We start from the raw sequence: 109,114 nt of genomic DNA, 5'->3' as shown, positions 1-109,114 counted from the left end.
CCTTAGTTTTTATGTTTTTCACTATCAGATCTGTGACAGAGGACTACTGGGTTACAGAGCGGAGGCTGTGAAAATCTCGCCACACTTTTAATGACTTTAAATGAGATTCATAAAACATGCAGAAACTTAGAGAGGCAGAAAGAAACAGAGGGAGCGACTGAGAGCGAGAGACGGAGAGGAAGCAGCAACGCCCGCCACCAAGCTGACAGCGAGCAGGCTTGACATTTGGCCTCTCGTAATTAGGGAAGTGCCAGATTCTGTCCTACTAAATCTCAGCTCAAAATCATTATTCTCGACGGTGTTGACTCTGCAATGTCCGACCCGCTTAAGCCCTCCTCTGTGCTTTTTTTTTTGTCCCCCCACCTCCCCCTCTTCCTTTCTCCCCGTAAATATCGCAGCCAAAATTACATTACAGTTTTGCGCTTGCCTCCCCCTTAATTGCTTGCCCTCCAAACACAATCTGCTTTGGCAATACATAAGATGGTATGTGAGTTAACAGCGACAGTGAGTTGGCAGCGAGGCAGCTGAGCGGCGGTCTGTGAAAAAAGGGAGCACTAAGACGAGGAGATAAAGTGTGGAGGAGAGCTGGAGAGGAGCTGATCACACACAGACAAGCTGGGGAGCAGCACACAGATGCCATGAGAGCACGGCTGTCATCCGCACAGCCAGGATGGAGGAAAAAAAGAGGCCGGGATGGAGAGACATGGAGGAAAAGAGAGGCACAGGGAGTGGGAGAAGGAAAGGAAAGGAGAAAGGGATGTAGAAAGCAGCAAGCAGCAGAGGACACAACTGTAATGGAGGGGGAAAAGTAAAGGGGAGGAGATCAGGTCTAAGTTAAAATAATGATAAAGGGATGGAGAGAAAGGAACGAACAAAGAGGAGAAACGTTTAGATTTTTAAAATAAGGAGAAAGTACAGGAAAGAAGGCCTAAATATGGCTGAGGAAGTGTGTAGGATTAAATGTAATTTCCTCTCATTCTCTAATTAAAATTGCACTCCTGAATGCTTAATAAATGAAACTATATATCCAATGGACAAGCAGTATATATGTTGTGACATTCTGTTGTTTGTTACACTGACATTAAATGAATTACCATCCGACTTAAAAAGAACATAAAACATGCTGGAGCCCGAATATGCAAATATCTGAGAAAAAATTACTCCTCCACCTCCTAAAAATACTGGAGTTGGGAGAAGCCTTTTATGTAGTAGTCAAAGTATGAATTACTGTATATAGATTACATTACATTCTAGAAACGCAGAGAAAAAATCATGTATAATTAAAATCATAATTAAATGTTAGATACAGTACAGTAACAGTACAGCTGTTATAGTGAATATAAATGAATAATTTCCTGTACATTTATTTAACTTCTCAAACAGGGATTCCATAAGGACCTTTTCTGTGACCGTAATAGGTAGAAAATAGGCACCGAAGACCGGAAATTATGAGCGATAAGTGTCATACTGTAGAAGAGTACGGGGGTTTGAAGAAGAGAGCATACAATATCACTACCTAATACAGTCTGTCTGTATTATTTTATAATAGTGATCATATTTTCTTCATCTTAACTGTAACTCTACTATATTTTCCAGCCAGTCATATATGTAGGAAGGTTAGTGAAGCTAGAGCTGTGCATGTGTTTCATTTACTACTCTGTATCTTCTTTAGTTCATCATCCAGCATCTGTTAAATTCAAAGCAGTTATCTTTAAAAAAAAAATAAAAAATAAAAAGTAACATGATTTGTTTTAAGCTTTTGCAGTCAATCATTTTGTACAAAAAATAAAATGAAAAAAGACGTCACCACAAGCCAATTCCCCCCTAGCATGCACCATTATTTCACACCACACACACACACACACACACACACACACACACACACACACACACACACACACACACACACACACACACACACACACACACACACACACACAAAGCATTGCCACAAGCTCCTTTTCCCCCACGTTATGAGTTTAAGTTTTAGACAAAGTTCCCTCCTTACACTTGGAGGCCTGTGTCTTGCAGAGAGAGCCCATCACAAAGCGTCAGCTAATCTGGGAGATGGCAAAGAGGGGACATGGTTTTGACAGGGGCTCGCATACTTCATAAGCCTGCCATTAACACTAATCCTTATGGGTGACGAGCAGAGGAGGGGCTGCAGCGAGTGGGGAGGGAGGGACAAGACAGCCAGTAAATATCAATAACAAATAGGAGATGTGGTGGTATTAGCCCCCTCCGCCCAGTTGCACCACCACACCCTCATCCCAGCCCAGTTTGGCCCCCATGTCTTTATCCTTCATCTTGCAGGGATTGGGCTGAAGTTAATCTCTCCAGTCCTTATGACAGTCAATTAGCAGAGAAGAATATAGCTGGACTCGAGATGCTTGAAAGTGAATGCATGGGGGGTTGATGGGGTGCATCTGTGTGTGTGTGTCGGTGAGTTTGGTATCAAGGGGTGTGTGTGTGTGTGTGGCGTGTGGAGAGATGTTCCACAATGACAACTATCTCTCTGTCCACCCCCCTGGAGAGCAGATGGGATATGCGCCTGCCAATGAGACAAGAAGAAAGGGTGGTGTGTGTGCAAGTGTGTGTCAGTCATGCATATGCACGCACACATGCATAAGGGTATGTGTGTGTGTCTGTGTGTGTCTGTGTGTGTGTGTGTTTTGCTGTGCAACAGTGTGTTAGCATAGCTCCACAGTTGTACGGAGTTGATAAGAGTTGATATTTACTGAAACGGCTACTCTGTTACAATTCAACGCCTATGGACGTGCACATGGGAGCAAACACATGCATTATAGACAACATTTTTTTACTACTTTTGTAGTAGATCAGCTTTTATAGACCTCCATAATAGTTCTACAAGTTTGGGACGTCAGTCAACTAAGAGGGCACAAAATCATATCGGTAAATTGTTTAAAAATCCCATTTAAATGCTGGATTATTTGAAGTGCACTAATCAGACCAATCAAGTTGAGGTTTGATCATAGGGAATCATGTCTCTGTTCACTGCAGGTAATTTAGCTTAATGCAGTGCTTTAAACTCATCTTTAATAACAGGAAAACGTACGTCTTGATGACTTTTTATATAAGTATTAAAAAACAAATCTCAAATCTCAGAGACTTGGCTGTGAATTTAAGATAGGTTGCAGTTTAGCTTCAGGGCTGCTGCAATTTCTTCTGTTCCCACACTTTAGAGGTATTATTACAATCAATAGCAGCAGAGTGAATGATCTAACAGCAACAGATGGGTGATTTTGGTGTCTGTGTTCTCATTATTTACGAGGTAAGTTTGCCAACAGGGCCAACGCTTAAGAAGTTGGTGTAGACTTTTAAACAAACCCTTTTCTTTCAATGCTTTTTTAGATGTGGTTTATTTCATTCCTGTTCGAAATAGTTCTGTACAGTGGAGATTTGAGAGCAAAAGACAATTAGATTCAAGGCTGCAACTAACGCTATTTTTCATGATCTATTAATCTGCTGATTATTTTCTTTATAAATGAATGAATTGAAAAGTTGCTCTATAAAATGTAAGAAAACAGTGACAAATAATTCCACAGAACCCCAAGGTGGCATCTTTTAAATGTCTTGTCTTAACTGGCCAACAGTTCAAAACCAAAAGATGTTCAGTTTACTATAATAAATGACCACGAAAAGCTGCAAATTCTCACATTTGAGAAGCTGAATTCAGGGGCATTTTTGCTTAAAAATGATTAATCAATTATCAAAATAATTGCTGGTTAATTTTCGGTTGATCAAGTAGTCAATTGATCGACTGGTAAACCGTTAGAATAATACCTAAAAACAGGAATTGCGTACTGTTACATGTTACTTAGCTGAGATAAAAAATAAAATAAAAGGCTTACTTGGAAGAGAGTAACATTGACATCCATCAAATTAAATCTCTCATCTTAGTCTAATTCTAAAATATATACAGTATGTATACAATATATATATATATATATCTCAAATATTTCTGGGAAAGCTGAAAGCAAAATTGTAATCTTGTTTACCTTTTTTAGGATGCTGGTGAAACAAACAGTTGGTGGTGGAGCCCGGCTCTGTCCTGGCCTCCAGGGAGAGGTTAGCCACCCAGGTGCCCTGAACCAGAATGAGAGGCTAAACTAGGCCACAGGATGCCCCTTGTCCCTTGAATGCCTTTCCCAGGTCAGAGAGGATCCGGAGGCCAGCCCGGCATGGTCCAAAACTGAGTCGGAGTCAGCCCGGGGGACCAGGACAATAGCCAAGAATGTGTTCATATGGTAATGCAATCAACATCAAATCTAACTAGAACCGATTCCGTTTTTTGTTTGTATATGGTTTTTTAAGTTATGAAGGCGTACATACTCTAACGCCCATAAACCCTGCTGAAGTGTGCGTAAACATTGCCATATACAGTACGTACACACACACATAAGCAGGCTTCCCCACACACACACACACACACACACACACACACACACACACACACACACACTCACACACAAGAAAACGCACACAGGAGCAGCAGCAGTAGCAGCAGCTGCACAAGTCTTTGGGTGAGTGCACATCTGTTAGACTGGCTTAACTGTGAAACTGACTGTTGACAGCAAATGTTTTCACTAAAGCCCACATTGTGAGTTATTGTATATGGAGGCTGCTGTGCAGGGAAAAGGACAAATTCATTTATGTTCTTACTTTCTCTCTTGCTGTCATTCTTTGTTTCTCTTGCAAACTCTTTCAGTCTCCCTCTGGTTTTTCTTTCATCTGCTGCCCGTTTGAGGCGCACTGGTCAGTTAAATCAATTATACCTCTAGCAGTTGAAATATTTGCGGCCATTTGAAATAAATGCTTTGCCCAGGTATCTCTTTAACCCCCCCCCCACACACACACACACACACACACACACATTTCCAGAGGCAAAAACGGCAGGTCGAGGCCACAAAACTCTGACAATTTCTCATCTGCCACCTCGGCGCCGGCTGTAATAGCTGCCTCTTCCTTCTAATATCAGAGTGAATGGTCGCAGTGATAGGAAGGCATGTTTTTATCTACCTAAGATGTGGATTGTTGTGATTCAATGATTGATTTGAAGCCCAGTGTTCTTTCCTGTGCGTCAGAGTATTTGTGTGTAGGCAGCAAATGAAAAATACCAGCATGTAGTGATTGGAACAAAACGATCTGACCTTCAACCTTCAGTCTTTTTAAGTGTGTTTCCATTCAGAGGTGGCTTTCAATGCGTTGACATTCAATGGCATGATTACTCAGATGCAGCATGGTGTGTGCGTGTGCGTGCGTGCGTGCGTGTGTGTGTGTGTGTGTGTGTGTGTGTGTGCAATGGGGGGGTGGGTGAGGGATATGTGGGTGTGGTTGTCGATGGGTGGGTGTGGATGCTTTATGCATGTTTGCGTGTGCTAATCACCTGTAGGCTGCTGGTTGCAGGGTGTTTGTGTTGAGGGCACCAAACAGGCCTTTCAAGCGAGGTTGAGTGAGCAGCAGAGTCACACACACACACACACACACACACACACACACACACACACACACACACACACACACACACACACACACACACACACACACACACACACCCACGTAGCAGCCAAGTCCAAGTCAGAGCCGAGCCAAGACTCTGTGTTTAGAACAAGAAAAACACTTTGTTTACGCTTTAGGGCCCTTCACTGCTCAACCAGCGAAAGAGGGAAATCAACTCATCCCTGGTTCCCTAGCCACCGCCGCGTCGTCAACAGATGAAGTCAGCATCTCACACCCAACAGATGGGGCGCAGAGAACAGCAGCCTACTTTACCAAATGGACTTTTCTTTTCCCTGTTTCCCAATCTACTAATCAATGCTCGTCGTCTGCGAGATGGCATCCAGAGCTGCAGGCTTCGAAGGGTTAGGCAAGTTGCTGGTTGAAGCAAAAGTGTGATTATTTGAGGTGTGTGTCGGCACTCATCATCTAAACTGGGTGAAAAGATAAAATAAAAAAATATATCATTTATTGTTCAAAGGGAAATGTCTTTTCTTGGAAATAATCCTGCAGGGCTCAGTGGAAGTGCATCTGTGGCAGGGGATGTTTAATATCAGATGCTTATTTGAAATTGTCTTGCTTTGGTGAGATCAGAGCTTCCAGATGATAAGGACACGCCCACCTAAACGCCCTCAATCAGATGAACAAACAACTCTGGCTCCAGAGGAAATATAAAACACACACACACACAATCTATTTATTTATTTTTTATCATTTATCCTTTAAGTCGTCTGGTTTTTTGTCCGTATAATTCCTTTATTCTTCACACCCAAATCAAGTGCCTCTGTGCGCAGCAGATAAATAGGAATTCCAAACTCCAATGGTTCATTTGTCATGGTGTGAATTCCAAGAGTGGAATCTAGAAATAGCTTGAGTGTTCAGCGCGGTTGTTGCCTGGGGCTCGGTGGCATGTAGGAGGCTTTGGTGATATTTGCTTTTTGCATATTTTCTACTAGGGGGCTTTTTTGGAAGGGAGATATGCACTTTTCCCATTGCAAACATTGCAAAAAAAAAAAAAAAACAGAGAAAAGATTTTTTTTGTGTGTTCTCAGCTGCACGTTGTAGGAGGCTTTGCCCATTATTTTGGTATGACATTACAGTTTTAATTGAATTGAATGCAATTTATTCTTAAGAAAACTTTTAATTAAGTGCCATATGGACAGATTGTGGAGTAGTGGCCTCCATGATATTCCCTTGGGGACATTTGCTGCATAATTAAGAATATGAACTGTAATGACACAGTGAGATTTAATGGAAACTTGCAGTCTAAATAGGCGACGTTGGAAAGCCATTATTACCCAGCCAGAGAGGGCTTAGTAGGGTTCTCGAGGGACAGTGGGCTCCCCAGAGTGGAACCCTGGGAATAGAAAACCCTAGAGAACAAAAAGGGAAGTATGGAAGAAGGAAGAAGGAAGTACAGCTCTTTTTCTACAGTGCTCCTATCTTGAAATTGAAGGGATAGTTCAGATTTTTGTGACATTAGATATCACAGGCAGTGGTATCTATACATTGTCATTAGCTCAGGCTACAGTGAGGAAGCAGAAGCCTTCAAAGCCTTCACTTCCTCAAAAGGTGCATTCAGATTGAATGTGAAGCAAAGTTCTGCCTTGCTTTATGTGTACGAATTTGACTGCTAAATTTGACTCTTTGTACAGTTCATATTCATTGACCACAAACTGCCAATGGACTCTACTGATGTTGATTGTAGCTAGCTCGCAATGTGCGCACCGATCGGTCTAGTGCTTGATTTCTGACCTCAAAATTTGGTTGTTTTTCTTAAGGTCAATTTCATTCCTTTTGTCTCTATGTTTAAGAAGTAGTTGGTGGTCCTTGCCTTAGTTTGTGCCCTCTTAAGCAAATGTGAATCCATGTGTGACTATTCTTTGTCGTATACAATTGCCCTATATGTAAAATGAGCCTCTTGTTCACTCTGAACTTTACACCAAAGCTGCAGTAAAGGTCGCTGCAAGCAGTTAACTTAATGTTTTTCCTCATTGATCAAATACATTTGTAGATTTCGGACTTAAAACGACATGTACAGCTGTGTCAATCTCATCTGCACTATTCTCTCTTTTTTATTTTTATATATATATATATATAATTTTTTTTTTATGTAGTAAGCTAGCTATGAATTTTGCATGGTTAAAATTAGTGTGCATCTGCAATCATTGCTACATGTTCTGGAGGATTGAGTTTAGTTTGATCATTTAAATGGCTAGAACACACAGAAGCCATTATTAGATCAACTAATTGGTTAGCCTGGATGTAGAAATCTAAATGTCTTGTTTGGTTTCCTAACATTTCTTTCACAAAGAATCTTGTATGATAGATAGGGAGAGGATATATGAAGTGAAACTGTTAAGTACTTACCTCTATAAAAGCTTGATGTCCTTTTGGACTTCATTCATGTTGCTGTAACGGTATTCCTTGTGTTCTTGTACCTGTTCAGGCAGCCATTTTGTAGTTGTATAAGGACTTTTTTTTTATGCCCCATCCTGGTTTCACCACTCTTGTTTACCATTTTTTTCCCATGGTACACACAACTTCCACAGCTACTTCAGTCAGAAGGAAACTTGTTTTAGTTTTGTGGAAATCTCCATGTGTTGTGGAGCAATACAGCAGGATGAAGCTGCTGAAATCAAGGTAAACTATTTGCTGTGAACAACGTACAGCAAAATAGATAATTCCTCTGTTGTTCACGCTCAGTGAGCAAACAAAAAAAGGGAACAAGTAAAGCAAAGATGTAAAAAGCCCAAAGAATTTGGAACTGAGAGAAAAGAGAGGGAGAAAAAGATTTAGAGAGAGAGGGGGTGTTGAGAGAGCCAAGGAGAGGGTAAATACGGAGGCCAGATAACAAGAAAACAAAGGCAAAGAGAAGAAAATCAAAACATGTGTGTGTGAAAAGGACAGAGAAATGAAAGGAAGGAAAGACACAGTTAGCTGCCTGCAGAACAGAACAAACTCATTTACAGAGCAGTGCCAGACTTGAAAACAATTATCTGCCATCTCCGTTGCCTCTGTAGAAGAGTAGCCCGTTTTGTGGGGCTCTTTGTTTTTCTCAAGGACATATTCATTATTTCAGATGAGACCCATTTGAGTCTAAATAAAGACTTTCTCTCTTCTGTCAGATTCACTGGTACTGTAATGTTGCATCTGAGGGGATGTGAAAACACATTTGAAAAGGAGTCTGATGAAAGCACTTCTATGCCACTAATGCATGTTCATCAAGTTCAAATTCTCTTTTATTTCCACCTCCGTTTTCACATTTTTAGTCCGGGTGCTAAAATTTGTGGTTTTGTTTGTTTGCACGGTGCACAAGTTCTCTTGATAAACTCTTGATAAGTTTGAGCAATCGGTTACATCTTTTTTTCTTTTTGCGCACTGCCCACGACAATGGTCTTCTGTCCAAACGGGCCTTTTGAAAGCAGGCCGCATCTTCTCCTGCGCATGCATGGAAGAGAGAAGAGTTAGCACTAATCACATCCAGACAAAAGACACCTCTGACAAACGGTTAACAAGGAGCCAGAAGTATTTTATGACTCACAGAGAACACACACACACACACACACACACACACACACACACACACACACACACACACACACACACACACACACACACACACACACACACACACACACACACACACACACACACACACACCGATTTACAGAAAAGTGTTGTTCCTCACTAGATGAGGACATTTTGACATTGCAAAAAATAATTTGTGTTTGTAGCCTTCTTGTTACCTCTTAAGGTCACAACGCCAAACACAGATGGAATCAAACTGACATGGAGGACGCCGTGGACAAATAACTGAGCGGGTTTTTGGGATCCCGCCTTACCTGCTCGTCTCCGCTGAAAGACCTCTGTGTGTGGAAATGAAAGAGAAGGGTACGGAGACAAACAAACACACACACGACACATACACATGCAAACACAACACACTCAAATGGCCTTCGAGAGTGCTGCATTCCACATTTAATTGAAAGCGGAAAAAAAATCCAGCATACAGCACCCTCCAAAGTAAACTTCTCACAGTGGCCAGCCAGCCAATCGCGCGGGGAGGCCAGGTCTCGGGGGCCCCGCCCTCCAGATATAGACACAGATAACCTATTGTTGGACCTCAAACAGTGGTCACACACACACGGATGACCTCGCACACAAAAACACATTCAGAGTAAGTATTAGTTCTGAAACCAGCAGCAAACGTGTTTGGATCTGAGTGAGCAGCAGGTACTGCGAGTGTTTTCACAGCTATTCAATCCCACAAGTTGTACGCGCAATAAGAAACTAATGGATCAGAGGTAACAGCAGAGCCGAGGAAGATGGTAAAAAATTAAAGGTATCCTTGGTAACTAGTTTAACAAATGTATAATCTAATTCACAGTGCTGTAGTTTGTCCCCTCACACACACTTTGAGGCTGCGAGGGAGAAAATATGTAATTGTATTCTTTAATTAACACGTGTTAATGTGACGTTTGCACTATCGCGTCAAAATGACAGCGGGTCTGCGAGCCCATGTGGGAAAAGGCTTTGATCTGAGCTTGTGTGACTGCAACCTCTGTCAAGATGAGGACAACAAGCAGAAAAATAAAGAGAGGGGAAAGTTTATTTTCAACTGGAATTGTATTAAATGTATGTAGAGAATTATCCAAATGTTAATAATCAGTTTGATATTTCTACAGCGCCTAAAAGACAAAATTAACTAGATGTTGCTGTTCCAGTTATTCTCCCATATTTCACATCATTTAGGGCATTTGTTTTTTTTCCAACACCATTTTTTCTTTCTTTTTTTTTTTTTTAGTGCAAGATTTAAACTCTCACGCTCTGAAATAAATAAATGTTTCTGAATCCAATCTGGATTAAAACATTATAATTGTGAGCATTTATCCCTGAAAATCCACAGCTGAATTTTTTTAAGAGGATGTGAGCACTAGTTTTTATTTAACGCAAACACACACAGGGGGGACATCTGTGCTGAACGCTGACCAAATCCGCGGCGACTTTACTCACAATACAATTTTGTTGGAAGTGTTAGAATTTGTTTCAAGTTGATGGCACAGCCTCCATTTTGAGTTGACTTTGATATCATTCTGCAAACAGTGAAATGTCTGGATAAGTGTTGCGTTTAGGCCAGCCATCTGTACCATCTCCAACTCCAGAGCAGTTACATGCAGAGCACCCTCGAATTAGAAGGGGGAGCGAAGCGGCGGCGTTTTAAATGGTTCACTGCTGGCATCTACTGGAGAAACAGAGAAAACCAGGCGCAGAGACAACTTGGCGGACCCTCACTGTTCTTTTTCTCCCGGCTCTGCTCTTCCAAGTAGATGATTCACTCCACAGAAGAGGCATCACCTCTTATTCCAGCATCGTACACACCTTGAATGACAGATATTATGTGGTTTGGCAAAAAGAAGAAGCAAGACACAGAACTTTATCATCAAAAAGTTTTGTCAAAACGGCCAGATTTCCTAATGAGGACTAGTTTCAGCTACAAAGAAAGAAAGAGAGAAAAAAAAAAAGTGTGAGGTGATATTTCTTAACTACACATGTTGTCTCCTGCTAGGTGTAATGTACCTAACGTTCGGGATGTCTTTTTGATAAGTTCTGCACAATCCATATTCAACACTTAGATGCCAACACTGGATGTCTTTATGTTTATATACACCCTATCTCTCAATCTATACATGATCAATATAGATTTAATAAACGGAAGCATTAAAGCAAAATGGGTTTTGAACTGTACAAGTGAAGTAGAAAGTGTTGTTTTCAGATGAAAGTGTGAAATTATAGCTCTAATTACAAGTTAGAATGCAATATTCAGATGTCAGATAACTACTATTTGCTTAAAAATGTACAGATTACTTGTATTGGTCACTCGTATCTTTTAATATATTAGTCATATAATGATCATATTTCACTTTTTGTTCATGATGGAATGCTGGGACGATGAATAGACATTCAACAAGAAGTGAAAATTGAAAGATAAATTTAAATTGCAAGATAAAAAAAACAACAATATTTGTATCTGCCCATGAAATGAATTATATGTTTTCATTGGTGCAGTATAGTCTCTCAAACTCCAAATGGGTAACTCATAATCCAGAAGATTTTCTCTGGGAAATAATAATAAAAAAAACAGCAATAACTGTAAATATTTGCACATACCCGTACGTGTTTACTGTGCTGTATGTATTTGTGTGCATTTGGTATGATCATGCATGGGGTTTTGTTAATTTATCCCAGCATCAGCTATAAATGTTTGTCTTTCTCAAGTCCAAGGCTGACAGTGTGCGTATGAGCATGAGTTAATAGTGCAGTTAAAATGGTGTTAAAAATATAAAGACAGTAAATAAACGACATGCACATGCGTACGACACGTTTTAGCTGTCTGTCGTATCAGACCGAAAGTTATAGCCTGTGCTGTTACCAAAAGACTGCTGAGGAATTTGTTGAGTAAAATGTCACCAAGTTAGGTGTTATGTGTGTTCGTATTTGTGTACGTCCATCAAATGCTCTTGGGGAGAGCGGCGATGAAAAAGATTTCCTGTGTGAAGAAATGTGATTACGGTGATTTTTTATTTTTTATTTGCAGACACAATTCTTATCTAATTCTTGTAATTGTTGCCTCATAATATGGCACATTCACCTCCGCAAATGCATTCAGCTCCAGTCTGTTTAGGACGCTGTGGATTGAGTTAAAGAGAGTTCATCCATTACAATAAAGAACAAAGCGCTCCCCTATCTGTTTCAGACATTACTCCCTTTATGATGCTGAGTATGGCTCTGAGGTTTTTAGAGAATTCCGTCAAACAATGTATCGCTTTGAGATATAGCAAGAGCTCCACAATAAGATCCTGTGTTGTTGATCATTTTGAAAGGGAGGGAGGGAGAGGGGAGAAGGGGTGGGGGGAGGAGGCGAGACTGACTGAGACAGAGACACACTCCAGACAAAAGGGATTGTCTTGATTATTTGTCCGTCAGTGATGTCAGGAGCATATAATGAACAACGATGGCTCGGAGGATAACAGTGATTGAGATTAGGCCCTGCTGAGAAAGAGAAAGGAAAAATAGAAAGGGAGGGGGCGAAAAGAGAGGAGAGAGCGAGGGAAGCAGAGTGAAAAGTGGAGAATAGGGATGTGATGAGACTAGAAGAACGCTCTGTGATAACTGCCAGCCAACCGCCTGTTTGATCCAGAGGGATGTAAGGCTTTTGAAGCTGACAATCCCTTTGTAATGATAACACATGTTTTTCAGTGTGCGCTGATCCTCCCTCTCCTATTGTATTATGGGCAGCAGACGGCAGCTACCTTTAGGCCCAGCGTGGTTATGAGCAGCTGTCGGCATTGTGGGAAGTGCTGATAATCTGCTTCAGTATCTTTAGCCCCTCGTTTAGCTCTTTGATCCTCTCCCATTATGCCCCCTTCCCATCACAACCAGTGAGGGAGCTTGGCAAAGCTGTGCTGGAATGTTGGGTAGATGACAGGAAAGAGAGGGAGAAATACACAATGCTCGTCTACTGACAGCTGTTTCTTACTTTTTTTTCCACACGTCTCTCTCTCTCTCTCTCTCTCTCTCTCTCTCTGAGCTTTTACACCTGTCACAGCTAGTCAGACAGAGACACAGACCAGATAGAAAACTGCTGCCAAACCCTTCATATGTTCTCCATCACTCTATTCGGGCTTTCAGCAGGTAGCCAGAGGTTGTGGTTAGGAGCAAGCTTTTGATTCCTTCGAGGCTCAGTGGTTAACATTACCTCAACTCACGGTTTAAATCTCCTTTTCTGCTTTTTCGCACAGTTCAAAATTGTAATTTCCCCACTGGGGATCAATAAAGAATATACATTATAAATGCATTATTATTATAAAGATATGCAAGGCAGGTGGATAACACTGAGCAGCTTATTTTGGTGCATCAGTGGTGCAAAGTACAGCCATAGTAGGATGCCACGAGTATTCAAGGCAAGCAACGTGATATTTGATAATATTGTCGTCAGAAGGGAGCAGCATGCCTGCTGCACTGTTGAGACATGTGGGGGGGGGGGTTAGAATAGTGATTTACATTGTGGGTGGGCGTAGTAGAGGCTAGTCTCGCTCATAACCTTTCACATCACCTCTTGACTCTTGACTTTGTCTGATGATTCCTGTCATAAGTCATAATTTCTCTGTGCAGGAAGTACAGAAGTGCCCCAAGCACGTATACAGCACCTTAAAGTGATGGTTCGGAGTAATTTCACCCTAGGGTCCTTTGCACCATGACCTCGAGCCAAACACCCCCCCAGAAGCTTTTTTCACCTGGGTCGAACATTGGGAGAGTTAGCGTAGAGTAGCGTTAGCCGCTGAATAGCTTAGCGCAGAGGCTAATGGATCCGAAGTGTCTCTTAACATTACCCCACTAATAATGCCCGAAATGATACCAAAGGTCTACACTAGTGTATATATAGGTTATGCACTCATAAAACGATGGATTGTAAAGTTTGTAAGTACACCAGAAGTTTATGTAAATAACACTTGCCTGCTGGCTTCTGCTCTCTGCTGCTGCTGCTGCTGCTGCTGTTACTACCGGGCAGTAAGAGTGCTTAGGGACATCTACAAATTACAACACCGAAAAGAGATGCAACAAAAATATTTATTAATTTAATGATTAAATAAGGTAATGTCTCCAAACTTACCTCAATTATTACTTGTCTCCTGCTAGTTATATATATTTGTACTACTGTAGACGTTTGGTATCATTTCGGGCATTATTAGTGGGGTAATGTTAAGAGACACTTCGGATCCATTAGCCTCTGCGCTAAGCTATTCAGCTGATAAAGCTACGCTACGCTAACGCTCCCAATATTCGACCCAGGTGAAAAAAGCTTCTGGGGGGTGTTTGGCTCGAGATCATGGTGCAAAGGACCCTAGGGTGAAATTACTCCGAACCATCACTTTAAATAACAGAAAAATGTGTCCTATCTGTCCTTTCATGGAATCTTAATTTTTATATTTTAGGCCTTTTAAGGAATTGAGGAACTTTATCTGTGTTTCCACGGGAGGAACCAGGGTCTAAATTTTGTTCTTAGGCCACAGTTCTTCATACCACCCAAAAGTCCCTGCTCAGGGTGAAATAGGTATTATTTTCTGATTGTCAGGAACTTTTAGGTAGAGGCTTGCACTGCTGAACAACTTTGATTTTTAAAAACCCACAACATGCTGTTTTGCATTGTAGCTTGTGCTGTGATCGAGAACAGATTGTACAGTAAGTGACCGCTTCCCACCCCTTGCACTCGCCTTTCTACTTTGGATAATGGAAGCTTCATTTGTTGCTCCATGGCACATGAAGCCAAAAAAGTTCAACTTCTGCATATGAAATTACGACAATGCTTCCACACTATGGGGAATATAGAGGCAGCTGCTTCCAGTTAAGCGCTCCGGTAACTTGAATTGGGATAATATGATTTAATCGTGCAGCTCTTCTAGACTAAAATTTATCCACTGATTTACAGACGTCTCGTTCGCCATGCAAGTCCATGGGAAACAGATCTTTTTGGGCCCCATGGCATCATGTGAAGGACACAATGGTGTAATTCCACTGTTTTGCCGCTACGTCAATTTGTTTTCGAAGCCCGGTGCACTTTCTGCAGGCCTACTTTGGATTAGGAAAAATCTAGCCCTTCTCTGTATCAATGTCCTGTATTTTCAGTTGTTCTGCATTGTTTTTAATGCTGGGGTGAAGCCAAAGACAATAAAGTTTCTAACTAACTTACACAATCAGCGCTAAAGAAACCTATAAGATCCTGGAAATAAAAGTTCCTGGGACTTTTGGTTAAAAAAAAAAAAAGACCTCTTTTCAAGTCAAAGATACAGTATAAGCCACTGTTTTTTCAAATATAATAATCAAACCAAAATGTGGAAAACTGGCAGGACATTTCTCACAACTTAACTGTTTTGAAGATGTTTTCCAGAATCTTCTTTCCTGCCAGGACCATAAATATTCCGTCCAGTGCATTTGTGTTTCTTCAAACAAAGGTGGCAACCATAGGTTTTGTTTGCCTTTCTTGTTGTTACAAGAGTTTCTATCTACATTTATCTTATACTCTATGTAGTGTTTGTGAATAATAAAGTTTTCATATTATGGGTTGCACAAACAGTGACAAGTGGATAAAGGACGGGCACAAACGGGTGAGGAAAACCTAATATTGAAATATTAACATTAACATCTTACACCACTCCTGTACTGCATCATTATTAAATATTCATATTCTACTGTGCCTCTCCTTCCACTTAAATGCAGTAAAGTTCACTTAAAGTCATCAAAATATCCAAAACAAGAAACGGAAGGTAAGAAAAAATGTTCCCACCTCCTGCCGCGGTGAAATGGTAGACAAGGGGTCCAAGCTTATAAGGTTAATTATGACTAAGACACAAATCGGGTGTGAGACAAATGACAGTCTTTTACCAGCTTTGACTGTTTGAGCAAAACGGTAAGTAGTAGCCTATAATGAGACAAGGTAGGTGTAGCGGAGGTGTGTCTGTGTGTGTATCATCGTGTGTGTCGGTTGGGGTTGCAAGCAAGCCACAGTGACGGCGCGGAGCAGCACACAATTAACAGAAACCTAAATATCTCGCTGTGCTTAAGCAAGCCATTAATCAGATATAAATAGAGTGAAGGAGCCCTTTGTGATTAACGAGGTGAGACTCGCTACTAATTACTGTTTCCCTCTCCTCTGGTATTTAGGTTGGCATGTTGAATAGGGATGAACAAGACTGCCCTGACCCCACCCCCCCTAACCACACACAAACACACACACACACACACACACACACCGCAATTGTTCTGTTTTGCGCTCTGCTCCTCTGTTTGTGGGCATTTGTAATGAGAAGGCCAAGGTGAGACACAGAAATTGTCACAGGGCACCCTCAGTCCCCCCATAGACACAGCCCTGCTTATACAACTTGCACCTTTTATAGTTGCAGTAAAATATAGCATTATATTATTATTATTATTATTATTATTATTATTATTATTATTATATATTATCTTGAGGCGACACATACAAAACATCACAACCTTGCTGCCCCTGAGTACATCTTTGCAGGTTTGGTTATTCATGTATAACTTTTTAGGCAGTTAAGTGTTAACCAGGGAAACTCAAATCAATCCAATACTATGCCCCGATTCTGCAAATAGAAAACAAATCAAGTTTTTGTAATATTTAACAAATTATTGGAAGCCGATGAAATTTCATTATCAGATGATGTTTGGTGGTTGGAAGCCACAAATCCAATTGTTTTAGACCAGTAGCAGTTTAACTGCAGTCTATTCAATGAAGAACAAATTAGTATTTTGGTATTTGGCTTTAGCTATTTAAGTAAAGCTACCATAATATTTACCAATTACAGTTTCTCAAATTTGCTTGCTTCGTTGTTGCCTGTTATATTAAAATGAATACCTTGGTGGCTGGTAAAACTAAGTAAGCAATTTCAAGTCATCTTAAGTCAATTTATCTATTTTATCAGGATTTTTTGAGGCCAATACCGATATTTGAGAATTTTAAATCCTATAATGATATATTGGCAGAGTTTCTTTACACAACCCATAACATAAACATTTTTGTTTGTTATACAGTTGCTACAAAGGACTCTTTACTGGCTTTACTGTAATGTTTTTAAACCCAAAGAGAAATTGGGGAAAAAATCTGACTCTTTTCATTGAGAGATGAAGATTGAGATTGTTCTGCCTGCAGAGAAATGAGACCAATGAGATTTTTCCGCCTGCCTGCAATGTTTGTTTTCCAACTCCACCGAGACTTTGCCTTATGAGTTTGGTGGAATGACAACTGTGATGGATGTGCATCACAGCTGTGTCAGCATTTCTCCCAGGCCTCAGCCTCTGACTACCAACACCGCTCCCTGTCACACACACTCTGAGCTCTGGTGATATACAAGTGTAATCCATTACTACGCACTTACACCAATTGTCTTTCAGTTTGGAGTGGCTGCTATGACCTTTTTATGGGGAATGAAAATAAGTGGAGGCGCAGAACAGCCGATATTGGATTCTGTTGTTAATTAATCTGTGTATTATCCGGGTGGATAAAGCCGGGGGGAGGAAGTTAATTGAATTACAGTCAGCGAGTTGGATAATGCACTGTTGTAATTGTTGGACTGTATAAGACAGTGCTCACATTAGGGAGACGAAAGGCGGGCCTGATTTGCTTCTAGAGAATGGTAAGAAATTACTTGTTTGGTTTAGGGGGGTGAGGCATGAATGAGTTTCTAATTTAACCCTTGGGAGGGCAAACTGTAAACATGTTCACTACTAAAGCCTGTGTATGCATTCCTTATTTACTTACAGCACTTTTGCAGCACATAGACAAACTAACGCATTACACTATCTCATTTTATAGCAGTTTTCACTGACTAATAAGGCCTAACAAATAATGTTTTATCTGACATCAGGCTTGAGCCCCCCAGAGCTCACCCAGTCATTCCATATTGTCTTTATTTAGACTTATTTCTTACATCCAGGCTGTAAAACAAATGTTGTCCTGCACAAAGGAATACTGGCCCAGGGCTCAATGTTGCATAGCAATCTAAGCCTATTTCAATGGGATTGTTTTCTTCAGTAAATTCAGTATTTTCCTATTTGCTTTAAATGGAGAGGTTTAATACAATGCACATTAATGAGCTGCCTTCATTTTAAATATAGAAATCTGTTAATAAACATTCATATCACAAATTAGACCTGCCAGGTTTGGGGACCTGCAACGCATAGTAATTTCATTCTATGGGATGTGCTGCCATCTTGTGATCATCTTCGATACAAACTAAAAAAATACATGTATCTTACTGGATATGCTTGGCATACAAAATACAGCTTCCAAAAGCCTAGATTATTCAAATTATTTATCAAAGCTCATTACATCACAGTTTAAAAGCAAAAGAAGAATGAAAGAATTCTCAGGAACAAAGAGTAGACCTACCGCACGGACTGATTCATAACTTACACAACAGGTTGACTGAACAACCCCAAAAAAAAGTTAATTATTCAAAGCCCTGCAGAGCCTGTGACTGTGTGGACAGCAACAACTCAACAGCTTTTGTGCCCAGGCAAACTACATAATATGACTGCAATAACATCAACAACTACAGCAAGGCGTTAAATGCCCACAGATAGCCACACAAACAGACATTTTAACACCTGGAAAGAAACCAGTGAGCAACGATATAGACATGGACAGACAGGCATAAAATAAGATGAACTCACATTTCTTCTTCTTTTTCTTGAAGATATAATATCACATTGATGGTCATTGTGTTTGTATGTTGACAGAACTCCTCATACTACACAAATACTACACTATTGCTTTTTTTCGATATACTATGTTTTTTCCCCCACTTTTTTTGACATACTATACTATGTATTTTTACAACATACTATACTATAGCTTTTTATCACTTTTTTGACATACTATACTTTGGCTTTATTATCACTTTTTTCGACAGACTATATTATGACTTTTTTATCACTTTTTTCAACATACCATACTATGGCTTTTTTTTATCACTTTTTTTCGACATACTATACTATGTTTTTTTTTCGACATACTATACTATGGCTTTTTAAAAAAAATTTTCGACATAATATACTATGGCTTTTTTCTCAGCTTTTTAGACATACTATAGTATGTCCTGTTTTGACATTCACAATACACTCTAAAACAATTGTACAATAAGTCAGATAAGATGGCTCAGAGTAATAGAATGCTGGTTGGAGGAACACAGAGGTTGTGGGTTCAATCCTCACTAAATGTGTTGAATTTTAGGGTCTAATAGTGAAAGCGAAGTAGTCAAATACGCACTAACACAGTTGGCTAATGTGTCAGATGGGATGGCTCTGAGTAAAAGCACGCTGGTTGGATGAACACAGGTTGTGGGTTCAATCCTCACTAGATGCATTTTAAGGGCCAAAAGGGACTTTCCTCAACAGTCATATTCAAGGCAATCTCAAAGCGCTGTCGATACACAAAGTTTGAATCCCCAGCGAGCTTCTCACAGTGTCCGAAGCATATGCTTACTGTTTGCGGTGTGTGGAATTATTATCTATCATTATCACAGTACGGATGGGTCGGGGCATATGGAGTTGCTTTAAATTGTTTGTTAAATGTGTATTAGGTAGGCTATAGTGTTTCACTCAGAATTAGGTTTGTTGTGGGCCCCCGGATAGCTCAGTTGGTAGAGTGGGCACACATATGTAGAAAAGGTTTACTCCTTGACGCAGTGGGCCAGGGTTCGACTCCAACCTGTGGCCCTTTGCTGCATGTCATTTCCCCCCCTCTCTCACGTCTTCAGCTGTCCTATCAAGCAACTCAAATTCAGCCAGTCCAAACCTCAGCTCCGGGTCCTGATTCTGGAGTGCACTGTCACAACTGCTATAATAAGGTCCTCTGGTCTTCAGGCTGCCAAACGCTCCTCTCTTGATACTGGTAGGAGGGACGACAGGTGTGTTAGTACTTTGTATTTCTAATAACTGTTAGTTGTTTTTAAACATTGTTAATTGTGTGTACTATGATCTCAATAACAGATGAATACTTCTTTCAAGGGTTATATAATTAGGTTTAACTTACCTCAAGTAATGAGCTGCCAAAACTGGGTAGCAGTGGTGGAATGTAAATAAGTACATTTACTCAAGTACTGTACTTAAGTACACATTTGAGGTAATGTACTTTACTTGAGTATTTTCTTTTGATGCCACTTTCTTCTTCTACTCCGCTACATATCAGAGAGAACTATTGTACTTTTTACTCCACTACATTAATCTGACAGCTTTAGTTACTAGTTACTTTACACATTTGGATTCTTGCACAAAAAAAACACATTACAGTTTATAAAATCTAATGTTTTATTATAAATTAAACTACCCAACAATATAACGGTCTACAAGTCCAGCTGAAATGATCAGACCATTAAATACTTGTTGATTGACAGAACTGTTTGGGTCATTTCCAGTTTCTAAAACATGGGGATTTCTCTGCATTGAGTACTTTTTCTTTTAATACTTTAAGTACATTTTCCTGATGATACTTACATACTTTCACGGAAGTAACATTTTCAATGCAGGACTTTTACTTGTAAAATAGAATTTTGACAGTGTGTTATTAGTACTTTTACTTAAGTAAAGGATCTGAATACTTCATCCACCACTGCTGGGTAGTTTCCAACCGAGAGCAACTTATCTGTAGGAGCGAGCATTCAAACAGGGCGCGGCTTGAGTACTGTACTCCTATTTTGAAAAGCAGAAATGATGCTATGCGTGATAAAAGTCCATTTGAAAAGTTGAAAATGTTAGAAAGATGTTCACAAATGCTTCTCATTTATTTGTAAGTTATTTGTATACTTACATATATGTGTTTTTATTTTGTGGAACTTGTTTTATATTTGCAAATAATTTTTGTGAGTTTACAAATCTTGTATTTGTGGAATGTGTTTTATATTTACAGATTAAACATTTACACACAGATTGTCAATCTATTGACACAAATGTAATGAGACATATCTCATCCCATAGAGTCTAGTCTGCACATTACATATTTCTGTACAAGGTATCAAGAAAATGTCATTCAAGGTAAGTTACTCTGCCAGAAAAATGTCTCTAGAGGTCTCCTCCGCACATCATTGATGGTGGCCCTGTCTCTACTGTGAAGAGGCCTCTCGCTGTCAGAAGACGAGGGAGAAGCCGTCAGTATCTTGTGGACTGGGAGGGGTATGGGCCCGAAGAAAGGTCCTGGGTGTCAGCCAGTAACATACTAGATCCTGAGCTTATTCGTGAGTTCCACCAGCAACACCCTGAATATCCTGGGCCGTCTGGAGTTGGCCTTTAAGGGGTACTGTCACGTATCGTCACTTTGTCAAGTTTCTGTTTTTTAGTTTGTTTCATGTTTTCTGTTAGTTTTCCATTTCCAGTTTTAATTTTGTAGTCTCTTTGTTCTCCCATGTGTTGTCTTGTATTACTTCCTGTCTTCTACTTTTCCCGCCTATGTGATTATCTGTCCCAGCCCCTATGTGTTGAACCTTTGTCTCATTGTCTCCCCTAGCTTGTGTATTTAAGTTCAATCTTCTCCTTACTCCTGTGAGAGATCGTCTGTTTCCATGTGTTCAACCTTTGAGAGTTTTACCTGTGTCCTGTATTCTTGAGTTCCTGTTTCTCCTTGGATTTTGACCATTGCCTGATTTTCGGATTTTCCTTTACCTGTCGTTTTCTGGACACTGTTGCTTTCTGGACACTGTTGCTTGTGAGTTTTTATTGGATTGCTAATAAAATCTTTTATTTTACTCACCTGAGATGTGCAATTATGGGTCCATTCTTTTGTGTGCATGATAAGTATAGTATAGTATGGTATATAGAAAACAAAAGCCATAGTAGAGTATGTCGAAAAAACTGATACAAAAACCAAAGTATAGTGTAAAAAAGTGATAAAAATACCATAGTATAGTATGTCGAAAAAGAAATAAAGAAGCCATGAAGTATGTTGAAAAAAGTGATAAAAAGCCATAGTAAAATATGTCGAAAAAAGAGAAAAAAGCCATGGTAAAGTATGTTGAAAAAAGCAATAGTCGAAAAAAGTGATAAAAAAAAGCTATAGTATAGTATGTCAAATAAAGTGATAAAAAAGCCATAGTATAGTATGTCAAAAAAAGTGATAAAAAAGAAATAGTATAGTATGTCGAATAAAGTAATAAAAAAGCCATAGTATAGTATGTCGAAAAAAGTGATAAAAAAGCCATAGTATAGTACGTCAAATAAAGTGATAAAAAGAGCCATAGTATAGTACGTCGAAAAAAAGTGATAAAAAAGCCATAGTATAGTATGTCGAATAAAGTGATGAAAAAGCCATAGTATAGTATGTCAAATAAAGTGACGAATAAGCCATAGTATAGTATGTCGAATAAAGTGATGAAAAAGCCATAGTATAGTATGTCGAAAAAAGTGATGAATAAACCATAGTATATTATGTTGAATAAAGTGATGAAAAAGCCATAGTATAGTATGTCGAAAAAAGAGATGAAAAAGCCATAGTATAGTATGTAAAATAAAGTGATAAAAAGAAATAGTATAGTATGTCGAAAAAAGAGATGAAAAAGCCTTAGTATAGTATGTAAAATAAAGTGATAAAAAGCCATAGTATAGTATGTCAAAAAAGCCATAGTATAGTATGTCGAATAAAGTAATAAAAAGATAGTATAGAATGTCGAAAAAAGTGATAAAAAAGCCATAGTATAGTATGTCAAAAAGAGCCATAGTATAGTATGTCGAAAAAAAGTGATAAAAAAAGCCATAGTATAGTATGTCAAAAAGAGCCATAGTATAGTATGTCGAAAAAAAGTGATAAAAAAGCCCATAGTATAGTATGTTGAATAAAGTGATAAAAAAGCCATAGTATAGTATGTCAAATAAAGTGATGAATAAGCCATAGTATAGTATGTTGAATAAAGTGATGAAAAAGCCATAGTATAGTATGTCGAATAAAGTGATAAAAAAGCCATAGTATAGTATGTCGAAAAAAGTGATGAAAAAGCCATAGTATAGTATGTCGAAAAAAGTGATGAAAAATCCATAGTGAAGTATGTCGAATAAAGTCATAAAAAAGCCATAGTATAGTATGTCGAAAAAAGTTATGAAAAAGCCACAGTATAGTATGTCGAAAAAAGAGATGAAAAAGCCATAGTATAGTATGTCAAATAAAGTAGAAGAAAGCCATAGTATAGTATGTCAAAAAAAAGCCATAGTATAGTATGTCGAAAAAAGTGATAAAAAAAAAAATATAAAAACATAGTATAGTATGTCAGATAAAAGGTGATAAAAAGCCATAGTATAGTATGTCGAAAAAAGTGATAAAAAAGCCATAGTATAGTATGTCAAATAAAGTAATAAAAAGCCATAGTATAGTATGTCGGAAAAAGCCATAGTATAGTATGTCGAAAAAAGTGATAAAAAAGACATAGTATAGTATGTCGAATAAAGTAATAAAAAAGACATAGTATAGTATGTCAAAAAGAGCCATAGTATAGTATGTCGAAAAAAAGTGATAAAAAAAGCCATAGTATATTATGTAGAATAAAGTGATGAATAAGCCATAGTATAGTATGTCGAATAAAGTGATAAAAAAGCCATAGTATAGTATGTCAAAAAGAGCCATAGTAAAGTATGTCGAAAAAAAGTGATAAAAAAGCCATAGTATAGTATGTCGAATAAAGTGATAAAAAAGCCATAGTATAGTATGTCAAATAAAGTGATGAATAAGCCATAGTATATTATGTCGAAAAAGTGATGAAAAAGCCATAGTATAGTATGTCGAATAAAGTGATAAAAAAGCCATAGTATAGTATGTCGGAAAAAAAAGCCATAGTATAGTATGTCGGAAGAAGTGATAAAAAAAAGCCATAGTATAGTATGTCAAATAAGGGAATAAAAAAGCTATAGTATAGTATGTCGAATAAAGTGATTAAAAGGTCATAGTATAGTATGCCGAAAAAAGATATAAAAAAGCCATAGGATAGTATGTCGAAAAAAAGAAAAGCCATAGTATAGTATGTTGAAAAAAGATAGTATAGTATGTCGAAAAAAGCCATAAAAAGCCATAGTATAGTATGTCGAATGAAGTGATTAAAAACCCATAGTATAGTATGTAGAAAAAAAGTTATAAAAACCATGGTGTGAATTCTCGTATGTAAGTGAAAAAAGAGTGATAAAAAATAGAATGGTATGTTGATAGATAAAAAAAATGTATGGTATGTAGAAGGTAATTTGTATGTGTTGGTAAGAATAAAAAAATAGTATAGTGTGTGTGGAAAAAGTATAGGTATATTGTGTAAAAAGAGTGATAAAATGTTGTATTTAGTTAAATATAGTATGGTTTAATAGGAGTGTAAAATATAGTGTATTATAAGTGGTTAAAAATAGGTATATGTATGTAGTATGATAATGTATGGGGTATTTGTTATTATAAGAAAAAGTGAGTATAGAAGTGTAATGTATAGTTATTGTGTAAATGTGTGTATGTGAAAGGAATGGTATGGTGTGAAGAGTGTAAAAATGTGTGGTGTGTGTATAAAAGGTATGGTATGATGTGAAGTGTAAAATAGTATATATATATATGTAAAGATGGTATAATGTGAAAAGTTAAAGTATTTGTGTGTAAAAAATAGTAATGGTATGTAAAGAATCTAGTGTAGTATGTGAAAAAAAGTGACAAACATAAGTAAGAGTATGTAAAAAATTATAGTGAAAAAGTGATAAAAATACATAATTATAGTAAAAAGGTGATAAAAAATGTATGGTGTGTAAGGAGTGTAATATGGAGTATAGGATGTAGAAAAAGTGATAAAATAATATGGTTTAGAAAAAAAGTGAAAAAATTATTATGGTATGTGAAATGGTGTGGTATATGGTTTGGATAGTGTAATGTGTTATTGAATATGTATATTATATGTGTAGTTAGTATGTATGTAAAATTGGTTGGTGTTAAAAAAGTGATAAAAATATAGTATGTATGTAATAAAGGTGTACATGTATGGTATGTTTAAGTGTTAAATAAAATAATATGTTATGTTAATAAAAGGTGATGAACTTATGGGTATGATAAAGGTGATAATATGAGGTATGTGTGTAAAAAAATAAGTAGTGTAAAGTAATGTATGTGTATAGGGTAGTTATAGTGTGATTGTGTTAAAGTCTGTTATAGGTTGTGAAGTGTAACTAGATAATTATGTGAATAATGTGATAGTTAAAGTGATAAAAATTATGGTGTGTTGTAGATAATATATGTTAAGGTGATAAAAACTTGTATGAGGTGAATAAGTAAATAGTATTGTAATTATGGTTGAAAACATGTTAATTGTTTGAAAAATATAGGTATGTATGTGAAAAAAAAAAATGTAAATTATGGTGTGTAAGGATGAATTATGGTATGTAGATAAAGTTAAAATGGATGTTTTTTAATAAAGGTGATATAGTATAGTATATTATGATAAGAGTATGGAATGGTATGGTGTGATAAGATGTAAAAAATGTATGGTGTGTTGAGAAAAAAAAAAATGAGTGGTGTATGTAGGAAAGTGATAAAAAAAATGAGTATAATTGTGTAAATAAGGAATAAAAAGCTATAAGGTATAGTATGTCGGATAAAGGTGGTTAAAGGATCTATTATATGGTATGAAAAAAGAGGTAAAAAGATTAGGTATGGTATGTGAAAAAGAGTGATAAAAAACATAGATAAGGTATGTTGAAAAAAACACGTTAGTATAGTAAGTGTGGTACTGTTGATAAGGGAATAAAAAATATAGTGGGTATGTAAAAAAGAGTTAAAATAATTAATAGTGTTATGTCAGATAGAACAATAAAACATGAGTGTAATTGTGTCAAAAAAAATAAGAATTGGTATGTTAGGAAAAAGTGTACATGGTATGGTGTGCTTAAAGAGTTGTAAAAAACCATAATTATGGTATGTTAGAAAAATGGTGTATTATGTGAAGAAAATGAGTATGTGTGTAAATAAGTAGTGTAATGTTGGATAGATGAGTTAAGAATGGTAGTGTGAAAAGTGTTAAACATAGTTAGTTATGTATGGGGGATATAATAATGTGTGTGTGTGTAGGATAAAATAAAAAGTGATGTTATGATGAAAAAAGTGTTACATATTATAGTATGTGGATAAAATAAAAAGATGGTATAGAATGTCAGAAAAAAGTGTTAAAAAACTAGTATAATGGTGTCAAAAGCCATAGTATATTAAGTGGAAAAAAGTGTAAAAATCATGGTATAGTATAAAGGTGATCAAAAACCATGTGGTAGTGTGTGAAAAAGGAGTAAAAATATGGTGTGGTGTGTAGAAAAGAGTGATGAATGAGTGGTGTGTGAAAAGTGTGATATAGTGAGTGTATGTGAGATGGAATCATAAAAATATGGATGGTGTGTGAAAAAAGTTTGGGAAGTGTGGGTGTGTGAAAGGATGAAATGGTATGGTGATGTCAGAAAGTGTGAAATTGGTATGGTATGTGAGGGAAAGTGAAATAAATTATGGTGTGTAGAAATTGGTTGGTATGTTGTATCGATAAAAGGTGATAAAACCTGAGTATATTGAATGTGAAGAGAGTGATGAAAAGCATGAGTATGAGTGTGTGAGATAAAGGTGATAAAAAATAAAATTATGGTGTGATCAAAGAACATGTGTATGGTGATGTGGAAAAAAGAGTGATAAAAAAGCAAAGGTATGGTGTATGGATAAAGGTGATAAAAAATAGATGGTGTAGTGTAAGAATAAGGTGAATAACCTGGTATGGTATGTACAGGATAAAAGTGATAAAAAAGAGATATCTAGTGGTATGTTCAAATAAGAGGTGATGAATAAATAGATGAGTATATTATGTGAGATAAAGTGTGAAAAAAAGATGGAGTATGTGTGGGATAAAGTGATAAAAAGGTAGTAAAGGTATGTAGAAAAAATATGAAGTATGGTATAGTGGGGAAGAGTTGATAAAAAAAACCATGGTATGAGGTATGTAAAGAGGGATAAAAAAAGCTATAATTATGGTAGTGAGGATAAAGTCAAGGGTCATGAGAATTATGTAAAAAAAGGATATAAAAAGGTCATGGTATATGGTGTGTCAAAAAGTGATAAAAAATATGGTATAATTATGTGAAAACTCACAGTGTCAGTGGAGTGAAAAAGAGTATCACTTCATAATTGTAATTGTGTTGGGATAAGGGAATAAAGAAACCATGAGTTGGTGAAAAAGAGTGATAAAATGGCATTTATGGTATGTGAGATAGGACAATAAAGAATACATAGTATGGTGTGTCAAAATACATGGTATGGTGTGTCGAAAAAGTGAACCATGGTATGGTTGTGCCAAAAGGTTATAAAAACCATGAGTGTGGTGTGTCAGAAAAAATATGGTGTGGTGTGTGGAAAAATATGGTATGGTAATGTCAGAAAGAATATGAGAGCCATGGTGTGGGATGTTGGATGGTGGGTTCAAAGCCCGCCAGGTATGGTGTGTGAAGGGGAGTGGTAAAAAGCACCATGGTGTGGTATGTGGATGGGGGATCAGGCCATGGTGGTGTGTGGGATAAAGTGTAAAGATGGTGCTCAGTCTTCGAAGTGATCAAAGCATGGTGGTGTGGTCCGTGTCAAGATAGATGTCAGAATGGCGTGGTAAAAATGTGGAGTCTCGGGATCATAGTGTCAGTGTCAGAATCTCATCTATCTTTTTCCTAGTATAGTATGTCAGATTGGATTGATGAAAATCCCATGTGGTATAGTCACGTTGGATAAAATTGATAAAGAGCCATGGTATGGTATGTCAAAACGGTAAGCTGCATGGTATGGTATGGCAGATAAAGTGATAAAACAGCCATGAATTATGGTATCTCGAAAACAGTGAATACTATGAGTATAGTTTTAGAATAATGTGATAAAGCGTAATGGTATGGTATGTCAAAACGGTGATAAAAAGCCATGGTATTTTTTATGTCGAAACGGTGATAAAGCGGCCATGAGTATGGTATGTCAGATAAAGGTGATGAAAGCGGCATGAGTATGGTATGTCTAAAACATAAAAGCGGGTAATTATGGTATGTCAATATCTATTTATGGTATTATAAGTTGATAAAAATCATAGTATAGTATGTTGAAAAAAGTGATAAAAAAACCATAGTATAGTACGTCGAATAAAGTGATAAAACTGCCATAGTATAGTATGTCGAAAACAGTGATAAAAAAGCAGTAGTATAGTATGTCGAATGAATTGATGAAAAAGCCATAGTATAGTATGTCTAAAAAAGTGACAAAACAACCACAGTATAGTATGTCGAAAACAGTGATAAAAAAGCCATATTATAGTATGTCAAATAAAGTGATGAAAACTCCATAGTATAGTATGTCCAAAACAGTGATAAAAACGCCATAGTATAGTACGTCGAATAAAGTGACAAAGAAGCCATAGTAGAGTATGTCAAATAAAGTGATAAAAACGGCATAGTATAGTATGTCGAATAAGGTGATAAAAAAACCTTAGTATAGTATGTCGAATGAAATGATGAAAAAGCCATAGTATAGTATGTCGAATAAAGTGATAAAACAGCCATAGTATAATATGTCGAAAACAGTGATAAAAACGCCATAGTATAGTATGTTGAATAAAGTGATAAAACAGCCATAGTATAGTATGTCGAAAACAGTGATAAAAACGCCATAGTATAGTATGTCAAAAACAGTGATAAATACGCCATAGTATAGTATGTTGAATAAAGTGATAAAACAGCCATAGTATAGTATGTTGAAAACCATAATAAAAACGCCATAGTATAGTATGTCGAATGAAGTGATAAAACAGCCATAGTATAGTATGTCGAAAACAGTGATAAAAACGCCATAGTATAGTATGTCGAAAAAAGTGATAAAACAGCCATAGTATAGTATGTCGAAAACAGTGATAAAAACGCCATAGTATAGTATATCGAATAAAGTGATGAAAACGCCATAGTATAGTATGTCTAAAACAGTGATAAAAACGCCATAGTATAGTATGTCGAATAAAGTGATAAAAAAACCTTATTATAGTATGTCGAATGAATTGATAAAAAAGCCATAGTATAGTACGTTGAATAAAGTGATAAAACAGCCATAGTATAGTATGTCGAAAACAGTGATAAAAACGCCATAGTATAGTATGTCGAAAGCAGTGATAAAAACGCCAGAGTATAGTATGTTGAATAAAGTGATAAAAAAACCTTATTATAGTATGTCGAATGAATTGATAAAAAAGCCATAATATAGTATGTTGAAAAAAGTGATAAAAAAGCCATAGAATAGTATGTTGAATGAATTGATGAAAAAGCCATAGTATAGTATGTCGAATAAAGTGATAAAACAGCCATAATATAGTATGTCGAAAACAGTGAAAAAAACGCCATAGTATAGTATGTCGAAAACAGTGATAAAAACGCCATAGTATAGTATGTCGAAACAGTGTATATGCCACGGTATTTTATGTCGAAAACAGTGATAAAACGCACATAGTATAGTATGTCGAGATAAAGTGATGAAAACGCCAGTATATAGTATGTCTAAAACGGTGATAAAACGGCATAGTATAGTATGTCGAATAAAGTGATTAAAAACTTATTATAGTATGTCGATTGAATTGATAAAAAGCCATAGTAAAGTATGTCGAAAACAGTGATGAAAACGCATAGTATAGTATGTAATAATGTGATAAAGCATAGGTGTATTAATAATGAGAAAAATTTGATAAAAAAAGTATAGTATAGTATGTGTCAAATAAGAGAATAAAAAGCCATAGTATAGTATGTCGAGAAAGAAATGATTAAAAAGGAACATAATATAGCATGTATGAGAAAAAAGAAGTGACAAAAGAAATAATTATGAGTAATGAATAAAGTGATTAACAAATACTTGGTATGGTATGTGAAGCCATAGTCTAGTATGTGATAAAAAGCAATGAGTATAGTATGTCAAATAAAGGAATAAAAACCATAGTATAGTACTTAATGAGAATAAAAGTGATTAAAAGTCATAGTATAGAAGTACCAAAAAGTTATAAAAAGCAATAGTATGGTATGTGAATAAAGAGAATAAAAGCCATAGTATGGTATGTGAGAAAAGTGATAAAAACCATAGTATGAGTATGTGAAAAAAAAGAGTGATAAAAACCATAGTGCAGTATGTCGAGATGAGGGAATAAAAAGCCATGAGTATGGTATGTGTCGAGATAGTGATTAAAAGCCATGGTATGGTATGCCAATAAAAGGAGCATTTTCATAGTTTTTTAAGGCATACTATATTATGGCTTCACGTTTTTTCTACATACTATACTATAACTTTCATATTTATAGATATTTTCTGTTGTCTACGTATAATTATGTTATATAAAGCTTATTTATTTTATCATGTATGTTCTTTTCTTAGACCACGCTATACTATGGCTTTTTTATCACTTTTTCGACATACTATAGTATGGCCTTTTATCACTTTTTCAACATACTATACTTTGGCTTTTGTCAACATACTAAGTATAAAGTAATAATAAATAATAATAAATAAATAAGTGGCCTCTTTATCACTTTTTAAGACATACTATATTTTGGCTTTATTATCACTTTTTTGGCCAAACTATATAATGGCTTTTTCATTACTTTGTTATATACTATACTATTTTTTTTTTAATCAATTTCAACCACATACTATACTATGGCTTTTTTTATCACTTTTCTTGACATACTATACTATGAAATTTTTTTTAGTCACTTTTTTCAACATACTATACTATGGCTTTTTTATCACTTTTTTTTCTCGACATACTATACTATGGCCTTTTTTATCACTTTTTTTCCAGATTCTATACAATGGCTTTTTTCGCATATTATACTATGGCTTTATTATCACTTCTTTCGACATACTATAAGAGGGCTTTTTCATAACCTTTTTGACATACTATTACTTTTTTTCTACATACTATATGGCTTTTTATCAGTTTTGATATACTTTCCTATGTCTTTTTTTGTCATACAATATTATGGCTTTTTTAATCACTTTTTCAACATACTATACCTTGGTTTTGACTTCCAGGACCTGTATACCTCCAGGACGCTGAGACAGGCAGGAAAGATTGTGCCCCCCGCCCCCAACTATATGAACTGGTAAACCCGCAACAGACAGAGAGCACCCAGTTGTTAAACTGAGGAGAACAAAAGAGAGTTGACACAAGAAAAGACAGAAACAGATAAGGGTAAATAGACTTTATTTCTCAAAGCATGTTTACAGTATTGAAAATGTCATTTGTTTATTTCAACTCTTACCCCAGGAAATAATTCACTTTAATGCAACTTTTAGAAAAAAAAAAGAAAAAAAAAAAAGAACTTCCTCTATGTACATTCATTGACATTTGAAAACAAGCAAGGATATTATTAAATGTGATTACTGTACATATAAACATATGCTAAAGTGGCCAGAGAAATTTTAGGACAGACTTTTGTACAATGTTAAATAGTAGTGGAGGTTCATATTATTAGCAGTACTACGATGGCCTATGTATAATGTACAGTGGAAATGCATTCATTTCAGATGGATGGGGAAATAAAGCATATAGGAAATATTTCAGCAGTATTTATAAAATTTGAACCATTCTGATTACGTGGCAGTCAAATTAGACAAGTGCATTCAATTTTGCGCATTGTGTAAATGTAGTCTGATAGTTACTACTAACCCAACAGACAACATTCTTTCTCATTCCTCCAACTCAAGTCAAACCAGTAACTTATCAAAATCCTTTACCACCAAATATAAACATACATTTTAAATTCATATTAGGCCCGACATAAACTACTTCTGAATTCTTCCATCTTAATTTAACAGCATGAAAAACACAACACTAAAATAAAGAAAATAATATGCCTAACCTTCAAACTTCAAACCCGTAATTTCAAAACAAGAGCTTTCACAGGCACACCGGCAGAGGAGTGTGAACATAAGACATGGACCAGTCTCGTCAGTAATGGCTCTTCACGGAGCTTTGCAAACTTGTTGCAAGTGAGAATACCTGGGCAAACATGCGATTTGCAAACTGTTTTGGAGTAAACAAGAAAACGTGTTTCACCATATTTTACATGTAACGCTCATGTTTAAATTGCTCGGGAAAAATCAGGTGCTCTCCTGGCACTTTAAATTTTGTAATTCTTTCTTAAAAAATATGCTATATTTGCCCCCAATAATAATCTGCTACTGCATTAGCAAACATCTACACACTCTCAAAGACCTCACCCTCAACAAGTATAAAAAGTCTATAATAGTTATCCTAATTCTCTTTTTTGCTACATGGAAAATGATACAGTGTGCATTATGTACAAGCAAAAAACAGATGTCAGCACTTTGGTGTAGGCTTGTTAAAGTAACCAAGAGATTAACTTGTTTTAGTTTTTTAAAAAGGGCCTCCTAAAGCTCATTTAAAAACCATGAACATTTTAACATGAAGGTCAAAGGTGAATAACAAGAACAGTCACCGACAGCAGACATTTTTTTTTTTCTCCAACAGATGGTGCTCTTGCTCCTCAGGTCCCACCAACAGATGACTTTCATTACAATGTTTTTTAACAAAACAGTATGTATGTAAGCAACCAACTCCAATTCTTTCAACAATGGGCACTTAAAAATGTGCATACCAATAATGGCTCAGCAATCCGACAGTCATCAAGGCCGTATATCACACTTGTCCTAATACACACACGGGAGTGAAAACTGGTCTAAAAGTGTAAAAAAAAAAAAAAAACTTACTTCATGAGGAGTGAACAGCAGTGTTCTGTAATATTAGAGACGATTCCCAAACCTTCCCTGACACGGAGCAGACAATATAATTGTTTGGTCTCGTTTAGTACAGCATGCCTTTCGGTCAATGTCACAGTGAATAACGTCCCCTGCACTGCTAACTTACCATGTGAACTACAACCAAATTTCCTATCTAGCATTATGAACATGGAATGTTCAAATTACAGTGAGATGCAAGAGTGTCCCCAGTCAAAACTTCGACAAAAGCCAAGTGTCAAAACATGAAACGCACATTACAGTGAAAATCTCCCTCGAGTCAAAAGACCGCTCACTGATATACAGTACAACTATTGATGCTCTCCTACAACTCAACGTTTCTACCGTCAGTCCAGAAAGTCAAAACACACAAGTCCTTACCAAACTACACAGCACAATGACTGCACAGCTATTCTGGTGCACCACCCATGCGCGGTATGCCGATGGAAATGAGGGTGAAAACAAGCGAGTCACGAGGCAGGCCACAAGTTTGTTTTTTGTTTCGTTTTTGAGTAACTTATCTCACATGGGATTCAGGGACAGCGCTGGCCTTTCCATGTTGGAATTTTTTTTGTTTTTATTTTTTTTTAATTCTTTCATCTTGGTTCTTTAGCAAACAAAGAAGGCTTTGTATTGCTTTTATGTAAATATAAATTTGGTCATTAGCTTGGCTGGCTAGAATGCACATACAGTTATGAGGAAGCTGTCTCCAGGTGATCAGATTAGTGTTTGGGCCACCTGTCAGTCATATAGGTGATAACTACAGGTTGGTGGTGAATAAGCTGACATTCCACTACCAACTTAGTAATTTGAGCTACAAGAAAAGCTGCTTATACAAATACAATACGCTGATATCATGTTTATATTCCAATTGATATTAGAATAGTTAAAATGAGGAGAATAAATTCAGCCATGTGGGCTTCACATTATAGCAGGTCTTAAAAGTCTCTACGTCCCATATGCCCACATTACAAATGATTTGGGCTACCAGTTGACAAAAGGTGTGACAGCAGAGGATGGAGAAGCTCGTGGTCCATTCAATCTATAGAGATACGGACATTTAGAGGGAACCTGTAGGCACTGAACAGGAAAGACTCAGTCTGGCTCTTTCCTACTAACAAACCCTACAGGGCGCTCTGCAGTCGCCATGTGAGTCTCAGAGCAGAGTGGAAGGGAGGAAGAGCAGGAGGAAGAGAAGATGAGGGGGCGGGGGCTTTTACTCGGGTAAATTCAGCTCAGCCACATCCAGTTTCATCTTGAAGTACTGGTTAAAGCGCAGGACTGCATATCTGATAAACGGAGAGAAGAGCAGCGTCAGCGATAACATAAAAATGTAGGTGACATGTTAGCTACATGGATACCAGTGCAAAAATATCAGACTGTTTAAATACACTGTGCACTGAGATGACACAAATTATATCAATCTGGATGCTTCAAATGTTCTTTTAAAAAAAAAGATTAAATAACTGAAATCTGCTTGGCAACGCAAAAATAAAAACAGCTGTTGATAAAGTACGAATGATGGTTTATTTCAAGATGGCAACATACCCCAAGAAGTCAAAGTCGATGGTGGAGACCTTGGCCTGAATCAGTGCCCAGAGACCCCAGAAGAAATGAGATGCCTAGACACAGATGAGAAAGAGAACACAGAGACACAAAGGATTAGCATGTATTCACTGTCTAAAAGCAATTGTCGTTTCTAATTACCAAATACAGCACACTCAAGCATGTACAAAGCCAGCGGAAGCCCTATGGCAACAACAACAAAAAGATGACACAGAAAGACAACTGCTTCACTTGCCCATCCTCCACACTGCCCTCTTTTCCTCTTTACAGTAAACAAGGCACAGTGTGGCTCAGGGGAGAGCGCTGAGCCTCAGAAGGGTTTCAAGTTGTCGTTAGGCGAGCCTCCCGTATGCAGGTCGCATCACAAACATTCATCTCTCAAATTCAGAGCAAGTAGCCCAGGTCATATCTAACATCGCTCTGACCACATCATTCTATAATCCACTATAATCCATGTTTTCTGAACGAACACCTGGCAGCAGGCCTGGAAAAGCCACTCTGAATAAGCCCCCAGGAAGCTCACTGTGCCCTACAAGTGTTTAGTTTCATTCTATAAATTTCCTTGACCATACAGTGTATGTCAAGACTAACATATGAGTTGACTATTAGTGCTGGGGATGAAAAAAAAAAAAAAATTGATCTTTTAACCCTAAGAGACCCACAGGACCACACGAGATCTCAGCCAACATTACAGTCATTAAGAGGCTGTTGCATTTTTAAGGCTAGAAAAAAAGATATTTGTATCATATTAAAACTAGACGATCGAAGGCATCCACGGGTACCATATCATGCTAGCTCAAAGTTAGGCTGAATTTTTGAGAGGTAAAAACTGGCACAGCCATTTTCAGGATATATAACTTTAGGGATATACCGCATCTGCACCACACCCTGTGCACTAAAGAACGCACTGGTCACTCAATACGCACTGACTGTAGGGACCGTAGAGTTGCACTTTATTGTGTTGACTGCTGTAGTGTGTTTTTGTCAAATAAAAATGTAATTAATGTAACTGCTTTGGGCTAAATTCTTATTGTAAATATAAATATTAATATCCACTGCAATAGAAAATAAATGATATACAGTGTTGGTATTTTTGGATCTTAAAAAAAGTGTTTGATACTGTTACCATGAATTATTATTGGAGAAATTGCAAAGATATGGAATTAAAAGGGGTAGCTCACTCCTGGTTAAGTAGTTATTTTGGGAAAAGGCACCAATATGTTCAAATAATTAGATCATTGCAAGTCACAATTTTTGCAGGTTACATGTGGGGTTGCCCAAGGCTCAGTGTTATGCCCATTCCGGTACTTAATTGTGCTTCTTCGTTTCCTTCCTCAAATCAAAAGTGACAACAGATAACTAAGGAGAAGATTAGCAAAAATAAACCGGACAATCCTTTTACCCAGAATCATGCAGCCATATTGGATACGGTATATAGGCCTAAATGCACTCAGACAACCAACTACCATCTGCCAATCAGAAACGGTCACGATGTTGGTCTTTCAAACTCGACATTTGAGACTGTGCTTTATTATAATGTAATGTGATCTATAATGCATGCACAATAAAAAAATAAATGCTTACCAGGGCAAAATTGTTGACTTGGACATAAAGAATCTCCACCTCTCTGTCAGTTACTTCACTGCCCTGGCCTTTGTGCTCCTTATAGGCCTCCAGGTAGGAGCGGAGCCACGGCAGCTGAAATGTCCGCTCTGGGTAGTGACTATAATCCACCTCATTCAGACCTGCAACACATACAAGTTAAAGATTCAGTGAACATTTCATACACACATCTTTTTTTACACATCAAGTCAATTAGTACAAGGTCATACTCACCAGCAAACTCATTGAAATGATTCCCAATGTCGTAGGCTTGGTAATTGTACCCAGCATACTCGTAGTCAATGAACTTTACATTGCCTAGAGAGAGAAGCAGTGTTGTTTAGACAGGGACACAGGAAGCAGACATAACATGATTATGATGTGTTTTCCCTTTGATAACTCAGAATGTCAAGGCTTTTATTTCATACTGTAACATTCTTCCTGTCTGACTGGTCTTGCTGGCTAGTTAGCCGATTGTGGGGCAAGGAGTAAGAGCTTGCATTTTGAGGAAAGTAGACTGTAGAGGGGGACTTCAGCACAGGAAATGAAATAAAAAGGGAATTAAGAAAGAAATGTTTAAACTTAAGGTATTCTTCTGAAATGAACTACTGACAAACACTTCCTACACGTGCACTATAATGATGTTTAGGACAAATACAATCATGCTGTTAAGATTTAGGGAAGTCAAAGTCAACATGAATATGCTAAATAAAAGCTCTATTAAGTAAATGTGTTTTTTTATGACTGCAAGGCAACAACCCATTCAAGAACATATAGTTTGCACATCTTCATGGAGGTTGAGCAATAGCAATCATTTACAATGATATCTTGGTAAACCAATTAGATGTACTAGTAACTTATCAGCCTTTTTATCCCCAAGACCACAAAATAGGCAGCCGGGATACATTAGCAAAAAAAAATTTTAAATGTGCAAATCCTGATGCAACACATGGAAACGCATACAAAAATCTAGGGGGAACAAAAATTTTGTACATCTAGCTTTTTCAGAGAATGTTTGTTTAGGAAGCATGCAGAGAATAAGGGAAAAATAGACAAGTCAAAGTGACGTTTTGAAGAAATGGGGGTGAAAGGGCAAAGAAAGCAGAGGGACAAAGGGAGGAAGATAGTAAAATACAAAGAGACACAAAAGTGGTCTGTAGAAGAGTACAGTGAGCTGCCAAAACAAATGTACAGCAACACACTGTTTGATACATGCTCTCTCAGAACGTTGTTGACTTACAGCAGACAATGTACTCGTCAGTAACTGAGAGACAAGACTGGAGTTATGGCTCTTAGATACACACTAAATCTTCTAGAGACGCCAATTTAAAACGTTTACTTATAGTGTGATGTTTATGGGTCTCATACAGTTTGAAGTCAACCCGCAGTCAGCGTTCTAGAAAAACAGCTTGAATGGTTAAAATACATTGTCGGCATTTGAAAAAAGTGTGTCTTTAAAATTTTAAATCTCAAGTCAAAGAATGTGTTGTTTATGCATTTGAAGGCCGGTGAAAATATGAGGTGTCGGCATTAGGAATGAACAAAGAGGGAAGCATTGATATAAAAGTGGTGGTGGTTGATCTCAAAATACAAACCCTTACTTTTACAAGCCCGGTTGTTTAAAGAACAATACATTTTATCAAATATCTCCACTCTTAAATATTGTTCTGCTTTGTTTTTGGCCTTGGCTAATTTCTTTGGCTTAACATATGGAACATTAGTTTTTTGAGGTGGTGCTGGACTACAGAGAAAGACACTTTGAGGTGGGTTACCAGCCGGCGTGTAGGTCCTAGCGGGACACAACTGAACACCTCCAGGCAGTGGCTATAGCCCCCCCTGTGCAGCAGATGAAAAGGTTGGGGCAAACATCTTTCACACATGCTCACTCTCACACTGACATATTTGTCTTTTACCCATTCTTGCTCACCCGCACAGTTTCGAAAAACATCAGGCCTTGCTGCCAAACTCCCATTCCTTTTCTTCCCTCCCCCTCCGCACACATGCAAACCCACTTCCCCTTCTCACAACACTCCCCTCCAATGCTTCCGTCTCATTGGTCCACCGTGAACCCAATACTGTGACACCTCTGCAGCCTCTGCAAATGACAGAATCTTCGAGACGCTTCCTGTTGGCTGCTAAACTGCAGATTTTGTGGCCCTTGGGACCCAGTTTTGTTGATTTATTTTTGTTGCAACAGCTGAGTAAATTGAAAGGGGCAAACTAAAGCAGCCTGTAGTGAAGGCATAGAGACACGATAAAGAGAGACAAAAAGAGAGAAGAGAAGTAACACAGCAATTGTTGAGAGTAGATTTAAACTTAACCGTATCTCTGCAAAACTCATGACTGAGCTACCAATACTTCCGTTTATGGTTTTATCAATACAGGAAGTGGTGGCCTCTCTGCTGTCGCGTGTGGCAGACAAGTGGTTTCAACTCAGCAACTACAGCGGAGGAGTGACAGGAAGCAGCGTGGTAGCTGTACAGTTTCTTTTCATGCTCTGTTTTTTCAAGGCAACAAAAGGCTTTAAGTGCGGAGAAACATGAGGACTGAGATTGCTACAACAGTTTAGACCGCTTGAGTTGGGCGCGGTCAGAAATGTAGGAATTATTGTAGGAGCTGAAGTCCCTGGACTCTATTGTGGTGTCCATTCCATTGTGGTTGTCATCTCTAGGAGTGGTCTAGTTGTGTTTGCAGTGTTAAGACATAATGTGATTAAACTAGGAGGTACTGGGAGAAAAGGGAAATTCCTTTCTATTCTGGCTTTTAATCAATAATATTTGCTAACAGAAGTACTGCTAACCTCACCTTACTTACTGAAGCCTGAAACATGATTCTGCAAGTCAGCAAATATGCCTGGATGTTGTGCACGGTCTTTTAAATGTCTGTACAAAAGATCTGTACTGTTCATTAACTATATATTAGCATGTTGTATTTTTTTACAACTGTATGTAGAAGAATTTAAGAGAGTTCCATGCTGGGTATTGGCCCAATCCCAGTAAAACTGGTTCTCTTTCCTTGCTGAACACATCAGCACTTGTTTGAAATGCAGAACCACGGATTCAAATGAGATTCTGCAGGTGTGCACGTCTACTTCTCTGTGAGCTACGGTTACCTGTACACTTTGTTATTTTTTTTACTGTGTGCTCAGAAGGGCTGTTACCGGTTCTTGTAATCGTAACGAACGGTCACTGTTCGGGGGTCACGATTCGGTGTGCTCACGAACACACGCAGAACGTGTTGATGCATGTAATGCGGAACCAAAGTTCACAAGCGAGTTCCGCTCGGAAAATTTTAGCGTACGTTATCAACATGTACTGAGGTCAGCGCAACAGAGAGAGATAGTTGTGTAGCCTATAAGGCAAGGACGGGGTGTCCGCATTGCTTTGTCATAGGTTATGTAAATGGAAAATTAATGGAAAAACATTGAATACGTAAGTGTTTGAAATGTTCCTTTTTTTTTTTTTAATAATGAAACCACTTTACCAAAGTTGCCAGTGTGCAAAATGCTTCCAATCCCAAGCTGGAGGATTGGGTCTGTCTTTGACACTTGCACTACTGTCTGTTTAAATTAAAAGAAAAGAAACGGATCCCGCGTTTTTCCTGCTGTACTGAACTCGCACCAAACCGTGACTCCTAAACCGGGGTATGAACCCGAAAGCGTGACTTCTGTGTCCCGTTACACCCACTAGTGCTCAGGCAAATGCATTTCTCCGCATTTTTGCAGAGGCATGTTTCAGCTTCAAAAGGATAAAGCTGATGATATTCTATATTATTGTTATGACAACAAATCCTATGAAAGGACTAAAACCAACAATGCATTAATCATTTTTCACAATGCTATCCAATTACCCCAGCTGCTCTGTGGCTCTCAGCCCCAAACCCATTCATCACAAATGTACTTTTCATGTTAAAATAAAAAAATAAATAAAAGGCTTCATTGTTTCCTAAAACAGCAGAGCGCTGTAATTTTCAGCAAATGTTACTAAAACATAAGTAAACAGTGAGTTTATTTATAAGCAGCATGATGGTGCATTAAGTATTGACACAAAGTAAATGACATCGTTTGTGTTCATCATGTCACTCAGTGGAAGAGGTTGGCTCGCTGTTGTGCTGTTCCTGAACAACAATGGAGCTCTATGGCACCGAGGAATAAGCTATAGGAGGGTTTGGCTAAAACAGGCAATACTTGTAAGTCTGATCAATTCAATGTTGGTTTTGATATTTCCCATGGGATTTGTTGAAATTAAGAAAAATACAGAACATCGCCAGACATATCCTTTCACTTACATGGTCTGCGCAGTGAGGAGTGAGGAGCAGTGACGGAAAGTAGCTTTACACTTCAGGCATTTGGCTGGTGCTCAGAGTGATTCAAAGCCAGTGCAAACCATTAAAAAAAACATTTGTGTAATAACCAGCATCGTAAGTAGCCTTGCTACTGTCACAGGGACAACTGGTGGGCGAGTAGCATTGGAGGGAAATAGGTAGGTACGTGGCTCCTACTGCTGACATGAACTCATCCCGATTAGCCTGAGCAGTGGGCAGACTACGTGAGGGCCCTCAAAGCCGACTGTGCGTGAGGTTTGTCTCTCTCCATTGCCTCCCCCAGGGCAGGGCGGCGCAGGGCAGCCACAGCCTCGGCTGTCATTCCTAGGAGAGAAAGGCTAGACACAAGGAGCTGTGAGAAGGGCCCCGCCCCTCGTCGCAACCCGACGAGGGGACTGGCAGCTCAACACCCCCACCCCACCTCCCACATACATAAAAAAAAAACCTGTGTTTCCCCCCCCCCTTCTTATTCGTTCTCACCCGTTTAAAACGAAAGTCCTCTGCTACAATGACAATGATTAGAACAGTTTCACTGACTGGTACAGTCTCATTGACCAGGATAATTTAAGTCGCTCAGTGCAAAAGCAAGCTAATAAGTTTGCCTGAGAACAGGTTGCTTGGCCTTCATACCATCAAAAAAACAAACATTGCTAAAGCACCAAAAACATGTGCTGTCAATAACACAAAGACTTGGCATGTGGAATGATGTAATGGCAGTTTGTTAAGGCTGACAACAGTCGTTTACGTTCTAAGTTTTCAGCACAGAATTAGAACGACAAGAAGTGAAATCCATATCAGAAACAGCACTTCTCAACCAGGCCTCATTACAGGGGGTCTCCAAGGATTTGAAACATATAGGAAATTGAAAGCCAAAAGACTAAATACAATTGTTGCTTTAATACATATTTGCCAAATTGATTGGAGGCAGATGTACATAACTTTGCCCCACCCTCCAATCCCCATTAATCAACGCACAACTTTAAATTTGTGATGTGCTCGTCCTGTTTCAAATGAGGATTCCATCTAGAGCAAACCCAAATCCAAATCACAGGTTTGTCCTTTCTGACCGTTCTAATTCTACGCCTGCAGCCCAATGCAAACACTGACAATGAGTGAAGCATGTGACTAGTGCTGAGGAAGTCCAGTTAATGCAATCCTACCTGAGTGCAGAGACCAATGCAGTTCATACTACAACACAATTCAGTCACACAGTAATGTCTATGACTACACTTGTGCAGTTAATACTCACCTGCCTCCTCATTATAAATTATGTTTTTGCAGAGCAGGTCGTTGTGGCAGAGAACTACGGGGGAGCCCAGCACAGACAAGCTCTGCTGGAGCCACACCAGCTCTTCTCGGAGGCACCGTGGGCTTGGCACCTCCATACTCAACCTGGAGGGGGCAGAGTTAAATAGGGTGAATACTGTATATTGAAAGAGGTAGAAGCATTAAGAGTATTAAAAGAAGGAGAGATTGAGGTAAAGTCAGTACAGGGAACCTGAAAGCGGACTAAGAAAAAAAAGAGGCGAGGACAGAAATGGATATAATAAAAAAAACTTCAAAGAATAATAAAAAAGCTCAACTGAAATCCTCCCAATTTTACTCCTAGAATAAAAAGATTTTGTGACTTTACTCAAGTCCTCACTACAGCGCATTTACAACAACCGTAGCAAGTACAACCACCAATGCTCAATTTGCCTGTGATGTAGCACACCTGTATTGTTTTGTGTTGGTACTGACACACCCAGAATAGAGGGAACCTTATATAACATACAGTACATATTTAGATGATGATATAATAGTTAAGTAATACTATACCTGTAATTCTTTTAGCTTAAGCAAGACTGATACAAGACAAAGTAAAAAAGAGTCACTGTTCCGGGGTGCCCGGATAGCTCAGTTGGTAGAGCGGGCGCCCATGTATAGAGGTTTACTCCTCTACGCAGCGGGCCCGGGTTCGACTCCGACCTGCGGCCCTTTGCTGCAGGTCGTTCCCCCCCCTCTTTCTACCCTTTCATTTCCTTCAGCTGTCCTGTCAATAAAAGCCTAAAAATGCCCAAAAGATAATCTTTAAATAAAAGACACACACCTACTAACTAAGCAGTAGCACAATCTGTGACTGACCTTGTTTATAATATTGGAGGTTTTGTTAGGATAAATTTACATTTTTCATGTTTTTAGGGTGCTGCATTTATGTTTCATGCTGTAGAGAGAAACTGATGTTCAACTCTGTTGCGTTATATCTTAGGAAGGCCAGAGCTGTGAGGTAAAGTCACACCTGCTGAGATTTGAAATGTATTCCACATACTTCCTCAGACATGTGAGACATCTACCACTGATAATGGAAACTATTGTGCAGTGCCATTGCACATGACGGGGTTGGTTGGATCATTTATGACTCACTGACAAGAGAGGTAGGGAGTCATAGTTCCACGTGGCGTTAACTGAGAACAGAAATATACAAGAGACAAAGCTTGTGTGGACGCTACAGCACTACTTAATCAATAAAAGAGCTAAGCTACTGACAAGCTAGTGCTGTGACAATGTCAGCACAGGTTGCTAATGTAGGCTACATTGTATTTGCCAGAAGGTGTCTTAGTGACAAATGCCTGTTCAATCAGTTTACATAAAATCAAACCAGTTTACCCTCGTACTGGAGAAACTGGAAATCGGCCTCTACTCTACTAAGTACTATGGTGCAATTTTTTTTGGTCTTGAAAACTTGCAGATAGCCTGTCCAGTGAATCATGAAAACATTTTAGAGGGCACATGACAGTCTATCAGCCACATCACAGTCTACATGGCCTCACCTTGCGTTCTGCTCAGGGTCCTTAAAGTACTTGGGGATGAGAGCAAAGTACTTTCCCATCTTCAGCCACATGTCAGACTGGGGCACCCAGCCATTGTGGGCATGGATGGCGTGGTACTTGGCTAGCTGCCTGGCAATGAGACTGCAAGGTAGATAAAAGACAGAAAATGGGAGGACTTAAATTAGTGCAGCAAGCAGCAATATGTGACTAGGCTCCAGTAGGGCTGGGCGATATGGAGAAAATCATATATATCACGATATTTTTGACCAAATATCTCGATATCGATACAGAGACTATATTGTAGCGTTGACTATTGGTGCTTTCACAAAATATTTACACAATGAGATTTTTTATAAATAATCATCAGTAATGTGGATATAATGACTAAGTGGGTTAAGGCAAATAATAGAACACAACAGTCAACAGTTACAACAGTCTGGTAAGTTCAGAAAATGACATCACTTTACTGTAATGCAGCCATTAAACCAGGAAAAGACAACAGTTATGCCATTTTACGATATTCAAAATCTAAGACTATATCTCGTCTCATATCACAATATCGATATAATATCGATATATTGCCCAGCTCTAGGCTCCAGTCTAGCAAATTAGTTGATAAGGGAAAGAAAGGATTTCATTTATTTTCAAAAGTACAGGTTGGACTGGACCAGACTCCGGTTTACATTTCGGGAAGGAGAGTGTGTGGGTGTGGTTGTGTCTGTGTGCGATTCTGTTTTTTCAAACCAGCACGACTCGCATCGGGGTGGTAGGCACAGCTGACAAACCACATTTTTAAGTGAGACAACTTTGTGAAAACACTCTTGCATAGCAAAAGGACATTTTTATTTTACCCGAACAAAGGTGCGCTGCGAATGTGCTCAGGCTCCAGGGCAGTTCCTTGCAGAAATTCATAACAAAGGCCATTGTTGAAGGTGCAGTACAGGTGTGGGGCACAGCGGTTTTCATGTAGTACTCTGAAACTTTTGACTTCATTTTCCCGGTCAACCAACAATTCTGTTTTGTTGCCATAAATACGGACCAGAACCACATCCTGCATGACTGCACCCACGTAGCAGCCCAGCAGCTTATTGGTTATCCCATCCGTGAAAAACTGTGGAGACAAATAGAGGAAAGAGTGGAGAACAGGTGAATCAAGTGGGAAATCATAATTTGTCCTGTGCTTCAACAATCTAGCTTGACGCCTACAGTTAGACAACAGTGGGACCATCCTCCACATTATACTATTTAAGTACTGTGCATGAAAACCTACATTGTTTTAACACCAGTTCTGAGAGGAGTCAGAATCTGGCAAGCTACACTAAGAGAGAAGAGGAATGAACGTAGCATTGAACAAATTAGGGCTTGTCTGGGTTGATTTAAGCTGAACTTGGGCTTTTCGGGAGAGGTGGGACGTGGCAACATACCAGCCCTGATTGTTTACTCTATAAGGGATTGACTGAGAAAAAAAAAGGACGGTCAGGAATTTTATTTTGCATGAGGAAGCAATGGCAGGCATTTGCTGAGTTCCCACTTTGTCCTCATTGATGAATATAGGCAAGGGTGGCGGTGAAGCATGTGACTAGTTACCATCCTCACTGTGTTTACCAAGTGGAGTCACGCCCCCAGTCTGTTACTGGAAAGGAAAAATAATGCACGTTCTGGGCACCTGCCCAGGCTGTAATGTTGAGCATATGTAAATGTAATGTAAGGACATAATGTTCCGTTTTCTGTTTGCTTTATTTTAATTAGTATTAACTTTGGCAGATCAAAGAGGACACTTACCGGATAACTAATAAATAAAAGTAGTCTCTATTCACGCTCTCTTAGTCATCTGTATTTCTTCTAGAAGTTAACAACAACAGAACGTACACTTAACACAGAGTAGCGTCTCAGCCTCCTGAACAATCTAATGATAAATTCCAGAAAGGCCCTAGGCCTAGGGCACACGAACCAAAATGATACTTGTGGGCTAACCTAACAGGCACACCTCTTCTCCTCGATCTGTCTAACTACCTCCAGGCAAAATTGCTACTCGTGCCTTACATAACATTCACACGGACGATTATTGGTTACGCAAGTTTAGTGTAACGCCAAAACAGTCACTCAGATGAACAGGTATGCATGGGTTTGCACTCTGCGCCAAAAGCGGCAAGAAACTCCCACTGACGCAGATGCTATTTGCAAAGACACAACATTAACCCTGGCGGGGGGTGGAGGGAAATGAAACTTACCGCAGTATTTTTTGGGGCTTTATCGTTAATATAGCGAGGATCTGTCTGTGGATGTCAACTGCTATTTTACAGCGACATTAACATAAATTTCAGGTGCCTGTGGTGTCCTTATAATATCTGGTTTCGTGTGTCCTTTGCTCCTGGAATAAATTAGCTACCGTGAACGTGAGTTTTTCAATGAGAACACGTCGCTAGCTAACATCAGTTTTCGCCATTTTAAACGAAATTAACTTCAAATACAAAAATGTAAGCTATGGGGGAACACGGAGACATATGATACCAAGCGGACAAGCAGGAAACTGTTTAAAATGAAATAAACGGCACCTTCACTTTGACCTCAGATGGCTTCCAGCTCGGTCTCAGCTCCTTCAACAGCTTCAGTGCACCAGATCTGTAGTCGCTTTCGTCCACTGTAACATCTATTTTGGGCACAGCAGGAGCTTCGTCGGGTACGTGAATGTAGTTGGCCATAGCTAAATCTTTATTTCTTGGAATATTTTAAACTCTGACGATTTGCGTGCTGCACCGAGCGCCTAAATGTGCAATGTATGAAAATGTGTGCTGAGCGGCGGGTATATAGCTAATCCTGGAAGAGCTTGTTGGTGTGCGACAACGCCTCTTACCAAATCCCACCCACCAGAAAAAAAAATTCTCCTGATGCGTGCTCGTTGTCGAATGACTCACCACAAGCGCGTGATCAATGCGTCAGCGTGCACCGTCGGCGGGGCTTAATCATTAAAACCCATATAAATATGCAAAGTAATATTAATGTAATGCAGGCATAAACAACACACATAACCTATAATAAGCATACGAGTACAACGCAAAGATATGACAAGCATCTCATTGGTGATTGGAGTCGCTAGTTCTTGGTGGATATATACAAGCGTACACTATGCTTATGACGCCACATCCGTAATCTACTTGAATGAAATGAGCTTTGTGTCAAGTAGGAGCATTTTATATGTCAGACCTGTTAAGGCCTGTAATCCACCACAGAGATGGTACAGCCATTTCAACTCGAGTTAAACCGGTTTTCTAGTCTCACGTACACCTGATATGTTAGATGTAAAGGGAACATGTTTTTATGAACACATAATAGTGGTTGTTGCTTGTTGGCCTCATAAAAACGTACTGAGTTAAAACTCTACCCAATTGTCTTATCCTGCGTTGCATTGCGTAGTTATTAAGGACAGAAATCAAGCTGTGTTGTGCTCCTCCCCATAGCAGAGACATAGTCCCTCTAAATATATAAATCTAAATATACTTCATATCAATGGGCCCTGGTAATTTTCCATCTTGACCATGGCATGTTTGTTCCACTCTGGCATCCCAATTCATGCCAGATCTGACTTGTTGCTTGGTAACATGCTGTGTAGAACAGTACAAGGGATCTCATTGCACCAATTGTCCTGATTCAAATATCTGATAGATATGGAATCAGATATTTGAATTTTATCTTGATATGTGTGCCACCACAGGCAGTGATGACTCATTTTATGAACAATGTTCTGCTCTCCACCCAAACAGGTAGCCTACACACGTATACTGTGGGAAAGCTGCCCTGGCAATCAGCCGGCCATTTCCTGATGGCCACTGAGCAGCTTAAGTTGAGCTAAGTGGAGGGTGTTATCTTACCCAGGGATACCTTATCAGTTTAAGTGCTTTTTATTCATGTTTGTTGCCTTTATTTCTTCAGTCTCTTTTGGAGACTTATTTCCAAAGTGATAATTTTTGGGAAAAGAACAGGAATACATCCCCAGTAACTAACCCTCACTACTAGTAGGCTTATTACACAATTATTGTTGCCTTACACATATTGATTTTTACACATTTCGCTTAATACTCTGCAAGTACAAACACAAGGTTGCCATATCAACCTTTATTAGCCAATTGTAGCAGCTAAATCAATGTGGGCAGGTTCCTGTCAGTGAACCACACTAACACAAAAAACACAACTACAAAACACAAACCTTCAGGCAGACCTACAAGTGGAAATGGGTGTTTAAATTGTCCTTGCGGAGATGACTCTTTCCACTCAGCTTTTAATGTTTCTTGTCCTTTTAAAAGTGGATTTTCAAATCTCCAAGAGCAACATATCCAAGGAACAATAGACAGCATTCATGTGAGCCTGATCACGTCTATTGTTATAACGCCTGCTGGGGCACAGGAGGAGGAGCCGTAGCTAAGGTGGAAATTTGATCAAGAGTCACAAAGACAACATAGCAACAAAATGATTATCTTTCTTTACCACCGTGTATTGCTGAACATATCACATTCTTCTGATTAAAAAAAGTGACAGTGTCTCATACCTGCAAGTGTCTGATTTGAGTGTATGAAGTGATGGATTTGCATTAATGCTACGACTAAATGAAAAAGCCTTTTCTAAACATATCACTCAAGTACTAATTTTGTACACTTGGTTTTGGAAATAATTTATTTTAAAGCAAATATATGTTCTTAAAATGTACAAGTGTTTGTATAAGACTAAGAAAGACAATCACTACTTCATCAGACAGCTACTTGTCATTGCCACTAAAAAAGAAAAGAAAAAGACACTTATCAGCATGAACATAATAGAATGCACATTTCCTTCTCATGCCTTTAGACATTCTTCAGGCTCAACGTGTTACTGAATCACACCCGTCATGCTCAATCAAAGTAGTCCTCTATATCAATGTCAGGGTTGAGCAGCTCCTCTCCGTACGGGGTCAGATCCATCTTGTTGAGGATCAGGTTCTCAAAGGTCTCCTCCAGGTCTGTTTCCCCGATCAGCACCGCTCCCACCATCCTGCCTCCACTGAGAACGACCTGCAACAAAAATACAGGGGTAAATTGTGTGAAATGAGTCTAGATGTGATGATTTCTATAGTAGTCTAATGACATGTGAGGAAAACAACTTTAACAAATAACCAGCTGATTCGGTTTTGCTTTTGGCCCATTAGCAGCATTAGATCATACCCACAGAAAAACAACAGTTTCTTTCACACAGCCACACAAATTCAAATGGCCAATTTCATGATGCCATTGGCACTTCAAGAATGTCTAACAGCATCTTAACAACTTGTGACACATAACAGGCATTACTTTGTGTGTAAAATAAATCCTTTTTATATTGGTAAATGAGTCACACATAAATTAGACTGGATTTGTTAAAAAACACTGCATACATTAACACACGAGACCATACACTTTAGGGCTGTGCAAATAATCAAAGTTGTAATCACGATTGTGATTTTGGCTTTTAACGATTCCAAAAAACAAGAGTAATCGAGAAACGATTATTTTGCACATTACGTTTCGCAAGCAAACTCTTATTTTGTCATGTGTTCTGAATGACAAAAAAAAAAGTTCAAACGGCAAAAGTATTAAGGGACAATTTCACAGTTGAAAGTGTTTTCACTTTGGATTTGTTTAACTATTTCACTGTTTAATAATTGCAAAATCTTACCAAAAGACAATGAGTAATCGTGTCGAGGATTTAGTGCGTAACTTTTTTTATATTAAAGCTATAGTGCGTAGTTTCTGCTGCCCCCATGAGGAATTCTAAGTAATGACAACAAAACTGTCGGCATGTCCATATGATACTAGCCTTCCGTGAGCGCACACCCACCCCCACCCCTCCTCCACACAGTTGCTAGTAGACAAGGAGGACACTGGGGATTAAAAAAAACATGATGGACTCTTCAGAAGAGGTCATTATCGTCACTTGAGTTTTCGCGCGGGAAAGTCACCGGAGGACACAATCTTCTGAACACCATACTGAGAAATCCAGAGAGAGTTGTGTGGAGCTAATAGTCTTAATTAGCTTTGTAGCAACTCATTTGGCAATGGCTTGAATGTAACGGACGTTCATTAATATATAAAAATGTACGTACTAAAGCTTTAAGGTACCAGAAGGATGTTCAGTCATGCAAATTTCAACTTGTAGATTACTATCCCAAACCACACACTGGTTTTCATATGTGCCTACAAAGCGTGAGCCGTCATCCTAATAATCAGGAATGGGAGGGAGGCGCGATGAAAGATGAGAAAATGAGACTGCTGAACGAGTCCAGGCTGATTTCTAACTGTTTGAGCTGACATGGAGGAGCAGAAAAGGGTGAGGGAGTTTGTTACATGTGCAATAACTTATACAGTACATTCTGGAAAAAGAAACGGCTACTACTACCAAGAATAAGGAATAAAGAATAGGGAGTGGCAAACACAAACAGCTGCTAGTACCAAGAATAAGGAGTGGCAAAAACATACACAAACACGCACGCACGTATTGTACAATAAATAATGTATTAAAATAAAAAATAAAATAAAATAAAAAAACATGAGGGACTTTTCAGAAGAAGTAATTATCTTCACGTGCGAAAGTCACCGGACGCCACAATCTTCTGAACTTAGCCATACTGAGAAATCCAGAGTTGTGTGGAGCTGATAGTTTTAATTAGCTTTGTAGCAACTCATTTGGCAATTGCTTGAATGACTTTCACGCGCAGAAACTCAAGTGAAGATAAGTGACTCTTCTGAAGAGTCCATCATGTTTTTTTTTTTAATCCTCCGTGTCCTCCCTGGCTACAAGCAACTGTGTGGAGGAGGGGTGGGGGTGGTGCGCGATCACGGAAGGCTTGTATCATGTGGATGCACCGACAGTTTTGTTGTCATTACTTAGAATTCCTCACGCGGGAGATGGAAACTACGCACTACAGCTTTAAATAATGGTGATTTAAATACTGACCAAAATAATCGTGATTAGGATTTTTTTTCATAACCGAGCAGCCCTTATACATGTTGGTACTCCCTTCATTATCACCTTGACATACTCCTGGCCTTTGGTGCAGCGTAACAGCAGCTCATGGTCGGGCCCCAGGCCCTGCCCATTGAACTTTCCCAGCAGGACCACCTGTGGAATGACCAGCAATGAGGAAGTTGTTTAAATGCAGTGTGAATGAGCCTAGAGGTACAGACCAAAGGACACTAAGTAGCGCTGTGAAATGACCTCAAAGGGTCTTGAAAGTCGTGGTTATAATTTACAAAGTAGATGATTAACATATTAGTTATTATTTGAACAACTTCAGCCACCCTGCAGTGAAATCCCACGCACCTTGTAGTTGAAGAATTTGGTAATGTGTGAGAAGAGTTCGAAGCAGAAGTCCAGTTCTATTGGTTCTGACAGGACGTGTGCCGCCATGCAGCGGCCGGCGTACCAGCCCATCTGACGGGCCTGCGTCCACAAACGCATCTGAACACACCGAATGAGATTCAAATTTATTGAGGAAATATAACACTGTTTTTCTGATGCTACGTGCGTGGACTCGTCTAACACCCCGATGAGATGTGCTTGTTTAGCTCTCCGGCTAATGCCTGGTGAACTGATACGAGACTGTTTTCTTGATGACCTAAATTGACTCATTTCAGGACAACTGTCAGGGAAATTATAGTAGTGCTGATTACACATATCTACATCCGGCAAAAAAAATGTACAGGCCAAAACAAGTTTATTATATATTTTCACAGACATGTTTCTATACCATTTGCAATGCTATCCTGCTGTAAATTTGCGTACTGTTTGACTTGACAAACAGACTCATTAACTCATATCAAGAATATCATGTTCGTCTTTCACCTTTAGTAAAAGATTTACAGTGCACGTTTAATGACTGATGACAGAATCACTTTAGTTGTGTTTAATAATTTACATTCGTAGAGATCTTTACACAGTAGGTATTCAGATGTGGAGGATGACAAAAAAATACTCAGGCACTATCCTATGTACTGTAGTTTCTAAAGATGCAAAGTCTGAAAAAAAGGAAAAACACAGGTTGATGCAATGATTGGTTTACCTGCTGCCACAAAGGGCTGTGTTCCCAACATGCAGTGCACACGTCTCCTGCAGCATACACATCTGGCTCTGATGTCATCATGTGGTCATCTATGTGCAGGCCGCCGTCATCTGCCAGTGCAAACTAAATCGTAAAACCGAATAAAAGCGATCATCAATAAGAACCAGTATATGATTCATACTTGTATTTTTTTTAAAGATAATTTTTTGGGCTTTTCCACCTTTAATTTTTGAAAGGACAGCTAGGTGAGAGGGGAGGGGGGGGAGGGAAGACATGCAGGAAATCATCACAGTTCGGATTCAAACCCTGGATCTCTGCGTCGAGGCATAAACCTCTCAGTATATGTGCGCCTGCTCCACCCACTGATCCAACCCGGCCACATATGCAAAAGTCTTTGCTGTAAAATTTACATAATTTTTACATGGGGGAATTCCACCTTAGAGTAATAAAAGCAAATCTGTCCTTTAGTGACATCTACAGGATGCCTTGAGACTGCATTAAATAACATCAAACTTTGTGTACAAGAGGATGCAAACTTGCAGTGTTAATTAAAAGACTTTGGGGGCCAAAGAGAGCTAATTTCTCCATTTTATATGCCTGCCCTCGCAATTCTTTCCAAGACGTGGTCATTGATACAATGGCAGACCTAATGGTCACTGGACAAATGTAGTCTTGCTTTGCTATTTGATGTGCTTTACTTACTAGCTGCTCAAAGCTCAGCTATATATATCTAATAGAAAACTAGATCCCCAAAGCAAATATGATTTATAAAAATAAAAAAAGTAGGTTTACTTACATTGTTGCCACTGAGAAATGGCTCAGTGTTTGGCACGACACCGGTGGCACTGACAACAAAATCACAGCCAAATGTTTTTCCATTAGTTAGCTGGATGTAAACTGGCCAGGATCCTACTGAGAGGAGAGAAAAGCTTGAGGATTGAAAAGTTGGAGGTAAAAAAGGGAGCGAGGAAAGGATGAGTCAGAGTTCAGATCCGAGCAGCATGTCTAGTTCTCACCATTCTCGAGTCTGAGTGTTTGCTGTGGGGAATTGAGCAACTCCTCAGAGGTGAAGATCTTTTCCACCTCACACTGGTATTCCAGTAAAACTCTGCGGGACACCTGAACACACACGCCGGCAGTGAGAAGAGACCCGGGACAAGAGAGGGGAAATATGCAAATAGACTTCCAAGCTGTCCTCCATTATTTAGGATTGGCACAGAGGCTCTCAGTAACAAAATGCAAACACTACCTCACCTGCTCTGTTCCTCGTAGAACTATTCCTTCGTGCCAGTCTGGACCAAGGGCACTGCCAGCCTCTGTAGGACCAGAACCATGCCTTCGTGAGTTTCTATCTGGAAATGAACACACAAAAACAAGGATGTGATCATCTTGGGACAGATTCTACTGTAGCATAAGAGAAGAAGAGAAAAATGTACGTGTCAGGCATTGGAATAAACCTAAAACAAAGACCTGCTGTGAAGGTCTGGGACGCTCCAGGTGCTGGTTCTTCTGTGGTGTAGCGAGTTCTTTTACAGGGGGCAGCACTTTCTGGTTTGTCCGCCACCAGTGCTGGGATGAGGAACTGTGCCGCCCCGGCGTCAAAGAATGTGTTTCCTATGGCCTTGTCCTTCACAGCCCAGATCACCTCGCAGCCCTCCACTTCATACCTAAACAGAACATGTTCGGAAACACTGGATGACTGGACAGTGTGAATGATCTCTGAACATGGTGGTGAGGTTATATGAAGGGGGTTTCATGTAGGCTCAGCGCTCTTTAGGCCGGTTACACACTGTCTGCGTGGCGTGAGCGTGGCGTTTCTGTTGCGTTTCTGTTGCGTGTCAGCTGCGTGGATTTTTCTATGTCTTTACACACCAGAAACGTGTCTGACGCGGCGCTGCTGCTAGCCTTGTCTGGACATATTTCCCATTGATAAAGTGAAATACCATGTTAAACATAAATATATACTGATTTGATTACAGCAAAGACAACGTCTGCAGTATTGACGGCAAAATAGGCTACAGAATATTTCGTTCTGTATTGACAGGTGCAAAATTAGAAACTTGATTTATTTTTTTTAAATTACATTTATAACCTGCATTTATATCAAAACATAAAGACTTTCAAACATCAACATGCCATTTATTAATATGTATTCATGTCTAAATGACATATAAACATCTTTTCCTATTCTATTTTGCCTGGAAACGCTTCCAACACGCTTGCATGTCGCGTGAAAAATAGGTTTTCGGTGCGGCTCAAGCCGTGCCTGAGACGCGCGTGTCACGCAGGCAGTGTATAAGCTCTGACCTGTTAACATGGGAGCCGAAATATAAACGGACACGCCACGCAGCTGACACGCTCGCGCGACACATCCAGTGCGTAACCGGCCTTAGTCTGAAAAACATACACATTTTAATTCCGATAAGTAAACAAAGAGCACAATCACACATTGTCCTAACAAAAAAATGTAGTTTCAGTATTTTGGTTATAGGTTACTTACACTAATTCCAAGGCAATCCCTCCATTGCCAACAACAACGATTCTCTTAGCTTTGGATAACCGCTTCTGAAACTCCTGTAACACAGAAAAGGGAAAGCTGTTAAGCATCAACTTGTGTTGTTTTGTTTAACCCCTTACTAAGGAGGTTATGTTTTCAGTTCGATTGTTTTGACTGTAAATTACAAGGACATGTCTAGACAACTTCTATTTTAAAATTAGAGAACTGTATGCAGTCTGTTATTGCCTTCATTTTTTAAAACAAATGCGACAAGATAGTGTAGCAGCTGCACTTGTTGCTATGTTTAAGAATGTACTTTTGCACACAGAGTCAAGGTCCAGTTCTGTTGAATTTACTGTATCTTAGCAGGAACATCAAATTCACAGGAATAACAAAGATTCTAATAAATTAGAAGTGGAGGGTGTTCTTTTTCTTTGGATAAACTGCTTCTGGCTACTGTAAGAAGGTCTTATCAGTTTAATGTCCTAAAGTATTTCAGGCCTGCATTTAAATAACAATACAAACATCCAGAGTGATGGGGTTGTACCTGGGCGCTGTCTGTGTCCCGTATCCCTAGGACATAAGGGTTGTCCTGGGTTAGGAGCTTGGGTCTGCCACCGCTGCAGATACACAGCTTCTCATAACCAAAAACCCGGCCATCTGCAGTTTCCACTGACTGAAAATAGAAAGAAGAAAGGGAAATAGGGACTTAATTTTTTTACAACAAGCTTTGAATGTTGTTTCTCTCTTCAGTAATGTTCCTTTTCACAAACTACTGTTGGATTTTGGACATAAAACTCATAGTCTAATCGCAGTCCTATTACAATGCACTTAGACCAGATGTGGTTACATGTCCACAAGGTGGCGATAGTAGACAGATAGTAGTCACCAAAAAGCCTTTATTATAAGTTGAGATATGTTGCAGAAAATCACTGTATGAAATCATATTATAATGAGTAAACAACTAATGAGGAATTACAGCATGTGTAGCTTTCATTACTTACATAAAAATATATTACTAGCACATTTTCTTATTAAATCTAACACCAAACCAGACACATGTTGTGTAAACACAGCATAAAATAAAATACAAAATTATTGTATTTATAGACACCGTTAGAATCTATGAGTTTCTATTACACTCTGCAAAATAGCTACTTACATGTGATTGTGTGTGAAGTGATTTGACAGCAGAGTGGATGACAGTCAGGTTGGGAAACTTCTCCTCCAAAACACTGGATGGTCGCTCCTCAACATCAAACTCTTCCAGTGTCTTGGAAACCTTGCCAAGGAGAATAAGGGAAAAGGGTACAGGTTATTGAGTGCAAATTGAGTAGAATGACAGGTGATTGACAAAGTAATACAAACGAGGATATGTCAAATAAAAACAAAACAAGTTTTAATATTTTATGTTGTCATCATTTGGTGGATGACTTAAAATACATGCATCCATGCATTCGCTGTATGGGAGAACACGTGGGAAACAAACCCTGTCAGTTGTTAGTGCACATATACAGTAGAATACGCGTATGTATAATGCTCCCCCAGAACACCATTAACATCCTGACCTGTTTATAGTTGGTCACTGCTTTGATATGGGGACCTGCTGTAATCAGGGCCACGTCAGCTGAAGGAATCTGGGATGACAGCTGTCAATGAAGATTAAGGTTAATGTTAAGTAACAAGCTACATGACATGCACCTATCGCTAGGTTAAAAGATGTATTCTGTGTAACGTTAGAACTAACGTGTTACTTATTCATTTATTTTCACCTGCTCAACACATGTCACACCCGCGATGCCACCTCCCACGATCACAAACCTAAATCTTTTCTCTTTTTTATCTGCCATTTCTTTTTAGAAAATTGTTAAGTTAACGGTATCTAACGTTAGCTGACGTTAATGCTACCTAGCTTCCTTTGCATTTTCAGTCAAAATGGTTGCAATATTCCTTTTCTCTCCCTGCATAGACTCGTTGGTAAAATGTAAAACCCAAGTGGTAATTGGTAAGAGTATGATAATGCTCTGTGAAAAGGCAAGCTAGGTGACCAAAATTCCCTTTAGCACATGAAAACAGAGCATTGACTCAACGTAACTTCCGTGTTTACAATTAACTACGGCAAGCAGCCGGATAAGTTTTAAAGCGCACACACTGAGGAACGCGCTTAATAAGCAGATGTAGTTATCCGTTCACCCATTCATTTAATTTCTAGCTGACCTTGTGCAGGCCAATGTACCTAATAATATTAAATAAAAATTTTGTTCGTGGGCATAAACCAGAATTGAATTGAATTTCACATATCTGCAGTGTGAATCACAGTCAATTGTGTGTACTCACACTTATGCAGATCTATGAGAGATTAAAAGCCCAATTATTTTTTGTTTAACCATTGTCATAATAATAAAAACAGCATTTTGTGTGTTACTTATCTGATGTATTAATATAGAATCAGAATCTCCTTCCAAATATGAATTTAACAGCCTTTAGCAGGCTACCTTTTATACACACAGCATCATAGACAAACATAACATTTGTTTAGTAGTGTGCTACAAGTATCGAAGTTGATTAGGAGTGCACAGGAACTGTTCTGTAATGAGTAAATACTAAATGTATAATTTAGTGCAAATTTGCTCTTTAAACAGAGGTTGTAAGTATATTATTTTATTGCTAGCAACAGAAAATATTAACAACATATGTTGATTTATTTGTTGTCTAGATCTATTCTAGTCACTGCATTAAAAGAGCTGTAAATCAATTTTGCAGTGGGAGCAGGGTTACAGTCCTTTGTTTTTAATTTCCGGTGGTCGGGTAACCCTCTTGTTTATATTTGGCTCACAATTGTATCTTTAATGTCAGAGATTAATGTGGTTGTCAGGTCATGAATCAGATCTGACAAATTCCATCAAAACATTCATTATTATCAGTGCCGTCATTACAGCAGTGATAAACAACTGGACAACAGTTGAAGTACAGTACCATCTGTGTTTTTACATGAAGTAATTGACAGATCTCAACACAATCCCCATTCTCTCTCAGGGTGTTTGGCTGATAATGGCATGCATTGTTTTTTGAATTCATCAGCAAATGTTGGCACTTGTTCTATTTTTGAAAAACCTTTCATGTCGGTGTTAACCATGCATGGGAGTATTGATGTAAGTGTCTGAGATGATTGGGTCACTGATAATCAAACACAGGTTAATGCAGTGCGTCATACCTCCCCTCTTGATTTTCATTAGCCTATGTTACTCCCGAATAACCTCACAGGAAGACAGATCATGTCTATATAGAATATAGTAGCCTACTGTGTGAATATGGACAAATGGTGCTTTATAAAAAAGAGCACTGATTGTATTCAATGTAATGTAAATGCTAAGGTTTTTATTAACTAGAAGTACATACACATACATACATGTTACATATTTGAATTAAATAAATAATTCCCCTGAAAAAAGAACCATGCAATACAATTTTATTGTCCGCCACAGAGGAAATTTGTCCATATAGGTCGAGTCCATCTGTTTCCTTTTCCAGGATTTTCCAATGGAAACGCCCCCCTCAGCATTAGCAAAAATCAGTGACGTGGGCTAACACAGTAAACTAATCAATAAGGTTATGAATAATGTGAAGGCTAGCACTAGCTGAGTCAATGTTAGCTTTGCTAAGTTTGGAAATAATGGCACAGAAGCTATAAGCAATGTACTGTTACTACTGTGGACAACATGTTAGGAGTGGTAACAGTCGACCAGTAGCTCCCATGTTCTGCAAGGTGAAATTTATGTTTTTTGTCGATGGAGTTTGGTGGATTTGAAAAGAGCACTATAACAGCTTCAGTTCCCTGTTCGGAAAGAGCTGTCTGACAGCAAGGTAAAGCAGTGAAAAGCGCATAGCGCAAACTTTGACAAAAACAGTAATTTTACCTTGCAAAACACAGGAGTTGCTGCCGGCTGCCTTGATTGGTAAGAACCAAACTAACACAATAACACAAACTTTGGGGAACCTAAGTTTGTGTTATTATTATTGTGTATTATTATTGTGTGACTTTCGACTCCGACCTAACATGGCTTCCACAGCAGTACATTGGTTAGCTTCCTGTCTGCTTTTTCAAACGTGCCGTGCTGACTGCCATCCAGCATCCAAGTTAGTGTACTCCACCAACCAACACTTTAAAAAGCTAACTAAATTAACACATTATATCTTGTTAAACAACAATTTGGACCATTTCTTGGCTGGAATATGTTTCCCCATGTTTCTAGTCTTTATCCTAAGCTAAGCTAACTAGCTGCTGGTGCAAGCTGCTGTACAGACACAATAGTGATATACATTTTCTCGTCTGACTCTTTGCAAGAAAACAAATATAGTGTATTTTTCCCAAAATGTTGAACTATTCCTAGAAATGTTGTGCTGAAGATGACATAACATGGCATAAAAGCTGAGGTTGAATTTGGGCCAAAACAAACACACCTAACAAATTCAAGTTCAGGCTTATATATGCCTGCATGCATTTAAGGCGTCCATGTTCACAGAGAATGACTCAGCCATGCAATGGTCTGTAGGGCAACACACGTAACTTATAGGGTGTAAGGCATACCTTTTAGGTTAGGTGTGGCAACTCCCAGCACACGATACTATTGCAGCTTATTAATGTAGACATTTCTATTGAATGTCTCCATACCTACAGAGAGACATGATGAAACCCCTTTTGTTTGCGAGGTTGATTCTGGAGTTTGTGTGGGACATGGGGAAGCAAGTAGGAGCACGTACAGAAGTACTAGCTGATGACATCCTAACATAGCTCCTACAGCAGTTGTGATTATCCAATAATGTGGCTTAAAACACATGGAGATTTTAAAAAATATATTTTCACAACTTTATTATCAAAATCAACAGATAACATTTATCTCATATGGCTCTACGTCTTTTTTCTTTTATTTATTCTTTTATTATTTACTTGTCGTTATATTCACATCATGCCATTGTGGAACAGCATTACAGCACACAAAGCCAGAAAAAAACAACCATATATTGACTTTGATGGTTTAAATTAAAGGCACTGTTTCTTAAAGTTTATAAAATAAGCAAGAAAACTCAGTTCGTAATCATCATCACCACCACCACCGTTAGTAACTTCATTCTCACACTCATTGTTACATAAGATGTGTGGTTATATCATCATAGCACTGGGAGTGCTGGTGGAGGTTCCTCAGTCGATATTAGAGAGGCAGGTAGCTGGGAGGCGGCAGTATGTCCCTCTTGCCGTAGGTGGCCGATCCCACGTTGGTTGGGGCGTAGACGGTACCGATAGTGTTACTGGAGCGGACCAGGAAGTCTGCTAGCCTTTGGGTGACGCAGGTGGCTGTGTTGCACTTCCTCTTGTCTATGTGGTGGCTGGGGGAGGGGGGTAAGAGAAAGTGCAGGAACATCACAATGATAGAATGTTTTTTTATGAATGATTTAATACTGCTGCTGGTTTCTGGAATGCTGTTACCTGTTCATAGCTGTGAGCCCCCTCTGCGGCCGTGTACCCATGAGGCCAAGGAATGGGTTGGAAATTAGCCCAGGAGCTAACCAGCTGTCACGGTCTGGGAGAGCACTTTCCCGCTCGCTGGATGAGCTGGGACTGAAGTACCTGAATCACATAGGTAAAAGGGCCAAACCGTTTTACACTGATAGCTGATTATACCCTCTTCAAAACATCCACTAGTCCCGAGAGCAAGAAGAAAAAGTGGGCACTTAGCTCCCAACGAGTTGCCCAATGAAGCACTTTCCCACACACAATTGGCTTTCACCTATAAGTGCCCTGCTGCGCCTCACGCAGAACATTACAGCCATACTTATCGCACAATTTCCATGATATTCAGCTGCTTGTCTGCTGACCTCAGATCTGATATGATCAACATTTCAGCAAAGTGAAACAACATTTTTATTTATTTTTTTTTTTTTACTAGTCATTGCACAGCCACACCAAAGACCTAATTGCTCTGCTTGTAGTATACACTTACCTGTAGCTTGGGGCAGCGGTAACACAGCGCAGCAACACAAGTAGCGTGAGGAGAAGCACCCTCAGGTGATACATTGTGTAGGGTGATTACCTGGATCAACATAGATACAACAACGTTTGACTTATTGTTACAGAGCGCTAGGGCAAACCAGAAAGCATAATTTGCATGCAATATTTATTGTACTTAACCTTTGATTTAACTACAGAGGCATGGCCAAAAGACAGCAGCACAGACATATATCACTTTATGTACATCATCAGTACATAATGTCAGAATTCAACATACATGAAAGTGTGTCATTTCTAAGGAAACTCTGAATTTGAAGTCACCATTATTAGAAAAAAATCTAATTCTAATTCTGTACAATACTATATATAATAATAATAATAATATAATTCACCTACAGTCTAATTTAAAACTGTGCTCAATGATCCATAACAGTAATACACCAGCACCTACCAATCACTAACTAGTTCATCACTGATGTTATGAATATTTTTTCCTGTTGCATAGCTTAAGAGTTAGAAATAGGGTTGCAACTAACAGTTATTTTCTTAATTATTTGATTAATATTATCTATAAAATGGCAAAAATATAACAATTCGACATCATAATTTCTCAGAAGCCATGGTGATGAGATATTTATTATCACATAGGATAAACGAAAGTTCACAATTGAGAAGGTGGAACCAGGGAATATTTTTGCTTGAAAATTACCACACTGATTATCATCAATAAGACAAAAATCAACATTTATATTTGTATATAAATGTCTGTTTTCTTTTGATGCTTCCTTACATTACATAGAAAATCCTAAATTCTTTCTGCGTTATTTTACGCACATTTCTCTGTGATGCAACACGACATATTTGGTGTCTTTTGAAGCCATTAGAATCTTGAATTTGAAATCTACAGTAGTTCTGTTTATTTGACACACAGATTTAAAGATTTAAAATAAATCTGAAAAGAGGTAAGGATTGAGCAAAATATCATATTCACACATAGAAGAAAACTATTGTTATACAATGTAAAAACTGTTTATTTCCTGTAGCACTGCTTTTGCATACATACACAGTAATTAGACTCAGACACAGGTCCTGTATAAAAGACAAATGAAGCCCTTAAGTAAGACAGAGAACTTACTTTCTGTTGTGTCAGCCAGTAGCCAGCAGATCCCAGTCTGTCTCTGAAGCAGTCCAGGGTTTGTCAGACTGTCACACAAACCGACTCCAACAGTTATAGGCTTATCGCTCAAACCACTTGTGACATCAGCCCTGTCCAAATATAGCCTTGCATTTTCATTTACACAGAATGGGGAAGATGAGGGGGGAGGAGGGGTGTATGGGGGTGTCGGGAAGTCCAAGAGGGTCTTATATATGCCATACGCACTCTAAATTGTACCTTAATCTACACTCTTAAACCTGTGCGCACGCAGAAAAATGCTAATTTTCACAGTACACACACACACACACACGCACACACAGATCTTTGTACGTCACCATCCTCATCTTCGTCATCATTGTCATCAGCCTCGGTGATGGGACTGACCCGCCATAAACCCACACCAGGGAGAGGAAAGTTATCTTCCTATTTACCTTGAGACACGTAATGAAGTTTTAGGTCACCAAACTCTGGCCCTCCTTCTGCCTCCCACTGGGCTTCATCGACGATGAATTATAAATGGGAAGATGAATTATCGTTAATAATAAATGCAGTCTCATTATTTTGACAGGACACGTCACCAACAACTGAGAAAGTACTAATTAATGAAGTGAAGTGGTAAAACACTTGGCGCACGTGACCTGGAAATGTGACTTAGCAATTAGCAATCACATCTCTTTGCAATATTTTCTTGCAAACTTGGTTTGAAATCAGGGTTCAAAATTAGCACCATTTACCAGTCAAATACTGGTAAAATATATACAAGTGGCTGGTAGATTTGCTTCACTCACCAGCCCAAAAAACAATACAAAATTTGAACATTCACTAGCCATTTGGCTGGTAGACGAAAAAGTGGGTTTGAAATATTAAATATTTTTTAAAGTATTTAACTTTAAAGCTGCTATAATCAATATTTTTATATCAACAACGGGTCAAATAATAGTGCGTAATGTGAAGGGTGTTGCCTGTAATGACATACCCCAAATTAAGAATTATCACCCGACTCTGCAGTTCCCCATAGCTCTATTTAGCATTTTAGCATCTCTTAGCTCACTGTTTTGGTTTTACGGTCCACAATTTTAGTCTTTTGGTTGACTCTCACCGCTATCATCATTGTCACTTCCGGCTACAGCAGGCAGCTGTTTTCAGTGACAATGCTTTAAAATATGACTGTACACTGCATGCGCAGCAGATTAGCGACTATCTGCTGAACTTAGCAGCATTTAGCAGCTAAAGACCCAGATATTTCCTTCAGGAGTTAGCAGTTAAAACAGAGTAAATATTGGTATTGCTCCAAATAAATGCTAATATTGCTTCATGTCTGCAGGATGTGTACAGTAAATAGGTAACTGTCTGCTAACAAGTTAGCCATATCAACTTAAAAGGTGACGTCAGTGTTTGTGTTTACAGCCGGTTACCACTGCCACCATGTGGCTAAAGCAAACAACCACACAACTGTCGTCAGACTTTGATTCAAATGTTACTAAACTCTGAGTGGTGCATGGGAATATATGACATCAACTTTTCCCAGCTAAGCCACGCCCACTTTAAATCAATGATTGAAAAAAGCAGAAAAAAACACAAATACAGAAATCTCTCATATGAAATAACTAAATCTCTAAAAAAAACAATTATTTGAGATTGTTAGCTCTGCTGCATGGGGGCTGATGTGTTTTCACCTGAAACAGGGCTTTGTTTGGATTAAATAGAAATTGAACTAGAGATATACTGTAGGAGCAGTCATAAAAATGCAATTATCACAGAATTCAAGAACGTTAAATTAAACATAAAATGTATAATGACTACCTTGACCATGTTCCTGACGTTCATCCCACAGTCTCAGTGGGGAGATGCCGCCACAGGCTGCAGGCTGTTGATAAGTGCTGGTGGGTTTCACCACAGCTTTGAGCTAACAGAGAGATATAGTGCAGTCCTAATGGACATTTAACACCCCCCCCAAACCCACCGAGGTCCAGCAAACACCCTGTGTTTCCTGTAAGCTTTACCAAGAAAACCTGCAGTAACTGCACACAAAGATTTCACTACTTTACATGGATTATATAGTTTGCATATACATTATGGTCTATTTCTGAAGCAAAGTTATGATGATGATGCTAAGTTACTCCACCCTTCCCTGACACTCACATTTGTTATTTCGAGGGTGATTTCTGCAGGACATTTAACAAACAATGCAACTACTTTAGGATTGTCTTGCCACTACAGGTTTTTGTCAATGCCTGTTTAATGTATTCTATCTTGTGTCATTGGCAAATGCTGGTTGATAAAATAATAATGATTTAATATATAATTAACCTATTAAATATTAAACTTATCTAGTGGATCTGAGCAAGGTATTTAGAAAGGTTAATGTGCACAATCTGTAAAGAAAGGATGGGGTGAAAGAAAAGATAGAAGACAGAAAAGGCAGAGAAAGGGAGATAAAGGGAGATAAAGAAGAAAGTGGGTGGTATGTCTATTTTTATAAGATATAGTCTGGGGAAACATGTCTCTTGTAACACTCTGTTTTCTTGTCCGTTGGGTTACTCTGGTGTCGTTAGGAGCCAGATGTTACATGGGTGGCAGCTCAATTTCCTGCTCCCGTCACAGAAGCAAAGTCACTGATAGCACAACTAACCCTCAGTTTACAGAAATGGTAAGTGAGCCTCCACAATCTTTAAGGGATCACAAATTCTTCTTAGTCCATTCTTATTTCCTCTATATAGCAGCATTTTCACATTCAGTGCAGAGATTTGGGCTTGGAAGCTCCAATACACAAGCTCAATTAGTATTCATCTGGCAATGGACATAAGAGGGATCAAGAGTCAAGGGGGGTGGGGGGGGATGATTAGTAGATAAGTAGCCAGTGCCAGTAAAGGTATTGCTGCTGTGGCCTCTGATAATGATGTTCATGTTCATTATTGTTAACTCGGACTGGAAGTGTGTCCACTATTGCATGGTGCACTACTTAAACAACATCTACGATACCTACGCACAACTGGAGTAACACAACTCACGGTCACAGAGATCCCTCTCAGAGAAGCCCTCACACACGCATGTAATCAGTGTGTGTGTGTGTGTGTGTGTGTGTGTGCGTTCGTCTCTCTGGCCGATGATGCATCCACAGACACAAATATACAGTTAACGTCAGCAACACCCACCTGTACCGGGAACAGTTAGTTAATAAATTACTCTTTGGTCAGGAATGGTGGTTTGTTGTTTTATCTGACTATTTTTCTTCCAGCCTAATTATTGCACTGATATCTTCTCTAAATGAATGTGCTTATAACATGTTTTTGAACATTATGAAGCTCATACATACAGTTAGGCCAAATGGTGAGTTTCCCATTTGTGAATGTTGAATCGTAGTAGTTCTGTGATTCCACTAGTGGCGGTGTACACAACAGTAGTGCTTGAAAGAAGGCATTCAAAGAGAGAGAACTCAAAGTGATCTTCAATTTTAGATATATTTTACTGCTATATATGCAACTAATGTAAGACATGAGACCTGTGCCTGTGTCCAGACAAACAAACCTAATTTTTATCCATACTTTAAGCTGCTATAATCAATATTTTTATATCAACAATGGATCAACAACAGCAACACCAAACAACAGCAATGTGAAAAAAGGCATAGCTTGTGTTGTGATGCTCTCCACTTTACAGAGCTTTATAGTAGCTTTCAACTAATTGTTTTGGTTTTACGGCATGCAACTTTAATGTTTTGGTTCACTCTCACAGCTCTCATCAGAATAATTTCTATACGCAGCAGGCATCAAAAAAGAAGTTCTAACACGCCGGCTGTACACTAATGCCCAAAACCAAATGGCAGACCGACAGTTAGCGACTAGCTGGTGAACATAGTAAAGCATTTAGCAGCTAGAGAGAGACAGATAATTCCCTCAGTTGTTGAGGAGTAAACCAGAGTGAATATTGGACTTACATTCATTAGGTGGCGAGAAACACGACTCCAGATGAGTTCAATGTTATAAGGTGATAATATGCCAGCGTTGTATAAATTTACACCTTGCTCTGCTGCCTCCAAGTGACCAAAAAAATCTATTACTGCAGGTTTAATTAACGATGACATACCTGACATTTAAAAATCTATTTGCACTTTTAGCACATAAGCCACCTGTGAGGAACTTAATTTTCATGTTATTTGTGTCCACAGCATTATAGTTTGTAGCATTGGTTTGATGTATGTTGCTGTGCATAGAGCTGATCTGCAAAATTTAATGTGGCAATAATATCACACATTCAAGGATTCATTTATTGACATAAAAGGAAAAACATTTATTTCGGCCAAACTCAATGCAGGGTTGCTGTGTAATCATGTACTACACAATATGTAATACACAAGTCAATATTTTTGAATTCTTGGTCAGTGTGCACATCCGTTGCTATTCCATGTTTATACGTCAAAAAGTAGGACTGTACTATGTTTCTACGGCTGTGAAAATAGGATCACTGGTAGCCCATTTCCTCTTCAGGACTAAATGTAATAAAACAGCTCTATACTGTAATACAAAGGGGAAATAATTACTGTTAGCATAGAGCATGGTACAGCCCAGATGAAAAAGCAATCCCTCTTGACAATCCAAGTAAATGTGACTTTTAGCCAAACGCAGTAACATTCACGGTCCCAGTTGACCTTGTTTGAGAACACATCGGTGAACGCTTTAGTTTTGTGGGCCGTCAGTTTCTTTACTGTGTGTTGTTTCTTTCTCTAACTCCTTGTCATCTGTGAGACGGTACTCTTTTTCCAACCGTGCATTCGTCCCCTGGCAAACCTCGTCTTTTCCCTCTTTCACCTCCTCCTCTGACTTCAGCCCATCCATCTCCATCTTTGCCTCCTCACTTGGAAGAGGGGTCAACTCAACAGGGGTCTCTGTTAAGGATTTGAGCTGTTGTCTCTCCTGGGTGTTATCTGAGGAGCTAGGTCTGACATCTTGGTAGAGCTGCTCTGTTCTGTGAACCTCCCCTCCCTCTTCCAGATCTGTTGCGATCCTTCCCCAAACTTTGGGAGCATGAGGCGGTTTGGGAGTTTTAGCAGCGCCGGACTGGCCCTCAGTGGGGTTTGATGGGGCTTGAAGTTCAATTGACTTTGAAGCCTTTTCATTCTGTGTCTCCGGTTTTTGCTCTGGTTTCCGAAACTGTCGTCTGAGGAGGACTATGACGGCAATGATGAAGAAATACGAGGAACCACTGAGACATGTGATCAGACCCAGGAAGATGATCCTGAAAGTATAGAGACAAAAGATGCACAGAAGGCAATAAAGGGCAGATATCTGTATTGCTATGGTGGAGAAAGTTGTGGAGAAACACTCAACACTTCTATTAGCAAATTCATTTTAGCAATCACGTTCTGTTTGCACATTTGTGGCCCATGGCGTACCTGTACATCTCAGAGTCATAAATGCGACATGTCCCCCTGCCCCCGCACTTTTTGACTGACCACTTCAGGCAAGTTGAATCAATCAGGGCTCCGAAATACACGGGTGCAGGAAGTCCACCTACAGACAAAGTATCGCCCAAATATGCACTGTTACATATTGGAATGGAGAGGAATATTGTGTCCCTTCTCAATCATATTTCTCATGATCTTAGTTTGACTGCCACATGCCAAACTAATACAAAAATGTGTACTCAAACTAGACTAAAGGTGTCATTTTTAACAGAGATCTTTAGTTTTCTGCTTCAGAAACTGTGCTAACATTGCAAAGCAAGTAAAACGATTTATTTCACAATTGCAATTGAAAGCAATGAAGCTTACCAAGAGTCCTAGTTACCAAGGCCTGGATACCCAGTGCAAGGGATTTGAGCTCTGGTGAGATGCATCTGTAATTACAAAACAACACAGGGTCATTTGTATAAATCCTTTTGTAGAAAGATGCTACCCCAACCAGTGTCTTTAAAGGAATAGTTTAAAAGACATTTTGGGTAAATATGCTTATTTGATTTCTTGCCTAGCATAAGATAAGATGATAGATACCACTCTCACGTCTGTATGCTAAATATGAAGCTGCAGCATCAGAACGATGATGTTTATGATGTCACTCACGACTCGCTTAGGTTCAAATCATAAGAATGATCTACGGTAGTGCTAATATTCCCACTTCTCATTATTTCCTTCTTGCCAGGAATGGATACACAGACCGTATGATGACCATGTAGCCAGGTGTGGCTCCCAGAGCGTTGATGAAGGAGCTGAGAACAGACACAGCCATGTAGGAGGTGAAACTGCGGCTGCAGTCCTTGGCATGTGGACACTGGCCCAGCCTCACCGATGTACTGCTGCCTGCTGGGAAGGAGGCGGACACACAGCTACAGTTGTGGAAGACCTGGTAGAGAGAGAGAGAGAGAGAGAGAGAGAGAGAGAGAGAGAGAGAGAGGAGAGAGAGAAGAGGGAGAGAAAGAAAGAAAACAGTGGAAATTAAGTGACAAACAATGACAATAAAATAGCAGATGAATGACAAACATGATAAACAGGTCGCAGAAAAATGTGGGAAGGAGTTGAGTATGGTGGAGTATGGTGGACTACACTTATCTTATGATAACCTTATCAATAATCAACCATTAGGTGACAAATGTAGTTATTTACAGAATTCTGACATGTGGGACCTTAAAACAAATAATGAGAAATAAGTAATGCAGTTTAAACTTTGCATCTGATATTGGTAGTAATTCCAGAGAAAAGAACATGAATGTATGCCTTGATAAGTAACTACTTGACAGAGAGAGTTGATGAACAGGGAGAGAAAGTGAAGAAATTAATATTGTAATTCTTTGGAGTTTGTAATTGCCCTTGCACATGCTGAAGAAGAGCGCTGCCCGAAACGTCCGTTGTGCAGCAATAAACTTTTAAATTGGAGTGCTGTCCGAGTAGCTTTATTTATAATTCTTTGGAGTTGTCATGATTCAGTGCTTTCATTCAGTGAAATGGCCGGGTGTGGACTGCTGAGGAGTGTTTCTTTGAAATAAGGGTTGTGGGCTGCTCTTAATCAGTTTATGGTGATGCTGTTCAGACGCTTTTCAGGATGAAAAAGGATTTCCTAATCATAAAGAGTTCCTATGTGATGCAATGACCCTGATAAGGTGCTATGGTAGAGTGTGTGGTAGTGTAAAATTGAACAGTGCAGGGATTGAACAGTGCAATAGCTTATTATTAAATATTAACTATGACTATGAAAAGACAAGAATGCAAACATAATAGAATTGCTTGGCAAACTAGAAAAGAAGTAATATACTTTAAGAACAATATATAACAGGGAATAAGTTATAGGATGTAGATGTTAGATGTTATGACCATAGTCCAGATTGTGTAGGAGGCTAATATAGCCTATAAGACAGCCAGGTGTACAGCAGACAGAGATAGGGGCTGAGAGAGACAGGCTCATGCTGAAAAGTCAATTTCTCCCCTTCCCCTTTGTGTGGTACTGAAGAGTTGGGGGACAAAGGACCTCCTCAACCTGTCTGTTGAGCATGACAGTGACAGAAGTCTGCCACTGAACATGCTCCTCTTTTATGCATCCACGAGTGCAGCCCTTACTGTGTTCTTGCCGTATCCACTGGAGCCGAGGCAGCCAGCCAAACATGGAGAGATGTAGGTGATGCCGCTGTCTGAGCACACAGGGTCCCACTCGTCTGCTGAACACGAGCAGTCTCTGTTACACTCCGAGAAGAGCATATCCCTGTCGGATGACACAGTCTGCGTCCTGCAGGGCAAAAAGGGTTTATATTTTATACTAGCTGCATTGTATTCTGAGGCTGTGAAAAGGACTTCCTTTGGTACATTATTTTGGTTTGTTAAAGCTGTGGTCATCTTCATACACCCCTCATGTCTCAGCACTGACCCGTTGTATGAGATGGTGAGGCCAGCCATGGGAATGTTATCACACTTGGTGCCAAACTGCAGCAGCAGGAGGAGGTATGCCATGAAGGATGTGGCGAAAGAGAGCTGAGCTCCTGACACCAAACTCAGTTTGTACCTCTTCATCAGCAGCCCTCCCAGGAAGATCCCCACAGCCACTGCTGGCAGGTTCAACACACCTAGAAGAAAAACACAGAGGGGGTCTAGACACTGGGAGGCCCGTCTTATACTAGGAAGTCTCACACTCTCAGCTTTGAGCAGAAGTGCTCAGTGTACCAGGAGACATCAGGCACTTCCAACTGAAGCTCTGCCTTTTGAACTTTATCTCAGGGATGCAAACTGCCTAAATCATAGAACACTAATCAGATTATGTTGTAACTCTCTTACAGAGTGTGTGCATTGCTTTATCTGTTTAAACGTAATCAAACATTTCGTGATTTTGAGTGAATTCCTGAGTTGTGGCTCTCAAGTAACCTGGAAATCCACACTCAAATCCGAAAGATTAAGGGCGTGGCTATGAGTAATGAAAATGGCCCAACTCGAGGGGCGGCACCAAGCATGCATTTGAAAATATCCCTGCACACAACTGAATAACACCACGACCAATGTTTACTGACTGATTCCGGACTTCGACATCGCAGCGCTGTCGTCATCTGTTTAGCTCGCCTCTGACCCGCCTATATCAGATACACCGATGTGATTGGTGCAGCTCGACTCCAAGGAATAGGTAATGAGCATCATCACTGAATGCCAGAGTGACTCGCTGAGCAAATTCAAATTGTGCTCTCGCGAGAACTCTGGATTTCCAGGGTAGCTCCCAAGTGAGAAATGTTCACTATTTCTTTACACAAAATACACATATTAGCTTTTTTGCTGAGAGTTAATTGAGAAGATTGATACCACTCTCATGTCTGTGCGCTAAATAAGAAGCTAGACTGTTAGATTACATTAGTATAACGACTGGAAAAAGCTAGCCTGGCTCTGTCCAAAAGTTTAAAAAAGAAAAATCTGCCTACCAGCATCTCTAAAGCTCACTAATTTAAACAACATATCTCAAAAATTAACAAACAATTTAAAATGTTAAAAAGACAAGCTAACTGTTTCCCTGTTTCCTGTCTTTATAGTATGGTAAGATAACTGTCTTCTGGGTCTAGCTCCATATTTAGCGTAGAGAGCGTTTTCATACAGTCTATGGTAGACTCTCAGCAAAAACTGCCACTAAACATATTTCCCAAAATGTCAGGGTATTATTTAAAAAAAAAAATTCTAATCGAAAGCTTGAATTCTATAACCAATACATCACACCGGCACATACGGGCAACAGCCTCGCTATGGGAAAAGCAGAGATGCAAATGTAGAAGTTTTCTACATATATTAAATAAGTTTTTCTATATTTATTTTTCACCTATGAGGAAGTTGGCTCTGGATGCAGACTGTCCAAACTGTTGCTCCATGTATTTGGCTTTGAAGGTGAACAGGCCAATGAAAGAGTTGAACTTCAGGATGCTCCCACAAAGGAGCAGGAAGTAGGCAGGAGTTCCCAACAGGCGCTTCAGCGAGGGGAAAAACCCTGTGGGAGCACATCCAGGGAAAATCATGCAATGACCATAAACCTGCACTCATGCTGTAATGTATTATAATACCAAATCTCTACTAAATAGTGAATTTGATCTGGAAATGAAATAACATATCATCAGTGTTCTGTTATAGGAAGAAGAAGAGGATTGTGTCAACCTTTAGCAATGTCAGTCAGCTTGAGATTGTGATTGTTGTTGGTGGCATCCTCTGTCCCATCTAGGGTCCCACGGGTGGGAGTTGGCTTGCCGTCGTCTCCCTCTGGCTTTAGCAGCGAGTGAGGCAGGAACCAGAAGGGAATGCTGGAGATGAGGAGGAGGGCGGAGGACACCATGAAGCCCATCCACCAGGCGCCCACCCAGCGGGCATCTTTAGGAGTGATGGTCACACTTTCTGGATGACAGGAAAGAGCATTTGAGTGAGTACACAACGGGAACAAGAAGCCTGATGTGTGTTTAACTCATCACTTTCATTTCCAATTTCCATCTGTCACTTCCTTTGTGTGAAGCGACCATATAGAGTGTTGCAGGGATGGTGTATTTCCAACCTGGAAGTAAGCATTGCCCTGGTTCCCTCGATATAAAGCAAATGGGATTTTCCATTTTGCCAGAGTCACCATGTCTCTTCTGTCAAAACATGATATTCTAGCCAAAAAGCGTTCCCTTTAAATCTGTCGGCCTGTCTACACAGGAGGCGTTTCATTCTGAATTCATTGTAATTTTTAAAAACAATTACTCCTTGATTTCAGAGAGAGATAGACTAGAGCAGGCTTCTCATTTCTACCTGGCGGCAGTCAATTATATCAGATGAAATGAAGACTGTCAATTGCAGATTTTATCGGTTGTGTCTAGACGGTAACCCTGGATTTGGGAAAACTGCCCAACGTCCGGGAGTTTTGCAAATCCTGGGTTACCATCCAGACATGACCGATTTTATCAACTGTAGCTGGCTAGCTAATTGAGCTAACGTTAGCTTTCAGAGACTAACAATGACTGATGCTACATACTTCTTTTAAAACAAACACATTACACTTACCAATATCAACATATCCAATGTCAACATATAGTTTGGCACAATAGGAGCCCAGGAGGAATCCAAACATGGGGCCCAGGAGAGTGATGGTCTGGAGACAAGCTGCAAATAAAGCAATCACTAGATTAAACATTTTGTATGATGTGGTTTGGAAGAGAGGAGATGAAAAGAAGAATTTTATTAGAACTCCAGTGGGAATACATCTGGTTGAGAAGGTAAAGGACACACATGACCAGAAAATACTTTCCATCTACGTGTACTTTTTAAGAAATGTGTCTGTAGGTTCACACAATTTATGTTATTTGAAACCTTTAAAAATCCCACTGGATATCCAAAATGAGCAAAAATACCTTACCTATATAGAAGGGTGAGTTTTCCGCTTTAGCAAAGTCGTCGATGTAAGAGATGCCCAGAGGTGTGACCGGGGTTTCTCCGATCCCCCGCAGAGCGTTCCCCAGGAACACATAGATCCACATGTTGGAACCAGACTCTCTAACACAGGCTCCATAACGACATCACACAATAGGAACACATGATATTTTTTTTTTTACAAAGATCTAATTGTCACAGACACTGCTTTCTAACATCTCTGTTGCATTTTAAACAATTGTGTTTGAAATCACCAAAGGTCAGTGCAATTCCTAAACTCAAATGTAGAAAAGGCACAAGTAGCTCAAATCACCAATGTGTGTATTGTCTGCACTATTCACATAGATTCTTATAATTTTGTTTCTAAAAGAAGACGTTGGTGCACGTGTATCAAAAGCCCCACTCCCATTCACAAGTTATTGAGAAAAATAAAACTAAAGGCTCAAACCACAATGTGGTGCTGATTCAAAAGCTTACATACCACATGTATTGTATGTGACTTCCATATTCTGTTTCTTTCTAAATATATCTTATCCGATTGGCTGAACAGGATCAATACATTGCATTCCATGGGTGTATGATGTGTTTTTTGAGAGAAGAAAAATGTATTATACGGCTCAACAATAAAAAAACTGAAGTAGCATCTCAAATATTGAAGAATACATAAACAGATATGTGTCCAAGCTGAATTTGTTATCATTCAACATTACACATGTCTGCTTTTTCAGTGATGCTAAATGACCTGATGGTCCCACGTCTGTTTTTCTTTTTTCAGCTTTCAGCTCTTGTGCTTAACCTGCAGTCCACACACAAACTGATCCTTGGCACTGTTCATGTGAAAACTGCATCAAGAACTGTCAGGTTCAAACTCTAGACGTTTTGACTGATCATTAGCCACCCAAGAGGTGTAGCTTCGGGATGGATAACTATAGCGGCTGTGAGCAGAAGGTGGTAGACGGCACGGGAGGTGAGTGACTCTGAAGCTCAGCCCAGGATCAGTGCATTCCAGGGATGGTTGAAAGAAAGCCATGTGAGTTGTTAAGGTTAATGAACCAGGTTTCATGTTAAGGCATTCTCTATATATATATATATATGCTACTGGCAAAGTTTCTTGTTCACTGAGAAGAGGGAAAGGCATCTACCATCTCCACCCATGTGACCAGTACTGTGCATGTTTTATTGATAGGTTTGTAATTCTTGTGCTATACTTCTTCAGTTTAAAATACAAGTGCAGATATGTGACTTTGTAAGTATTGATATAACAAGACTATACATATACAATATACAGCAACGCTAGAAGCATATCAGTTTCAAATTTGCACTTGACTCTCCTGGATCCGCTAGCTGCCTGCCCCCTGACTACACTGTGAAAAAGCCAGGAGACAACACAGGGGTCGTAAACGTCAAACAAACACTAGGGGCACAGGCTGTGCACCAAAATGCAACAAACCACGTTCCAGCCAATCACACAGTGAGCAGAGTTGATTGAATAGCGTGAGTTGTATCTGAGAGTAGCTCCTGGAACGTGGTTTGTTGTATTTTGGTGCACAGCCTGTGCCCCTAGTGTTTGTTTGACGTTTACGACCCCTGTGTTGTCTCCCGAGACCGGGCTTTTTCACAGTGTATTCAGGGGGCAGGCAGCTAGCGGATCAAGGAGAGATGCCTACGATTTGAGACAAAAATTAAATCGTGCTGAAACCATGCAGGAACTCGTAGTGCACCTTTAACGGACATCCACATTAATGATGTATCAGTGGAAATCATTTTGATGGCACCTATTTGAACCCTGCGTGTAGCCTACAGTCTTACCTTTGTCGTCTTCCACAGAAGGCTCTATCTGAATTTCAGGTACTTCAGTTTTCAGTGGATCCACACAGGCGGCGATGTTCACACTGTCATTCTGGAAAACCTGAATGATTGTGTTGTACTTGTAGCTGTGAAAACCACAATGAGACATTTAAGATCATTTTTAATCATTTTTGTTTTGCAAAAGTTTAAAAAATTGGGCGTTTGTTGATGTTTACCGTCCCATGAAGAAGTGTGTCAGGCCGGTGAGAAAGGACCCTACAGCCATGACGAAACAGCCCACAGCAATGAATCTGGGCCGATGTAGCTTGGCCCCGAAATGGCTGACCACAGCAAGAAACAACAAGTTGCCTACCTCCAAGAAAGAGAAACCAAGAAAGCAGAAGAAAACCCTATACATTTAGAGAATCGTCAGCTACAGAGTCACACAGAAAACGTGGCAGAAACAAAATTGATCAGATGCACAAAAGATTAGGGTTAAATCAACAGATCGATGGTACCCATCTCAAAACTGCCATCTATGAGTCCAATGTGCATGCTGGAAAGGTCGAAACGTCTCTCAATCTGGGTGATGGAGCTCTTCATGTAGGTTCCTGCCAGAGCCTTGGAGAAGGATGCGAAGGACAGCGCTACAATAAACAACTAGAAAACACAAGGGGGAACATAAGTCATCAAAATAGGCTGTTTTTTTATTTATATTACATCCAAGTGTATGACTTATTTATTTTATTTTTTTTCTAATAAATATCCACCATTTAATGCTATAATAGGCCTGTGTTTTCTGCCTCCTCCTTTGCAGCCTCCACAGCCTTTGGATTTGAATCTGTGTGTGGGCACTTTATTCCCTTAATCCCTTTTTTACTAAATTATTTCCCATCTGGGATTATTGCAATTCTCCTGCATGTTCTGCTATGCACAGTATTTCACCTATTACGCTGTATTGCTACAGAGCTTTTCATTTTCAGCTTTAACTTGACAGGTCTGGACCACTGTGAATTCTCTTGAAAATCCTTAATTAGAGCTCATAAACTGTGTGTATATTTTATTTTACTATTAGGATTTATTTGGTGATGATTCTGAAAATTTGCTTTTCAATCCTATATCAACAGACTGAGGAAAAAAAATCTTGGGTGAAATTGTTGTATAGATGGGTTTTGGGGAGAAACGCTCCATTAACTTTGCACATGGTGATGTAGTGGTGCAATCAGACAAGTTCGAGCACCGGCCTGATACTGAACTGACAAAAGCTGATATGCTGATCCAGAGTAGAAATGTGGCCTGCAAAGATTTTCAAAAACAACATCAAGATTAGCTCTTGGCTTGATTCAACCTAGTTTTGGGGGAAAGCATATCTCTGAAAATGTTCAACTGAGGAAACTGAGGACACTGCATTTGACATTTTAAGTATTCCATCCATTTCCCATCTATACACGCTTATCAAAGTTTGACTGCTTGCTGCGAGGGGGCAGTGTTAACAACTGCACCATCACGTTCCCTTTTAGGCTTTTAATTGATGTTTTTATGTAGAGCAATTTACCCTGATGGCATCAACAGAATGAACTTTAGCCCACGAAGAAGAACAGAATTACAAGCAACTAGCAGAGGAGTGTTGATTACAGAAAGCTTTTAGTTTTTTACTTTGAGAGTGGAGATGCCAGAGCGTTTCCTGGTCCCCTGATCAGGGACACACAGAGCCTGCTGGCTGGTCATCTTGTCTCCGTCTTCGGCTGCTGCTTCCTCCATCCTACACTCAACGATTGTCTGCCGGTCTGTCTACCTGTCCTCAGGCCACTGCAAGAAAACCACACATCGACAATACATAGCCAGTGAGGTCAGGCTAATGATAATGAAAATGGCTTTTGACTGAATTCACTCTTTAATACTATGATGTGTTAAATCACAACATGTTTAACAGCTTATATTATCTCCAGTAGTGAGGTGAATGGTAGACCTACTTAAAGGAAGAGTTTAACATTTTGGGATATAATCTAATTTCCTTTCTTGCTGAGAGTTAGAGGAGAAGATCAAGACCACTCTCATGTTTGCATGGTAAATATGTAGCTGGAGCCAGTGAGCCTGTTAGCCCAGCTTAGCATAAAGAATGGTAACAGGGGTAATCTGCCTATACCAGAACCTTGAAAGCCCACTTATTGACTCTTAACATCTCATTTTATTTCTTGTTTCTTCATGCTAAGCTAAGCTAACCAGTTGTTTGTTGTAGCTACATTGTTTATCTACAAATGAGTCTCATCCAGCTCTTGAACATGAAAATGTCAAACTATTTCTTTAAACTTGGTTTACCCACTCATTTCATATATCTCATGCATACATTTTGTATATTTAGATGTATTCACAGTACACATACGATTAAATAGTATCTAACAATTGTTAATTTTCTGAAAACGTAACAGATTTTTTACAAAAATCGTCAGTTGTTTACTTACAGTAATGATCATCTGCAAATACTTTTTCATAGTTTTTCAGTCATCACTACATCAGTAATCTGCATAATAATGTATCTTACAATATTGGACAGTTTAAAGGAGCTCAGATTCTCAGTCATTTGCTACAGTATGAGCATATAAAAGTACCATTGTAATGTTTAAAAAGAGATACATTTTTAACAATCAGTATCAATTTAGGAGGAGGTTTATGGTATTGTAGTGCAGAGTTCTGGTGCAAAGCCAATCCTGTCACTTCATTCACTAATGTCTGAATTTGTAAAGTGAGAGGGGAAAAAGCAGCTGTACTGGTACCTGTGTTAACTCCACCAGCGTTTTCTCCTCACAATCCTCTCCGCTCAGTCAACTTCAGGAGCTGCTGCAGGTTGAATCCATAACAGAGAGGAAAATGGTTTCCGATATCAACTCATTTGTCCTCTGGAAAACTTGAGAGGGTAGGCCGGGAGGGAGAGGGGGAGTTAATATAGAGTACTCAATTAACCAGTATGTGTTTCACCTCATAACTCCAATAATCCCCCTCAGGTTTAGCATAGTTAATACTCAGAAGCGCAGCCTGCCTTTAAAGTCAGATCCAATCTTGGCCAGCAAGCCCCGGCCTTATCAGAGGAATTCAAATTATGTTATACAGAGAGAAATGGATTGCAAAATCACTACTGAAAAGCAAATACTGAGGAAGTTTATCAAAATACCTAGTGTATCTCCAGGGCGGGGGGGCTGGCCAGGGTCGGCCCTCTCTTCTTCTTCTGCTCCTCTGCAAGCAGATATTTGTCTCTCCTCCTACTGAGAGGAGGAAAACCTGCTCTCCCCAATCTCCTATTCTCCTGTGTGAGGTCAGAGCAGTGCCTTGGAAGCAGGGGGACAAAGGGCCTCACACATTTTTATTCCACACACATGGCCAGTCCAGGAGGGGGACAGCAACAAGAGGGGGGAGATGGAAAGGGGAGACAGATTGGTAACTTCAAACCAGGCCCTTTTGGATTTATTTATTTTTCCCAAAGGCAAAATAGTAGATGTTTGTTGCTTTAAACAGGAATTTTTAAAAGAGCTGTATACAAAATCTGGTTAAGTCATGACAAGTTTTTATTTTTTTTATTTTGAAAGTTTCAAAAAGAATATATTTCATTATCTCCTAATAACACTTATAAAATACATATTGCACTAGGACACTTTAACCTAAAATCAGCCCCACTCTCTCTTTAGATTTGCTGAATTGTTTTGATGAAGATCCTTAAAAATGGAACAGAGTGTCTCAGTATTAACAGTGCGTCTCAGTGCAAACCTTTCAGGGAATGCTTTATTAGTCCAGTGGGGGGTTCAGGCAGCCAGGCCACTCAATCAGCTTTGGTCCTGCACAAATTCCAAAGATTAAGATTAAGAGCATTCACATTCCTGCACAGCAACAGTGAAGGAGGTGTTTACCACTTTCCCTATTCTGAAAAAAATATACTTGGCTCTGGAATTTTGCATTTGGCGCAAGTGCTTTACCTGTCTTTTGTCACCGTAGCTAGTTTCAGGTGCTTTCAGACAGGAATGCAGTTTGTTACTGCATCAGGGCGCCTTTTAGGCCGCAAGTTAGCACAAAGATACTTTCTTTAACATGCTTTTCCAAATTCTACATTACAAAATGTCCTGTCTGACTGGCTGTAGTGTGTACAAATAGAAGCTGAGACACCTTCAGCGGTATTGCAGTACCTTTCGGTGGATATTTTGTTGTAGAGTGTAGCCTGCTGGTGAAACCAGACACTGCACAGTCTCACAGATTCATAAGCAACAAGACATTGAGGAAAAATGATATTATGGTAGGTAGATAAATGAAATAAAGGGTATGAATACAGAAAGATTATATCATTTCCATTTAAGGCTAACATGGAAAAGTTGACGAATTTTAAAATCTTACCTACACTAAAGTAAAGCATTACTGGGCTATTGGTAACAAAAGGGTTTAGCAATCATACAATATTGTAATTACTGGTCATAACAGTTACAGTAAACATAAATAAAAATAAACATTTAGTCCATTAAAAGAAAGAGCGTTTGTGGCGAGGCACAAAGTAAACAAAGAGGAGTTAAAGTTTGACGGAAACCTGGTTATGTAATAACAACCTTCAACTTTAACACTCTTGTTAAAGTTAAAAAAAATCTAGAAAAGTAAAAAGTCTTTTTTTTCTCTTTTTGCTGCCAAACATTGTATAAATTAAGTTTACTTTCAATACCAGCCTGAACAGACGAGGTATTATCTCTATTTATGAACATCAACCTATGAAAAAAAGTTAAAAAATGCAAAAAGAAATTGTTATGTAAAACTAATGTATTTTGTATCTAGGTTTTTTTTCCAATGTACATAAAAAAAGTCTGAACATGTATTTTATTATGAAAAACAAGTGAATTATCCTACCATGATCTGTGAAAGGTGAATAACACCATTGCACTAAATATTGATTGAATTGTTAGTTATATAGAGTCTGCAAGCTAGTATTGTGAATTTTTTTTTGAATTTGACACTCTCGTTGTGTCATTGTTTACTTTTCCACGTTAAAGGTACTGTAAAACAAAGATGAACAACATTTCTTTTATTTTTAGAAGAGGAATTGTACATTAACTCACCCAGTCTGTCAGGTCAGCAGGTTCACAGCTGTAGACTGGACTTCCATTATTAAGATTAAGGACCCCTGTGTTATTGCTGCCACAACCCTGCTCATGATCATGTGTTGTCTTCTGCTGTAAATATAAAAATATTGATTATAGCTGCTTTAGGAGGGTCATAACAGTGAGCATATGGAAAACGTTGCGTGTAAATTGAGGGCCAAAAAATAAGTTAGAAGTAAAATGTTGTTTTTTTTTTAGAAAATCCCGCACACCTTTATGCAAGCAATAATTTATTAGAAAAATACAACGTTTCGGTCTCAGACCTTACCTGATGAAGGTCTGAGACCGAAACGTTGTATCTTATAAATTATTGCTTGTGTAATGGTCAGTGTGCAGGATTTTCAAAAAAAAAAAAATTGATCTGCTACTCTTGATCATATCCTATGCACCTGCCCGACAAAAGAGGTGTGCAAAAAAGTTTTCTTACGTTGCACAGAAGTAAAATGTGTAAAAAAAAAAAAGAAAAGGCAAAAAATGAATTAATAAAGGCATATATTGTTGGCATTTGTCTTTAATAATAACAGATACACTTCAAGGACAATCAACAAAAAATAAAAAGGCAGAAATGATGAAACCTAATATATGGGCACAATAATAACATATCAAACTCGATATTTAAATTCTTATAATTAACAGAAATTGTCTATATTAGCTGATGTTATATTTTCATTGACAACTACAGTGTATAACAGAGTAAACAAAGTACAATCAAGTTTGAGTTACACTTCACTCACTCTTAGTACACTGTCCAAACTATAGAAACCTTTCCCAGACACTAAACACTAGTGAGTCAGAGGATTATATGAGTGCTCATGACCTTTAGGGCTTGTTTATAATAATGTAATGTAACAAGAAGTGTGTGTAAAAGTCAGACCGGTGAGATATCCAGAACATGTCAAATATCAATGGGGCAACAGTCAGAATAAAGGTTAACTGTCACCTGTTAATGAAAAACAGTTTTTGTGTGTGTGTGTGTGTGTGTGTGTGTGTGTGTGTGTGTTTACCTTAGGTACTAACAGTTTTTTTTTGCATGACTAAAAGCCTGACTGACCCTTCTTCAGTTTCTCAAGAAACAGAATGCCTATATAGTTAGATGAAATGATTGATCACTCTCATGCCTGCAGTTCAAATTTGAAGCTGCCAGGTAGCTTATCTTAGTTTAGCACACAGAATGGGAGCAGGGGGTGTTAGTAGGTTGAATCTGTTACCTTTGGACACAGCTAACATGCTGCTGATGCTAACTTCATATGTTTAACTAACAGACATGAGAGTGATATTGGTCTATTTATCTAACTCTGGACAAGTAAGCGATTAAGCGCATTTGCACACACGTTCCATTTTACTCATATTTGGCCTCAGAGCAAGCAGGTTTGTTTGGAGCTGCAAACTACCAAAAAAGGAAAGGTTGTTCTCCAAATATTTGACTTTTTTTTTCTTACTTCCTTTGACATCATACTGAAATGTTTCATAAGTGAACATCATCACGAGTGAACAGCAGCTATTATGTTTTCTTGACTGAATAGAGCTAAAAATGACCTCTAAGTTGATGTTTTTGTGCAGAAGTGGATTGCATATAATTGAATGTCATTTGATTGGTGTTCATAGTAAAACTAAGCTTTGACCTTTGAAGTAAACAAACAGCAGTCGATATTTTCAGCATGATATCTTTGTAAAAAAAATGAGGTGTACTGCTCGAAGACCAAAGACTGCTGACACTGTACCATTACCACATTTGGTCCACTATGGATGCAGCACAGTACTTCGGCAATGGAAAATCTATGTTAAGCAATGATGTTGCCTTCCCTAAACACCTTAAATAGTGCTCTCATTGTCCGCGTCTTCTTTGTTTTTGCCAATGCTGATGTTGGCGTGTCCATTTTCCACTGCGTTACCCTCTAGTCCATTTTCTTTAGCCTGATTCCTCAGTGTTAACTTCTTCTGTCTCTTGACAACTGTGCGGTAGACACCTCCCCAGAGCATGTTAGAGAGGAAGTAGAGTCCAGTAATCAACCCCAAGAATGTCATTCTGAAAGTAAAGTACATTAGAACAGGTTACGTTTGATATTTTTACTTCATTGAAGGGCTTTCATTCAGACTTTTTGTCTGAGTTCTGAACAAAAAAACTATTACATCAAGTGAAACTTGTATATTGTGTAAAAAGTGTAGAAATCCGTTCGGAAGCAGTGACTTCCTGGAAATAGTCCTACACATAACCCTCTGTAATTACCACAACTTGTAGTTTTTACCCTTTAAATGTTGTATAGATCAAACAAAAGAAGAATATAACATGCTAATTCAAGAGCTTTAGACGTGCCGTTGGCAGATTTATTTTACATTCAGACAGAGCCAGGCTAGCTGTTTCCTACCGTTTTCAGTCTTTATGCTAAGTTAAGATAACCGGGTCCTGGCTGTGGCTTCATATTAAGAATATATCAAAATATTGTGCTAGTTAATATAAGATTAATTCAAACTGTACACAACAATGTCCACATTTCTTTTTTAGTAAAAACAAAACAAAAGACTTCAACCTTTAGAAATACATTTTTTAAATTATTAACACACATCTTTTTTAGGAATATTACAGGTAGAATATACTAGCAATAAAATATGAGCATGGTTTCACTGTACCTAAATTTATTAGCATCATAGAGTCTACATGCTCCACGTCCTCCACAATTCTTGGTACCCCACTTTAAACAGGTTTGGTCAATCAGTGCTCCAAAATATATAGGAGGAGGTATTCCACCTGAAAACACAGAAAGTCAAATGTTCTTACACATAAAAAGACTCAATTTAACTAATAATTGCTTTCAGTATAATCATGGTCCTTTGAGCTAAAAGATACCTTTAACATGATAATTTTACAAAACCTACATTTTGATACTCACCCAGGGTTCTTACTATCAGTGTCTGCATACCCAAAGCCAGCGACTTCAGGTCTGGCTGTATGGACCTGGAAGATAAGCCCAAACATTATCATATCAGACCATGATATCAGCATTTTAGCTTAAAGAATACATACAATCATGCTTAAGTTGTCTTCACCATACCAAGAGATTGGCATGGGGTACTTTCCATAAGATCATCTCTCACTGCAAATCAAACCAGCTATTAGGTTAACTGAAATAAAACCATACCAATATCTAGGTATAGTGAAGGGTATGTGATGATGTGGGGCTATTTTAATTCCAAAGGCCAAGGGAACTTTATCAGGATGCATAGTATTCTGGATCCATGAAATAACTGGTCTTTAAAAATAAAACTCTGCCTGCCTCTATGGGAATTTAACATAGGGGTGTACTTACTTATGCCCTCAGAATTTTAAGGAAGAACATTTATTTATTTACGATACATTATTCATTCACAAAGAAAATTGGTGTCCTTAAAGATTGGATTTTTCCTCATTTTTTTTAATTAAGGCATTAAGATCAATTTGCAAAAGAAGATTTTTTTTATTCCTCTTTTTAGTCAACTTGGGTGTCCTAATTTTTTCACATGACTGTAGGATGCAATATTACCTACAATAGTGTTACAGAGACAGTTCACACAAAGTCATCACATATGTCAAAAACCAATAAGACACGGCAAGGCATGATTATACCCAGCCGTAAAAGATGTGAGCTGAGCCTGTTTTAGCTTTAGTGTCTCTGACCTGAGCAGTACGATGTATCCCGGCGTGCCCCCACAGGCAGAAATAAAGGACCCCACTACAGAAAAAGTCATGTAGATTTTGAACATGAAATCGCAGTTGCTTCTTCTTGGGCACTGGCCCAGCACTGCGGACATGTTCATGCCTGGTGTCATCATCTCCCCAGCACAGGTGCAGTTATGAAACATCTAAAGAACCAGAAGACAGATGTGAATAATTACCTTTGACTGTGGACTGTAGGTGGGTTGCTGCTACACAATATATGACTTTCAAACAAGACTTAAAACAGAACGACAATGCTGCTGGGAAATAAAAGTGGCTGTCTTACCATTCCCCTGCCAGTGCCGGTGGAGGTCTGGCAGCCAGCCAGGCAGGGTGAGGCATACGTTACTCCATTGTTGGCGCATACTGGGTCCCAATGCTTCATTGAGCAGGAGCAGCCCATGTTGCACTGTGACAGCAAGGTCTGTTGGTTGTAGGACACTTGAGTAACCCTGGTGCACACAGACATGGACAGAAATGCTGTAAGGGTATACTGTTCCAGTAAAGCTTGACTCTGTTTCCATGGAGATCATTCTTAACTCATGATGGAGACAAAAACCTTTTAGTTGCAAACGTTGACTTATAGGCCTATTTAGCATTTGTGTGTTTCTCATGTTGTGAACCCAACATTTTTGGGGAAATATGTAATTTAAACTAAAATCAAAGATTGAGTGATAGGAAACTTTGCAGTGGAACCACCCCTTCACTAACTCCACTAACTTGTATAATTTAAAACGAGAGTAGCATGCCACTCACCCCTGATATGAAACGGTCAGACCTGCCACCTCTGCCGTGTCACAGTGGAGGAAGATCTGAATGAAAAGCAGACATGAGGCCCCAAAGGAGGCAGCAATTGACACCCTGGCTGCTCCGATGACACCCAGTTTGAAACGCTTCAGTACAAAACCTCCGGTGATGATGCCCAAAGCTACTGCTGGCAGGTTCATTATACCTGGATGGATGAATACATGCATGAATGAATGGATGGATCGTCAATACACTGGAAATACAATAAAATCCTACTGATCACAATGTTATGCCGTAATGTAATAAAAACAATGTTTCATAAACATTGGGTAACACATACGCACGTTGAAGAGTACAAAGGTAATTAGGGAATTGTGAGATCATGTCATGGATGCCTTTCAATATTAGACCGTTATGTTAGTTAATATCCCTTTCTAAATGCCCTGCCCCTGTCAGAAGAACTTGAGTACCGCTTCATCAGCACCACCTGTCATGTTCCAAATGTGTTCATTTGAAATTATTTATAAATAAATAAATAATAACTATGTTATTAAACACTATTAGTTATGAAAGTGGATACTATTACTATTAACACTGAGAGTGGCAGAAGCTGTACGTTTCAGCCATTCATTATCATTAATTACTTTTAGCTTACTATTTCAAGAACTTATTTTTTAGTTAACAATTTCAAATATTTACATTTAGCTTACTATTTAAAAAAAATACTTTTAGCTTACTATTTAAACAATTTACTTTTAGTTAACAATTTCAACTATTCACTTTCAGCTAACAATTTCAACTATTCACTTCTAGCTAACAATTTCAACTATTCACTGTTTTTCCATTACCTATAGCGAACTGTTTGAAAAAATGTTCCATTCTTTAGTTATCCATTCATTTGCTAACTTATGCACACTCACTGGCAGAACTGGCTCTATCCAGTATGTTGATTTCTTTTTTTTTAAGGTAAATCCTTTTTTAAATTAGCTACTCTGCAATCTTTCCATGTACACCACATTATATGCATTTGCATTAAAATGGTTCTGTTCAGCAGCCAATTGTTGTTCTATTTTTAGGTGTCATAACAGTACAGTAGGTGATTGTAAACGATAACTTTAAAATATTAAATTGTTCCAACAATAACACTGTTAGCTAGCCACGCTGGTAAACAGTCATAAATAGATAATCATAGCTCAGGGTGCTACTTTACAGACACACAAACGAGAAGCCCACAGTGGGCTACTTAGTGCTTACATTTCAAGTCAACTGTATCTCTCCCAATCACACTTCCCTTCAATAACATCATTGTTTCAGTTGCAAAGATCAGTAAAGGCAGAGTGAATGGGTGTAAGTTGTTGTTGTACCTATAATGAAAATGGCCTTGGAGGCTGATTGGCCGTAGATTTGCTCCATGAATTTAGGCTTGAAGGTGATCATGCCAATGAAGCCGTTGACAGCCACAAGGTGTGTAAGGATCATCAGCGTGAAGACGTTGTTCTTGAAGAGTCTCCTCAGAGATGGAATGAAATCTGGTGAAGAACAAAGCATAAAGAGAGACTATAGCATTAAACTAAAGCAGTTTTATTGAGAGGCACGATGGCTTCCTTATTATTGCCGAAGTGAATGTAAAAATGTACTGTATTGAGTCAGAATAGTTTAGCGTCCTTAAGTCTTTGCCTACAAAATAACTTCCTTCAAGGAGGTTATGTTTTCTATTCGGTTCATCCATTTGTCTGTTTGCTGGTTTGTTTGTCTGTCAGCAGGATTACGGATTTTCATGAAGCTTGGTGTAACACGGGCCAAGGAAGAACCAATGAAATTTTGGAGCGGATCCGAATGACGGGGCGGATACACAGATTATTTTTCACTTTCGTTAAGATTGCAAGATAGGGCGTTTGTGCTGCATTTATGTGGTGTCGGGATAATCGGAAAATAACTTAAAGACTTGGTAAATTCAAACTGCACTACCATTGTGAGATAGGGCATGCCTTGGTGGAGGTCTGCGCTCTATAATTTTAAACTCTTTTGTTATATATTGTCAAATTTTTTTATTTCTCTTTTGTTGGAAGTAATATTACTTTCAAATAATAATTTACAAAGGTGAACTGGCCCTTAGCTTAGCTAACTGCTTTCGCTCTTTCCTGAAGTGTGATTTAACTCTTGCCCAGATTGCATGGTTGTTTGTTACTGCAAGTCCAGCATTCAGTTACTTATCTGGGGCTCTGGTTTGTCTGGACTATACCTTGTTAATGATTAAACACGTCAACCCTAAAAATGGTTTGCACATTACACATTTCTTTGTTTTTACTGATGGGAAAAGCTTGAAAAGTACCTTTAGCCAGCTCCTGGAATGTAACTGGCTTATTCTTCTCCTCATGATCCTGGTTTTCGTCTGGCAGGAAATTCTCCTGCTCTGCCACTGTGGTGAGCTCTGTGCTTTTACTCTGGCTCTGCTCTTGCCCCTCCTTGGGCAAAGACTTGGGCAGGAACCAGAATGGGATACTGGACAGAAGGATGATGGTGCCAGTCACGATGAAGCCAAGCCACCAGGCCCCCACCCAGCGGGAGTCCTTATGGTTAATGGTGACACTGTCTGGGAAAGGAAGACGAGCAAAGACGGCAGATTATTATAAAGTATTTAAAGGACTTTCATTGGTAGCCCTTGACTGTTTTTGTCTTAACAGTTTAGACATACGTAGGAGCTGACAGCTTTAATATATGCAGTAAACACTGAAATAGTCATACTATGACAACAGGATAAAACCTATTGTCTCTGAAAGATTAATTATCACTCAATGATGAACTGTTTCATCTTTAACTACTACAACCTTGCTGTGTAGGTTCAAAAGGAGGTACTGTTTTGCTGAAGGGCATTTTAATACCATACTTTAACAGATGTTATGTGTTAGAGGTCTCCAACTCAGCCAATTACTCAAAATTAGTCTAATCAATACTGACTAACCGGGTGACAACTAGCAAAAATAAAGTCAGCATGTTCTGCTACATTAAGACATCTTGTTTTTCCCCTGATATTGAGAAGTCCCATACCTAAATCTACAAATCCAATGTCTACGTAGATCTTGGCAAGAAGGGACCCGAGCATGAACCCAAACATAGGTCCTAAGATTCCCACTGTATGGATGCAGGCTGGAGAATAGAAATGGAGAAACAGAGAGAGAAAGGTTATGTGCTCTAGTACTGTCATCACACATATTCAATCAAGAATTATCCAAATAATACCAGTTAGGCACACAGAAATGCAACAAAACACCAATAGCGGGACACGTTGTAAGTGAGCAGATAGTAAAAAATAAAATGATAATGTAGCTAAGCCCTTAAGCAGCATAAAGTAACCAACCCAAACAGGAAAGAATGTAAACCAGGGCTCAGCAACCTTTGGCACCTTTTGGTAGCTTAACCAATATGTGTACCAATTTGTGAATGTTGAAGTGAAGTTCCCTCCTATGCACATACCAAATGATCTCTTTCACAGCCATTGGCAGGTACGCAGCCTGTTATTTTAAGTAGTTTGATTGAGTTTTTCCCATTTCCAATTCCGGGAAGACCTGCCCTACTCTTCCTCTGATTGGATGGTACTCGTTGACTTCTTCACAGAATGTGGTGCACGTGGGAAAAAAGAACACTACCTGGGCAGGCTTGCTAGATGGCAGGTAAGTAGTAATGATATGGCACACTCGTTAACAAGAACTTTAAAAAAATGCCTGTCTAAAGAAAAGGTTGCCGACCCCTGGTTTAAACTAACACAGGTGTAAGGTCTGGCAAAATGTCATAAAAAAAATATCACAGACAGTGGGAGGTTAAAAGTAACTAACCCAAATAGAAAGGAGTGTTCTCTTCCTTGGCAAAGTCATCCAGGTAGGACACACCCAGAGGCATGATGGGAGTCTCTCCAATTCCACGCAACATGTTTCCCAGGAATACGTAGATCCACATGGACGAGCCAGCTGCCTTTTCACAAGCTGAGAGAGGAAAACTGGGCTCAGAATGTGAAATGAAACCATAAATAATATTGAAAATTCTTTATAGAGCATAGCTTCTGCTTCTATGAAGAAATTGATTTGGTGTCAAATCTGTTTGCCATGTACCTGTTCTGGCCTCTAAATCAGGTGTCTCATCTGCAACAGCCAGGCTGTGGTTTGACAGACAGGGCAGGATGCTCGCAGTGCTGTTGATATCTGTACTGTGAGACACACTGGTCTCATATTTATACCTGAAAAAAAAAATATATATATATATATTACACGCGTCTTCTACTTTTTTGTGTCAGAATTAAGTTTTTAACACTGAAGGTACTAAACTAAACTAATAAACCAATTAAATAAATAGTCCTGGTAGTCCTACATTTTTTAAAGATTCTTTTTTGGGGTTTTTCCACCTTTAATTTGACAGGACAGCTAGGCAAGAAAGAGGGGGAAGACATGCAGGAAATCATCACAGGGTGGATTTGAACCCTGGACCTCTGCATCAAGGTATGAACCTCTCAGTATATGTGCACCTGCTCTACCCACTGAGCCAACCACACCACGATGTTATATATATCTTGCATATTGTACCCAGAATACTAGTAGTTCACATATAGATATATTACATATACAACATTTGCATATTAAAAGATAAAGGAAACGGGCTACTAACAGTCCCTGGAAGAAGTGAGGCAGGGCTATGAGGAAAGATCCAGCAGCCATGATCACACAGCCAATTCCAATCAGCCTGGGACGATGGAGCTTAGCACCAAAGTAGCTCACAAAGGCTACTACCAACAGGTTACCTGTAAAGGTAAAAATAATTACAAAATAACTCAATGATGAAAGAATGAATAATTGCTTAAAGACATAGTTTGACATATGTGAAAATACACATACAGTATCCAGGTTCTTATATAGAGTTAGATGATTAGACTTCTGTTTGTACTATTAATGTGAAGCTAGAGTCAAAAGGCATACATAAAGACTGGAAACAGCTAGCCTGGCTCTGTCTAATGGAAACAAAATCCACTAAGCACCTATAAAGCTCAATAATTAACATTTTATATTTGGGTTTCATACAAAAAACAATCAAAAATGTTTGTTTTTTTTTGTTTTTGTTTTTTTAAAGCTGCACATACCCATTTCGAAGCTGCCATCTATAACCCCTATGAGGGAGCTGGGGATATCAAAGCGCCTCTCAATCTGGGTGATGGAGCTCTTCATATAGGCTCCACCAAAGGCTTTGGAAAAGAATACAAATGCCATGGAGGCCAGGAAGAGCTGGAAACACACAAACACACACAATAAGCATGTTGGAGGAAACTGTTTGATTTTTTTCCTTATTAGGTTTAGTTAAAAGGGTTAGCTATGGGGCAATTATTGTAGCAAAACTATTTGCAAATGTGTGTGGAGAGTTGAGTAACTGTATCTCAATCCATGTGTGCGTATTCAGATTTGTGAATATGTAAAATAATCTCTAAATGTGTACTAAGTTTTTTTTATGTGTACAGGAATCTGCAAATGTGTATTCAGAATCCATGTGTGGAAGACAAAATTGTAAATGCATACATAGATATTATTGGCTGAAAAGTATTTTGTTATCGGTTACAACTCAGCATGCCTCTCAATTGACTTTTTGTAATATCATTGTCTTTTTACACGTGACTGTTGCTACACTACTGCAGTAGCAGAGATCTACACATTTACAGATTTGTCTACACATTTACAAATCACAGTACACTTATAAATCTGCAGATAGATTTGGAGATTTTTTTTAAAAATTTACAAACCTGATTACGCACAAATGGATTCTAAATACACATTTGCAGATTCCTGTACACATTCACAAAAAAGTTGTACAACCCTCCACATATGCACATTTGCAAATAGTTTTGCTACACTAATGACCCCTTAGTTACCGCTCAGACTGATTCTCAGAACCTCTTTAAATGCAAACTGAGTGTTGTAGTTTGTTTGAAAATAATTACATTTACAAAGACACCCGAGTGAGAGATTAATCTATTTTTTTTTTTTATAAGTTCCAGCAATACTATGAAAGGTTTATTCCAAAACAAAGGATAAAAGGATGTAATTGCATCTTGCACAGACGTTAAGGGAAACGGTGAATGTATTGTATTAACACATAGAGTTCTCCTCTTATGATGGATTAGGATCACACACATTTAAAGACCTACAGTACTTCACACCTGCTTTCAACATTGATTGGATTTCTTTTTATTTAAATTAGATGTAATACTTTGTAGAAGAAATCTAATGTAATCTAATGTTAAACACGTTTTAATCTTATCATCATTTCAACATCATGTCAAGACAAAGAAAGAGGACATTGGTATCACAGTATACAAGTAGTCACACCATATTTTGTCAAAGGAAATTAATACAAAGTCTGAGTTCTGGAGATTAAACAATTACTGAAATCTTAAATCTTTGAGAACTTATCGGAGTCCTTTTTAGAGTTTGTTTGCTTTGCCAAAAATATATTAACAATTAAAAGGGATTCACACTGGGCTATGTTCATAGACTGTTCTGTGAATATGTTTCAAGAACAGATAAAGCTCCACAGGTAGACAAAATGTAATTTCCGTTCAACACACAATAAAACATTGCTATCAACCAATATTAATTGCTACTGATCTGATAATGTCAGTGTTATCAGAACACATGTAATAAACTGTGTCACCATGTTAACAAAGTGAACCAATGAAAAACAACTCACTGATACAGGTCACAGCAAACATGTTTTTCTTCCTAAAAAGCCCTTTACTGAGTATATTACCCTTATCTCTATGAAATTGTCTTTGATTAACAGCCATTACCTTTACACTCATAAACTGCTCTGTTCCCATTCCATTTGGTGTCAAAGTATCACATTTTATCTGGTCAAGAGAAAAATTAGGCCTTTTTGGTTAATGCCTTGCCCTTTTACTGCCTCATTGAGTACGCCATTTGTCTTTCACAGATAATACTGACACATAAATTAAATACCAAGACAACTAAGGGTAAAGAAAAGCTTTACAATGAAATTTTATAAGTTGGCTCTGTCTCCGGTCCATTTGTGTTTACAACTGTGGATTTAAATGATCAAGGCCATACATGAAGCAGTGAGTGTTATTCCTTGACCATTTTTAATACTAGCAAAGGGTAACATTAATTTGGTGTCAAGTCTCACATTTAATCTGGTCAAGAGAAAAAAATAGTTTTTTTTCTCAACCCCCTGGGACATCAAAATATACCTTTTATGTCATTTTCAGTATCTCCAGATCAATACAGTTTTTGTGTAGAAGCAGAGAAATGCATTGTTTCAACGAGGTCTTCCATACGATTGTAGGGCTTCCAGAAGCTTTTTAATCCAGCCAGGAACTAGTGTCTTTGCACAATAAATCCATAATTATGAATCCATAAATCACGTTACATAATCCGAAATGAATAGAAAGTGAAAGAAAGGCAGCTTACTCAACCAATATATAACCCTAACCTGATACAAACAGGAGGGCCTTGTATGGTGTGTGTGTGTGTGTGTGTGTGTGTGTGTGTGTGTGTGTGTGTGTGTGTGTGTGTGTGTGTGTGTGTGTGTGTGTGTGTGTGTGTGTGTGTGTGTGTGTGTGTGTGTGTGTGTGTGTGTGTGTGTGTGTGTGTGTGTGTGTGTGTGTGTGGTTACATAGCTGCAGGTCATCCAGGCAGCCCTGGATGTGTAAATGAGTGTGATTTGGCCTCCTGATGTCTCATAGCAGACAGTAAAATGCAATAGAGATGGCACACTAAGTTTTTTAACAAAAAAACGTATGGACTTTTCTGGGAAAAAAATCTAAATAGTTTTTTATTTGTGTTGGTTGCAGTGTTATTTTTGTTTCCCCTGATTGCCAAGACTTGCAAAGACAAGGTAGAACAATTTCCAAAAGCCCAGAGAGTTAATGCTTTGCCTTTTACTCCCTTGTCAGGGCTGGCATTTGTCTTTCAAGGATAATACTGACACAGAATTGAAATAGTTAGGGTAAAGAAAAGCAGTATTACAATGAGATTATAGAACGTGGCACTATCACAGATCTATTTTTGTTCACAACCATGAATTTAAATGATAAAAGCCGTACACAAAGCAGTGAACGATATTCCCTGACAATTGTGTAATACTGGAAAATGGTAACATTTCACCAACCTTGAAGTTGGAGCAGCAACCTGCACGTGTTTTTTTGGACTCTACACTCATGATGCTGCTGCGTGCTCAACAGATGCAAGGAAGAAGAAAATCACTCCGCCAAGGGACCTGCAGAAAGACACCAAGATTATGAGCACATCAGAGTTAATGTTAATTTCATCAGATTTTAATCAAATTACTTTTCTTTAAAATATCCAAAATTAAAAAATGAACTTCTTTCTACTTACCAATTTCTTTAATTTTGTTTTAAATAAAGTAACTGTTGATGTTTTTTAATAACATATAAATAAATATATGTAAAAATTGACACCAAAAGTACAAATGAAACAAACAAGCATATTCACATACACACACAAACCCAAAAATATCTAGTAGTATGCATACAAAAACCAAACAAAGGCAGAAAAAAATCAGTGCATAAGTAAAATTTACATGCATAAATAAAAGTAGAATCAAATTGGGTCCAAAAAGTCCAAAAAAGGGGCCCCAGGATTCTTCCCATTTATGCGGATGTTTTGAAAACTAGGTAAAGTAACTGGTTAATTATAAGTTCATTGTCAGTGTGCAGTGTGATAGAGTCTCCAACCTATTGTATATACTGGTATATACATTTTGAAGAAGCTTAGAATTTAAGATTTGTTACAAAATTCACATTGTTAGTCGGTTTTCTGATCACAATACAGACAATATAACAGTAATTTACACTGAAACACAAGTAAATTGTTCAATATTTCATCAGTGCATCACAAAGACCTTAGTGCAGAATTACAAGAAGGGGAAAATCCAGAACAAATATTTACCTGACAGGCAGCAGTGGTCCTATGAGGGATGGGAAGGATGTGGTAAAGTAGCTGGCTCGCTGTCCCTGGCAGGACTTTGTGCTTCAAGTCTTATCATAGGCAATCATCTGTAATCAGTAACCCAGCCACCATGTGAACTTGTTGATCATGTCAATAAAAAGCCCTCCAACCACTCCAGCACTCACACACACAGACACGCCCCCACAAACAAACCCAAATGTGACTGCTCAGGTTGGGTAATGTCCAGTAGCATGTATGTCTGACCAGCACCGGTAGGTTCAGAGGTTCGCCGAATGCAAACACGCACACTCACATTCACGGTCTGCGCACATTCGCACATCCTCCTCTGTAAACATCATAAGCCTCCCAAATATCCATTCTTTGGTACAACAAACAGCCGCAGCGTGAAGCTGTCCAAGGCTTATTTTACAAGCCTGCTGTTTCTGTTAGTTTGCTGTTTTCAAAGACTGAAATGCTTTTCCTCTCCTGGAGAAATTCAGCTTTTGTAAGGCTGGGTGTTCCCAAGGCCTGATCAAAGTCTTCCTGTCCTATTGATGGCCCCTAACAATGGCTTTCTCTCTGTCCTAATGGCTGAGTATCGTACATCAAATGGCCTGATCAGATTTGTTAAGAGTACATCAGAAAAAAAAAAAAAAAACATGGAATTCTTCGCCAGCTGTATTTCATATTTGTGGTGTATTTCATATTGTCATTGCAGTAATACCATAGAGTTTAGCAGATTTACAGTTAAAGGGCAAGTTCACCCAAACTACAAAAAAAGTTTTCTTGCTTACTTCAATAGGTAATAAATATATACTTGAATTATTTTTAAATCAACCTGCAACGGAACTAACCTCATGTGCCAAATGGTTTGTTAACACAGAACTGTCTGAGAAGCTGTCATTGGAAACTGTTTGGGAAAGGGCAGGCACTTTAAAAAAATACCTTTTCCTATGGGTGATGTCAAGCGACTTTAATGCGCCCCGCAAAGCATCCCAGGAAGGCGGCGCTGCATTTGAAAAAATGCTGCGCATCAAAAAAGCTGGCCGATGCCCCTCTTTATGCAAATGAATCCGTTGAACGTGACGCGACTATCCAGTAGAAGTAGACGAAAATCTGACCTTTGTCGATCTGAAATGAAGACAGATTCAGCAACTGTATGGCCTATTTCTCGCTTAAAATGTTTTCAGAAACACGTTTCGGTGAACTATTTTCGTAAAATACGAGATCGTATTCTGAACGAGCCGCCATGATGATCGTTTTGAAATTCGGGAGTAGCCAGACCCACGTGACGTGTTCGTCCAATCAGCTGCCGGTCAAGGGCGTGGCGCATCAACCATGGATGTATTACGTCGCGACACCACGCTTCAGTCGTGTCGCAAAAATGCATCCGCACTGTCAGACAGAAAGCAAAAAAAGCAAAGTCTGAATCTAAGACAAACAAAAAAATGCAAGTTAAGATATTGGGCTAAAATACAGTATAAACAAATAAAATATAAATGAAGTGATATAATTTGTGTAGACAGTATTGCAAATTATTAAAACTGAATGTAAAAGGGAATGCGTCACTGCTGCGAAGCCAATTGCCCCTGTAGGGAGTACCTAGAGAACCTTTGAACCTTTGTCCATAGTAGGGAGAAATAAAGTTCTACTTGACTTGACTTGAATGTGAAAAGTTATGTAGTAATGTGCATACTGAGAGGTGTTAACATTTCTCAAGTAAAAGTATATAAAGATAAAGTGACTGTTTAAAGCTAAAATGACATGTGATGAGCTCAGAGCTCAAGAGTTCAAAAGTCAGTCCCTGAGCCTTGTGGTGCGGGAACGGATGCTGCAGCTGCAATGACGGGAAACAAAAGTGTTGATGCCTGCGCAGTATGCTCGTGTTGGCTACTTTTATCGGGTGCAATCTAGCATCTACCACACTGACTGTAATGGTCCGGAGTATAGCAGCACTTTCTACAGTGAGAAATAACCAATTAGGGTTTCTTAACCAAAAAAATAACACAACTGGAACCGAAATTGGGAAATTAACAACGTTGGGAACCAAGATTACAGGTTTCCCTGACGTTGGCATGTAGCTACATGTAGTGGAATGACTGTTACGGAGTATAGCAGTAAAATCCCCAACAAGGCTTTAATGTAGTAATGTCGGTTGAATGGGGTTGAAGCCCAAGTGTTGACACGTGTACTGGGTGCAATCTAGCATCTACCCAGCATCAGAGGATGTAATTTCTCTCAATTGTGGCCATTTTGAATCATCTCAATTTAAAAAAAATATGTTAACTGTTATAGCACATTATCAAGGTGTATATTAATTGTTAATTATGTTGGATACATTGCTATGGTTTACTATTCTTTTGTGATTTGTAATTCATTCAAAAGTATGTTGAAATTTAAGGTTAGCCTTAATTTAAAAAAAAAATGACATGTTGTAAGCCATGCTAGATCTACCATTGAAGTTAGGGCCTAAAATTGGGAAATTGTCAACTATGTCACCTTTCAACTACGTTACGCAGAAGTTCCAACTCATCATGAGTAAAATACTTTTTTCTTAATGTGAAATTTACCCTCAATTTGAGATGCCCACCTGTGATCGTATGACTCATATCGTATGTTTAAAGGTGCCCTGCCACACAAAACATTGCATTCTTTGAAATATGTTAGGTCCATATGTGTTTGTGTTATGTGGTGAATGTGAAAATGAACTGCTACCTCCTCTGTCAGCTCTAGCTACTGAGAAGAAATAAGCAGAGAAATCAGGCCAATTACAAAAGCTGGTCAGTATGACATGGTGTTGCCTGAGCTCATTACTATTCATGAGGTCGCTCAGTTGCGCTGGGTAAAGGATGCTGATAGCCAGGCTCTCATTGGCTAGCTTTTAGCCAATCAGAGTCAAGCAGCTTAGCTCGTCGAATATTAATGAGAACTGGCACATATCGAGCTGAGTCTTCCTGCAGGCTTTCTATACCACGCTAGAATGACTTGAAACAAGGTAACCAAGGCATTTTTTTCCACAAAAATTGTTAGAGTCCATGGAAGAACTTCAGACATTACCACAAAGTAATGAAATACGTGTGGCAGGGCACCTTTAAACCATGGCCAAGTTGGGTTTAATACTATACCAAAAGAAGATACATACATATATGCATATTTGGTTTATTTGATAGAATTCAGTATTCAGTAATTGCTTTAAATATGAAAAAAAATATGTTCAATTGGAGGGATTTTTAAATTTGAATACATTAGATTTTGATTTAGAAATCTGAAGGATACCTCCAGTCTGAGCTGTCAGTACTTTTCAGCGCAGTATGCTGCAGGCTCGGCACTCCCAGCTGGTGATGTGCTTGTAGGTGTAGTGTCTGATCTTGAGGTCAAAGCACTGCAGAGTCACTGTTCTCCTGTCTGAGCTCAACTCCTGACAGCATCTGCCCTTCTGCTCCACCTGCAGGTCACCATGTATCACGACAGAGAGAGAGGAGATGTGTTAATGTAATTTACCCAGAGTTAAAAAAAAAAGGAAAGTCTCTCAAATTCACACGGGACTGAAGGAAAAAAAATAAGTCCTCAGTATGACCACTAAAAACCTCAAAATGTGTTAATTGGCTGTGCCATAACTATTGCTATTCATAAGTGACAGGGATATATTTCTTACCTGTGCTGAGACACACATTGGCCCTGACACACAGGTATCTGCATGACGGTGGTACAGTTGTCTACAGTAACACTGATACTGGTCACCTTCGGAGCACACCTCTGGTTACCTGGAGTCAGGGGAAATTAATACGGGTGGCAATGTGATGTGTGGGAGTAAAACACTTAGGAAAATTTAAAGATGTTTTCCTCTTTATCAAGTTTTGAATGCAGGAAAGCCCCACAATGGTTAAATTGTTGGAACTGATATGTCAAACGTATACAAACTGAAATTGTAAATGCCTTCAATATTTTAGATTTTGACTTGACTTACATGTAAAGTAGCAGTGTTGATCTTCCCAAATTCTGTTCTAGTGAATAAATCACAAAAGCTAAATGTTAAATATTGTTCTACTTATTCTTTAAACACTTAACTATGGATTGGTTCCAGTGTATCAGCTTTTGTTTTCAAAAAGCTAGAGTTGGGTCAATTGCCGGTGTACGAGGCTAAACTGGTTGGATTTTATGCTAACCGGTTGAACCGGCATTTGTCACTTTGACACCTTCTGGAAAATTAAACAACAAGCAACCTGTGCCATCCAATTTGTATTTCAAGCAGTGTTGAGCAGTAACATTACTAGTTTAGCTAACATTACTTCTCAATAGTGTCTTGGTTTTCTAAATCAAATAGATTTTTAGTAGCTTAGCTCTCTTATTGATCAAGTAGTGCAGTAGCATCCACACAAACTACATTTTCAGATTAAACATTACACTAATTGGTAATTATTGGTAATTAAAAAGAGATAAACAAAACGGCTGGAAATGCATCTTATTTTAAAGCATATCCAGCTTATCATATTGCATTTACAGTTAAAGGTTCCATATTATGCACATTTTCAGGTTCCTACTTGTATTTTTAGTGTCTCCTAACATGTTTATTGCCATGCAGCTAGAGGGGGCGAGTCTGCTTACATCCTCAGAGAACTGTCAACTTGTGTATCTGGGACAATGGCATGGCGTAGCTACATCGCCATTGCCTAAAAAAGGCTATGGCTAATGTGTTAGCAATTTACACATCCATTAGCACAAACATATTCAAGGAGTATATATATAATATATATATATATATATATATATATATATATATATATATATATATATATATATATATATATATATATATATATATATGCTTTGATTTTAAGGTTGGTCTTATAGAATGTCATTTGGGCACAAACCCTTTTTTATTTTATTTTGAACATTGCAATATGTAGGCAATTACATTTTGATGTCTTAAAGCTACATTAATATATTTTGGCCACTAGGAGACAGAAGAGCACTAACACAAACAGACAGACAGTCCTGACATTTAAAAAAACACATTATCACATTAAAAGGCTATTGCTAATGTGTCAGCAAGCACATTAAAAAACAAGCACTTTAGTGAACATACATTGACGGTCCCCTCTGTCCCATAGGATTACATTGCAGCCCGATACTAAACTGTCACACATAAATCACTTTAAAGCTTTAAGATGAAAAATTCTATCTTTTATGGAATGTTGTTTTATTCAATATTAAATAAATGAATAAATTAATTAATAAATACATGAATAAATAAATAAATATGCCTTTGAAATACATCATGAAATAAATAAATGAGGCAATAAATACATAAATAAATGTAAATATTCATATAAAAATGAATCAATTAGTTAAATAAATATATTAAAAGGTTTTACTTTTAATTATTTCATGGTACTTTTATTTCCTAAATCCACATTTATTTATTTCCGTGGACTTTTATTTACAGTTCTTATATGCAAATCAGGGTGCGTGACTATCTCTCACATTCAGACAGAGCCGTGCTCTATACCCAGTGCACAGTCACCTATTCTGGGGTAAACTGAACCCCTCTCCCTTCTCCCCCCTTTTACCCCCCCCACCAACAACCCCCCCACACGGCAGCTGGCAGTGCTCTGTACCCAGCCCACAGTCACCTATTCTGGGCTAACTAGACCACCAACTACCACTCAACTGACGGAGCAGTTCGCGGGGCTACCCCGGTTTAGGGGACTGTGCGCTGGGTACAGAGCACCGCAAACTGCCGGTCATGTTGCTCCTTCAGGTCAGCGCTAGTTGGTGGACACTCTCATTTGGCCAGCCTTTTTTTGTCCACGGCTCTGTTCTGAATGTGGGAGATAGCCACACCCCCTGATTTGCATATAAGAACTGGAAATAAATAGAGAAAAATCAATAAATGTGGCATTAGGAAATAAAAGTCCACTGAATTAAATAAATGTGGATTTATGAAATAAAAGTCTCTTGAAATAAATAAACGTGGACTTATAAAATAAAAGTACCATGAAATAATTAAAAGTAAAACCTTTTAATATATTTAACGAATTGATTCATTTTTATATGAATATTTACATGTATTTAATTATTTATGTATTTATTGCCTCATTTAGTTGATATTTCATGATGTATTACAAGGCATATTTATTTATTCATGTATTTATTCATTTATTTATGTATTTATTCATTTATTTAATATTGATTAAAACGGCATTCCATAATCTTTACCTTACTTAATGCTATTCAGGTATAAATGGTGGACACAAGCTCAAAAGCCAAAAGTTCTCCAAATATTTTACATATTTTATTCTCACTTCCTCTAACATCATACTGAAAATTGTTTCATACGTAAACATCATTACAAGTGAACAGCACCCATTTTGTTTTCTTGATTGTTTTGAAGTAGAGCTAAAAATGACCTCTAAGTTGATGTTTTTGTGCAGAAGTGGATTGCATATAATTGAATGTAATTTGATTGGTGTTCATAGTAAAACTAAGCTTTGACCTTTGAAGTAAACAAACAGCAGTCGATATTTTCAGCATGATATCTTTGTAAAAAAAATGAGGTGTAGGCTACTGGTCGAAGACCAAAGACTGCTGACACTGTGCCATTACCACATTTGGTTCACTATAAATGCAGCACAGTACTTTGGCAATAGAGAATCTGTGTTGTTCACTTGCAATACTTGCATTGTTGCCTTCCCCAAACACCTTAAATAGAGCTCTCGTCGTCCCCGTCTTCTTTGTTTTTGCCAGTGCTGATGTTGGCGTGTCCATTTTCCACTGCGTTACCCTCTAGTCCATTTTCTTTAGCCTGATTCCTCAGTGTTAACTTCTTCTGTCTCTTGACAACTGTGCGGTAGACACCTCCCCAGAGCATGTTAGAGAGGAAGTAGAGTCCAGTAATCAACCCCAAGAATGTCATTCTGAAAGTAAAGTACATTAGAACAGGTTACGTTTATTTTTTTACTTCACTGAAGGGCTTTCGGTTTTTTTTGTCTTAGTTCTGAACAAAAAATGATTCTATCAAGTGAAACTGCTATACTATAGTACCAAACAACTGTGGGATTAGCGAGAAAGTCACTGAAAGAAAAAGAGAGCTGTAAGTGTTAGTGTAGGTTAAATGTAAAGCGGATAATTAGCCGCTGTAATGAATATTTGTGATCTTGAGTAACCACGATTCGATGATTTGAAAATATAAGCAATTGCCCAAGCCTATATGAAGGTAAATATGGTGCAAAATACGAGCTCGTGCAGCACCCTACAAGGGTTAGTTGGGGTCAGCAGCAATACCTTTCACTCAGTCTGGGCAAACGTGTCTGTTAATCTTAATATCTACCTAACAACAACTTTGTCTCATAGCCCCTAGTCTCGCATTGCCAGACCTTCGTCCACAGCGCTGTGGAGGAGGGTCTGGCGAGTCCACACAGCATTCCGGTATGGGAGAAAAACGTGCTCTGGTTTATTGGCATTTCTTTAAACCAATTGGAAACATCTTGAGCGGTGCTGACTGCCGTACGGAGTAACGGCGCCTCGGCAAAATAGCCTCGGGAAGGAACTTCAAAAGTTGTTTTAGTCGTGCAACAGAAAACTCAGATTGGACAGATAGTCTAGCTAAAGAGTGAAATCCAGTGAAATCCAGCAGAATTTCCATTGAAAACGGAGCAATAAATAAATCCACCGGAGTTTAAAATGCCAACACAAAGAAAGAGGAAGGTGACCGACATCTGGCCGAAATGAGGGACATCCGGCAGAATTTACGGCGGCACCTGAACAATCCCAGAAATGAAACATTGTCAATATTATAGACTATACCTTTTTTTTTTTTTTAAAGCTGCACATACCCATTTCGAAGCTGCCATCTCTAACCCCTATGAGGGAGCTAGGGATATCAAAGCGCCTCTCAATCTGGGTGATGGAGCTCTTCATATAGGCTCCACCAAAGGCTTTGGAAAAGAATACAAATGCCAGAGAAGCCAGGAAGAGCTGGAAACATACAAACACACACAATAAGCATGTTGGAGGAAACTGTTTGATTTTTTTCCTTATTAGGTTTAGTTAAAAGGGTTAGCTATGGGGCCATTATTGTAGCAAAACTATTTGCAAATGTGTGTGGAGAGTTGAGTAACCATCTCAATCCATGTGTGCGTATTCCAATTTTTAAATATGGAAATGTGAAAAATACAGACAAGTCATCGGTTACAACTCAGTAGGCATCTCAATCGACTGTCTTTTTACATGTGACTTTTGCTACACTTCTGTCATGGCAGAATGGCAAATGACAACCTTGGTAATAATCTTTCCGCAATGAGAGGATTAATCTGCTTTTTTGCAGGTTGACTTTTGCAATGGAAGGTTTTTAAATGAGGCCTTTGAATGACTGTATTAACACAGACTCCTCCTCCCATGATAGATTAGGATCACACACAAGACCTACAGTACTTCATACCTGCTTTCAACATTGATTGGATTTACTTTCATTTAGATTAGATTGGTTTGAATGTAATCTAATGTAAAACATGTTTGATTCTTATCTTCATTTTGACATCATGATAGACAAAGAAGAGGACATAGATACAATATAAAGTCTGGGTTGTGGAGAAATGTTTAGTGAAATCTTAAATCTTTCTTTGCGTTACCAGTAAATCATACTTGTGTGTGCAGCCGACCAGCCGTAACCTTACCACAAAGATATTAGAGATTTAAAGGGATTCACACTGGGCTATAGGTCATAAACTATTCTGTTAATTTGTTTCAAGAACAGATGAGGCTCCACAGGTACACTAAATGTAATTTCCACCAGAGTAATAAATCAATGTTATCAACCAATATTAACTGCTACTGACCTAATAATGTCAATTTTTTTATATGATCAGAAAGCATGTAATAAACTATCACCAAATTAACAAAGTGAACCAATAAAAAAGCACTTTACTGAGTCTGACACATGCATTTTAACACTCCGTTATACTTTTAAACTAATCTGTTCTCATTCCATGAGCAAGCAAAAACATGAAAAAGCTTTTCATGTATTCAAACTCTCATTTAATTTCAAAGTCTCCTATTTTATCGGATCAAGAGAAAGATATGGCTTTTTTTGTTAATGCTTTCCCATCATCAGGTGCGCTATTTGCCTTTCACAGATAATACTGACAATACAACTGGGTAAAGAAAATCTTTACAATGAGATTTAAAAACTCACAATCACATATCCATTTGTGTTCACAAACATGGATTTAAAAGATTAAGGCTGTACATGAAGTAGTGAGTGATATTCCCTGACAATTTTAAATACTTAGTAAGGGTAACATTTTACAACATTTTCTGATCACAATAATGACAATTTACCAGTAATTTACACTGAAACACAGGTAAATAGTACAATATCTCCTCAGTGCATCTTAAAAAAGACCTTAGTGTAGAGTTAGAAGGGAAAAAACAGAAAGAGTATTTACCTGAGATGCGGCAGTGGTACCCAGCTTCTCATGTCAACTTGTTGACCATGTAAATAAAAAGCCCTCCAACCCCTCCAGCACTCACACACACAGACACGCCCCCACACATAAACACTGCTCCGGTTGAGTAATGCCCAGCAGTTTGTCTGACCAGCACCGGAAGGTTCAGAAGAAGTTGAATACATACTTTATCAATTCCATTTTTACACCCTGTTGGTACAGTTACACACAACATACACAGACCCAAATACACACACGTGCTCAGGACCTATACATGCACTAACGGAGAGACGTCAGAGTTCGGGGGTGCCCCCATGGACAGGCACCCCGAGGCCGATCTGTGCCTTGCTCGAGGCACTCCAGGGCACTACCAGTCCACCACCGTACTTGGCCCGTACGGGGACCCAAACCTTATACGGTTCCCAAGCCAATTCCCTATGGACTGAGCTACTGCCAACCCAGAGATTCAATTCCGAATGCAAACACACACTCACATTCACAGTCTGCGCACACTCACACATCCTCCTCTGTGAACATCATAAGCTTCCCAAATATCCATCCTTTTGTACGCACAACAAACAGCAGCAGCATGAAGCTTATTTTACAAGCCTGCTGTTTCTGTTAGTTTGCTGTTTTCAAAGACTGAAATGCTTTTCCTCTCCTTGAGAAATTTAGCTTTTGTAAAGCTGGGTTGTCCCGAGGCCTGATCAAAGTCTTCCTGTCCTATTGATGGCCCCTAACAATGGCTTTCTCTCTTTGTCCTAATCGCGCATCACATTGCCTAATTACATTTGTTAGAGTAGGCTACATCAGATATTAAAAATACTCAGAACATGGGATTTTTCGCCAGCTATATTTCATATTTGGTAATTCATATTTTCATATGCCATAGAGAGTTTAGCAGATTTACAGTTAAAGGGCAAGTTTACACAAACAAATAAAAAATATAAAATATTTTCTTACTTCGATTGTTAATAGTTGATTTTTTTTTAAATCAACCTCCATCACCATTTTGAATGTTATCACTCTATTGAATGGGCATTACCAGTGGTTATCAGCCTCAAAGATATGGGTTAGAAGGGGCCTGCTACACCTACTAGTAGGTTCAGAAGGCCGTTATCATCTATTCATGTGGTAATGGTCGCTGTTAGTGTGGTCAGGACCCCTTGGCGTCACGTTTTGTTGCTCTAAAAGAGTCTTGTAAATTCTTCTAAACCAAAAGCTACATAATGTTCCAGCAGGAATGTGATCCGGAATTGGGAAGCAATGATCAACAAAATTGGCAACCAAGCGAGCGAGAGACACTGCAGTAACGTCTTTTGAAACGGTGTAGAAGCCCAAGTGTTGACGCCTGCGCAATGACAGGTATCAGGTGTTATCTAGCATCTACCCAGCATCAGAGCAGTTTGAATACATTCTAATGAGTGTCCTCTCATTTGAAAAAAATATTTTCTCAATAATAATATTGTAATGGCGAATTGTCAAGGTATATATTAGTTGACAGTTAACTATGTTGTGGTTCTAATTCAAAAATATGTTGAAATTAATGGTTGACCTACATGTTGCTATCCATGCTAGGGCTACCATTGAAGTTATGGGCTAAAATAGGGAAACTGCAACTATCTATGTTACCTGTCAACTAGTTTACCCAGAAGTTCCAACTCATAAGCAACATACATTTTTCTTTGAGAATTTTACCCTCAATTTGAGCAGTTCACTCAGGACTTCGGATCGATCACTCAGGACTGACGTTAGAGCCAGGTCCAAGTTGGGTTTAATACTACACTAAAAGAAGATGCATACTACAAACTTTGATGATGAGAAATGTATTTGGTTTATTTGATAGGAAACAGATTCAGTAATTGCTTCAGTTGGAGGATGGATGGATTTTTCATTAAAATTGAATACATTTGATTTGAAAATGTAAAGGATACATTACAAAATGTTATTCTTGGCTCCGCTCTAAGCTGCCAGTACTGTAAGGTTAGCCTTACAAGGAAAATTGCATGTTGTAAGCCATGAAGTTATGGGCTGAAATTGGGAAATTGTTAACTATGTTAACTTTCAACTAGGTTACCCAGAAGTTCCAACTCATCATGAGTAAAATACTTTTTTCTTAATGTGAAATTTATCCTCAATTTGAGCTGCCCACCTGTGATCGTATGACTCAGGATGGATGTGTAAACCAGGTCCAAGTTGGGTTTAATACTACACCGAAAGAAGACACATACTTGTATGCATATTTGATTTATTTGATTGAAAACAGATTCAGTAATTGCTTTAAATACAGAAAAAGCATGTTCAATTGGAGGGATTTTTGATTAGTAATACATTAAATTTGAATACATTAGATTTCAATTTGGAAATCTAAAGGATACCTCCAGTCTGAGCTTGCAGTACTTTTCAGCCCAGTATGCTGCAGGCTCGGCACTCACAGCTGGTGATGTGCTTGTAGGTGTAGGGTTTGATCGTGCGGTCAGAGCACTGCAGAGTCGCTGGTCTCTTCTCTGAGCTCGACTCCTGACAGCATACACACTTCTGCTCCACCTGCAGCTCACTGTGTAACCACATGACACTGTTGCAATGAGCCAAGGCACGGGGGGTGGGGGGGGGGAGAGAGACAAGATGTGTTATTGTAATTTCACCAAGGCAAGGCAAGGCAATTTTATTTATATAGCACATTTCAACAACAGGTTAATTCAAAGTGATTTACATAAAAAATTACAGAGCAATTAAAAACAAATAAAAAATGTAAAATAGATCAAATACGAGAATAAAATTCACAGTGCAGTATAAGACATGAAAGAAAGGCAACATCAACAAGAAACGTCTTCAGCCTTGCTTTAAAAGAACTGAGAGTTGCGGCGGACCTGCAGTTTTCTGGGAGGTTGTTCCAGATATGTGGTTAAAATTAAGGAAAGTCTGAGTCAAGGCACAGGTGGAGTAGGGAGGGAAGATGGAGGAGAGAGAGGGAGTGAGACAGACAGAGGCAGGAATAGAGATGTGTTATTGTGTCCTTAACCAGAGTTCAAATTCAGGAAAGTCTCTAAAATCGACATGGGAGTCCTCAGTACGAACACTAAAAACCTCAAAATGTGTTAATTGCTATTCATAAGTGACAGGGATATATTTCTTACCTGGGCTGAGACACACATTGGCCCTGACACACAGGTATCTGCATGACGGTGGTACAGTTGTCTACGGTAACACTGATACTGGTCACCTTCGAGACACACCTCTGGTTACCTGGAGTCAGGGGAATTAATACTGGCGGCAATGTAATGTGTGGGAGCAAAACACTTGGGAAAATGTGAAGATGCCCGTTTCCTCTTTATTAAGTTAAGACTTGACTTACATGTAAAGCAGCAGTGTTGATCATCCCAAAATCTGTCCTCCTGATGAATAGATCACAACAGCTAAATGTTAAATGTTTGTTGTTCTACCTATTCTTTACACACTTAACTATGGCTTGGTTCTATACCCCGTGTAGCAAAAATGATTTTTTTCCCACACCCGATAAATATGAATGAAAAACTTGTTTTAGCTGGTAGGAATTGCAGTAATACACAAGTTATGACTGCAGAATAAGGCTTGTAAGATGTTACAGTTATGAGTTTTAAGCAACAGCAGGGGGTGTGCAGTACCTCCTGACACTCTACTGTGGGACAGACTCTAGTCTCAGTCTGAATACCCTCTATGCTGCAGTTATATGACATGCAGGGATGGGCAGCATCCGTCCATCTGTCTCCAACCTACACACACAATGACAGATATCATGACAAGACACAACAGTACAATGATTCATTCCAATGTAAAGTCTGCAAATGTGTTTTTTTTCCATCTAAGGGAGAAGAAACACCTGCCTTTACTGTCAGAAGATTAGACACAACATACCTTGTATGTTTTTCCATGATAACTGCACGTCTTCTCAACTGAAAAATGAATGGTGGCAGAATCAAGTGAGGAAAAGAAAGTCTCTGAGATTAAACCAATTATTGTAAAGTATGACGTACTAGTGCTTACCACAAATCTGATCACCACAGCAAGAGGTGTTTACCAGCACAGCATTGGGGCAATTGGTTTACAGGGGGAAAAGAAAAAGAAAGTTTTTTAAAAACACTCTTTCTTAAGGCTGGGTGTTTTTTTTGCACACATATTTTGTTACAGCAGGCTTCCGCACCACCCGGGTACGTAAAGCATTGCGTGTAAACAGCCCGGAAAAAAAATATTTTCAATATAGATACAATGTCAGAGTCGCATTTTACTATTCGGTACTGATTAAGAAAAAAAGATACACACCAGTTTGGGCTCACCGAGTGGTCCTTTACAATCTGAATGGAAGAGCCACAAACTCTGCATTAACACTAGTTATGACAACATATGTCTAGGTGTGAGTGTCAGCCTTATAGGCCATGTTACTCACAGGCACAGTCAGACACACAGATGTCAGAGTGATTTCCTGCCCTGAAGAGGCCGCTGGGACAAAAACAGCCTGCCTCGTTTTTCTCGAGGGAGGCTCCTGGATATTTTCTCCTGTATAGCCAAATAGGAAGACAAATAGAAATGGTGGAACGCTTGACAGGGGAACATTTTGGATTTAATAAAGTGAGAAACAAATGTCACAACGAGTGTAAGGGTGTCATTTAGTAAAAGTAAACTTTGCAAACCCTCCATTGCAGAAGTCATCCAGCTTGTTATGACATTCTCTGTAAGCCAATCCTTTTGGACATGTCACATCTGAAACATGAACAAGAACAAGTTATCATTGACATTTTTAATCAAAACATCATTACAGGTCCATAAAACACAAATGTGTGCAAAAACATTAAAAGATACTGTACGTACCACAGCCTCCATCAGTCAGTCGTCTCCAGTCAATACAGAAACCAGCCTTCTTGCATTCATCAGCAGCTTGTTCTAGTGAAGAGCAAGGACCATTTCTGCATGAATCAAACTCACAGTTCTTCTTTTTAGAGGTCAGATTCATGTACAAGCTGCAATTTGAAAAGACTCTGGGGAAACAGAATAGGATAGATTGTAAGTCAATAGTTAAAGAATATACCAATATAAAACGTACAACAACTCAAAACATACACAGACAGACAGACAGCCAAGGTTAAACACCACTGAATATACAAGAAACAATATAGAACACTAGCATATGTTTTCTAGGGTGGTACTAGGTGGTAGCTAGGTCACTGCTGCGTTTGCGGGAGGTTGTTAAGCTGTAGCTTGGGTGTATGGGTGACTCTAGGTGCTTGCTACTATGTGTCTGCATTAGTCACAGTAATAGCAAGCTTGCGTAAGAGAAGATTTGTGCCTCTCTTTCATGATATACAGTGTGAGCAAACACACCGATTCTCAATTCTACCACCAATTCCCTATAAAGTGTGTGTGTGTAGCGACGGGTGGTCTAGCAGATCGCATAGTCTGCCTCGCTGGTGCAGGGGGTGGAGGGATGGGGTATGGGGTACATAGGTACAAGGTATGTCCCTTGGTGCAGAAGCACAGGCTGGCTTCAGCGGGTCAGGTACACCCAGTCAGAGGCCGTCTTATCACAGCAGCTGTCTTTCTCGATCTGCCCCTCCTTTTACGGATACATGATCCACCACCACAACTACACCTGGAGAGAAGATGGGAGCTGCAATCTGATGTCTAACATACACATATACATTTGAATTGACGTAAACAATATATATACAGCTTTTAGCCACATTTAGCACATTTTATGTTTCTCTGGCCCACATGTAGAGCCATATAAACGTATGCAGACATTCCAGCAAACAATCCTCAAACATGCAGCATATATGCTATCTAAAAATAACAGAAAGTGGCTGGTGAAAAAAAGTAGGGGTAAAATGTGCGCAAGCAAATTGGTCTCACAGACAACATTTTTCTTTGGGATTAGGTTTCTTTCTGCCCTCAGTGGTCAGGAAAGTGTTTAACACAGCTTTAAGCTAAACATACTGTTTGGCTTTTTTTAGACTATAAGCTCTTCACAGCATATTTTAAAGGGTTTTTGCATTAACTGAAACTCTACACACAAACACCTACTGTTAAAATGGTTATACAATATGCACTTCACCACACACATGGACCATCTCTTTTAATCCATTACCCACCACATTGTCCCTGAGTGTTGTTGAGGAAGTGCTCCATAGCCAGACTGACCACCAGGTTATAAACGGGACTGAGGGGAGACAATAAGAGCGGACCTCTGGGATGTAGATTGACATTATGTACCCCCGTGGTCTCAAACCCTCAACCCATGCTCCTCCAGTATGCGGCTCACGGGTTACGTTGTTCAAGAGTGCGTCTAGGCAGATTTGATCAATAGGCAGACCAACTTGCTCCATCCTTTCAATAGAGTATAATAATCTTAAATAGAGCTTAAGTAAAAAAACATTCTTTATCAAAGATAATGATTATAAGCATCTTTGTAGCCAAATAGAAAAATCTATTGTTTAAGGAGGAATGGGTGACATAACATACTATAAATAAATACAGTTGTATTGTATCTTACCTGTACTTTAAACATATCAGGAAGGATACTGAGTGTAGCTATCTTGTTCTGATATTTCCGGATGATGCCTTTAGCACAGGAGCCTTGGAGGCCCCGCCCACAGTAGAAGTTGTCCACAGCAATGGTCAGATTGCGACGTGGGGACTGCTCCTCCGCCAGGATGTAGGTGCCACCGTTCAGGAAATCAAAGGTTACACCTTGGAAAGAGATGTAGTGGGGATCTCCATATAGCTCACAGCAACCTAGAGAAGGTAAGAGGTGATTTTAGGAGGTATGGACGAAAAAGAGAAATCTATTTAAAAGGGATTAGCCACGTCAGCGGCTGGCTCTAGGGATGGCCTTTTTGGTGGGTAAATTCACCACTTTCGTCAGGGACTAAAATATCTTAACAACTATTGGATGGATTACCATTAAATTTAGTATATACTGTACATTCATGTTCCCAAAGGATTCATTGTAATCGACCTTGGTGATCCTTTTACTTTATCTCTAGTACAATCATCTGATCAAATTTTTACATTTGTCCAATAAATCATTACCCAATACCTGCAAAACATTCCCATTAGCCTCAACTGTACGCTGTGGTTCATGCTGAGTGGCAAAAATTTAAACAAAGATGGTGACCTATATTAACATTACCTGCTAAACATTAGCATGTTAATGTTGTCAATGTCAGCATGTTAGCATCAGCATGTTGATGTTAGCATTTAGGTTCAAAAGCACCGATGTCCCGAAAGTACAGCCACCACAGGGTGGCATTATAAATACGTACGTCAGTGCGGATTGGGTTAAAGGAATTGGGAGCAAGATTACTTGATGATCTTGCAACACTTTGAACTCTAGAATAAAATACCCTGCCTAACCACACACATAAAATGTACTCATATATTCAGTATGGAAGAGGCAAATATTGAACATACAAAAAGATGAAGGGGGGAGGAAAGAGGGCAAACAAGAGAAGTGGCAGAGAGAAAACGGACACACTTACAGCTCCACTTCCATGTTTCACCAGCATCCATCTGAGACTCTTTTGTGCGCTGCCTCTGGGGCAGTTTAATTGAAGAATTTGGACAAACCAACCGA

At 38.8% G+C, this 109,114-nt stretch overlaps 7 protein-coding genes and 1 long non-coding RNA gene across 11 annotated transcripts; all 8 read right to left on the bottom strand.

The window, feature by feature from the left end:
* Positions 1-32,488: 32,488 nt before the first annotated feature.
* Positions 32,489-46,044, bottom strand: etnk1 (ethanolamine kinase 1). The gene is made up of 8 exons (XM_039791100.1): positions 45,738-46,044; positions 44,034-44,293; positions 43,183-43,323; positions 41,622-41,764; positions 36,284-36,367; positions 36,032-36,192; positions 34,430-34,503; positions 32,489-34,170 (listed from the first exon to the last, which is right to left on the bottom strand). The coding sequence occupies exons 1-8, from the start codon at positions 45,882-45,884 to the stop codon at positions 34,098-34,100; spliced, it is 1,083 nt and encodes a 360-aa protein (XP_039647034.1). The 5' UTR covers positions 45,885-46,044; the 3' UTR covers positions 32,489-34,097.
* A 1,236-nt stretch (positions 46,045-47,280) lies between these two features.
* On the bottom strand, positions 47,281-55,846 carry pyroxd1 (pyridine nucleotide-disulphide oxidoreductase domain 1). Of its 2 annotated transcripts, none has more exons than XM_039791098.1 (13): positions 55,517-55,846; positions 55,313-55,393; positions 54,907-55,026; positions 54,292-54,420; positions 53,748-53,821; positions 52,718-52,914; positions 52,502-52,599; positions 52,264-52,366; positions 52,044-52,159; positions 51,248-51,370; positions 50,509-50,646; positions 50,218-50,307; positions 47,281-48,224 (listed from the first exon to the last, which is right to left on the bottom strand). In XM_039791098.1, the coding sequence occupies exons 1-13, from the start codon at positions 55,592-55,594 to the stop codon at positions 48,066-48,068; spliced, it is 1,506 nt and encodes a 501-aa protein (XP_039647032.1). In that variant the 5' UTR covers positions 55,595-55,846; the 3' UTR covers positions 47,281-48,065. The 2 variants fall into 2 exon arrangements, with proteins under 2 accessions (XP_039647032.1, XP_039647033.1); XM_039791099.1 differs by having other exon boundaries at positions 52,044-52,156.
* Positions 55,847-58,613: 2,767 nt separating this feature from the next.
* Positions 58,614-60,971, bottom strand: LOC120553379 (calcitonin gene-related peptide 2). The gene is made up of 4 exons (XM_039791725.1): positions 60,887-60,971; positions 59,744-59,833; positions 59,230-59,370; positions 58,614-59,129 (listed from the first exon to the last, which is right to left on the bottom strand). Exons 2-4 carry the CDS (start codon positions 59,815-59,817, stop codon positions 58,955-58,957), a joined length of 390 nt encoding a protein of 129 aa, XP_039647659.1. The 5' UTR covers positions 59,818-59,833; positions 60,887-60,971; the 3' UTR covers positions 58,614-58,954.
* Positions 60,972-65,153: 4,182 nt separating this feature from the next.
* LOC120553377 (solute carrier organic anion transporter family member 1C1-like) lies at positions 65,154-76,859 on the bottom strand. Of its 3 annotated transcripts, none has more exons than XM_039791722.1 (16): positions 76,708-76,859; positions 76,313-76,443; positions 75,195-75,347; positions 74,057-74,198; positions 73,775-73,907; positions 73,560-73,684; positions 71,737-71,883; positions 71,385-71,483; positions 70,509-70,742; positions 70,180-70,344; positions 68,758-68,953; positions 68,454-68,619; positions 67,061-67,245; positions 66,678-66,742; positions 66,300-66,417; positions 65,154-66,142 (listed from the first exon to the last, which is right to left on the bottom strand). In XM_039791722.1, exons 3-16 carry the CDS (start codon positions 75,297-75,299, stop codon positions 65,584-65,586), a joined length of 2,439 nt encoding a protein of 812 aa, XP_039647656.1. In that variant the 5' UTR covers positions 75,300-75,347; positions 76,313-76,443; positions 76,708-76,859; the 3' UTR covers positions 65,154-65,583. The 3 variants fall into 3 exon arrangements, with proteins under 3 accessions (XP_039647656.1, XP_039647657.1, XP_039647655.1); XM_039791723.1 differs by having other exon boundaries at positions 76,313-76,376; XM_039791721.1 differs by lacking the exon at positions 76,708-76,859 and having other exon boundaries at positions 76,313-76,578.
* Positions 76,860-79,162: 2,303 nt separating this feature from the next.
* Positions 79,163-92,164, bottom strand: LOC120553378 (solute carrier organic anion transporter family member 1C1-like). Its single transcript, XM_039791724.1, has 15 exons — positions 92,063-92,164; positions 91,263-91,370; positions 88,228-88,369; positions 87,759-87,891; positions 87,209-87,333; positions 86,936-87,082; positions 86,151-86,249; positions 85,435-85,695; positions 84,467-84,631; positions 83,112-83,307; positions 82,642-82,807; positions 82,317-82,501; positions 81,553-81,617; positions 81,293-81,410; positions 79,163-80,690 (listed from the first exon to the last, which is right to left on the bottom strand). The coding sequence occupies exons 2-15, from the start codon at positions 91,311-91,313 to the stop codon at positions 80,477-80,479; spliced, it is 2,067 nt and encodes a 688-aa protein (XP_039647658.1). The 5' UTR covers positions 91,314-91,370; positions 92,063-92,164; the 3' UTR covers positions 79,163-80,476.
* A 3,202-nt stretch (positions 92,165-95,366) lies between these two features.
* On the bottom strand, positions 95,367-105,579 carry LOC120553380 (apomucin-like). The gene is made up of 6 exons (XM_039791726.1): positions 105,532-105,579; positions 105,403-105,440; positions 105,153-105,260; positions 104,864-104,903; positions 95,718-95,826; positions 95,367-95,507 (listed from the first exon to the last, which is right to left on the bottom strand). Exons 3-6 carry the CDS (start codon positions 105,222-105,224, stop codon positions 95,474-95,476), a joined length of 255 nt encoding a protein of 84 aa, XP_039647660.1. The 5' UTR covers positions 105,225-105,260; positions 105,403-105,440; positions 105,532-105,579; the 3' UTR covers positions 95,367-95,473.
* On the bottom strand, positions 98,248-101,893 carry LOC120553381. Its single transcript, XR_005638159.1, has 3 exons — positions 101,509-101,893; positions 99,898-100,039; positions 98,248-98,979 (listed from the first exon to the last, which is right to left on the bottom strand). It is a non-coding gene; the product is annotated as an uncharacterized LOC120553381 (long non-coding RNA).
* Positions 105,580-105,786: 207 nt separating the features above from the next.
* Positions 105,787-106,514, bottom strand: LOC120553745 (mucin-2-like). Its single transcript, XM_039792441.1, has 4 exons — positions 106,354-106,514; positions 106,176-106,245; positions 105,932-106,041; positions 105,787-105,839 (listed from the first exon to the last, which is right to left on the bottom strand). The coding sequence occupies exons 1-4, from the start codon at positions 106,493-106,495 to the stop codon at positions 105,787-105,789; spliced, it is 375 nt and encodes a 124-aa protein (XP_039648375.1). The 5' UTR covers positions 106,496-106,514.
* Positions 106,515-109,114: the final 2,600 nt, after the last annotated feature.

Source organism: Perca fluviatilis, chromosome 23 (genome assembly GCF_010015445.1).
Source record: "Perca fluviatilis chromosome 23, GENO_Pfluv_1.0, whole genome shotgun sequence".
Classification (NCBI taxonomy): domain Eukaryota; kingdom Metazoa; phylum Chordata; class Actinopteri; order Perciformes; family Percidae; genus Perca; species Perca fluviatilis.
This window is presented reverse-complemented; position numbering and strand designations above follow the sequence as displayed.

What these genes read in the sequence shown, in the direction of transcription:
- LOC120553380 (XM_039791726.1), bottom strand. Translation starts at nt 105,224, where the DNA reads ATGTCATATAACTGCAGCATAGAGGGTATTCAGACTGAGACTAGAGTC. An exon ending in TCAACACTGCTGCTTTACAT is followed by an intron (nt 95,827 to 104,863) that starts GTAAGTCAAGTC and finishes CCCTGACTCCAG; the next exon opens with GTAACCAGAGGTGTGCTCCG. An exon ending in CAATGTGTGTCTCAGCACAG is followed by an intron (nt 95,508 to 95,717) that starts GTAAGAAATATA and finishes GGTGACCTGCAG; the next exon opens with GTGGAGCAGAAGGGCAGATG.
- LOC120553378 (XM_039791724.1), bottom strand. Translation starts at nt 91,313, where the DNA reads ATGAGTGTAGAGTCCAAAAAAACACGTGCAGGTTGCTGCTCCAACTTC. An exon ending in ATTCCAGGAGCTGGCTAAAG is followed by an intron (nt 84,632 to 85,434) that starts GTACTTTTCAAG and finishes GTTCTTCACCAG; the next exon opens with ATTTCATTCCATCTCTGAGG. An exon ending in CCGGCACTGGCAGGGGAATG is followed by an intron (nt 82,502 to 82,641) that starts GTAAGACAGCCA and finishes CTGGTTCTTTAG; the next exon opens with ATGTTTCATAACTGCACCTG.
- LOC120553379 (XM_039791725.1), bottom strand. Translation starts at nt 59,817, where the DNA reads ATGTATCACCTGAGGGTGCTTCTCCTCACGCTACTTGTGTTGCTGCGC. An exon ending in ACCGCTGCCCCAAGCTACAG is followed by an intron (nt 59,371 to 59,743) that starts GTAAGTGTATAC and finishes TATGTGATTCAG; the next exon opens with GTACTTCAGTCCCAGCTCAT. An exon ending in GGGCTCACAGCTATGAACAG is followed by an intron (nt 59,130 to 59,229) that starts GTAACAGCATTC and finishes CCCCTCCCCCAG; the next exon opens with CCACCACATAGACAAGAGGA.
- etnk1 (XM_039791100.1), bottom strand. Translation starts at nt 45,884, where the DNA reads ATGGCCAACTACATTCACGTACCCGACGAAGCTCCTGCTGTGCCCAAA. An exon ending in CATCTGAGGTCAAAGTGAAG is followed by an intron (nt 44,294 to 45,737) that starts GTGCCGTTTATT and finishes TTGTCTCCACAG; the next exon opens with TTTTTCACGGATGGGATAAC. An exon ending in ATCGACTTTGACTTCTTGGG is followed by an intron (nt 34,171 to 34,429) that starts GTATGTTGCCAT and finishes TCCGTTTATCAG; the next exon opens with ATATGCAGTCCTGCGCTTTA.
- LOC120553377 (XM_039791722.1), bottom strand. Translation starts at nt 75,299, where the DNA reads ATGGAGGAAGCAGCAGCCGAAGACGGAGACAAGATGACCAGCCAGCAG. An exon ending in AAACTCACCCTTCTATATAG is followed by an intron (nt 71,484 to 71,736) that starts GTAAGGTATTTT and finishes CTTTATTTGCAG; the next exon opens with CTTGTCTCCAGACCATCACT. An exon ending in CTCACCATCTCATACAACGG is followed by an intron (nt 68,620 to 68,757) that starts GTCAGTGCTGAG and finishes TTTGCCCTGCAG; the next exon opens with GACGCAGACTGTGTCATCCG.
- LOC120553745 (XM_039792441.1), bottom strand. Translation starts at nt 106,495, where the DNA reads ATGAATCTGACCTCTAAAAAGAAGAACTGTGAGTTTGATTCATGCAGA. An exon ending in ACTGACTGATGGAGGCTGTG is followed by an intron (nt 106,246 to 106,353) that starts GTACGTACAGTA and finishes TTCATGTTTCAG; the next exon opens with ATGTGACATGTCCAAAAGGA. An exon ending in GATGACTTCTGCAATGGAGG is followed by an intron (nt 106,042 to 106,175) that starts GTTTGCAAAGTT and finishes TTGGCTATACAG; the next exon opens with GAGAAAATATCCAGGAGCCT.
- pyroxd1 (XM_039791098.1), bottom strand. Translation starts at nt 55,594, where the DNA reads ATGGCAGATAAAAAAGAGAAAAGATTTAGGTTTGTGATCGTGGGAGGT. An exon ending in CAGTGACCAACTATAAACAG is followed by an intron (nt 55,027 to 55,312) that starts GTCAGGATGTTA and finishes CTCCTTGGCAAG; the next exon opens with GTTTCCAAGACACTGGAAGA. An exon ending in TTCTACGAGGAACAGAGCAG is followed by an intron (nt 52,367 to 52,501) that starts GTGAGGTAGTGT and finishes GTGTGTGTTCAG; the next exon opens with GTGTCCCGCAGAGTTTTACT.